Source organism: Globicephala melas, chromosome 1 (assembly GCF_963455315.2).
Source record: "Globicephala melas chromosome 1, mGloMel1.2, whole genome shotgun sequence".
Taxonomy (NCBI): Eukaryota; Metazoa; Chordata; class Mammalia; order Artiodactyla; family Delphinidae; genus Globicephala; species Globicephala melas.
This window is the reverse complement of record NC_083314.1, coordinates 23,114,344-23,233,258: the sequence shown is the minus strand read 5'-3', so window position 1 is coordinate 23,233,258 and position 118,915 is coordinate 23,114,344. Positions and strand designations below refer to the sequence as shown.

The window sequence follows — 118,915 nt, the reverse complement described above, 5'->3', positions numbered from 1 at the left end:
CAACTAAGAGTCTGCATGCCGCAACTAAGAAGTCAACATGCCGCAACTAAAAGACCTCCACATGCCATAACTAAAGATGCCACAAGGAAGATCCCGCGTGACGCAACTAAGACCCGGCGCAGCCAAAACAAACAAATATTTTAAAAATAAAATAAAATGAAAAAGCAAGTCACAGAAGAATATATATGATATGATTCCATTTATGAAGCACATCAAAAACAAGACCTAACAATGTATTGTGTAGGTTACATATTTGGTAAAACTGTAGGGAGGGAGAACAAGGGGATGATAAACACAAAATCCAGGAGAATGGCTGCCTCTGGGGTGGAAAGGACAGAGGCGTGGTCACGGAGGTGGGCCCAGAGGCCTCCAATAGTGTTGGGAATGATTCTGTTTCTTCAGCAAGGTGGTGGGTCACAGGGGTGTAACTCTGACATGAGAATGTCTTACAATTGCTGTCAGCAGATGGCAATGATGACATAGTTGTCATGGTCTGGAACATATCTTTTTTCTTTTTCAAATTTTAATTTTTCAGCTGTGCCGTGAAGAATGGGGATCTCAGTTCTCCAACCAGGGATCGAACCCATGCCCCTTGCAGTGGAAGCACAGAGTCTTAACCACTAGACCGCCAGGGGAGTCCCAATGCCTGGAACATACCTTAATACATTTTTTTCATTTATATTTTCCTTTTTATATATGCACAGTTACACAGGCCATAAATCTAAATCTGAAAGACCTCTTTCAGCGAGTATAAAATTTAAAAGTCTAAGTGATAAGAAGAGTACAAAACAGAGAAGAGAAGAGGGGAGAAAAAGCCAGCTGGGCTGGGTGAGAGTAGAGGGCCGGGAGCGGGTGTTGAAGGTGGAGCCCAGGAGAACCTGGGATGGAATTAGGGAACCAAGAAAGGAGTCACTAGAGGTACAGCTGGGAATTACAAATTGGCCCCTCCTCAATGCCCTTCAGGAGATTTGAGTACAGGGTGCAATCCTCTTACATTATTTACAGCCTGTTGTTATGATTCTTCCCACGTTCCGCAGCTTCAGGTCAGAATCGCAGGGGTCAAGGAGTCTACAGGGTTGCCATGGGCAGATGGCCTTAATTTAGCATTGATTCATTTCTATCTGCCTCTCTGCAACAGAAGCAGCAGAAAAAAGGGCCAGCGGTGAAGCAAGCAAGTTCATTTAATCTCCCTGAATCTCATTTTCTTCATCTAACAAACTGGGCTCCTGATGCCAAGGGTCCAGGTGACCAGATGCAACGAGAACACAGGTGAGGCACCAGCACAATTGCCTGGGACCAAGTAAGCTCCAGAGCCGCCTACTCCCTCCCCCATAAATACCTGTGGAATCACGTGACTGTTTCAGATGAAATAATAGGGGTGCCCTGAAAGCAAAAAACCTCTCTCAGTGCACGTTGTTACTGCTGTCTTTAATTTCACATGCTTTACAGGCCTGAACTTGATGAAGGAAAGGTAATAACAGCTTGTCCAAGAAACTTCAGGTATTTTACGCCTTTCCCAAAGCTCTAATGCCGGAAAGGGAGTTGGGCAGGGAGACAATTTTAGTCCATCTCCCTTAAAGGTGCTGCAGAGAGAGGGAGGGATGACTCACTGTTCTCTAGCTCTACCTGAACCGCCAAGGCCCAGAGAGGAGGGACCAGCCTCGGGAGTGGTGGGGTTGAGGCTTCAGCCCACGTGGTTGGACTCCTAAGTGAGCGCTCCTGGCGCCATTCAGCTGTGCCTGATGAGCTGATGACGGGGGCACCAGAGCTGTAGATACAGGGGTGTAACTGTTAGTAAACCAGGCCTATGGTCATCTGCCTCTCCACCTGCGGGGGCTGTTCTGTCAAATGGATGGGGCCCTGGCTGACCCAGCAGAGAAATTCTGTGGGAAAACTTCTCAGCCCAGCTGACTGCTCAGTTTACACTGACAGGTTGCATGAGCTGCTACTGGCCCCTGGACAGACACAGGGTTACCCACACACACACTCCTTAAAAGTTACTCCCCCTCCCAGCCATGCTCTGCTCCAAAGAAGCTCCTGATTACCTCTAGGACTTTCCACAGGGTCCAGGACAGGTGGGAAACAAGGTCTCAAGTTCATTTGCACTGGTTGCATACAACGGGGGTATCTCTGCACAGGCTTTGAGAATCACTTGTATTTCTTCCCCACCCACCGTGGAATCTTGCCCTTCCCCTCCCAGGAAAAGCCTGCCTTTGTCCCCACTCCCTGACAGCCTCTTTTTGTGATTCCTAAGCATGAATTCCAACTGTCACTGGGGGGAGTGCCACCTTATTTGAACATGTCACTGTTTCCTGCTCACTCGCCTGCCTAACCACCTACACTCACCTGCTTTTTAAAAATGCACTTAAAGAATTTCTCCACCAATTTCCTCTACTCCTTCTAATTGAACTTGTTTATTTGACTTATCTTTAAGAGCCTGGTGGCCCCAGAGTCAGGGCCTGGCCCAGGCCTGGCTCAACAGTATTCCAATTTGGGAGCTCCATGGCGGCCTAGTGGTTAGGATTCCGGGCTTTCACTGCCCTGGCCTTGGGTTCAATCTCTGGTTGGGGAACTGAGATCCTACAAGCCACGTGGCATAGCCCCCAAAAAAGAGTATTCCACCCATCTCCAGTGTTGCCCAGTCTGCAGTGCAGAGTGACAGTAGGCAGGTGGGTGGGCAGCCCTGACCCCTTGCCTTCTCTTCCCCACCAGCCTGGAGTCCTTGCCGACACTGTCCCAGTAGGCGCTGCACAGCCAGCCTTCCATGCTGATAGCACCCAGCCCCCAGAGCAGATACATCATCTAACAAAATGTGGAGCAGAAAACGCACAACCCTTACTCTGAAGGATTGCAGGGCCTAAGAAGAAAGATACATCTTGGCCTGTTAAGCTGCCATCAGTCAGCCAGAAGGCCCTGCACTGGGGGCTGGGGTTGAGAGTTCCAGGGAAGATTCTACCCTCGTCAAATTACACACCCGCTCCCCACCTCACCCCCAGGTTCCTGGGCCTCAAAGGGCCTCAGAAGTGCTGGCTCCAGATGCCCTGGAGACCCTTCAGAGAGGAGTACCAGGACTGTTCAAACAAGATGATGGATGTGAGCCAGGCCCCTCGCACAGGCAAACTGCTGGTATTAGGATTATTATGACTATTATTCAGGTAAATGCTCTGCAGGCCTAAAAGCTAGCAAGGGAGAAGCAAAAATAGCTGATGCAATAAGCCCTAAAGTGTGCTGCCCTCTTCTGGAAGTCCTAACAGTACTGAAAACAGAAAAAGGGATTCTCGGAGCTGAAACGTCTCTGGCCCTCTGCAATTCACCAGCTGCTATTCGCACTCTTTAGGACGAGCTAATGGGGTCCAGCGCGAGAAGTGATCCTAGTCATCTCAAGGAGACCCCCTGCCCGGGCCCCTATGTTGAGCGGTGCGCGCAGCCAAAGCCAAGGCCCGGAGGCTACTGTCTACTTTTCAAAAACTTCTCTCAGCTAAAATCCTTCTGCAAAAGGCTGTCTGCTGCAGGTGGGACTTCTTCCGCCCTGGTGGTTGGGCGGTAACGAGCCTGGGATGGCTCAGGAATCCAGTGCAGCCACAGCCCGGACTTGCCTGTGGGACGGTGGCTCTGTCCCCGCCCTCAGTGTCTCAGATCTGAAGTGACAGCCCTTCCACCCTCCTTTAAGGACTGCCTTGAAGCCAAACGGGGCAGGTGTTCTAAATGCCTCCCACTCTTCTGAGCAACAACTGCAGAGTAATAAAAAACTGTTGGAATTACAGACTGTCCTCAGCCAGTTGTATGGAAGCAGGTGTGGGAGGAGTTTTGCCCTCAGCCTCCAGGAAAACCAGAGAGACAATCCTGGCCTTTGTGCAGCTGGGCCTCCTGGGAGGGGAGCGTGGGCACCAGCAGTGCTGGGGATGAACTCCAGCCCTGCTGAGGGGACGTTTCTCCTCCTCTGCACTCCCTCAAGGGGCCAAGTGGTTGTAATGTGGGCCCCAACCTGAGGCAAAACGGGGTGAGCCTGGCGTAGGCCAACCTACAGGAACCCCGTTACAGTCATCAGCTTTGATGTAATTAGTGGAAACCAACCAGAGGCAGCTTTTCAAATTACTTATATTTGTTACAGGATTATTCAACTCAACAAAGATTACCTAGTATAAAATTATCTAAACTATTTTTATGTAAAACACACACCTTTCTTTGGAGTTGGGGTAAAAGGCCACACGTACCTTAACTTCTAGGTGGGTGTCTGGGACGGCGGGTCATCCCCTACCCCAAGCTGGTTGTAGGTTTTATGTACCTGCAAATTAGGCAACCAAATATATTAATGTAAATAGGATAAGATGGCCTGCATATAGGATGCTGGCAGACCTCATGAGCCGGTACTGAGTCATAATTCATACACTCTACACAAATGGGTTTTAGTCTCCCTTAGCACAGAACCAAAATTCTAAGGTCAGTCCCATTAGTTCTTCTCAAGCTGCCCCTTCCCAGCAAGTTCCTCGATGAGTGGGAAATGAAACCGGATGCTAATCAGTTCTCCCCTCCCCCCAGCCAAGGACAGAGCTTGTAAACATCTGGAATGCAGTCTCCTACACTGTCAGGCTTCCTACATCCCTAGCATGATATCCCCTGCAAACAACTGCACAGGGCTGCAAAAGGAACTTGAATGGTAATGGCAAAACACGTCCCCTACCAGAAGCCCGTATGGACTGGTAGAGCTGACCCAGAATGGGCCAATCATTGTACCTTATCCTCCTGCCATAGCAGTTGGTTTGGAAAGGGACATCTGACCTAATTAGAGCCAAACATAGGCTTCCCTGAGATGAATTTAGGAGCACTGGGAGAGACTCTCCTTCATCTGGAGTCACCAAGCCAGGAGGACATGAGTCCAGGGGAACCACCAGTCATGGTGCCTGCGATGAAGTAGCACAAGCAGGGGTAAGCCAGGCCAGATGGAAACAGAGAGTGTCCCCGAGAACTCTGAGCAACTGGATCTACCTGTGCCTAAAGTGACAGCAACCCTGTTATATCAGCAAATAGAATTTCTATTTTCAAGAAAGTTTGTTTTTTCTGTCAAACCCAGTATTTCTGATAATGTAACGGTTGTATATTCATGCTATTATTTTCATACCTCCTCGTGGTGTCCACATAACATTTATAAGTGTTCACTAACTTACTAATTAAGGGTGTATACAATAGCTAAAGTTTTTCTACAACCATGGTTGCCCTCCAAGGCAGCTAAGCTAACCCCTATGGGGCCAGGACACAGGACAGAGTTCCATGGACTGTAGGTTACCGAAGCTCCCATCCTGATCTTTTGAAACGTGTACAGAAAATGTCCAAATGTCTCCTGGACAGTCTTATTACCTATAAACTTATCGTTTGCCACCTTGGCCAACCAGGTCTGTGTAGTCAGATTAAAAACAGGAAATTATTATTAGGATGGGTCCGCTCATCTCGTTGTCCCTCTTTTATGATCACCCAGAACCTAATACCAGCAGACACAATCACGATCATGATAATATTCCACACCTACACTTTTCTTTTCTTTTTTTTTTTTTGCGGTACATGGGCCCCCCACTGTCATGGCCTCTCCCGTTGCGGAGCACAGGCTCCGGACGCGCGGGCTCAGCGGCCATGACTCACGGGCCCAGCGGCTCCACGGCATGTGGGATCCTCCCGGACTGGGGCACGAACCCGTGTCCCCTGCATCGGCAGGCAGACTCCCAACCACTATGCCATCAGGGAAGCCCAACACACCTACACTTTTCTAGGTATTTTAACATATGGTCTGGTTATTCAGTTCAGGAGGCTCAAATGTCCTCAATTCACCAGGGGTGATCAGGCCTTAGCAAATTGATTTAACTGAAGTTCCAAAGAAATGACTTGAGGAACCAGAATGACTATTTACTAATTTAGAATGAGGAACATGACATTTAACATTTAATTGACAAGATCGGAGAAACTACGCTGTCCGCTGTGAACACTGTCTTCTTGGTAAGAAAATCTACTTGAGAAACTGAATTAAGGAGGCCATTGGGTAAATATGAAATGAGACTAATGGTCTTGGATAGTCACGTTGTTTATGTTTCTCAGAGTGGAATAACCAGATGACTCATTCTTGTCCAGTTGTCAGAGGGTCATTTCCACAGATCAGCCCACCCCCTCCAACGGACAGAGCCACTGACTTCCTAAGAAATCCTTCCATGTTCACATAACAGTTCCCTTCTCCCCCTTCCTCTCTGTGTATTCAAGTTGTTCTCATCATTCAAGGTCAATTTCAACAAAAGACTCAGAAGAAGGTAACCAAGAATGGGAAGGATCTAGAACCATCTCTGGTTGCCCACCCCTCCCTCCTAAAAGAACTCCAAGTTCGGAGTTCTGAATTCCAGTATCATGCTCATCCCACGCAGCCCACGAGCTTCAGGGGAAGTTAAACTATCACTAGCTTTAGGAGCTGGTCTGATGAGTCTCCGGGTACTCACATCTCCCTTGAAGTGAGTGGGTCCAGCAAGGGCATGTGACCTAATTTAAGCCAATGAGGTGACGGCTTCTGGGAAGTTAGCCTCACGTTCCTCCTGTGAAAATTCTCCTATTTGACCACGAGGCTGAATTTGGGCTGCCATCTTGCACCAGCCTGAAGAAGAATCCAGCACCCAGAGGAGGGCTGAGTGAGAAGCTCACAGAGAAACAGAGCCAGAGGCTCTGGAAGGTGTCCACCCTGACATTGGCCCCTGCACTAGGGCTTGAGTATGCAAGACAATAGCTGTCCTTATTGTTGAAGTGAGTTGAGCTTTGTCTTTTATTACCTGTGGCCATAGGCAACCTAGCTGAAACATTCTCTCATTTGAGGATTATCTGGAAAGACAGGCATGTTTGTTTGGTATCCTGGGGCAGAGCACAGTAAACTCATTTCCTTTAACAGTTATTTGATTAGACTCTGAACCAGTGTAGGTGGATCAATGACCCCGCCCCCCCCACCAGATCCCTAATTAGTTAACTCACATGCTTTATTTAGTCCTACTCTTAAAGCTTGTCCAAACCCAAGAGAAAGAGAAAGGAGGAAAAGGTGAGGTAATATGACTGGGGCAGAGGAGGGTCTGAGAGTTTTACATAGAACGGTTTATCAAATGAAAGGTTCAGGGAGCCTGTGGTGTGGGTAGGTCCTCCAGGCCTGGGCTGGGATTCTGCTGCCCACTGGGAGATGGGATGAGCACAGGGGAGGGAGGAAGTAAGAGTAACATCATTCTAAAAAGCTGTCCAAAAACAGCCCCAAGGCCCCCAGAGCCTCACCTCTCCATCTCCCAATTCCTGCCTCACCCTTCCCAGATAAGACTGCTTCAACCTTTCTTTAAAGCACAAAGTTGTTAGGGAACCTTTGACCAAAACCACCACCTTGGCCAGGAATGATGATAACCGCTTGCCTGACTTGCCTCACAACGGGAGGTCCCTCTAAGTAACATGGTGAAGGAATCGGGAGAATTCGGGAGGGTCCAAAAGGAGGCAGAAGACACCAGCGCATAATATGTCCTACCAACCTCTCAGAATCAGAATCCTTCTTTTTTTTTTTAATGTATTTATTTATTTATCTTTGGCTGCGTTGGATCTTCGTTGCACACAGGCTTTCTCTAGTTGCGGTGAGCAGGGGCTGGTTGCCAAGCACGGGCTCTAGGTGCGCAGGCTTCAGTAGTTGCGGCACGTGGGCTCAGTAGTTGTGGCTCGCGGGCTCTAGAGTACAGGCTCAGTAGTTGTGGCGCACGGGCTTAGTTGCTCCGCAGCACGTGGGATCTTCCCAGACCAGGGCTCGAACCCGTGTCCCCTGCATTGGCAGGCTGATTCTTAACCACTGTGCCACCAGAGAAGTCCCTCAGAATCCTTCTTGCTGGAATCCATTTTGGCTGAGAGATGCGTGTGCCACCAGGAAGGACCCTGAGTCAGACCAAGTATGGACCAAGCAAGATGATTGGCCAGAGACAACCCGGAAACTAACCTCGTCACCATAAAACCCGAGACTGAGAGCCACGTGGCAGAGCAGTTCCCCTGCGGTCCCTTACGCTGCTGATCTCCGCCCCGGCGCCCCTTCCCAGTAAAGTCTTTTGCTTTGCCAGCCATGTGTCTCCTCGGACAATTCATTTCTGAATGTTACACAAGAGCCCACTCTCGGGCCCTGGAAGAGGTCTTCCTTCCTGCAACAAAATCATTGGATATGAATAATCACCAAACTACCTTTAAATAAAATTTAATATATAAATATTTTTATAAATAAACATAAATCAAAATATTGTAATGAAGGACAGACAAGGTAGGACTTCCCTGGAGGTCCAGTGGTTAAGATTCTGTGCTTCCACTGCAGTGGGCATGGATTCGATGGCTGGTCGGGGAACTAAGATCCCACAAGCCTCGTGGCACGGCCGAAAAAAAAAAAAAAAAAAAAGAACGTACAAGGTAAAACAAAGCTGACTCGACAATGTATGTAAGCCAATTATGGGAAGAAACTTCCATTTCATAAAACCATTAAGTGAGAGACTTTACATGACATGCAGTCAGAGAGCTTCCCCTGATTCTACCATGACGTTTGGCCTGGAGAAGAGAAGACACTGAGAGAAGACACGGCAACAGTGGTCTTGTAGAGTGAGCGCTGACTTGCTGTGTGGTCTCGGAGGGCAGGACTAACCCCAGGACAGGCTACCTCCCAAGCTTTCTTCTCCCTGCTTCCTGCCATCTTCCCGCAGATCACCAACCCTAACACGCTGGCTGGCAAAAACAGCTTCTTTGTGATTGGTACAGAGCAGGCAAAGTTATTGGTTCACACTCTGATGCACAGATAGTAAAAATGGATTCCAGGGCAAAATCTTCTGTGAGCCCCTGCCTGAGCCTTCCCACCATCAAGGGAGAGGAGTCTGGCTGAGCAAGGAGGAGGTTCTCAACAAGTGAGAGAGAAAGCAAGTGTGTTTATTCAACCGGGAGGAGAGGCTGTTTAGATTAAGAGTTTAGCTGAAGTGGATTCTCCCCCCTGGGAATAGCCTCAGGCAAGTATAGACTCCAAAGTAGCTGAGTGGGAGGAAGCTGCAACCCTCTGGCCACCCTTCCCTTCCAGGCTGAGCACTCACCAGGGCCCCATAGCCCTGGGGCCAAGCCCACTGTGAGGGGAGCGAGGGGGGACCTCATCAGCCTTTTTAGTCACCAGAGCTTAGCCTGCCTGAGACTCCAGCTTTGGTTTTTGGTTTTAAAAATATATTCTTTTTTTTCCCTCCTTTCCTTTTCTTTTTACAGATTAATGATTTCTTCTTTTAATTAAAAATGTGCATGTTCAACTTTTTTTTTTCAAATTCAGGCAAAAACATGTAGGAAAAAATCCTACTACCTGCTAACAGCTAGAAATGAATGGAGTTGGGCAAGACCTTAAAACAAATACAAGGACACAAAGGAAGGCTGAAACTGAAACTGCACAACTCAGATTGGGACTTGAACCCACTGTCTTTTAATTGAGATCACACACCTGGTCTCAGGACTTAATGAAGCTCATCACAGAAAGAATTCAGTGAGAAACAAAGTGATAGGTAAGAAGTAGATTTATTTAGAGAGATACACATTCCGCAGACAGAATGCGGTCCATCTCAAAAGGTGAGAATGGCCCTGGGAGAAACACACTCCACAGAGTTTGGGCCATCTCAGAAGGCAACAGGCTCTGAAACTTGGAATGGTTATGTTTTTACGGGCTGGGCAATTTCATAGACTAACGAGTGGGAGGATTATTCCAACTATTCTGGGGAAAGGGTGGAGATTTCCAGGAATTGGGCCACCACCCACGTTTTTGCATTTAATGGTCAGCCCGGGAACTGTCATGGTGCCTATGGGTGTGTCACTTAGCATGCTGATACACTGATATTACAATGAGCATATAATAAGGCTCAAGGTCTAGTGGAAGTCTATTCTTCCGCCATCTTGGACCTAGTTGGTTCTAATCAGTTTATGTTGTATCTTCAACAGCTATGTCATTCTTTTCAAGGTTGTGCCCTGCCCCTTTCCCTCCTGTTTCATTACCAATGGAATATTATGCCACTTTTTGGATAAGAAGACTCATAATAAAAATATCAATTCTCTAAAATTTAATTTACAAATTTGAGGCCATCCATTAAAAATACCAAAAAATACTATTTTGTTTAACCAGGCAAGCTAATTATAATGTTTATATGAAAAAAGGAACAGGAATATCTAGGAAAATGCTGAGGAAAAAAAGCAGTGATGGGTGATGAGGCCTCCCAGATATTAAAACATATTGTAAAACTTCAATAATTAAAACAACTCAGAGAGACCAATGGAACAGAAGTGAACATTTTTAATGGGCTCCCAAATACAGGAATTTTGTATATAACAAAAAGGGCTTCCATCGATGGGAGAGAAGATGAACTATTCAATAAATGGAGTAGGGAAAACTAGGTAGTCATGTGGAAAAAATAATTAAATAGAAGTCATGCCACACAACAGCATAAGACCAGGACAAATTCCAACCAGATTAAATGTTTAAATAAAAGAAGAGAAGGAACCATAAAATTACACTAAGCCCAGTTCATTCACCTCCCAGGTTTGGGCTACTGGCTCTGTGGAGAACACTGGCCACTGATGCCCTAGCCTTGTTCCCTGGCACCATCACTATCGCAGTCTCCAGGATGTTACCCAAAAGATTGAGTTCACCTCTTGGTGGCTGTTAAGCCAAAAGACACAACCAAGCCAAAGATGGAAAGATGGAAGGACTTACTACTCGCAGCAAGTAAGGGGAGCACCAGGGACCCTTCCCAAATCAGTGTCTCCCCAACGGCAAAACTGGGGAAGCTTTAAGCTGAGGGAACATGCACATTCACAAAGGGCTTGAGCAGAGGAGAATGCAGCATAGAATTGGGGCACAGGTTGCCAGAGTCTAAGCTTTAGTTGATTGAGGTCACGAGGATCAGAAAAGGTCATTCCATTCTCCACCTGGGTGGGGGGGGGGTCTTAGTTCCTGCAGAACTCAAAGATAGGTATCAGATTGTTATGTAAATCCCTTGAGGAGGAAGTAGAACTCTGTTTTTTTTCCCCTGAACTATTGTTTCTTGACTGCTTTTCCTTTGTTTATGTATTCCCTCACTTCCCTTAAGACCATTAATTACTGAGACCTGTTCAAGGGCAAGCATGTGGCCAGGCTTAGATCACAAAATGACTTAGGCCAAAAAATGGCTTCTCTTATGTCAAGAAAGCCATGCCTGGTTCTCTTTCTCTGGGGACCCACTAGTTTTCAGTAGGGGTCTGGCTCTGGGATAGCCTCCACAGTGACAACACAGCACTGAGAACACGGCCAACTCAGTCAAACCCACAGAGCCTCTGACTCCTCCCGCCACTTCCAGATTTAGATGGAGCTTGGGGCTGTAAGGTGTGAGACTTGATTGCCCAGAAAGGCCACAGCCCGGAAGTCCAGAGCAATCAATACCACCACTTTTTTTTTTTTAACATCTTTATTGGAGTATAATTGCTTTACATTGTTGTGTTAGTTTCTGCTGTATAACAAAGTGAATCAGCTATATGTATACATATATCCCCATATCCCCTCCCTCTTGAGCCTCCCTCCCTCCCTCCCTATCCCACCCCTCTAGGTGGTCACAAAGCAAGGAGCTGATCTCCCTGTGCTATGTGGCTGCTTCCCACTAGCTATCTGTTTTATGTTTGGTAGTGTATACAAGTCCATGCCACTCTCTCACTTCATCCCAGCTTACCTTTCCCCCTCCGTGTGTCCTCAAGTCCATTCTCTACGTCTGCGTCTTTATTCCTGTCCTGCCCCTAGGTTCTTCAGAACCATTCCTTTTTTTTTTAGGTTCCATATATATGTGTTAGCATATGGTACTTGTTTTTCTCTTTCTGACTTACTTCACTCTGTATGACAGATTTCTAGGTCCATCCACCTCACTACAAATAATGCAATTTCGTTTCTTTTTATGGTGGAGTAATATTCCACTGTGTATATGTGCCACATGTTCTTTATCCATTCATCTGTCGAGGGACACACCAATGAGAGACAAGAGTCAGGAAGGAGCCAGCGGATCATTTCTCTCCCTTCCACCTCCAAGGGGCTTTTCTGAAGCATGTCAGCAGAAGATCTGCTTGGAAGCAAACTACTATATTTCTTGTGAAGGCATGGCCAGCTTGATGACATACTACCTTGTTAATGCCTTCCTGCCTACCCTCCTCAAACCCCTTTTGCCCTCTCTCTTGCTGCTCTGGGATTGCATCTCCTAATAAAGCATTTGTATATCTTTGCCTCATACTCTGTTCTCTAGATCACCTGGGCTAAGACATGAGAGAAGAAAGCATGGTAGACTTCCATTGTAAACTTGGAATGAGAAAGGCCCTTCTAACTATGACTCAAAATCCAAGAGCCATAGAAAAACAGATTGGCAAATTTAAATACATAAAAATCTTCTGCATGGCAGAGAACACCATAAGCTAAACCAAAGGCAAACCACAAACTAGGGGAAGTAATTGCAATTCCTATCTCAGACAAAGGGTTAATCCACCTAGTGCATACAGGCCTCCTAGAAGTCAGTAAAACAAAGACTCACACCTCAATAGAAAATTGGACAAAGGATATTAATACACAGTTCACAGAAAAAGAAATACTAATGGGTCCTCAGCATGCGAAAGGATGCTCAATTTCATACAAAATAAAAGAATGCAAATGAAATCCTCACTGAGAAATATATAAAGAACTCATAACTCAAGAAGACAACTCAATAAAAAATGAGAAAGAGATTTGAAAAGATACTTCACGAAAGATACAAATGGCCAATAAGCACATGAAAAGAGGTTCATCGTTAATCATCAGGGAAATGAAAATTAAATCTATGATTAGACACCACCATATACCCACTAGAATGGCTAAAAGTTAAAAGACTACAAAGTGTTGATGAAAATGTGAAGCTATTAGAACTCTTATACTTTACTGATGGGAATATAAAGTGGTACAACTACTTTGGAAAGCAGTTGGCTAGTTTCGTAACAAGTTACACATACACATAGGGTTAGGGTACAGTTTAGGGTATGGCTACGGGTTAGGGTTAGGGTATGGGTTAGGGTACGGGTTAGTGTTAGGGTACGTACGTGTTAGGATTAGGTTACCGGTTAGGTTTAGGTTTAGCATTAGGGTTAAGGTTAGGGTTAGTGTACGGTATAGGGTACAGGTTAGGGTACGGCTGTTTTATATTACTCAGAAATTCCACTTCCTTTTCTTTACTGAAAAGAAATGAAAACATATAAACACAAAGAGATTTATTTGTACATGAATGTTCATAGCTGCTTTACCCATAATTGTCCCAAACTGTAAACAATTCAAATGTTCACCAACATCTCAATGAAAAACAACACAACTGGGACATCCCTGGTGGCGCAGTGGTTAAGAATCCGCCTGCCAATGCAGGCAACACTGGTTCGATCCCTGGTCTGGGAAAATCCCACATGCTGCGGAGCAACTAAGCCCGTGTGCCACAACTACTGAGCCCAGGCACCTAGAGCCCATGCTCCGCGATAAAGAGCTCGCCGCAACTAGAGAAAGCCCGTGCACAGCAACGAAGACCCAATGCAGCCAAAAATAAATACATTTATTAAAAAAAAACCACAACCAAAAAAATGTGGCATATTTATTCAATGGACTAATACTCTGCAAGAAAATAGACTGAAGTGCTGATACATGAAACATTGTGGATGAATCTCAGAACTGTGCTGAGCAAAAGAAGCCAGTTATAAGACAATACACATTGTATGATTCCATTTCTATGAAATTCTAGAACAGGAAAAACTAATTGATTAATTAATAAAAACTAATTAATGCATTTATTTATTATCACTAATTTACAGTGATAGCTTTCAGAGCAGTGGTTTCCTGGGAAGGCATGGAGAAGGTGTTGATTAAAAAGAGGCATGAATGCACCCCAGTGTTCATTGCAGCACTATTTATAGTAGCCAAGACATGAAAACAACTTCAGTGTCCATCAACAGATGAATAAAGAAGATGTGATACATATGTACAATGGAATACTACTCAGCCATAAAAAAAGAATGAAATAATGCCATCTGCAGCAACATAGATGGGCCTAGAGATTATCATATTAAGTGAAGTAAGTCAGAGAGACAAAGACCACATGATATCACTTATGTGTGGAATCTAAAATATGACACAAGTGAACTTAGGTATGAAACAGACTCACAGACACAGAGAACAGACTCATGGCTGTCTGGGGTGGGGGAGGGATGGATTGGGAGTTTGGGACTAGCAGATGCAAACTTTTATATATAGAATGGATAAACAACAAGGTCCTACTGTATAGCACAAGGAACTATATTCAGTATCCTATGATAAACCATAATGGAAAAGAATATGAAAAAGAATGTATATATATATATATATATGTATAACTGAATCACTTTGCTGTACAGTAGAAATTAACACAACATTGTAAATCAACTATACTTCAATAAAATAAATTTTTTTAAAAAGAGGCATGAATGAATCTTTTGGTGCAATGAAAATGTTCTATATCTTAATTGTGGGTGTTGGTTCCTCAGGTGTATACATTGTTCAAAACTCTTTGAAGTATACAATTAAAATGAGTCCATTTTATTGTATGAAAATTTAGTTCAATAAAGAAGATTTAAAAACCATACTGAGATACACATCACCTATCAGATTGACAAAATTCCAAAAATCTGATAGCAAATTCTGTTGGCAAAACTGTGGGGAAAAGTCACTCCTGACAGTATACATTAGTACAATGCTTACAGAGGATGATTGGCCAAATTAATAAAAATTACAACTTCATATACCCTTTGACCTAGCAATTACACTTCTAGGGCTGTATCCTACAGGAATACTTGTGCATATACAACATAATGTATGTACGAGGCTTTTTACTGAAACATCATTTGGAATAGCAAAAGTCTGGAAACAACGTAAAGGCGTATCAATAGGACACTGTTTTTAAAAATCATGACACTATCATGTTCTATCACAAAGGGCAACTATACAAACACTGAGGATGCTCTTTGTACGGATAAAGACCTCTGAGATATATTGTTAGGTGAAAAGGTAAGCTACAGTGCAGCATGTACGTATAAAAAAGGGAGAAAATAAAAACATTTTTTTCATTTACTTGTATATGCATAAAGAAACTCTAGAAGTGTACATAAATTGTTATAACATAGGATACACCAAAAGATATTATCATGGAAAAGAGGGGGCTCTGAAGGGGAACAGGGAAGATGGATCTATAATGAAGACTAATTACTGATTACCTTGTAAGTGTATTTTTTAGTTTGGGACCATGAGATATAATACGTATTCAGAAAATTCTATGAAACAGTTTTGAACTTTAGCAGTACAGAAAAATGAAAAGAAAAAAAAAAAGAAAGAAAGACAAAGAAAATGGGAAGGCGGGGAAAGGAGAGGGGAAAGGTGAGGAGAGAAACATCTCCCAGTCTAAGGGCACCACAGACCGCAGTAACATTAGGTGACCACTGGCACACACAAAGAGACGGGTTTGGTCAAGGTCTCTCCCGGCTGTGTGTCCCGGCTGTGATAACCCCTCCCCAGGCATAGCTGGGAGAGAGCCTGCATGGTGGGAGCCCTCTCAGGCGTTGTACACATAACCAGTGTCTGGAGGCCATAGGGTCACTTCAGCAAGAAAAGCCGAGCTCTGCTAGCTCGCTCTGTCCCATCTGTCATGCTCAGATGCCAGCCATCTTCAGAAACCCGTTATTTCTGCTGTTCTCCAGGGGCACCTCAGGTGTACTACGGAACAAGTCCTGGCTGTCATGTGCCAACTGCCACTCTCCCTTCCTCTCCTGCTCTCCTGGTGCAGGTCCCTCCAGCAACGGCTACTGTTGGCGCCTCGGCTGACCACCAAGCATCGTGAAGGTGTGCTGCTGCTACTTCTGGGACTATGTGCCCCCATTAACTCTGCTGCTACTTCCCATGCTGCCACTGCTGGTGTGGCTGATATGCTGGACTCCTCGGGCTGCCCAGGCTGGGCAGTGGTCTGTGGCAGTGCAGGAACAAGTCTCTCTCTGGAATGTTTTCCAGAGAGGTCCTGAAGCAGCACTGCCTGTGCCCTGATGACGTGGGAACATCATAGTTGATGCCCCGACACCCATTCTACCCAAACGAATGGTCTAATCCAGTCCCAGGGATTGCATCCACATGTCCCATCTGGAGCTGCCAACATTGAGGCTGGCCTGCTAAGAGACAGAAAGAGTCCTGGAATCAACAAGCCTGAGAGTCTGATTAGCTGTAAACTTTTCTGTTACATGAAATAATAATATTGTCTAGGTCATTTTGAGTCGAGGTTTCTGTTTTAAGCAATTGGAAGAATCCTAATTGATTCCATTGAATCAGAGAATTTTAGTGAGTATAGCTTTTCACCCTCGCTCCCTCCTTGGTCCATGGGGAGCAGAACTGGTGAAAATCCAATGACAGATCTCACACTGGGCTCACTCCCCCTTGGACAACCAGAAGACCATGCCAGGAGCAACTCCGGCTCATAGGCAAATGGCACTGGGTGGGTATGGGACCATGACTTCACACCTGTGAGATGGTGAAAGAGCAAAGCCTTTGGAATTTTGACCTGCACTCAAATCTCATTTCTGTCACGTGCTTGTTCTCCACCTCCAGCAAATTGTTTGCCCTCCTTAAACCTCAGGGTCTTACCTGTAAAATGGAGAGAATATAATAACTACCTCAAAGAGTTTATCCATCCATTCATTCAGTCCCTGGATCTTTTTTGAGTACTGCCCACGTGCCAGCATCCTAGGCACCAGGATACAACCAGGAAAATTAAATGACACTTGGGGTGAAAGCTGTTCAATAACCTTCTTTTTCATTGAAGTCAGGGAGCTGTAATCTCTTGGAGGTCAGGAAACCAGGGCTGGGAAAGTTGAGGGAGGTGTCTCCTGTTCCCACGGGCCCAACCCACAGCAGAGGGGCGACCCCCAGAATGTGTAGACCCTCACTCCCCCTGCCCGGCACCAGGACCCGGGGGTGGGGTGGGAGAGAAGATGGATCTCGCTATCCTGCGGCCTCCAGACACCAGGGGACGCTGCGAGCCGGCAGGGTGGAGGCGGAGGACCATGCTGCACCCCGACACCTTGGGGCCAGGGAGCCAGACCCTGACGGTCCCCATCTCCACCCAGACCCATGCTGGGAAAGCTGGTGGCAGTAGTCGTGGAGTAGGGTGGGGCCTACGACGGTGAGAACCCATCCTTCAGAGGCAGCGGCTGTGAACCTGGGCTCCAAGGCCCTGTCATGATCCCATTAGACTTCACTTACAAAAGCACAAAGTCACAAAATTACCAAGCATTTCAAGGGCAGCCACTGCAGAGCATTAAGCCGAAAGCGTGGGAGCCCTTCTGCCCGTGGGCCCCTGTACCACCCATGTGCTGTCACCCACGAGGCCAGCCCTGATTTGAGGCTCTAGTTATAGGCTTTCAGAAAACGCTTGTTAATTAATTTGAGCCTCTCTGAGGGTTTAAAGCAACTGGAAACCTTGGATGAAGTTTATTCATTTTGCTGGACTGAGGTAGTGCTTTTCTCCACGTGTGGTCCCATCGGCCCCCTAGGTTAAAATGCAGATTCCTGGGTCCCACCCCAGACCTCCTTAATCAGAATTCTGGGAGTGGGGCCTGGAAGTCTTCATTTCTAGACCTCCTCATCAAGGTTCTTCTAGGATGTAAAGATTGAGAACCATTGAAATCAGGCAACGAGAGAAATCGTGGGGTCTGATGATGGACCCCTCCCTCTGTGTCCCTATTCTGCCATGGGCTTCACCTGCCTGGGACCTTTCTACTTTGTCTTGCATCTAGAGGTGGATATGGCGTCTCACCAGCTCACCAAACAGGGCTCCTGGGGAGGCCGCTCTCTCCAGCTCTTCTCAGAACCTTACATGCTGGAGCCAAGGCACCTGCTTCACAGGATTCACATCTTGTGAACGTAACCCAAGTCCTGGGCTCGTCAGCCTCGAGACTTCACTGAAGAAGTGTTCATTCAGTTCTGCCATCCATTCTCCTCCTTCCTCCACATCTCCTTTTCTCCTCCTCTAGTGCTGGACACTCAGCGATGGGAGGGTTTATGGTGGTCATGAAGGTAGTGACCTGGGTGTCAAGTGTGAGTCAGGGCAAGCCGCATGCCCACCACCTCTGCTCGGTTCCCTGTCAAGGCATCTAGTTGGTTCCACCTTCCCGAGGACCCAGGCAAAAAGAGCCTGGGCTATCTGAGCCTTGGGCTACAAGGGCTCCCAGACTGGGCTCCATCAACACCTCAGACCCCTCTGAGCAGCCAAGGGGGAGGAAGGAGGAAAGAACAAGCATGGAGGCCCCCCAGAGAAACACTTCATCGCCCACTGAATTAATTTTCTCAGCAGATGTCTCCTTGAGTTTTATGAAAACCTGTTTGCATCTGATAGACTGGAGCAAATCAACAAGGGAAGCTGATACTCCCCGGGGGCTCTGCCTCTGCAGAAGGGAGTGGGTTGCTTCCCACAGACTCCCCAGCAACTGCTCTAAAGCTTGTTACCACCAGTCAGCGTTCCCTCCTTTCCTGTTACTGCAAATAGGCTGGGTTCTGCCTAAGAGCCGGGGCCTGACGCTGGTCAGACTCACCATCATGGATCCTGAGCCGTCTCCATCACTCTGAGGGGACAGCCACTCCTTGGGTCCCCCTGCCTTGTCTATACATGGACAGTCAATGCAGCCCCCCACCCAGGGAGGGCCCTGGGACCCCAGTGTTCCTCCCTGCTACAAGCCCAAGATGACAGAAAACCCCACAGCTCTGTCCTAGGCTCCTGCTTGCCCCTCTGGAAGGAAGACGCAGAGCCCTGAGGCTCGGCTCCAGGGGTAAAAATCTCCCACCACCGGTACCCCAGCCCAGAGGAAGATGTTGGGCAGAGTTCACCCTCAAAGCCCGAGGAAATTCCCAGCCCTGCCAGAGGTAAGCTGACAGCCCCAAACCAAAGCTTGGATGTCCCTCTACTGGGATAACCTAATTAGACTTCCATCCTTGTTCAGCGCTGTCTCCAGCAGGGCCGGTGCTTTCATTAACATGGTGGAGTCTGGAGCCTGCAGCCGCCTGCCAAGCCTCCAGCTAATTGCAAATTGATGACAGCCTCTGAGCGAGGGATAACTAGGCTCTGCCGGCAGCCCTCCCGCGGTCGACACCATGTTCATCATTCCAGCCTCCCTTCTGATGGACACAGTGGTAATCCTTCCTCAGGTGTCAGGTGCCTGAACAGGGAAAAACCCAACCATACCCTCCAGGCCCCCACTGCCCTCTGTGCAATTCCAGGATGTGCAGGGCAGAGTCCAATTCTTAACCAGAGGATGTGGACAGCGCACCTCCTCATTTATAGGTGGATATATATTTTTCACTTTCACTTATGTGTATAAAACCTCTTAACTATGTCCAGTGAGAGTAGGGACTCAATTTAACAATTAGTCAATCCAGACCACAGCATGAGTACTGTGAAATTTTAAGAGTGCCAAGCAAGGGCTATCTAACCAAGCAGTGGTTCTGTTACAGGTGCTATGGAAATCCCTCCACCAAGATACAACGCCGGTTTGTGTTGGGATTACCACTGCCTTCTCTGGGCTATCCAGAATCAGAGCTGGGGACCCCAAAAGGGGCTACCCTTGGGGCATTAAGATGATGCTCCTGGCTTGAGGCCCTGTGTTTAGGCATCTGACTGTCTGGTAAGTGGGAAAGATCTCCCGCCCAGGGCTCAGATGAGGAACTGCTGCGCGGGGAACCAACTGTGATCGAGGAGCAGACCAAGCACGGACCTGGCTCCCCACCACCATCACTGATCAGCTCTCTCATCACACGCCTGTGAGATACCACAGACAGGATGGCCACGTGGGAGGAATCTGTGGTCCGTAGCTGATGTCCCCACTGAGAGTTCCTGGACAAAGGCCCAGACACTTGCTGAAGGAGAAGGAGAGCCATCTTTAAAGATGTGTCCCAGTAAGCGCAGAAACGCCAGCGCCACCCTCCTTGCTCCCCCTTTGCCTCACAGGGACTCTCACACCTCTGTCATGAGCTTGTGACTCCAAAAATGTCAAGACAGCAACGTTGAGCCCCTAGTCGGGGCCACAGCTTGGGCCCCAGGCTGAGGAGCCCTTCTCATCACGTCCCTGTCCTCTGCCCAAAGCCATAGCTGCAGTTGGGGTATCACTCAGCGGGGTGTAAATAAAGAGTGACTGAGGGTTTCCAGCCTGTGGAAGTCCCAATTGTCTGTGTCCTGGGGGCTGGGAGGCTGGATCCTTGTTTCTTAGGAAACAAGGCTCAGTCCCTGAAGGGCTGCTACGGGAGGTGGCATTTGAAACACCCCACTTTTATCTGGCTAACCTCACACTGCCCGCCCTGAGAGGTCTCCACGCCCAGCTCACCCGACCCTCGAGCGGTAGCCCCTGCCTGCCTGTGGCCTCCACACCCCAGACAGGGGTCTTGGGTGCCAGTCTTCCAAAGAGGAAAGTCAGGAAGCGGGAATCACAGCTCTTCATATGGTGCAGTAACCGCCATGGGGGTGCTAGGAGCCCAGAAGCAGGGCTCTTAAATCAACCTAGGGGTCCTCCCAATGGGGCTTGAGGTTTTGCGGGGGGGATGTGACACTTGAGCGAAGTTTTAAGGGGCAACAGTCTTCCCTGGAGGCTTTCTCAGGTTCTCACAGCCTCGATTAACATCCCCCTTTTCCCTGTGACCAATGCATGGGCACCTTCTCTCCACCAGGTGTCCCGTAACAGATGTTTTGTGGTTGCATCTGTGAACAGAAGTGAGGTGCTTGGGTGGGAGGAGGGTGTCTTACTCACCTTGGTAACCCCAAGGCCTAGCTGGGTGCCTGATGTGCAGTAGGTACCCGATGAATGGTTGTTGAACTAAAAACAGCCCTGGCTCACTTTCTTTTTTAAATTATTTTACTTATTTATTTTTGGCTGCGTTGGGTCTTTGTTGCTGTGCGCGGGCTTTCTCTAGTTGCGACGAGGGGGGGCTACTCTTCATTGCAGTGCGCGGGCTTCTCATTGCGGTGGCTTCTCTTGTTGAGGAGCACGGGCTCTAGGCACGCAGGCTTCAGTAGTTGTGGCACGTGGGCTCAGTAGTCGTGGCGCACAGGCTTAGTTGCTCCGCGGCATGTGGGATCTTCCCGGAGCAGGGCTCGAACCCATGTCCCCTGCATTGGCAGGCGGATTCCTAACCACTGCGCACCCAGGGAAGCCCCCCGCTCCCTTTTGTTGGAAAGGGAAAGGGAGCAGCACAGCAAGGCTTCTCCCGCAGCCACATCCTCAGACCTCTGTGACGCCAGGCCCTCCGCCTCTCTGTGCTCCGAGCACAGCACAGGCAGGCGGGGAGGGTGTTTTCAATGGAGGTTACTGGTGCTGGGGCCGCTGCGGACCCTGAGGACAGCCGGCAGGAATAAGGGGTGGGGAGGGCTGTGGGCCTGAGGTGGAGCCCAGACGCTGCCCCTGCAAGGAGGGCAGGATGGAGGCTGCAAGGACGGCCCCTCTGGAGGGCACCGAGTGGACAGGGCTTCTCACCTGGGGGGACCAGGGCCAACACCACAGATGTGCTCCAGGGCTGTGCACGGTTCACAGGAGGGATAAGGGACAGAGAGAGAGACTGAGCAGGGCCTGGAGGTGTTCTGTGAAGAAGAACAGGAGAAAGGAGGAAAGAAAGCACATGAGGTGTGTGGCAGATTAACGTGAGGAAAAGGTCAAAGTGGAAGAGAGACGCAAGGCCTGAGGCCCCTGGGAGACCTTGACTGGTAGCCCTGCAGCCCTGCCAGTGGGAGCCCCAGATCCCCTCACAGGACAAGCCTGCCTGGACCTCAGCTCCTTCCCCCACCAGAGCCAGAAGTGTGTAAGGATCACATGGGGAGATTTTTCAAAATACACTAGCTCAGGCCCATCAGTCCCAGAGGTTTTGATCCAGGCAGGGGCCCAAGATGTGTATTTGAGGGGGAATAAAGGAAATTAATACATGTAAAGTGCTTAGAAGGGCTCCCATAAGCACTCAATAAATCTTAGCTGTTTTATTCATTAGTTTCCAAAAAGCCTCCATATTTTGAGTATCTGCACTGCACTGGAAATGCCAACACTGATAAGCCAACCCCTCTGCCATCTTACAGAAGGAGAGATGGAAACTAGGGAATTCAGGCAGTGCTAGATGCAACCTTCCATCGAGGCCTGTCTTTCCTGCCTCCAGACCCATCCACTGCTCTCCATCCGCATCACGCAGAGCCATGGTCCAGGCCAGCATCCCCTCTCACCAGCACGGCCCCGACAGCCCCTGTTTTTCTCTGCCTCACGTCCTGCAACCGTTCAACCAGAGAGATTGTCTAAGGGCACGTCTTCCTCCTCTCGTGCCAGTCCCCAAATCTCTTCCAGAGCATGCCGCCAGGAAACAAAACAAGACGACCAAACTTGGATGGATTAGATCTTTCTTTCATCAACATCAGGCTTAGTTGTGCAGTTCCAGTGATGCATGTGTAGGGGGTGCGTATTGGACACCATCTAGTGGACAGTAGGACAACTTCTTTCCAGGCTATGGGATGAACTCCCCAAGCCCTAGTCAGACTTCTAATATCAAAGATTTAGTACATAGCCAGATTTTCAGAGCAAAGATTGCTTTGACTCCACAATACGGTCAATGTAGCAAAGGTGACTTACAGCCTTCTCGGAAGGCCCTGGCAGTAGGTCCAGGGAAGGGAAGGTTAGGGTTGTTCCACACAGAGGGTGACCTAGCCTCAGGGCTGGCTCTGACGCTAAATGCCTGACCATGAGCAGTTTTCCTAGTGCCCAGGGCCTCCGTTGCCTCATCTGTAAGCAAGCAGCTTATACCAGATGAATTCAAAATCCCGTCCAGCTCTAACAGCCTACGGTCCGATTAGATCACACTCTTCCTGCCAAGCACAGGTCTCCTGGAAATGGGGTGACCGTACCATTTATCATCCAAGCCAGGACAGTGTCTTCCAAGAGAAATGCTAAACCAGATGGACACCAGCACTGCAGGTATAAGTTGGACTGTCCTATGCAAACCAGGACGAATGGCTGTCCACCTATAAAGAGGCAACTCTTTGGAACCGTCAGTCATAGGATGAGGGCATACACTCATAACCTCAATGCTTCCCATGCTTGCCCCAAGGATAGAGTGAAGAGGGAGAGAGTCCCTCTTTCCAGAGTGCCTTGGTTTGGGCTCCCTCAGAAGCAAACCTGACACAAGGATTTGGGTGGTGGTTTATTTCGGAGTGGGAGGGAGGTGCGTAAGAAGTGAAACAGAAGAGGGAACATCACCAAAATAGGCTGCTTTAGGTTCCCTCTGAGGGCAATGGAAGCTTAATCCAGATGGGAAACCCTGGGAGCTTTAGAATCATCCCACCCCCAGGGCAAGGGAGCTGCGGTATTTCTAGTCGTCAACCAGAGCAGATCCCAGCTGCTGGAATGAAGGTGGGAGCGTGCTGAATAGAGGAGATGAGGGAACATGCTGGGAGCACCCACAGAGTCTACTACCCTGGGCTTTGGGGACGTTTTCATGGTATCATATAGGCAATGTTTTCAAGAGAAAAGAAGGAAGGAATAAGAGATAGCTTTGCCTCATACTTATTTAATAAAAAGCTGCGGCTTGGGCTTCCCTGGTGGTGCAGTGGCTGAGAGTCCGCCTGCCGATGCAGGGGACACGGGTTCGTGCCCCGGTCCGGGAAGATCCCACGTGCCATGGAGCGGCTGGGCCTGTGAGCCATGGCCACTGAGCCTGCGCGTCCGGAGCCTGTGCTCCTCAACGGGAGAGGCCACAACAGTGAGAGGCCCGCGTACCGCAAAAAAAAAAAAAAAAAAAAGCTGCGGCTCATACATGTACAATGAACCCACGAGCATCCCCAAACCCACCACCATCACTGTTAAGAGGGAAGGATTCTTCCTCACTCCTGATGGGAAAGATTTTCTAAGCACATTCTTGGCCTTTCTTTCCTCCTTAAGGATGCTGGAAGTGGTCCTATGGGGTGATATCCAGTTCCCCCGGGGCCAAGGACACTTGCCCCTCCATGTCCCTGTTTACGCTACAGACAGACCCCAGAGGGACAGCACTCAGCAGACAGGTACTGAAATGGACAGGGTTTCAAACCCCAGCAGACAAACCCACTACAGGTAGGGTCAGACTGCTCAAGGGCCATGGGCTCCCCAACAGGTTCCTTCCCACCTCTGTGGACAGACCAGGTCAAAAGTGTTATGGAGAGCTTCCATCTAGGTTTGTTTGGTGGTGGTGTGTTGTTTGAAATTTTTTATTATGAACTATGTGAATGTGTATACTACGTGTAACCCTTTTAAAGAATAATCATAGTCATGTACTCATCATCCAGCTTGATAAATAGAATTACACCAATAACTTTGACGCTCTCTGAGTTGTATTTCCCTCTATCTTCCCAGAAATAAACACTATTGAATATGTGTTAATCATTTCCTTGCTTTTCTTTAATGTATCATAACATATGTGTGCAATATATTGTTCAGTTTTCCACTGTTTTGAATTTTATATAAATGGATGCAGTCTAAATGAATTATTCTCTGATGTTTTTCACTCAGCATTGTGTTTTTGAGATTCATATTTATTGATATGTAGGCTGTAATTCATTCAGTTACATTGCTGTATAGTATTCCATTGAAAGATGGGTGGTTTCCATTTGGGGCTGTTATGAACAATCCTACTACCAACATTTTTGTAATGTTCTAGTCTTTCTGATGCTCATGGGCAAGTATTTTTCTAGCAATGGAATTATGGGTCAGAAGGATGAACAAGTTCAACTTTATTAGGCGATAGCTGGTTGTGATTTTATTCTGCACTGGGATTGGCTCTAAATGGGGCAGTCACCGTTGGTCATTTATTTTGCAAATATTTGTTGAGTTCTCTTTGTGGCGGTCACTGTGCTCAGTAGAATTTCAAAAATGACCCAGATATTGCCTTTGTCCTCAAGGATTCACAGGTTAGAGGGAAAGCCAGCTATGTGAGCACATTATTATAAAACAGGATTCAGCACATGGTTAAGGAGAGTCCATGAGTTTAGTCTAGACTCTGGGCAGCTTTGAGAGAAGCCCTCTTTGTTTGTGTCTCCAGGGCACTGTCCCTGGGTCTGGAGAGGGGCCTTGCCCTCCATGCCGCATCTGTGGTATAATCCAGGTGACCAAGCCGGTCTTGGGGTTGACCTGGCTTCCTGAGTCTCCATCATCACTGGTTGACTCACTGCTGCTTCTTTATACCCTTGCCCACACCTTTGTCTCACAATAAGAGAATGCTTCTTTCCAGAACACTAGCCCTCGACTCACATAAAGTAATCTTGTTCCTTACTGGGGCGGAGCGGGGAAAGTCTGGCTGGAACAGCGGTGCTCTCTCCACTCTGCCCTCACTAGCTGGGTGACCTTTGGGAAATCACATTACCTCTGGCCTCAGCTGTAAATCCAGGAGACCAGACACAACTCCAAGATCCCTCCCTGTTTAAAAAGTCTGCGGGTGGAGAGTGGGGCTATTGGGCTGCTATTATCGTATTCCAGGGAATTAAATTCAACTCATCTATTTCTCAGTAAGTCAAATAACAAATCACACTACAATAGTGTTCTACTGTAATTCAAATAATCAAATCTTAAAACATTAAATTATTTGTGTGTATTTAGTTCTAACTAAATTTTCTGCCCTCTGAAATTGTACAGAAAGGAGAATCACTGATTTTGATTTTTTTTTAAAAAAGGAATAGTTATTGAACAATAAATCATAACAGTTGAAAGGCGCCTCTGTGTGAATGCGGTTAGGAAATCTTCACTCTGATGGGAATTATGCAATGATTTCCAAACCAGCTCTGTTTCATAAACACAAAGATTCCCAACTGCATCGTAATGTAACTGTGGCTCGGGGAAGCTATGACCCTCTTGAATTGGGAAGCTACCCGTAGCTTTAATTTCTTCCCTTTCCTCCTTTATATGTTTTGTAAAAGAACAAAGGAGTAAAGTAAGATCGGCTTAGTCACTAAGAGAACAGGGACAGAGATCTTCAACCTAGAAACAAGGGAATGAAAATGTACATTATTCGTGGCTTTGCTCTCACTCGAGAAATGAGCTTACTGCCAGCACTTCAGTTCCTGCAGCGGCCCCAGACCTACAGACCAAGCTTTGATCTTCATCTTTCTAGAATATTTCAGTCCATCCCAGCAAAGCCCTGTTCTTGACAGAAAATCATCCTGCAGGACAATTGTGTGGGCTTAGCAGGGAACATAATTTTCGGAGGCAATTGTGAGTTTCTTTATGTCAGCCTCGTGGTTCAAAATAACAAGGCTTATTTGCTTTGTGAGAAATGCGCTCAGGAGGCAAGGCACAGGCCAGGGCTCAAACCCGCCGGCTGAACTGCGTCCTCCTCTGAGGGGCTCTGCTTTTCACCAGGCCCTGTTGGACTTGCTCTCACGTCTTTAAAGGCAAGTCAAAAAACCGTTTTTTTACATATTTGTATATGTATTCAATCGCTGATTCATTCATTCAGCAAATGTTCACTAGGTGCCTACCATGTGCGGATGCAAGGCTAAGGGTAAAGAATACAAAAGAATTCATATGTTAAAACTTACCTCTGTGGCCAAGTAGGAGAGCTGTGTTATTCACTCACTCATTCATTCATTCATTCATTCATTCACAGGGCACCGCAGGTATAGTATGAGTAAGATTCTCAAGGAGGATTTACAGTTTAGTAGGAGATGCGATTGGCACGCTGAGGGTCACTGAAGGGGGCTGCCTTCCATTCATTCATTCGTTCACTTCTAGAGAAGTTGTTTTTTCTAAATTGCCTGACCCAGGTGTCGCTTTGGAATGATCTATGTTAAGTATTGCCAAGCACTCAAAAAGTCCAGAGCCCCCCATTACCCCTTTTTGAGGTGAGGCCTCCAAGGGTTTCCTGCCTAGGACTCCTTGGTGTGCAGATCTGGTACTGGGGGGTGGGAGAGAACAAAACTGCAGAGGCCCAAGGAGACTCTTGGGAGAAAAAGGCAGCCCCCAACCTCTCCGCCCACTCGCCAAAACTTCTCTGACTGATTGAAATGGTTCCATCCGAGGTCCACAGCAACAATGGCCTTGAGGGCCCCGAAGATGCCAGGGCTCAGACTCATGGGGAGGGGTACTGGTTACAGCACGACTGTGGACTGTATATTAAACTAAACAACTAGACTGTCGTGGAGATTCCCTGTCCCCCACCAGGGGCCCCAGGAGGGCTCCGGGCTCAAGGTGCTCCTTCAGCTCAAACTACATGCCTTCCTCTTGCACGAGGCTTAGGAGGAAGTCTTCAAAATGAGGGGGAGCTCTGACGTCATCCACGTCGCCACATTTATGCCAGGCACTGCTCCAGGCACCAGGGACCCAGCAGTGAACAAGAACTAGATGCACAGAGGGCCTGCCCGAGGGCGCCTCCCTCTGGGGTAGCCATCAGAACGTTAACAGAGCAGGAGTCTTGCTAGATTTCTCATCCTCGAAGTCATGTGGCTTTGCTTTGCTTCTACAGGCTGCAAGTATTACTTACATAATCAGGAAAAACAACAAGGCTGTTTATATTGTGGCTTTTTAAAAAGGAAGACAAGAAAAGGATGGTGATGCCACGTGTGGTGGAGGCAGCCATGGAAACAGCCCTTCTCCGCCTCTCACTCCGCACAGACCCCTGGCTTCAACCGCACACCCCAGTCTCCCACCATCATTTCTGTCTTCCCTCATCGTGCAAGAGCATTATTTTTGTCTAGTCTCGCTCTGTTAATAAACCAGGCAACATAATGTATGGTAAAGAGCATTTGGAAGTTAAGAACAAACAGGGAAATAAAGTAAGATATGTTTATATCATTTAAAAAGAACTATGCGGGCTTCCCTGGTGGCGCAGTGGTTGAGAGTCCGCCTGCCGATACAGGGGACACGGGTTCGTGCCCCGGTCCGGGAAGATCCCACATGCCGCGGAGCGGCAGGGCCCGTGAGCCATGGCCGCTAAGTCTGTGCGTCCGGAGTCTGTGCTCCGCCAACGGGAGAGGCCACAACAGTGAGAGGCCCGCGTACCGCAAAAAAAAATAAAAATAAGAACAGAAGTACATGGAGGTGTGGTCACCCGGTGGAATAGTACATGGCAATCTGATGAACAAAGTGCAAACACACACAACCATGGGGTGAATCTTAACAGACGTAATGGTGAGCAAAAGAAGGCAAGCACAAGAGAACACAGAGTGTATGTGCCCATTTGCATGAAGCTTAAAAGCAAGCAAAACTATAAAGATAGGAGCTGAGCAGTGGTTGGTGGGAGGTGATAGCGGGGAAAGGGCATGATGCCTGTAAAGAGCTGCGAATGTTCTGTATCCTGAATTGGGTGGTGATCATGCAGGTAGATTCACTCAGTAAAATTCATCAAACTGTTCGCTCAAGATGTGTGCACGTCACTGTATGTTGCTCTTCAGTAACATCGTTACAAGCAAAATCAGGAAGTCATTAGAGTCTCAGAATTTAAGGGATTGTGCGTTTCCTCACACTTTCCCAATTTCCAGTGGATATTGTTAGTCTCGAGCACTGCTAGAGGAAGTATAAAGCAGTACAGCCTCCTCGAACAGCAATTTGCCAGAGTCTCTAAGAACGTTTATCTCATCATCCCACTTCTAGGATTTCATCTCAGAAATCATAGCAGGGGGTGTACAAAGACACACGTGTAAAGGTGAAAATGGCAGCATTATTTTTAAAACAAAAAAAAAACAGTAGGCAACAACCTAGGTTTTTATAAAAGCCAACTGAATTAAGGGGAGACAGACTGAGTGCATGTCATCTAATATCCGTCCCACCCCAAATCCATGAAGTTGGAGAAGAAATATATATATATATATATATATATTTTTTTTTTTTTTTTTTTTTTTTGCGGTACGGGGGCCTCTCACTGTTGCGGCCTCTCCCGTTGCGGAGCACAGGCTCCGGACGCGCAGGCTCAGCAGCCATGGCTCACCGGCCCAGCAGCTCCGCGGCATGTGGGATCTTCCCGGACCGGGGCACGGATCCGTGCTCCCTGCATCGGAAGGCGGACTCTCAACCACTGCGTCACCAGGGAAGCCCGTGGCGAAGAAATATTTTAAAGTAATGAATAAGCCCATAATAGCACAGGAAAACAAGAAAGCTTGCCATCAGTGTGTTCTGATCACCTCCCCATCACCCGATTGGTGAAGGAGGCATCCCCTGCCCTAAACAGTAGAGATGGCTAAACACGTGACAGCTGACACTGGGCAGGTGAGGACGACAGCAGTTTATTAATCACCTACATCACAGCCCGGGGTGGAGGATACCCCACACCAGGAAGGGCCACGCCAGGGCTGCACTTGGGAGCAGAGTGAACAAGCAGTGACTGTCAGAGGCAGGCTTTGTAGTGACGAGAAGGTGGGGTGACCTTTGGTTCCCACGGGAGAATGTGATTGGCTTATTTGAGCAAATTTTCAGACTGGCAGGAAGGTGAAACCCCTTAGGGTGAGGCTGTGGACAAAGAATATCGCCTGCCTTTTCGGTAAACAAGGATGTTGTAGCCCTCAAGCCCTCAGCCACTGCAGCCACCCATGATGGTGCACCCTGAGGGGATTCAAGATGGAGAAAAACAGGATACTTGCCCTAGAGAGTTAAGGCGCATATCAAAGACATAAGCCCAGACTCTTACATCTTCCCAAACATAGAAAAGTACTAAATTCATTAATCTGAGATGTCTGATTTTTCTTTAATTAACAATAATCTTTTTTTTATTTGTTTGTTTTTGGCTGCGTTGGGTCTTCATTGCTGTGCACAGGCTTTCTCTAATTGCGGTGAGTGGGGGCTACTCTTCCCTGCGGCGCACGGGCTTCTCATTGCGGTGGCTTCTCTTGTTGCGGAGCATGGGCTCTAGGCATGAGGGCTTCAGTAGTTGTGGCTCGCAGGCTCAGTAGTTGTGGCACACAGGCTTAGTTGCTCGGCGGCATGTGGGATCTTCCCAGACCAGGGTTCGAACCCGTGTCCCCTGCATTGGCAGGTAGATTCTAATCACTGCGCCACCAGGGAAGTCCCAGCAGTAATCTTTTGATGTTCAACTACCTGTGTTTTGGGGTTTTGTTTTGTTTTGTTTTTTCAAAAACCCCTGTATATCCTGGCTCCTCCCTTGTCTCTTTCGGACAGGCCCTCAGAGCTACCTGAGGGAGGCTGGCTGCCTCCTGGGCTTAAGTCCTCAGTAATGCAGCAAATAAAACATAATTCTCAACTTGTAGATTGTGCATTTTTTCCAGTCAATGAGGTTCAGGTGGGTGGGGTACTGCTGGTCCAACTGTTACGGGAACTAGCTAGTGGGGAGCCTTTCCTGTCTAGGGGGGGACACACTGGTGAGAGCCGGGGAACTCAGGGTCGGGCCCTGTGAGGCCCAAAGATGGCAAAGCAGCATGTGGCATCCCAAGCCTTACAATACACAGTGGACCAATACCTCAGGAAATCCCGAATGGTAGAGAGCAGGTAGGGTAGGACGTGTGGGGAGACCTGCAGATGACACCACAGGAGAAGTTGCCACAGGGGCAGGATTGGGTGTTGGAGGATGGAGAGAATGACAAGTGCCCACCAATCTGAGAAGGCATCTTGAGACTAAAAACATGAGGCAGGCAGCTCTGTATTATAGGGTCACTTACTCACAGGGTGGGATCAGGACCAGGTAGACAGCAATCAGGAAGCATTTGTAGCTGGACTCTGCACCTGGGACAATTTTATAGTGAACCTAGAGAACGGAGGTAGGTGCTTGGAAACAGGACATGCATACCTAAGTCAAGATTTATGAATGGGTAACTAGTCTCGTGGGCGCCAGGAATGTATCAGCGAAGGTTTTCATCACTGTCTGGGGAATAACAGAGCATACAGGCTACCTGGTCCTAATGATTATAAAACAATATCTGTTAACTGCGAAGCCCTTGACAACAGAGAAGTGATTCACTGCACAGTACAGTCCTGAGCAGGATCAGCAGAAGGACAGGAGAAACTGTAAGTGCCCAAGATAGCGTCAGTTATGCTAACAGCCATACAGTGGGTAAGGAAAACTGCACACCCAGACAACAGCTGAGTGGAGGAAGAGGGGTTCAGGGGCATCAGTCAAGGCTACGAGGGCACATCTAGGGTAGATGTGGGGACTGAAGAGGCTCTCATGGCTCCAGGCTTCTGCTGACCCCAGGAGGGGTGTGGGAACTCCTGCAGGCAGAAGACAACCCACGAGCAGCCCCATCGCAGGAGCATGCACCCACCCTCATCTCCCCCCACCCTGCTTCCCACACACAAAATCACCAATCATGGGCCATGGAAGACAAAACCGGAGATGAACATATATATCAACATATATATCACACAAATCAGCAGATGACCAAGAACCACTAAACGTTTGAAGACTGCCAACACGACGAAAGCCGCACACAGGAAAACCCAGGGACAGCTCTGGCTCAGAGTTCGGGTGATTGGTCACGGCGCCCTTCTTCCCCATGCCTTGATTCTCTAATAGGGGCAAGATAAATCTTATCTTTGGAGGAGATGGAGGTCGGGGGCATGGAGGAAAGAACAGCCAGGTAAGGAAACGGCAAGTGACCCTCTTCAGAAGTGGAAGGCAGAGGTTGGATCCTTCTGCCCCAAGTATTCTTCAAATCCAGATTTCTGGATCAGACTGACAAAAGAGGAGATTCCTGGAAATGCTGTCCAGAAGTCCCAGGCAGTTGCAGGACCCGAAACTGCCTTATCAATATGTAAGACAGAGAGGACCACTGCCGCCAGCTGGCTATAGTTGAAAGGCTCAGAGCAGTCCTTTTATTAACCTCACGATTATACAACCTCAACATTTTACCATTTGTGTTTTTTTGGGGGGAACCCTTCCTGTACTACTGTAGGGTCTATAAGTACCAAACTCATCAGAAGAACTAACACCTAAAGAAACACTATTTAAAAAGCAATAAATGCAAGAGTATATCCATAAAAACACCAAGTAGAGATACTAGAAAGTAAAACATGTAATGGCTAAAATAAAAAAGCCAATAAAAGGTGGAGTGGAGAGCACAGAGGACACAGCTGAAGCACTCATTAGCGAGCTGGGAAACTGAGCTGAGAAAACCTCTCACCAGCCTGCAACAGGTTAAGGAAATAAACAGAAAGTTTTGAAATTGAGAGGATATTTCCAAAATGGAAAAAGGTAAATAGTCAAAGCGATGGTAGGGAAAATATTTTCCCAGAACTGAAGACCCAGCTTTTTAGATGCAATGGCCACTTCGTACTAAGAAGAATGATTCAGAACGAAACTGTAGCAGACACTGCCGGTTGTCCACAGAAGGCAGACACTGTTCCAGCCTTCTTTTGGGACCCAGGCTAGACTGCATCACCACCTCCCTTGTACCCAACATGGCATGTGACTAGTGGAATGGGAACCAAGTGCATATGTGCAACCTCTGCCTCGCTTGCTTGATAGGAAATCCCTGGGTGGGCTTTGGGCCCCCTTTGTGGTCAAACTTCCACACCACTATATACAAAATATCTAAACAACAAGGACCTACTATAGCACAGGGAACTATATTCAGTATCTTATAATAACCTACAATGGAAAAGAATCTGAAAAAGAATAGATGTATATATGTATGTATATAATTGAATCACTTTTCTGTACACCTGAAACATTACAAATCAACCATACTTCAACAGAAAAATAAAAAATTTAAATTAAAAAAATTTTTAATTGCATTTTTTTGTGTCTTCCTTCATCTCTTGATCAATTCTGACAGTGTTTGATTTTTTAAAAAACAACTTTTGAAAAAGAAAACTAAAGTTGAAGGTCTCACACTTCGTGATTTCAATACATATTACAAAGCTACAGTAATCAAAACTGTGTGGTACCAGCTTGAAAGCAGACATACAGAGCAAAGAATAGAATATAGAGCCCATAAATAAATCCTCACATGTATGGCCCAAATGATTTTCAACAAGGATGCCAAGACCATTCAGTGGGAAAAGAACAGTCTCTTCAACACATGATGCTGGGTATCCACATGCAAAAGAATGAAGTTGAACCCTTACCTTATATCACATACAAAAATTAACTCAAAATGGATCACAGGCCTAACCATGAGAGCAAAAACTATAAAACTCTTCAGAGAAAACATAGGGGAAAAGCTTCATGAAACTGGATTTAAGAATGATTGTTTTGGTTATGACCAAAAGCACAGGCAACAAAAGTAAAAAGGGATAAATTAGACTACATCAAAATTTAAAACTTCTGTGCATTGAGGACACATCCAACAGAGTTGGAAACCTATAGAAAGGGAGAAAATATTTGCAAATCATATATCTAATAAGGGAGATAATATTCAAAATATAGAAGTCTTACAACTCAACAGTAAGAAAACTACTCAATTACAAAATGGGCAAAGGACTTGAATAGACATTTCTCCAGACATACAAATGCTGACAAGCATATTAAAGGATGCAACATTACTGATCATTTAGGGAAATACAAATCAAAACCACATTGAGCTACCATCTCACACCCTTTAGGATGACTACTATAAAAAAAAAAAACCCACAGAAAATAACAAGTGTTGATGAGGATGTGGAGAAATTGAAATCCTTAAGCATTGTTGATGAGAATGTAAAATGGTACAGCTGCTGTGAAAAACAGTATGGTGGTTCCTCAAATTTTTAAAAATAGAATTACCATACATACCCAAAATATCAATATATATTCTGGGTATATACCCAAAATAATTGAACATAAGACCTCGAACAGATATTTGTACACCCATGTTCATAGCAGCATTATTCATAATAGCCAAAAGGAAGAAGCAACCCAAGTGTCCATGGACAGATAAACAAAATGTGGTATATACATACAACGGTATATTATTCAGTCTTAAAAATGAAGGAAATTCTGACACATACTACATTACAACAAGGTTGAACCTTGAGGACACTGTGCTGAGTGAAATAAGCCAGACACAGAAGGACAAATACTATATGATTCCACACTTATATGAGGTACCTAGAACATACCTCCAATTCACAGAGATAGAAAGTAGCATGGTAGTCGCCAGGGGCTAGAGGGAGGAACGAACGCGAAGTTGTTGTTTGATGGGTATAGACTTTCAGTTTTACAAGATGGCAAGAGATCTGGAGATTGATTGCACAACAACGTGAATTTAACACTACAGCTGAATACTTTCTCTTTTTTTTATTAATTTTTATCGGAGTATGGTTGCTTTACAATGTTGTGTTAGCCTCCACTGCACAGCAAAATGAATCAGCCATACCCATACAGATATCCCCTCCCTTTTGGACTTCCTTCCCATTTAGCTTACCACAGTGCATTAGGTAGAGTTCCCTGTGCCGTACAGTATGTTCCCATCAGTTGTCTACTTTATACATAGTATCAATAATATATATGTGTCAATACCAGTCTCCCAATTCCTCTCCCACCACCTCTTTCCCTTTAGTATCCATACATTTGTTCTCTACGTCTGTGTCTCTATTTGTGCTTTGCAAATAAGATCATCTATACCATTTTTCTAGATTCTGCATATAAGATTATATGATATTTGCTTTTCTCTTTCTTACTTCACACTGTATGATACTCTCTAGGTCCATCCACATCTAAAACATTCTCTTCAAAATGGTTCATACCCTTAAAAATGATTAAGATGGTAAATGTTATGTGTATTTCATCAAGTTAAAATAAATTTAAAAAACACAGCTTTTGGCTAGCTGATATTTTCTATTTTACCTTCATTTTTTATTTTACTGATCTCTGACTTCTGCTCTTATTTATTTTACTCTGTCTTTATACTTACCTTGAGTTTATTTTATTGTTTTTTGTCACTTCCCTGTTTTTAACCTATTTTTTTAAATTGAAGTACAGTTGATTAACAATATTATGTCAGTTTCAGGTGTACAACAAAGCAATTCAGATATACATATTATTTTTTTCCATTCTTTTACATTATAGGATAGTATAAGATATTGAATCGAGCACCCTGAACTATACAGTAAATCCTGTTTATTATCACTTTTTAAAAATTTTTATTGGAGTATAGTTGATTTACAATGCTGTGTTAGTTTCTGCTGTGCAGCAAGGTGACTCAGTTATACACATACATATATCCACTCTTTTAGATTCTTTTCCCATATAGGTCATTAGAGTATTGAGTAGAGTTCCCTGTGCTATACAGTAGCTCCTTATTAGTTCTCTATTTTATATATAGTAGAGTGTATATCTCCATCCCAATCTCCCAATTTATCCCTCCCTCCCTTTCCTCCCTGGTAACATAAGTTTGTTTTCTACTTCTGTGACTCTATTTCTGTTTTGTAAATAAGTTCATTTGTATCATTTTTAGATTCCACATATAAGCGATATCATATATTTGTCTTTCTCTGTCTGACTTACTTTACTTGGTGTGGTAATCTCTAGGTCCATCCATGTTGCTGCAAATGGCATTTTTCATTCTTTTTTATGGCTGAGTAATATTCCACTGTTATATATACCCCATCTTCTTTATCCATTCATCTGTTGATGGATATTTATTATCACTTCTTAAATATGGACATTAGCTCACTCGTTTTGAGGCTTTCTTCTTTTCTAATATAAGTATTTAAGACTATAAATTGCCCTTAGAAGGTCAATCTTGCTGGATTCCACAACTTTGAAACAAAATGTTTTCACTATCATTCAGTTCTGAGCATTTTAATTTTTTATTTAGTCTTTTTTTTTTTAAAGAATAACCATTTTTAAAAAAATCAAGGTAGGGACTTCCCTGGTGGTGCAGTGGTTAAGACTCTGGGCTCCCAATGCGGGGGGCCCAGGTTCAATCCCTGGTCCGGGAACTAGATCCCACATGCATGCCACAGCTAAGAGTTCCCATGCCACAACTAAGAAGCCATCTGCCACAACTAAGTCCCAATAAGACCAAATTAATTAATTAATTAATTTTGAAAATCAAGATATAATTTACACACAATAAATTACACAGATCTTAAGTGTTCAGTTTGGTGAGTTTCAGCAGCTGTAAACCCCCAAGTTATTAAAACCCCAAACAAGATGCAAAACATTTCCATCACCCCAGAAAGATGTCACATGCCCCTTCCAGTCAATACCTGCCCACCCACTCCTGCTGCAATTACTATTCTGATTTCTATCACCAGAATCATATAGTATTAATACTTTGTAGCTGGCTTCTTTTACTCAATATGATGTTTTTAATATTTGTCTTTATTGTTATCAGTAGTTTATTCCTTTTTACTGCTGAGGCATAGTCCTTTGTAAGAATATAGTATAATTTGTTACCTGTTAACCTATTAAAGGGTGTTGGGTGGTTTCTAGTGTTTGGCTACTGTAAATAAAGTTGATATGATTCTTTCAGTCTTTTTAAGGAGCATGTTTTCATTATTCTTGAGAATATAGGAATGGAATTCCTGGATCATGGCATAGATGTACGTATATAATTTATAAGAAACCATCAAAGAGTTCTCCAAAGTAGTTGTTCCCTTTATAATCCCACCAGCAACGTAGAGGAGCTCCACTTCCTCTACATCCTCACCAACACTTGGAATTGTCAGCCTTTTTAATAGTAGCTGTTCCGTTGGTATGAAATAGTATCTCATTATGATTTTAATTTGCACTTCCTGCTGACTCATGCTCCTGAGCTCCTCATATGTGCTTATAATACATCCACACATTTTCTCTTTTTTTAAATTAATTAATTAAGTTTATTTATTTATTTAGGCTGCATTGGGTCTTCGTTGCTGCATGCAGCCTTCCTCTAGTTGCAGCGAGCGGGGGCTACTCTTTGTTGCGGTGCGTGAGCTTCTCATTTCAGTGGCTTCTCTTGTTGCGCAGCACGGGCTCTAGGTGCGTGGCCTTCTATAGTTGTGGCTCACCGGCTCTAGAGCGCAGGCTCAGTAGTTGTGGCGCACGGGCTTATTTGCTCCACAGCATGTGGAGTTTTCCCGGACAAGGGCTCGAACCTGTGTCCCCTGCATTGGCAGTCAGATTCTTAACCACTGCACCACCAGGGAAGTCCCATCCATACATTTGCTTTCCTGAGATGTCTATTCAAGTCTCTTGCTCATCTGTATTAGGTTGCTTGCTTGTTTAATATTAACATATAGAAGCTTTTTATTGATATATAGTCTGGATTCAAATTCTTTGTCAGATACACCTGTTGCAAATATATTCTATAACTTGTTTCTTTGGCATCTTAATAGTATCATTTGAAAAGCACAAGTTTTAAATTTTGATGAAGTACAACTTATCAGTGTTTTCTTTTACGGAAGCTCTCTTGATCATATAGACTGATACTTTTAAAACATAACTCAAGTTCTTTCTCTATGTCCTCATATCTTTGTGTTCAGACCCTCCCCAAGCTCTACCTCAGATGTTTCTCCAAGTTGAAGCACTCTAAATCATGGGTGGCTCCTTCAAATTTGTGTTTTTTTCACTAGCATGTGGGTTTTTGAGTATAATAGTATTATCACAAGAGGGTTCCTCTGCCAGGCCCATCAGGATGTGCAGTTTCCACTTCCACTGACACCTCAACTCTCTCTGTGTTCTTGCCTTCTTTTTTGGTGTGATCAAAATGTGGAAAGTCCTCTGAGGCCTTGCCTGTTTTCTCCCTATTTTGTCTCTTTTTCCTCATAAGGTCTGACTAACGTCTACAGTTTATGGTGAATGTGTTAATTTGCTAGTTAATCTTGATGTCCGTATCTTCTCCTATGAAAGATATCCTTCCCTCTGAAGTCTCTCTCTGATCAATACTACACCATTTTGCTGTTGGAAAATCTGATGGCAAATTGATTCTTGTTTCTTTGTGTGATCTTCTCTTTCTTTACAAAGGTTTTTACAATTTTCTCTTTATTTTTGGTATTCTTACACTTCTGTATGAGTCTATGGGTGGGTTTTTCCTTTTCTTTTCTCTCTGGAATTCTGTGCATCTTAATGTCTTTCATGTTTGTTTCTTTTTTTTTTTTAATTTTGAGGAATTACCTTCATTATGTCTCTTTTCCTTTTTATAATTTTATTTTTTTATTGAAGTAGAGTTGATTTACAATGCTGTGCCAATCTCTGTTGTACAGCAAAGTGACTCAATTATACACATATAGACATTCTTTTTTTTTAAATATTCTTTTTCATTATGGTTTATCACAGGATATTGAATATAGTTCCCTGTGCTATACAGTAGGATCTTGTTGCATTATTTCTTGAAATATTTCCTTCTCTCCATTTCCATTCTTCTCTTTCTGGGATTCCTATTATTCAGATATTAGCATTTCTATTTCTGTCTTTAATTTGTAGGTGGCAATGCCAATACCCAAAACAATGCATTCTGGAGAAGGATCAGGGTTGTGGAAAAACAGGAAGAGTTCACTGTCTTTATTTTAAAAGTCATGTATTACTTGTTTAAATTAAAGCAACTCTATTTGCTATTAAAGTATTTATGGAAAATAAGAGAATAAACGTTTTCAAAAACAAACAAAAGCACAATATACATACAAAATCTGAAAAATAAAGCAAAAACATAACTCAGGATAAAGTATATAGCCTTAAATACACATTGGAAAAAAGATAAAAATAAGTGACAACTCAGGGAGGGAAGGAGGTTTGATGATGAAGCAGAACTTTCATCTTTTGTTCTGTACACGTTTGTATTCTCTAAATCAACCCTGCCCAAAAGAAATATAATGCAAGACACGTATGTAATTTTTAATTTTCTACTAGCCACATTTTATTGTTTTATTGAAATATAGTTGATTTAAAATGTTGTGTTAATTTCTGCTGTACAGCAAAGTGATTCAGCTATACGTATACTGTGTACATTTTTTTTTTATTATGGTTTATTTATCCTCCACTGTTTTAATTTAATGCTAGAAAATACACACACGTATTTATTGGTACCCGCTTTTTTCACAGGCTCCGGACACGCAGGCTCAGTGGCCATGGCTCACGGGCCCAGCCGCTCCGCGGCATGTGGGATCTTCCCGGACCGGGGCACGAATCCGTGTCCCCTGCATCGGCAGGCGGACTCTCAACCACTGCACCACCAGGGAAGCCCCCTGTGTACATTTTTTTAAATTTCTTTTCCATTATGGTTTATCACAGAACACTGACTATAGTTCCCTGTGACTACTAGCCACACTTTAGAAAAAGAAACATAAAATTAATTTTAATAATATATTTTATTTAACCCAATATTCCAAAATAGTATCATTTCAACACGTAATCAATATAAACAATTACTAATGAGATATTTTACTTTATTTTTTTCATACTAAGTCTCTAAAATCCAATGTGCATTTACACGTACAACACATCTCAATTCCAACGCACTGCATTTCAGGTGCTCGGTAGTCACGTGCGGCTAGTGGCTGCTGTACTGAACACAGGTCTAAATATTTTACAAAAAGGATGTGTTTGTATACCATGTGTGAAATATGAAAACTCCGTATAGATAAAATAAATGTAAATAACATTGTCATCTCTCCAAACAGACCAACAAAAGTATGGTTCATCTATATTATAAATTTGCCTGCAGCCATTGAAAGAAATGATATCTCTGGGATATTAAAAAAATGTAGATTATAATATGTACATAATACGATCTCATGTGTGTGCGTGTGCGTGTGCGTGTGTATGTATACAGAAAGAATATGGCAGGATATAGGAGGAACTGTAAACAGTGATGACCTCCAAAGTGTGGGAACAGGAACAGGGAGGGATTGATTAAAAGCTTTTACTCTTTATTCTATTTATGCCTGTATTAGTTAATTTGCTGTTTGTTTTTGTTTAGTTTTATCAAAGGAAAGCCACAGTAAATCCCTTAAGCTCAGTCTCTCACACACACACCCTTCCCCCACAAGACAACAATATGTGGCCTCAGGGGCTCCTCAGGCATCTCTGGAGGTCCTGAGAGGTGGTGAGCAGGTGGGGACACATCTCCTTGCTCCGACTCAGTTGCCCATCCCCCCACATACCAGGAACTGGGGTTCCTTTGGAGCTGGCTAGACAACTAAGAGAAAATTGAGGGTGCTTGAAAAACAGGGATCTGTTTAAATAAACATCTTCTGAGGGCTACTAAATGTCAGGCAGCAAGCTGGCATAGAGAAAAGAAGTTGGGCAAAACAGTCTCTGCTAAGGAAGAGCTGAAACCTAGCGAGGGGCCAGCTCTGGCCACAGCTGGCTGCAGTAGGAGGAAGGGCCTAAGACAACAGAGCTTTCAGCACAGAGACGAGGATGGAGGAGACAGCAGCTTACCCTGTAAGCTGAGAGGGAAAAGGCAGAGGTTCAGTTATCTTCCTGGCTTGAATACGAGGTGACCTTAAGCACATCCATTGATCTCTCTGTGTCCTCGTTTTCTTACCTGAAAATGAAAGCATGTAACTTAAAAAGCGAACCCAGAGCACTGAGCACAGGATTGAGTCTGCCCTGAGAGGGGAGGGCAGCTGCCATGCTGCGAGGGAGCCCAGGCCACGTGGAGGTGTTTGAGCTGAGAGCCCCAGCTGACAGCTCAGCCAGGAGCCAGCTGCAGCCACCGAAGGAAGCCTCTGAGCAGACTTCCGCCTCATCCCCCTCTGACTGCGACCACCTGAGACCCTGGGTGAGCCCCCACCTGGCTGAACCCCAGAAACATGACAGGTAATGATCATAAATGACTTTTATTGTTTTTCACCTCTTAGTTTTGAGTGGTTGATTATGCAGCAATAGATAACTACAACAGGGAAGCAGCAAGAGGTCACAGGACAGCAACAATTGAATACCCCATTTAAATTTATTTATTTATTTTTTGCCCTACACAGGCCTCTCACTGCTGGGGCCCCTCCCATTCCGGAGCACAGGCTCCGGACGCGCAGGCTCAGCGGCCATGGCTCACGGGCCCAGCCGCTCCGCGGCATGTGGGATCTTCCCGGACCGGGGCACGAACCTGTGTCCCCTGCATCGGCAGGCGGACTCTCAACCACTGCGCCACCAGGGAAGCCCTGAATACCGCCATTTACATGAGCAACCTCCATTCAGCTCCAGCCAATTGTAGCCACGTGAGAATGTAAGGGCCCAGTGATCTCACATTTCAACATTTTCAAGGAATATGTTGAAATCCAGGCTTTTATGAGAAATATCCAGGTTTTGAAATGTTGACAGATAGTTCAAAACAATGTTAAGCCTATTCAAGACGATGTCGTAGGCCAAATGTGGCCTTCGGGCCACCAGCTGTCTGGGTCTGGTTCGGCAAAGTGGAGTGACTATTGTCTGCCTAGCCCCTTCTTTCTCTGGGGACATCCCTCACCCCATCCACATGGCTGTAGGGAAGCCCCCATGTTCTTACATGACTGTACCTCTGGGTCCCTGTTGATTGGTCCAGGGGTGGGCATCTGACCCACAATGGTTTCATCAGAATTCTCAACCGGAATATCTTATGCAAAACAGAGGAAAAAAGACCCTCCTCCTGGTGGTAGGAGCCATAAAAAAGAGAGGTCAAGAGACATCAGTGGCCTTGATCTCTGCCTATGTGGCAGAAGCCGGTCTCCTATAAGAAAGATGCTCTGGAGAAGCAGAGACAAGAAGCAGACAGAGTCCCAGAGGCATCTCAGTCCCTAGATCCCACCATCTCTGCCGTCCATCTGCATTTAGTCCTTCCCATGGTCTGGTTAATTCTTCCTTCTGTTCTGTAGATACCCCAGTACCCCCTCCCCCAATTCCCCTTTTGGCCTATCTTTTTTCAAGCCGGGTTTCTGTCACGTATAATCAGAAAGTTTTAATACAGGGATTCAACAGAGAGGTTTGAGCAGGATAGACGTCATGACCAAACTTGTTTTTAAAAAAGCAATGGACATGTTGAAAGAGGGTGAGAAGAATAATGCTGCGGGGCGAGGTGGTGAAGACGATAGCAGAGGGAGGGAGAGAAAAGAACAGGAGAGGCAGTAGACAAGGCTTAAACGACCAAGGGATGAGCAAGCCTCCAGACCTGTCGGGTTCACGTTCTTACATGAAAACTGGTATTAAAAATACCTAGAGACACTGCCGAGGCAAGTGAGAGCAAGGGGCACTGAGCAACTCTGTGCCTCCCTGAGGAAAAATAACTAAACACGGGCAGAGGAGGTCCTACAAAGCCTGAGGCCAAATGGCATCATAGGCACTCTGGGTAAACTTGCTGGAAGGAGCTCAGGAAAAACCATCCAGATGCTTCGGTCAACTTCTCAAGATGTTCTTTAAAATGCTCGGAAAGGTGGAAAGCCTTGTCTGCCAAAGAGAAAGGAAATTGGAGAAATGTCAAGAGTGGACAAGGCCCCTTATAAAACAGAAATGAAAACTTTTATCCCTCCCAAAATGGAAACAAAAAAAAGTTCAGGGATTTCAACCACCCAAAAAGCCTCCTATGGCCTCTTTCTCGTCTTCTGAGTACCACCCCCAAACCACAGGAGATCCTGGTCTGTCTATTGGCAATGAAGCAAAGAAACTGAGAGAGATGTGAGTGACAGTGCTGTGGATGGCAGGCAGCCTGAAAAGAAGTCTGTTCAGAGGAAGGAAAAGTACTGAAAGGATCTTGCTGCATCCTGAGGCAAAGGAAAGCTGATGTGGCCAAAAAAAAAAAAAGGCGGCTGTCAAGGCTGATCCAGACAAGAAGAAAAAGGTAGAGGAGGGGCTTCCCTGGTGGCACAGTGGTTGAGAGTCTGCCTGCCGATGCAGGGGACGCGGGTTCGTGCCCCGGTCCGGGAAGATCCCACATGCCGTGGAGCGGCTGGGCCCGTGGGCCATGGCCGCTGAGCCTGCGCGTCCGGAGCCTGTGCTCTGCAGCGGGAGAGGCCACAACAGTGAGAGGCCCACGTACCGCAAAAAAAAAAGAGAAAAAAAAGGTAGAGGAGAACGAGAAAGAAGGAGAGAAAGATGAGGAAGAGGAAGATAAAGACAACTAAGTTGAAGATGATGATGATGAATGAAGTGGTTCTAGGGCAGCATTTTTTTTCTTGTCTATTAAGCATTTAACCTCCCTGGACACAATTCATTTTTCTTTCATTCCTTTTAAATTAAAAAAAAAAAATTGAAATGTAAAGCTGGGTAAGATTTTCTTTTAAACTGCCCCTTTTTGGAATGCGGGGTTATTGTTAACAAGAATTCCCAAATAATTTTTATACAACCCTGTCCTGGTGATATTTTCCAAGGCCACTAACCTTACCTGGTGTTGTATACGGGTTGTGACCCAGCATGGGAATTCAAAGCAGGTTCTTGTAGGTGCAAAAGACAAATTAATTATATAGGGGCACTGTCGTTTTTTCAGTTGTCTCTCATGCAGCTTATACGAAATAATTGTTCTGTTACTGAACTCTACTCTGTAATTAGGGGTCGGGGGAGTTGTAACAGTTTTGTGACAGCTTGAATGCTTCTAAGTAAATATAATAGTTTATTAGTTTTTTGAAAAAAGAAAATTATTTTATGGCATTATAATGAGAAGCAAACAAAATAATGTTTGGGAAGGCCCATTGTAAAACACAAAAATCTATATAAATGTGAAGGAACCTTATTATTAAACAGGTGGGCTGTGCAGAGGAAGTGCCAAATGTGGATTCATTCAACAAAATATTCTGAGTGCTTGGCACTGTTCCAGGCACTGAGAATATTACTACAGGCAAAATTGATAAAAACCCCTGCCCTGGTGGAGCTTACATTTTGGTGAAAGAGACAGACAATAAACATATACATGTGTATGAAATATGCTTAGGAGTAATAAGTGCAAAGAAGAACACAGCAGGGCAAGAAGTTGAAGATGGCGTGCAGATGAAGCATCTTAGCTGGGGTCATCACAGTGATGTGTGAGCAGAAGCTGAACGAAGAGAGGGAGTGAGCCCTGCACCCACCGGTAAAGACTGTTCCGGGAAACGTAAATGCAAATCTCCAAATCTCCAAGGTGGGAGTGAATTTGTGGCGTTTGAGGAACAGGCAGGAAGCCGGTGTGGCTGGGGCAGCTGGAGCCCCCAGGAGACGGAGGCCATGAAGTCAGGGTAGCAGACAGGGCTCAGATTCAGCCACAGGAAGAATTCTGGCTTTTATTCCAAGTGTGATGAGAAGGCTTTGGAAGGTTTTGAATGTCGAAGTAACACAGGTTGAGATCTAAAGTGACCTCACATGCTTTCATGGGGAGAAAAGACTGCGGGAAGGCCAGCAGGGAAGGGGACTGTCTCGGAACCACAAAAGATGATGGCGGTCCAGACAGTGGTGCTGTGTTGATGGGAAGGTGGTGAGAAACTATTGAGGTCATGGAAGTCAGGATTCAGTGACGGATTGGATGTGGAACAAAAGAGAAAAGGAGTCAAGTTGACTCCAAGGCGTTTGGCTTAAGCAACGTGGAGAACCATGGACCATTTCCTGAGGTGGAAAGTACTAGGGGAGGTTTTGGACATCACTGGGTATATATATGACATCCAAACAGAAATATCGAGTAGGCAGTAGAATATACCTGGCTCTCCTCAGTGTTCTACGGCAGGAATTCTTTTCTTTCTTAATTGAAGTATAGTTGATTTACAATGTTGCGTTATTTCTGCTGTACAGTAAAGTGATTCAGTTATACATATTATATATATATATATTCTTCTTCATATTCTTTTCCATTACGGTCTATTACAGGAAATTGAATATAGTTCCCTGTGGCATATAATAGGACCTTGTTGTTTATCCATTCTATATATAATAGTTTGCATCTGCTCGTCCCAAACTCCCAATCCAACCCTCCTCTTTGGCAACCACAAGTCTGTTCTCTATGTCTGTGAGTCTGTTTCTGTTTCGTAGACAAGGTCATCTGTGTCATAATTTAGATTCCACATACAAGTGATATCATATGGTATTTCTCTTTCTGACTTACTTCACTTAGTATGATAATCTCTGGGTCCATCTACGTGGCTGCAAATGGCATTGTTTCATTCATTTTTATAGCTGAGTAATATTCCATTGTGTGTGTGTGTGTATATATATATATATATAAAATACATTTTCTTTATCCATTCATCTGTTGATGGACATTTAGGTTGTTTCCATATCTTGACTATTGTAAATAGTGCTGCTACGAACATAGGGATGTATGTATCTTTTTGAATTATAGTTTTGTCTGGATATACGTAGGGCAGGAATTCTTAACCTTTGTGTGTGCACCCAGGACCCATTTGTCGATCCAATGAAGTCTGTGGACCTCAAATGCAATGGTAGCTTCTAGATACACTATCAGGCAAGTTATCTAAGTCACAAAACAGAAAGCCCCACAGACCAAATTAAGATGCTTGAATTGTGAGGCTTATTAAATCCATCTGAAACACCTGATTGAAACTTCCTGCAGCAGGGAACAACATGGGATGCATGCCATACCCAGGACAGGCTAGAGGTGAGGTGGACCACACCATCTAAACCTGGGGTCATGCAATGTTCATTTTCTGTCTCTCTTTCTCTCTGCTTCATCATCCAACCCCACTGATAGTGGGGTTATGAAGACCAGAGCTGAGGATGCTCGAGGCTACTCAACAGAGAGTATCTGGAGCCAACTCACAGTCACGTATCAGAAAGACACAGGGGCAACTATGCCTGGCCACAACCGTAGCTTGCCAATCAGCCGCTGAACAGACGTGGGTTTTATCTGCAATTCTTGGGCAGAGCGTAGGGGAGCCAGAATGGGACCATAGCGTTATCACCAGTGAGTGGCCATTAGGGAGGACATAGTTGTCAACCCAGACGTCGAATGATGATGCCTTTTGGTTTCTCTCCAAGCAAAATTCTTTTATTTGTTCCATCATATATTCCACTTAACTCTATTTATCTTCAACATATCTAACAGGTCACTACTTAAGCTTCTTGCCTATGTCCCACAACCTTCTTGCTTACTCAGCATCCATGTCTCAAAAGCTACTAGCTTTCTTCTCCTCTCTAACAAGTTTTGTTTCATTCATCCCATTTATTTTTCTTGTCCTCTATAGAACTGAAGAGTCTCAAAGACAGCACACTCTGTTACAGGGTTTTAAACGAATAAAATTAAATGCATAGAATTTTAAAAGAAACCAGTTATATAAAAACACAGTTCTACATTAAAAAACAAGATCTAGTAGCAGGTCTCTTAACTACCGCAATTTAAGTAGTGATGAGCTTAATACTGAGTTCTCTCCAACAATCGCAAAGTGATAGGAAAGCACCTGTGCTAACTATTGCTGACAAAGTCACAGGTATTGCTAAGACTCCCAGAATCTGTATCCATGCATTACAATTCATAATGAAGGCGATGCTAGATTTCAGTTAGTATTGGGTCCCAACGGTCTGCGGACTGCAGTTAGAACGTCCGCCGAGGGCCAGCCCAGGTTGACCTCTCTTTGGCAGATCAACCACATTCCCGAGCCAGCCCAGCGCCTTCCAGACCTGTCCGCCCTCAGGGGAGAGAGTATACACGTATTAAAAAGAGAAGAGGCTGGAATTAGTTGTGAGAGCACGTAAGCCTTCCTGGGGACAAATGGTTAAAGGTGTGGCGGCGCTTCGTCCTTCAAAGAGCTACAGGCGCCAGGTAAGCCCGGCCTAGGCCCGCAGCCAGGGTCGAGCTCCCGCAGCCTCAGGCGCCGGGGAAACACCACCCCACTGCCGGCAGGGGGCGCGCGTGCCGGCGGCCCCGCCACGTGAGCGCGGACGCCGGAGCGTGCCCGCCGCCAGGCATCAGTAATCTATCCAGAGCGGCGGGTGGCCTACGCGGCTTGCTCGGAGGCGGCGGCGGCTGCGTCTCTAGACGCTCGTGCGCCAGCGGGGAGCGGACCGGCGGGCGAGGCGTTGGTAGCAGCAGCGGGTCTCCAGGTAGCGGCGTCGGGCTCCCGGAGCTGCAGCAGCTCGAAGAGGAGGATGGCGGAGTCATCGGACAAGCTCTACCGGGTCGAGTACGCCAAGAGCGGGCGCGCCTCTTGCAAGAAATGCAGTGAGAGCATCCCCAAGGACTCGCTCCGGATGGCCATCATGGTGCAGGTACGGGCGGAGAGGCCGCTTTGTGCGAGGCTGGGGCTTCCGCGCGTCCGGGGAGGGTGGGGGGAGGGCTGGTCGGGAGCTGCAGGCCGGGCCGGCCCTTTCGAGCCCGCGCGGGGCCTGCGGGCGCAGCTGCTTCCTCTCGTCCCCTGTATGGCCCGCCGGGTGGACCCTTCTGGAAGGTTTTGCTGATCTTGCAGCAAAAGCCCGGGAAATACGGTCAGGAGCTGGTGGTGCCTTTTACTTTGTAAAAATAAGCAGCCGCTTCTGGCCTTATTTCTGGGTTTGTTTTATAGCCATTCGCCTTGGGAAGAAAACGTACGCGTGGCCTTTTGAAGCTAGTCTGGTTTTGACCTAACCTTATTCTGGAAGATTTTTGTCCTACATTGATGGTGGCGACTGGCAAGTGAGGGTTGTTTTTTTTTTAATCTATTTTTGGCTATCATTTCAACACCCACTCTCATTTTTTTTAATTATGCAAAACTATGCAAGTTGGTGTCATTTCAGTGCGGTGCATTCACTTTTGGCTTAATTTATGGTTTAACATTTTCCTCAAACTTTCCAAGTTCACAGACACGTCCTCCTGATGCTTTTGCAGCTCTCTGGTTTGAGTAAGAGTGGCTCCTGGGGTTTCTCACCTGGGCTTCTTGACAGATTTGGGATTTCCCTCCGGTGGTCCCTGAGGCTTGCCCGATGGCGGGAGGGGTGTTGGAGTGAGGTAGTGTGTCTGGAGGTTCCTGCCTCCTTCAGCTCCTGTCTGCCTGCCTAATCAGGGTTCCCACCTGCCCTGTCTTCCCCACTCCCAACAGAAAGCCTTTATCCAAGCTTAGTGCTCATGGTCAAGGTACCTTGATTTTCCTTCCAGGCGGTGAGGCAGTATGTGTTTTATGAATGACGGGATGGTACTGCTGGATTTGCAGTAGTTACTGGCTGGAGGGGAGTGGGTACCATAGTGTACTTAGGCTGTCTCATTTCATACTATGGCAGGGACTGAGGTTGTCATCTTGGAATCAGCCTCAGGGCCACCTAGCTCAGTACCTGGCACACAGTACTTACTCGTTCAGTCAACACTCGCTGAGCAGCTGCTAGGTTCCGGGCACTGTGTTAGGTACTAGGGGCACAAGGAGAGACTCCACGCCTGGGAGCTTCCAGTTTGGTTAAAGGGGTGATGACTGGTAAACATTGCTCTACAGGGGTGGGTGCCACCTGATGGAGCTGTTCCCTAGGCATGATGTGTCCAAGATGGGAGCTCACCACAGAAGTGGCAGGAAGTTGAGGATGCAGAAGTGGGCAAGGCCTACCATTTGAGGCGCTATATCTCCTGCAGAGCATCTTTTCACCCTAATGTTTGGGCCGCCGATCCTATGAAGTTGCTGTTAGTGCAGGGGCTCTTAACCTGGAGTCTGTGGGATGGCAGATAGAACTCAAGAGGTCCATGAGTTTCCGTGAGAAAAAACATGCATCTCTATTTTCACTAGACTTAAGTTACAATTCATTACTTCCTACAATTATGAATGTAACCTGCAAAGCAAAGGCGCATTAGCAGTACCTGTGATTTTTGTCATCAGTAGTAGTTACTGTTATTTTCACATCGCTTTACAGTTGTTGGAGATTTCTTAAAATGACCATTTACACTCATCGCTACAAGATCACAGTAGTTATTAAAGTGGGTACTATGTTTCGTTATTTAATACTTTAAAGCTTGTAGATTACTGTATCCCAGTAAACATTTTAAATGTTTTGATAATTATTTCAATATAATTGATTTCGTTTGTGAGCGTATGTATTTTATCGTGCATTTTAAAATGTTAGTCTGAGAAAGGGACATCCGTAGCCTTCACCGGACAGCCAAAGATGACCCTGTTCTATTGGGAAAGACAGAAAACCTCAGTCCAGCCAGTGTGTGGAGACAAGGACACTGGTGAGGAATGAAGAGTTGGGTTGGCTCTCTCTATCGGAGTCCAGGCGGTAAGAAAGTCTAACATTCTGGATCCTTCTTGATAGTGAAGGAAATTATTATTAAAATTAAGTGTGGTTTTCTCTAACTGTAACTGGGGGTGGGGTTTTAACTCAGAATGTAACATTGGTCTTGTAGGCTGAGCTGGTGAAGGCCAGAAAGAAAGAAGCCATTCTTGCCCGCCCGCCCCCGCCCCACTTCCCTGGGATTTAAATACCTTCTTTTACATTTTGTATGGGAGGATTGTTCTCTGAGTATCAAATACCTGATACTTTAGCTGGCATGCTCTGGGGTAGCCTCGAGGGGATGAACTGGGCCTTCCAGCCTTTTGACTTGTTGGTGTTCTTGGAAGGACCTGCAGCAAACTGCGTGGTGACTTTCTTCGTGCTAGTGGTCATTCCGCTCTCTGCAGGGTAGTGGGCCGTGGTATGGCCTCCTTTCATGGCCCGTTTCTCTGGAAACAGACTTGAGTGGCTGGGTAAGGACCCTGGTACGTGGTAGGCGCTCATGTTTGCTGAGTATAGAGCGAAGGATCCGGCTGCTTCCGGAGCCAGTAGTCTTGTGCCCTTGGTCCAATTCCCTTCCAGCTGTATCATTCTCAGTCCTAAGTTCTAAAGTAAAGCCTTGCCTTGGTTAAGGGGTCTTTCGTCTTTTGGGGGAGGATGGGAGCCCTAACAGTCCCCCAAGCCTGTGCCGTGAGTACACCCTTGTGCAGGCCTCCTCTCTGGTGTCTGGCAGTGCGCCAGTGGTTGGGGGCATGGCACCCAGACCGAAGTTTAAGGGGTAAGTGTCAGGCCCCAGCAGAGCCAGGAAGAAATGCCACGGCCATGAGTTCCAGTTGGGGGCAAAGCCGCTGAGCCACATGCCCCCCTTTGCTCTTAGAGCAGGCTTAGACGGGGTTCCCAGGGCAGGAAGACCCAGGTCGAGGCCACCACAGACGTTGTAACAAGACGTCCAGATGCTTAACGAGGTGTCGGCTGCCTTGGTGAAAGTTTGAGAGCCAGGGCACAAGTCTACTCTCTGAAATGCCGTTTGTCGTCTGGTTGGGGGTGGGGAGGGCTGTCTCAGGTTTGGAGGGAGCGTCTTTTCCACGGCAGGAGTTCCCTCATCCCACCTTTCTTCCCCCTTCCTTCCAGACTTGGGGCATTCCGCAGACACTGTGTGCCCGCCGTGAGCTGGCGTTGCCAGTTGCTAGCAAGGCAGGCATCGTGCCTCTCTGGGAGCTTCTAACCCGACGCAGGACACAGATGTTGATCAAATAATAACCCAAATGGCTCTTGACTCTGGGGGGGCATGGGAAGGGGTGTCGTGGGACCTGAGGAAGTGCTGTTCGCCCCAGGTAGGGCTGGGGCACGTTCTGGGCCCAGGGAACAGCCGATGCTGCTGTAAGCCCAAGCTGCTTGGTGCTGAAGAGTCCTTGTGCCCCAGCCTTATTAACCCTACACTTTATTTAATACCGTATATTAAATCCAGAGAGAGGCCGCTCACCTGGTAGGAGAGGGCCAGTTGGAGATCTTGTCACTGCTTTTTCAGAGTCCTTCCTCTGTCCGCACAACTCCATCCTGAAAGTTCTGCATGGTATTTATTTTTAATGCTGTTTTATGCCATCTGCTTGACATTTAGACTTATGTTCTATCAAAGCAGATGTTTGGGGCCCCTCTTGCTCCAGTCAGACCGTTTGTATATTTTTAAGTACCTCTTCCTGCCGAGCAGCGTAGTGGAAAGAACCGTGGTCACTGTTTCAAGTTGAGGCCGAGTCACTTGCTGCCTGTCTGACCCCCACCCCCATGCAACTGTGAAATAACGGTGCTGGTTCCCCAGAGACAACTGCAGGGTGTCCCCTGGTGGCTGGTGAGGGGCAGGAGGGACCTCCCAGCTGCTGGGGGTGAGGTGACACCGCCCCCCCGTCCCTTTCCCTCTCCCTCGTAGAAGTCCTTCATCCCACGCACATCTGCGTGGCTCGCTGCCGGCGTGACGCTTCTCTGACACGTTTGCTTGGCCTGGCGCCTGAGCTTGGACTTGTTCCGCATTGTTCTAAGTGCACAGAGCCCTTTGGGCCTGGCGGTGGCGTCTCTCCACGTGTGGGCGTGCGGGACGCAGGACTTGCGTCTCCTGTGCCCTCACCGAGCTCTGGGCTGAGCCTGTGACTGAAGCACGGCGGCGACTTTGGTAACAGTACGCTGAACTCTTAGCCAGAAAGGCGGTCAGTCCCGAGGGATGTCCTGGTCCCTGTCCCCAGGGCGGCTCGGCAGGCAGCTTTCATAGCTGAGGGGTGGGTGCTGATTGCCCATGTTGGCAGCTTTTCCTCTGCGGCGTCGGGGAGTGGAGAGGAGGCTGCCCTTGGTTTACAGGTAAGCGAACGGGGGGGCTAGGATGCCAGGTGCTGAGGGCCGGGCCTGAGGCTCACTGCGCTTTCTCCTCCTCTGGTTGCGCCCTTCTAGTCGCCCATGTTCGACGGAAAAGTCCCGCACTGGTACCACTTCTCCTGCTTCTGGAAGGTCGGCCACTCCATACGGCACCCTGACGTCGAGGTGGATGGGTTCTCCGAGCTCCGCTGGGATGACCAGCAGAAGGTCAAGAAGACGGCTGAGGCTGGAGGAGTGACGGGTGCGTGCACACCGGGGAGGTGCGGGGGTCGCCCCAACCCCTAAAGTTTCCTGGGTTGTGGGGGGAGGGGGAGCTTTTCTGTGGCAGCAAAGAAAAGGTCCTTCACTTACCCCTCTGTTATTTCAGCAGCGCCTCAGGGACCCAGTGTTCTGTTTGGTGCAGGATATTTCTCCAGATGCTTGAAATGTAGCCTTTACATTTGTTGCGGTTGTTACCTTCAATAGACCTTGTTTTTAGAGTAGTTTTAGGTTCACAGCAAAATTAAGCAGAAAGTACAGAGAGTTCCCATGTACCCACAGAGGCATGACCTCCGCCACTATCAACATCCCCCAGCAGATGGTCCATTTGTTACAGTCACTGAACCTACACTGATACATCATCACCCAAAGTCCATAGTTTATATTAGTCATCACTCGTGGTGGTGTACATCTTACATGGGTTTGGGCAAATGTATAATGACATATATCAATCATTATAACGTCGTACAGAGTATTTCCACTCCCTTATAAAATTCCTCTGTGTTCCACCTGTTAATCCCTCCCTCTGCCAACCACTGACATTTTTCCTATCTCCATAGTTTCATCTTTTCTAGAATGTCACATAGTTAGAATCAAACAGTGTGCAACCTTTTCAGATTGGCTTATTTCATTTAGTAATAATGCATTTAAGGTTCCTGCATATCTTTTCACGGCTCAATAACTTACTTCTTTTGGGCACTGAATAATATTCCATTGTTGGGAGGTACCACAGTTTATCCATTCACCTATTTAAGGACACCGTGGGTGCTTCCAAGTTTTAGCACTTATGAATAAAACTACTATAAACATCCATGTGCAGGGTTTTGGGTGGACCTAAGTTTTCAACTCACGTGGGTAAATACCAAGGCACACAATTGCTGGATTGTATGGTAAGAGTATGTTTAGACTGCAAGCTGTCTTCTAAAGTGGCCAAACCATTTACATTACCACCAGCAATGAATGAGAGTTCCTGTTCCTCCACGTTCTTACCAGCATTTTTTACCAATGTTTTGGATTTTGGCAATCTAAAATGTTCGTAGTGGTATCTCATTTTAATTTGCGGTTCCTTAGTACCATATGATGTTGAGCATCTTCTCACATGTCTGTCTGCCATCTGTATATGTTCTTTGGTAAAGGGTCTGTTCAGATATTCTCCCGATTTTAATCAGGTTCGTTTTATTGAGTTCCTCATATAGTTTGTAGAACAGTCCTTGATCAGATGTGTCTTTTGCAAGTATTTTCTCCCAGTCTGTGGCTTGTCTTTTTTATTCTCTTGGCACTGTCTTTCACAAAGTAGACATTTTTGATTTTAATAAAGGCCAGCTTCTCAAATTATTTCTTTCATGTACTAGGTCTGGTATTGTATCTAAAAAGTCATCACCATACCCAAGGTCATCTAGATTTTCTCCTGTGTTATCTTCTAGGAGTTTTATAGTTTTGTGTTCTATCAATACATTTAAGTCTGTGATCCATTTTTTTTTTCTCCCAAAGACTGGGTGTGGGAGTACTATTTAGACAAATCAGTGATACACAGTATTATTCTGAAAACAATGTTTGTTTGTTTTTAAACGAAAGCTTCTTTATTTGTGTTGGGTCTTCCTTTCTGTGCGAGGGCTTTCTCTAGTTGCAGCGAGCAGGGGCCACTCTTGATCGCAGTGCGCGGGCCTCTCACTATCATGGCCTCTCGTTGCGGAGCACAAGCTCCAGACGCGCAGGCTCAGTAGTTGTGGCTCACGGGCCTAAGTTGCTCCGCGGCATTTGGGATCTTCCCAGACCAGGGCTCGAACCCGCGTCCCCTGCATTGGCAGGCAGATTCTCAACCACTGCGCCACCAGGGAAGCCCCTGTGATCCATTTTGAGTTAATATTTGCGACAGGTTTAATCTGTCGTCTAGATTAAATTTTTTTGCATGCGGATGCCCAGTTGTCCCTGCACCACTTGATGAAAAGGCTGTTCTCCACTGTGTGGCCTTTGCTCCTCAAACATCAGTTGATTGTATCTGTGTGGGTGTACTCCTGGGCTGTATTCTGGCATGTTTATCAATTTGTGTATTTCACCAGTACCACACTGTCTTGATTATATAGCTTTATAGCAAGTCTGGAAGTCAGGCAGTGTCAGTCCCCTGACTTCGTTCCTCTTCAATATTGTATTGGCTGTTCTGGGTCCTCTGCCTCTCCATATAAGCCTTGGTCAGTTTGTCAGCATCCGCAGACTTGCTGAGATGCCTTTAAATTTTAAACAGTTTTTTTTTTGTCCCCTTTTGAAGATCTCCTGAGACTGAATTCTCATTTCTCTGCCTTGCTGTGAACTGACCCAGTTTAACCTGTTGTTGTGTGACTCCAGGCTGTTGATGAGAACAAAAAGTTAAATCGTCCCAGATCCTGTAATTCAGAAAGAACTATCATTAATGTTGCGGGTGTCTTATTAGAAAATTATTTTCTATTCAAATTTTTTTCTTTTCTTTTTTTTTTTTTTTTTTTTTTTTTGCGGTACGCGGGCCTCTCACTGCTGTGGCCTCTCCCGCTGCGGAGCACAGGCTCCAGATGCGCAGGCTCAGCGGCCATGGCTCACGGGCCCAGCGCTCCGCGGCATGTGGGATCCTCCCGGACCGGGGCACGAACCCGTGTCCCCTGCATCGGCAGGCGGACTCTCAACCACTGCGCCACCAGGGAAGCCCTCTATTCAAATATTGATGCGTGTGTGTTTTCATTCCTGCAGAAGTGGGATTCTACCTTAGGTATTAACTTTTTTTAATGTTCAGTCACCTTTTCTTCTGATAAAGTATACATAACACAATATTTACCATCTTAACCATTTTTAAGTGTACGTTTCAGTGGTGTTAAGTGCATTCACATTGTTATGCAGTCATCACCACCATTCATCTCCAAAACTTTGCCATCTTCCCAAACTAATACTCCATACCCATTAAGCACTAATTCCTCATTTACCTCCCCCCAGTCTCTGACAACCACTCTTATTTCTGTCTCTATGAATTTGACTACTTCTAAGTACCTCATATGGGTGGAATCATACAGTATTTGTCCTTTTGTGTTTGGCTTATACTATATTTGTCCATTTGTGCCTGACTTATTTCACTCCGCCTAATGTCTTCAGGATTCATTCATGTGGCGTGTGTCAGAATTTCCTTCCTTTTTAAGGCTGAATAATATTGTTACATGGCTATACTAGATTTTGTTTATCCATTCATTCATTGATGGACACGTGCGTTGTTTCTGCCGATTGGTGATTGGTGAACATTGGTATACAGATATCTGTTCCAGACCCTGCTTTCCGTCCTCTTATGTATGTACCCAGAAGTGGAATTGCTGGATCCTATAGTTATTCTATATGCAATTTTTTGTGTAAACTGCAGTACTGTTTGCCACAGCAGCTGCGGGATTATACATCCCCACCAGCAATACATGGGGTTCTGATTTCTCCACATCCGTATCAACACTTTTATTTTCTGGATTTTGGCGGGAGGGGAGGGGAGGTTGGTTTTTCAGGATTTTTTCTTTTTAGTAATACTCTTCCTAATGATTTGAAGTGGTATTTCATGGTGATCTTGATTTGTACTTCCCCATACCTACCTATTGCATTATACAGCGTAATATTTACTCTTCACGTTAAGTTACAGATTTCCGTCGTTATTGTTAAAGGTACGTAGTACTCACTTCTTGAGGTCTTGCTCAGTTTTGCGCATCATTCACGTATTTGACGTATATTAATTTCATTGAATCCTTGCCCCAGCCCTTTACCAGTTTTTCCAGTTGAGGAGCTGAGACACCTAGAGGTTAGGTAAGTGGCCCAAGGTCATGCTGGTGGTAAATGTTCGAGCTGAGATTCAAGTCTAGACTCTCTTGCTTTTGAAACTAGACTTTAAACCATTTGGCTCTATTACACATAGAGCTGCCGCAGATTTCTGGTATATCCTGGGCACCTGTCCAGTTTTTTCTTTAATTCCAAGGGGGGGGGAAATACTGCTGAAAGAGAAAGTATTTGAAGGCCTTCTGTGTGTGTGCCAGCTTGCCTTTCAGAAAGGTTGTATCAGTTCCACTTGTACCAACAGTATGAGATGTACCCATTTCTCCACTTCCACACCATCCCTAAGTATTTTCATTCCTTTTCATTTTGCTCCTAGTGACATGGAACATTTTGTCATGTGTTGATCAGTCATTTGTGTTACTTTAATAGTTGTGTGTGTCTTTTCCTCATTTTTCTCTTGGGGTATTTTTCTTTTCCTTAGTGAAGTACAAAAGATACTAATTCTTGGTCTCATGTTTTGCAAATATTTTTCCTGGTTTGACATTTTTCTTTTAGATAGGTTATTTTCTGTTTCATCATATTGAAGCTTCATCTTTGACTAAATGTTCTTGTCATATCTGTTTTCTCACTTGAAGTACCTGGGTTTTTTTTGTTTTTTTGTTTTTTTTGCGGTATGCGGGCCTCTCACTGTTGTGGCCTCTCCCGTTGCGGAGCACAGGCTCCGGACACGCAGGCTCAGCGGCCATGGCTCATGGGCCCAGCCGCTCCGCGGCATGTGGGATCTTCCTGGACCGGGGCACGAACCCGCGTCCCCTGCATTGGCAGGCGGACTCTCAACCACTGCGCCACCAGGGAAGCCCAGAAGTACCTGTTTTGGGTATTTTGAATAAAGTATCTGTTTTTGGTATTTTGAAATCTTTCATCCGGAATTTTAAAAATAACGTACATACAGTTACATGCACAAACTTACGTGTACAGTTCAGTGAGTTTTGACAAATGCATACACACATCTAATATTCACCCCATCAAATTTCTGTACCCGCCACCCCCAGAAAGGTCCCTTATGCCCTTTCCGAGTCATCTTCCGCCTCAGCAAGGTAACCACTGTTCTGATTTCTATCCCTTTGGATTAATTTTGTGTGATTTAGAGTTTCAGGGAGAAAGGAATAGTATCTTTTTCTCTCGTAAGCTGCTTTCGCTCAGCATAATGTCTGTGAGACTTATCCAGGTTGTCTCATGTGTCGTCAGTTCTTTTCTTTATTACTGAGGAGTAGTCTCTTGAGTATATCACACTTGGTTTATCCATTCTCCAGTTGGTAACTTTTAAGTTGTTGACAGATTGGGACCATTACAAATACAGCTGCTACGAACACTTGTGTACAAGCTCTGTACGTACATGTGCTCTCGTTTCTCTTGGGTATATAGCTGGGAATGGAGTGGTAGATCATACATTAGATGTACGTTCAGCTTTCTAAAGAAGGTGCCAAACTGGTTTCCAAAGCGGTTGGACCATTTTACATTGCCACCAGCACTGTTTGAGAGTTCCTCCACATCCTTGTCAGCACTTGGTATGGTCACTCTTTTTGATATTAGCCATTACAATAAGTGTGTAGTGATATCACGGTTTTAATTTGCATGTCTTTATTATTGAGTTGTAAGAGTTCTTAGAATATTCTAGGTGCGTGTCCTCTATTAGATATAAATAATGCAAATACCTTCTCCCATTCAGAGGTTTGTCTTTTCGTTTATTTACTGACTTTTTTAAAAATTTATTTATTTTATTTATTTATTTTTGGCTGCATTGGGTCTTTGTTGCTGCACGGGCTTTCTGTAGTTGCGGCCAGCGGGGGCTACTCTTCATTGCGGTGCGCAGGCTTCTCATTGCAGTGGCTTCTCTTGTTGCGTAGCCCGGGCTCTGGGCGCGCGGGCTTCAGTAGTTGAGGCTCTTGGGCTCTAGAGCGCAGGCTCAGTAGTTGTGGCGCATGGACTTCGTTGCTCTGCGGCATGTGGGATCTTCGCAGACCGGGGCTCGAACCCGTGTCCCCTGCATTGGCAGGCGGATTCTTAACCACTATGCCACCAGGAAAGCCCTACTGACATTTTTTGAAGAGACTAGTTTTTCGTTTTGATGAAGTCCAATTTGTTGTTTTTTTGTGGTTTTTTTTTCTCCTTTTTGGGGTAGTAATTTCTGTCTCCTAAGAAATCTTTGCTTACTGTTTAAGGTCATTGAAGGATATGCTCCAGAACTTCTGGGAGTTTTGTAGCTTTAGCTTATCTTAAATTATTTAATTTTATTTATCTTAAATTAACTTTTGTGTTAGGCGTGAGGCACACGTTTTTTGTTTTTTTTTTTCCCCATGTGGCTATTATTTTGTTCCAGCACCATTTGTTGAAAAGACTTTGGCTTCCTTATCAAAATCAGCTGATGATAGGTCTGTATATGGTCTCGATATTTGGTTCCACTGATTTATGCTACTCCACTGTCTTAATGATTGTAACCTTAGAGTAAGTCATGAAGTCTTGTAGTGTAATTCCTCTAAATTTGTTCTTTTTCAATAGTATTTTGACCTTTCTAGGTCCTTTGTCATCTCCTTACAAATTTTGTGGTAAACTTGTCAATTTCTCCCTCGAAAAGCTTGCTAGGATTCTGACTGGCATTGCATCAGATCTGTAGATCAAACTGGGGATTATTGACATCATAGTAAATTGAGTCTTTCGGTCCCTAAACATGATATTCATTTCTTCTTTAATTTCAGCAAAATCTTGTAGATTCAGTGTAGAGAGAGATCTTGTATGTCTTATTAAATTTATCTCTAAGTATTCTGTGTATTTTAATGCTGTTTAAATAGTAGTGTGCTTTAATTTCTTTTTCCAGTATGTTTATTGCTAATATATAGAAATGTTTTATATTGACCTTGTGCTCTGCAACTTTGCTAAATTCACTTAATAGTACTAGTAGCTTTTTTGTAGATTCTTAAGACTAATCCCAGTTACAATCATGTCATCTACAAATAGAGATGGCTTTACTTGTTCTTTTCTACACTTACACATTTTGTTTCTTTTTCTTGCCTACTGCACATATTAGAGCCTCCAGTACAGTGTTGTCTGTGGTAAGAGAAGACAGCCTTGCTTTATTCCTGATCTTAGGAGAGAAACATCCAGTCTTGGAGTTTATTTTTATATAAGAAAAGAATCTAGTTTTTGTCCCAAATGGTTGGCCATTTTTCCCCAAGATTCTTTATTGAATGATTCAATCTTTCCCCGCTAACTAGGAATGCCACCGTACCACATATTTAATTTTCTTTTTCTCTTGATTATGGAGGTTTTTTTGTTTTTTGTTGTTGTTGTTTGTCAGCTCTCTTGTTTTTGTTTTTTTATTGAAGTATAGTTGATGTACAATAGTATATAAATTACAGGGGTACAATAGAGTGACTCGTGTAATATATTACATTTATATTTATAAAATATTGGTTATATTCCCCGTGTTGTACAATATATCCTTGTAGCTCCACATGTTTAATTATTACATATACTTTTATCTGTTCCTATATCAAGATACTCCTTTTAACTCAACACCCAACTCTGATAAGTGAAGGTGTAATGGAAATTAGAAGGCAGTGTTGGAATTTAGTATGTTACAGGGTTTTCATAGTAAGCACTTACGTTCTTTCCAAAGTGAAGAAGGGGGCTACAGAGGAAATGGAGAGAGGGGGACAGCGAGACCACCACCAGCTAACACTGCTGTTTCCAGGAGGCTGTCTGAGAAATTTTTTTATTTTATTGCCAGAAAAGAAGCTCTGTTAACCAACCACAATGGTAAGAAACAAGTGTAGATGAGATGGACCAGCTGTGGTCACCCAGCACACAAGGTGTCCTGGTAGAGGAATCCCAAGAGGTAGAGGAGGAAGACAGGGGCTCCTTGGAGCTGCGCGGAGGCTGCTAAAATGAGCGTGGCTGTGTTTCATGCTTCAGGCAAAGGCCAAGATGGAGTTGGCAGCAAGACGGAGAAGACACTGGGCGACTTTGCGGCAGAGTACGCCAAGTCCAACAGAAGCACATGCAAGGGCTGCATGGAGAAGATAGAAAAGGTGAGTGAGAGCTTTGGACTTCACCTGTCTGACTTTCTGGATTTCTTGCATTGGATGTCATCGGATATCTCAAAAGAAAAGAAAAAATAGGGGCTTTAGGTGCTGGGTCAACACCAGTGGTTAAAAATAAAGTGAAGATCTTAGTAGAGACAGGAGATGACAGTGACTTTTCTTCCAGGCAGGTCTGGCCCTGATTATTCATGGTCCAGCCCATGTACGTCGCTGCACCTGCTTTTAGGAGACCTGGCAGAGTTTGAAAAACATTTACACAAGGGCTCTCTCCTGGGCTGTGCAGTGGCTGGGGGAAAGCTGTATTTTATGGTAGGATTAAGTTTAAGGAGTGTGTTTCTTCCCTGGTATGAGCCTCCAGGTTTCTTCCTCTTAATCAGGAACTTCATTAACCACCCTTCCCCACCAGCTCTGGTCCCTGAAGAATGACAGCTTGTCTGGCAGAATGACGGCTACCTGAGTAGCAGGGACACAGGTGGAGGGGTCGGCCTGTGCCCTTTCGCCTTATCACCCAAGATGCTCTGATCTTAGGTAAACATGCTGGTTGATTAATTCAAGGCATCGATTAAAGGTTTCTACCTCCTTGGTATTATACAGGAAATTGAGGTGAGTCAGTGGGTGTTTAGAAAGGAAAACCATGAAATTGCTAGATCTTTTCCAGCTACCTTCAACCACAAGAATTTGAGGCAAAAGTTAAGGGAATGCCCGAGGCTGTGTGCTGCTGAGTGTTGCTTGGCCTGAAGTGGAGTAGTGTCCGGTGTTCCTTGTTACAAGGTTTCCAATCTGGGCTCAGGAATGTCAGGCCTGGGAATTGTAAACCTGGGGAGGATGGCAGGGCTAGATTCTAGCATAAGATAGTTTATTACTGCATCTTAGGGGGTCTTCATATGTGTAAAGAGACTGAAGAGTCTGGGTGGGGAGATTGCAGAAAGTCCCTGCTAGAATTGGGGCCTGCACTGGCTCCTTCTGAGCCTGCGATATAGCAGCCCAGGTGTTGTTCTTACGTCTGCACCAGGTCAGCAGAACATCCTCAGGGTAATGCTGTTACTTCCTCACTTGCCCAGGCAGCTAGGTAGGTGGGTAGCTGGTTGGTAGCTGGTTGGACTTAACCCCTTCTTAAATGGGGTGCTGAGGCTTGAGGGAAACACAATCCTTGGTGGCATAAAAGAGCCAAAACCTCCCAGCAGCCCGCCCATTGCCTTCGGTGTGGACCTGGTCGCCCCTGGCCCCCTGATGTTTGACCATCCTTCCTTGTCTGTCTTTGGTAACACATGTGGATTCTCCTACAGGGCCAGGTGCGCCTGTCCAAGAAGATGCTGGACCCCGAGAAGCCCCAGCTAGGCATGATCGACCGCTGGTACCACCCGAACTGCTTTGTTGAGAACAGAGAGGAGCTGGGCTTCCGGCCTGAGTACAGCGCGAGCCAGCTCAAGGGCTTCAGCCTCCTCGCCGCAGAGGACAAGGAAGCCCTGAAGAGGCAGCTCCCGGCCATCAAGAGTGAAGGGTGGGTGCCGGGGCCGGCAGGGTGGAGGCTTCACACAGGCCCAGAGTCCATATCACTCCTGTGTTCCCCTTGCTGCCCGTCAGAAAGCTGGGGGTGCAGGCGCCGTGAGGCAGCAGAGCTCCGCCCCTTCCCCAGCTGAGGCAGTGGGGGACAGAGCAGGGAAGACCTGGGGAAGCTGCAGTGCGTGTTCCTGCCGCTGCTGGTGGTCTGTTCCCTGTCCCGCATCTGACCTCCGTGGACAGGCAGAGAGCAAATCCCACTTCCCCCTGCTCCGTCTGAGCGTTCCCCTGGCTGGAGTCCACCACCGCCACCTTTCCTCTGACCCCTGCGTGACCAACTTTCACGTCCCCCTGATGTCCTCGTGTGTGGATGTGTCCCTGTGTGTCTGGGTCTCTCTTGAGAACGGCGCTGGGAGAATCTTGACTCTTTTTAAGTAGCGGGGGTGGGCGGTCGATAAGTTATCTGGTTGAGTTCAGAATGGCTTTCATATGGTGCTAACATTTAGGTCTGTGTTGATCCTGTGGTACTTCTTTCCTGTGTTCCCTCTGCCAGTCCCTTGGCCCCAGTCTAGTTCTTGGTGACGAGCCCACCGAGGGGGGCGTGGCAGGGCGGTGGTGTACACTGTGCTCCTTGGACAGTGTAGGGTCGGGGTGACCCCACCTCCCCATCTTCAAGCGGCCTTCACGCAGTATTTCAGTTCAAAACGCACAAGTTTATTGCACCGCACACGTGGCTCTGGAATGGGAAAGAAAACTGGAAAGTCGGACCCACAGATTTAAAAAGCCTCAGGGTGCTTTGATGTGGGGTGTAGGTGTAGGAGTGAACAAGCTCACATTGATGCTGTAACAACCAGCATTGGTTGAGCACTTGTGGCGTGCCATGCTAAGCCTTTTACAGAGGATATTTCATTTAACCGTCACCACGATCCTACAGAGTAGACGGTATTCTTTCCCTTGTTTTTACGGATGAGGGAAAATGCAAGGGTTTGATCTCAGGCCTGTGTGATGGCTGAAAGTGAGTATTAACCTCCGTGGCTGACCTGCCCTGATTCTAGGGCCTACCGATGACCCTCCGTGCCCCCTCTTAGGTCAGGAGTGATTCCGCTGGACTTGGTCGGCAGCGTTTGCTGAGGCAGACTGGTGGGCAGCGCCTAGACCACCGCTTCTTGTTGGGCTGGAAGTGGCAGCACAGCCTCCCCCGGTCTGAGAACAGCCTCTTGGCCTCAGGAGCAGCCCTGTGTCTTAGATTGAAAGGCTCAGCGCCTGGCACTGATGCAGTCCCCGCCCTCGGCTACGGTCTTACCTCTGGCGTAGTCCCTGCCAGAACCTTCCAGGCCATCTCTCTCATCTGTGCTGCGCCGGGTTGTTCCGAGGCCCTGGAGGGACCGCGGGCCCCTCCTGGCAGCTGTGCTTCCTGCAGTGGATGACGTCAGCCCCAGACACTGCCTGAGCAGAGGGCGAGCTTCTCAGCGGGCAGGGCCCGGCTGAGCCGCATGAGAATGGCCTTAGGATGGTGTGTCGCCAGAGCTGTTGGCTTTCAGGGCTTTAATGGCTCTGGTTCTTTCCCTTACATCCTTTGTCTCTTTCAGAAAGCGAAAAGGCGATGAGGTGGATGGAATGGAGGAAGTGGCCAAGAAGAAATCTAGAAAAGAAAAAGACAAGGAGAGTAAGCTTGAAAAGGCCCTCAAGGTGAGTCCCGAGCTGGGCGTCTCCTCTCGCCATTCAGTCTCAACTCTGTTCCTCATTCTGGGAAGCAAGTTCAAGGAGGTGCGTGTGTCCTGCTTAATGAGAGCTGTAAAAATTCCCAACTTGATAGCTGTTGTTAAATAGCCTGGCTTTTCCCCCAGGTTTGCTTCCCTCCTCCCAAAGCAGTAGTTCTTTTAGAAGTTCTTTTAGTTCTAATAGAGCACCCACAGTGGGCTCTAGGCGCCAGAGCAGCAGGAGCTGGGCTCAGCAGGAGCTGAGCTGTTGCTTCCCGCTCGGCAGCCTCACGCTGGGACGGGCACGTCGTGCTTCAGCCACACTGTGCATCACTGTGCCTCCCGGACCTGTAGCACGTTGGAAACTGCGTATTAAATTCAAGGATGCCACAGGTTCTTGGCACAGGCAATGGCTGGAAGAGATGAAGTTCCATGTTTTTTAATGAAAATCTCTTGTTAAAAAAAATAATAATAAAAGGCATGTATTAAGAGGAGCAAACTGCCCGTTAGGTCAGCGGTCACTGACCAGAGAAATTCATCACCGTGTTGGTTACGTGTGGGTCGAAACGAAGTAAAAATTGTTAACCAGAAAAAGGTGAGTGTTGGGGAAACTAGGGGAGAGCAGTCAGTCGCTTCTTGGGGACGTGATTTCCATGAGCCCTCTGCTGCACTCTTCCGTGACTATTCCGGTTTTTGCTGGTGGTGTAAAAAATTAGAAGCAAGTTCTGGTGTGGTTCCAGCTGCTTGATAAGAATCACAGATTCGGTGTTGTTGTCCTTCAATGAAAACTGTGTCAGTTTGGTGCCAACCCCAGCTGCAGTGGAGCTGGGGTGCTCTTCTGCATTTGCCCTTCATGCCCATCTTCCCCGTCTCCAGTGTTGTCAGAGGTAAAACGAAAATCAGAAGCTGGGAACACTGCGCATGGTCCCCACCCTGGCACACCCATTTATGCTGGCCTCCCATCCTTGGTCTCGCAGATGACAAAGTTCTGCTTCTCTGATCTAACCTTATACCCTTAGACTTTTGCCTCGTGCTCCCTCATCTCCGGCACCAGTGGCCCAGCACGTGGCGCTGCAGGCAAGGATGTTATCTAGAGAGGCCCTTACAGAGGCTGGGAAAGGGCGCGCGCGCGCGCGTGTGTGCGTGTGCGTGACAAGCGAGTTAAACAACTCCTCGCTGGGTGCAGAGAGGGCCGGCATTTTCCTGTTTTGCAGAGGTGGTGGGGTCTGAGGCTGAGACGTGAGTAACTCGCCCACCACCCTCAAACGGGAGGACGCTCTTCCCTGCCCTGCCTCTGACGTCGGGAGACTACTGCCTTGCTGGCCAAGGTGGTCGTGAGAGTGCGTGCGATGGCGTGAAAAGTGTCCCACGCAGAGTAGGCGCTGTATGAGTATTACCACCGAGGTTTAAAGTTCTATCTTCAGAAGAGCTTAAGTCTGTTCCTCCGTGCCACTGAGTATTGAGGAGGTGGGAGGTGTTTGGGGATCGCCCCTGCTGCTTGCTTTCACGTTGTTGAGGAGCCGCCCCTTCCTCCCTTAGGGGCCGGGTGTTGGGGCAGATGAACCTGGTGCTTCGGGTGTGTTCCTGTGTGTCCTGGGACTTGTCCCTGAGGGGCTGGTTCTGGGGACCCCGGCGCCTGGGCCGCAGCCTCCCCACCTGCCTTGGCCCTCCCTAAGCGCCCGCGCCCCAGGCGGACACTGCGGCCGCGAGCTGGGAGCACAGTCCTGGGGCTGCGGCAGCCCCGGGGCAGCTCAACTGAGCGCGGGGCTGTGACTAGAGGCAGAAGCAAGCCAGGGTGGAGTCTTCCTCCAGTGGGGTTTCTTTCTTTGAGAGGAGCTGGTCGCTCAGCTGCTGGCTCTCGTGCACAGGCCCAGAACAACCTGATCTGGAACATCAAGGACGAGCTAAAGAAAGCATGTTCGACGAATGACCTGAAAGAGCTGCTCATATTCAACAAGCAACAAGTGCCCTCCGGGGAGTCTGCGGTGAGCTGCCTTTGTGTTACGGGCGCCCGCGAGCCGAGCGGCCAGGCCATGCGCGGTGCACGGTGACTGCCCCGGTGGAGTGTGGGAGGCCCTCCGGGTGAACACCTGCTGGTATTAATGGGGAGTGAAATTCCATAGTCTGTGTTGCATGGTCATCGCCATCGAGGTCGCCGCTTGCGGGGGCAGGAAGGGGCAGGCGCTCAAGGACCGAGGTGGGCTGCACATCTGCCTCGTGTGTTCACACCACAAACTTTGGCCCGAGGAGCCCTCTCTGCTGCCTTCTTCTCACAGACTCCCCGAGGGCTGCGAGGGCTGTCTCCCCTGCAGGCCCTGCCCTGCCGTCCCTCTGGTGCAGAAACAGTGGATGTTCTGGGTTCTGCCTTTATTTCTAAGTCACTGAGGGAAAGGGGAGCTGCAGGAACCCCTCATGCGTGGAAGTAAGGTCTCATAAAGCACAAAAATGCAAGCTCCAACTGTAAACCACCTTCTCCGGGGAATGTTAGGAACCTCAGGGCAGTCCCTCCCTTCTTTTTTAGCGAGTGGAGTCCGTGCAGATTCTTGGTAAATGTCCTCTCCTGTAGCTGCTTCTTTCCTCCTTGACTTGCTTCTCTTCTTCACTGGCTGCAGATCTTGGACCGAGTGGCCGATGGCATGGTGTTCGGTGCCCTCCTTCCCTGCGAGGAATGCTCAGGCCAGCTGGTCTTCAAGAGCGATGCCTATTACTGTACCGGGGATGTCACTGCCTGGACCAAGTGTATGGTCAAGACACAGACGCCCAACCGGAAGGAGTGGGTGACCCCAAAGGTAAGTGGGGGTGTGGATCCTGGGATATATTTGCAGAAAAACCTGGTCCCATCTTCTGGGCTTGTCCACACTCCAGGTCACCACAACTGCAGAGCAGTTTCTCAGACCTCTTTACATCGGGGCCATCCTCATAATCGGTTTAGAGAACTATGCCCTTGGTTCTGTACATCGGCACACTACACAGATGTAGTACCAAAGCACTTCCAGCTGGAGCACAGGTTTGTCCAACTGGTGTAAAATCTTCCTGCTTGCAAAGACTGTGAGTGTTATTTCTGTTTATCAAGTGCCTACCCTCTGCCAGGCACTGTCCTGGGCACAAGGGACATGGTGGTGAACAAATGGTAATTCCTGCCTCTGTGATGGGAGAGTGTTTCTCAGAGCAAGACATTTCCTTGCCTTGGTGCTAGACGGGGAGTTGTGTCCAGAGTTCAAGTCTCCTGTTGATCTCTCTCTCTCTCCCTTGAATTCTCAGAATGTAAAACTCCTCAGTTGGGGGACCTTGTTTGGAGCCGCGCTGTTGGGGGAGCCAGCAGTGTCTTGGGGGGCTGGCTGCTGGGTGGACTCCCCCGTGCCCTCAGACTCGTGCGAGCTGGCGCCCCACCACCTGGGGCTGTCGTGGGCTCCCCGGGCTTGGGATTTGATGTCCGTCAAGTTCCCTCACCGCCCGTGCCTCCTCCCCAGTGGCACATAGTAAGTGCTCCAGAAGTGTTGCCTGTGGGCCCTGGGGGCTCTAGCACCTCGGCATCCAGAGCTGAGCCCCGCTTCCCCGCTTGCCTCTTCCACTCGTTCTTTTCCTGCCTTCTCTGTCCACTGCCATCATTACTGTGTACGTATCTCTGTACTTGCGCTTGCTCGGTTGCTCTACAACAAGTCTGACCTTGTCCTTTCCCCACCCTTAAAACCTCACAGTGATTCCCCATTTCTTCTAGAAATATTTTCCCAGTGTTTCTGAGAATGCCGTTGTTACAGGCCCGTTTGTGGTGTTTGTATCCCTTTTAATATCGTAGGTTAGGAAAAAAGATTGTGATGTGAACTATTTAGGATTTTATGTGTCAGTTGCACTGCATCTGTGTATGTTTTTAAAGGGTTATTTTAAAACAGTACCTACAGGTGCAAGACATTTTGTCTGGTGGACAGTGCTTGCTGCTCATGCAAATTCATGGATTTACAGACTGTGGGTAGGGAGTGTGCTGCCCCCAGGGGCTTGGATCACAGAATCACAGACATCTCCTTAGCTTGAACTCCCCTCCCCCAAAGCCCTCCATGATCTGGCTCCAGCTACCTTCTGCAGCCCCTCTTTCTGCCACCTTTTTTCTCCTCACATTACACTCACACCACCCCTACACGCACAAACACTCTCTCTCCCTCTCCCCCTCCCTCCCTCCCTCCCTCCCTCCCTCCCTCCCTCTCTCCTTCTCTCCCTCTCTCCCTCTCTCCCTCTCTCCCTCTCTCCCTCTCTCTGCCCCTGACTTGGCAGGTCACTGCCTCCAAGGAGCCCTCCCAGCATTCCCAGTATTTCAGCACGCCTCTGGTTTAGAAGCTAGCTCCTGTGTAGAAGTTGCCTTTGTATATCTGACTGTCGGTCAAGGCTGAGCTTCTTTCTCAAAGGCAGAAACTCATTCTAAACTCACTGTGATGTGTGGCACTGTGTTAGATGCCCAGCATACGTTTTATCCACCAGGCAGTCGTTGACCATGGATCTAGCAGGGAAGGGCTGTTTCTTGATGGGAAGAAGGCTTAGGAGGGTAGGAACCTGATCCCTGAGCCTGGTGTATGTGATGTTTATTGAGTGACCACTTAGGGCACAGCCCATTGTGAATCGCCCGGAATGCCGGTGGACCGTGCTGGTGGCAGAGTTAATACTGAACACTGACTGTTGATGGGCTCCCTGCATTCACGGTCCCTTCTTCTAGGAAGGGAAGGGAATTGCCCTGATTTCCTTTCGGGTAGTAATCTCTCTCCCGTGCTCTGGGGAGTCTGGGGTGGCTTTTGGTCATGGAATGGACACACGACCCCAGGAAGAGGCCTCTTTATTCTTGAGGGGAACAACTCCAGAATGAGGCCTGGGGGTTGTAATCAGGTTCCAGCAGTGGTTCCCTGACCAGATTATCAACTGGGTTTTTTTGTTGGTTTTGTTTTTGTTTTTTTAAGGAAAATAGTTTTTCTCTTCAAGCGTCACGGTACCAGCTGTATTATAAATGTAGAAGTACTGCAGATAAGCACCATAGCAGCAGTAATACTGTATTTCATACTAAAAGCCTCAAATTTTCCTATTTTGTGTTATTCTTTATCATAAGAAGAAAAAGATTCTTAAGTTCTTTATCAGGTGGTTATTTCAAGGGAGAACTGGTTTCTTAACTAAAACTTACACTCTTTAGGAATTCCGAGAAATCTCTTACCTCAAGAAATTGAAGATCCGAAAGCAGGACCGTATATTCCCCCCAGAGACCAGCACCCCACTGGCGGCAGCACCCCTGCCCTCTGCAGCCTCAGCGCCCGCCACTGTGAACTCCGCTCCCTCAGGTGCAGCTCCGGGCCAGCCTCGGGGGAGGGTGGGGGGACTGGGGCCCTGAGCTTAGGGTGGAGAGGGCGTCCGTCTGGGTTCTTCGCTGGCTGATCCTGGGGAGAAGCTCTGCCCTTGTTCTCCCCATCCCACCCCCAGCAGGAGGAGGTAGGTTGGGGAGGGGGGCTTCTGAGAAAGGCCAGGGAGACAGTTACCTGCAAGGGGCATTCAGACTCCCCTGCCTGACTGCGCTACGCTACAGAGCAGCATTCCAGGGCTCAGCCTTGTGCTTCCGGGCAGCCCTGCCCCACCATTCATCCTGAGCCTGATGTGCTGCTAGGTCTCTGTCGCCTGCAGAGACCTGCCGTACTTGTTGTGATCAGTGTCAGCGAGAAGTGCTCCACACCAACAAAGGCAGTGAGATGAGTTTGTGTTTTTGTGGCAGAAGGTACTGCTGTCTTTGTTTACTCAGGGACACGTGTGGCGTAGTCTAATGGTTATGGCCACCGTGTGCTGGGTGGAGGATGAGGATTCTTCTGTGAACGTGAGCCCAGCAGTGACCTCCCTCCATCCTCTGGGGAGGGGGCGTGTGGGTGGTCATCCCGAGTTCAACTTGCTGCTTGCAGCCTGGGTCCAAGAGCAGGTGTGGTGGGCCAGGCGGGGTCGACGTCCGGGCCCTGCCCTGAGGGTCCCTTCTGCTTTCCCCTTACTTGCAGTTCACAGCTAAGTGATTCCGTTCCCTGCGGAGACCTCGGCCAACTTTCAGTTAAACCCTACGGGTATCCCTAGTTGTTCTCCCTCACAGGGACAGCTTAAAGGACTCTTCCCCACAGCGTCTCTTGTGGAAATGTGTAACCAGCTCTGTATGTTCCCGTTCGCAACAAACAGAAGGCACACCCCTGACCCAGGTCTTTCTGGCTGGGATCAGCGCTAAATACCTAAAATGCCAGCGTTCTTGGTGCCTGAGTCAGTTCTCTCCGCTCAGTGTGGCCATGCTGACCAAAGCTCTCAGTGACTGCTGTGGACAAGGCTACTTTTTAAATTTTTTTTTGGCCACGCCGCACGGCATGCAGGGTCTTAGCTCTCCAACCAGGGATCGAACCCATGCTCCCTGCAGTGGAAGCGTGGCGCCCTAACCACTGGACTGCCAGGGAATTCCCCAAGGCTCGTTTTTTTAATGGGGTTGATTAATAAGCATCCTGTGAGAACTGTAGTTTGCTTTTAGGCATGGGGTGGGAACAGAATAACAGAAGGAAATCGGGAGTTCACGTGACCCCGGCGTCCCACCCTCTGGCCGGCCTCCTGGTCTTCCTCGTCTGTCTGTGGAGCAGACCCAGGGCGCCCCCGGCCACCTCTGCTCGAGGCCTGCTGTGGAGCAGTGTCAGTGCACGGCTTCTCCCTGGCTGGTCCTTTCTGTGCTGAGGACTGCGTACAGGTTGCTATCCTGTCCTCTGCTTTCCTGCTACTCTTACTCTTTTTTTCTGTTTATGTAGACTTCTCCTCAAGGAGATCCGTTTCTCCCTGATCAGAGAGGGTGCTGAGGCCGTTCGGGGGCCTTGCAGCCGGTCTGGCTTTCCCCTGGGAGCTGCTGCCTGGTCTCCTGCTCCCCCCCTCCACCCCGGGCAGCAGCCCTGCCTAGTGATCCTTTTCTCCCATCCCAGACAAGCCGTTATCCAACATGAAGATCCTGACTCTTGGGAAACTCTCCCGGAACAAGGATGAAGTGAAGGCCACAATCGAGAAACTCGGGGGGAAGTTGACAGGGACCGTCAACAAGGCCTCCCTGTGCATCAGTAGCAAAAGTGAGTTCAGTCTGCCTGTGAACCAGAGGGATCCCTGTCTCTCATGGTGGTGTTGAGAATTAAACGAGGTGAAGTGCCGAGCGCAGGGTCCGACACACAGAGGGACCCCAAAAATGTGTCTCTTATCATCGCTGGCATTGTTCAGGTCGTCTGGAAAGGGGTGTGGGCACTTGTACTTGGCACTGCTGCTCCATGCTGTGGTCTATATTCACGCACCGAAAACTCCCAAGTAAAGACTGTAACAGCCCACTCTTCTCACCTTGTTCACAAGATGTTGGTAGGTTTGCCTCCAGGCAAAAAGTTCACAGCTTAAGCAAGTTTGGAAAATGCAGAGTTAAACGAAGGTGAACAGGCTTCTTTGCAGGCTTAATATGCCGACGACCATTGTGAGTTTCCAAGACCAGAAAACAGTGCACCGCTCTTCCCATAGGAATCTGACCTCCTTTCTCTATGTAATACCTATTAACATCTCGTTCTGTAGAAGGGTTTGGAGAAAGCAGCTCTCACTCATCGCACCTTAGGAAAAGGGGGATGTTGCTGGTGAGAGACGATTGTTGAAATGAACCAAGGCCCCAAGCACTAGATTTTTTTTTTTTTTTTTTTTTTTTTTTTTGAGGTACGCGGGCCTCTCACTGCTGTGGCCTCTCGCGTTGTGGAGCACAGGCTCCGGACGCGCAGGCTCAGTGGCCGTGGCTCACGGGCCCAGCCGCTCCGCGGCATGTGGGATCTTCCCGGACCGGGGCATGAACCCGTGTGCCCTGCATCGGCAGGCAGACTCTCAACCACTGTGCCACCAGGGAAGCCCCAAGCACTAGATTTTGAAGGAGAGGAGAGCTGTGGGTGACGAGGGTTGGGAAGTACCCAGCAAGTAATAACTGTGTAGTGACTTGAGATTTCAAAGTTCTTTCCCTCCGATTTGAACAGAGGAGGTCGACAAGATGAATAAAAAGATGGAGGAAGTAAAAGAAGCTAACGTCCGCGTCGTGTCTGAGGATTTCCTCCAGGACATCTCCGCCTCGACCAAGAGCCTTCAGGAGTTGCTCTCAACCCACCTCTTGTCCCCCTGGGGGGCCGAGGTGAAGGCAGAGCCTGTTGAAGCCGTGGCCCCAAAGGGGAAGTCGGGGGCTGTGCTCTCCAAGAAGAGCAAGGGCCCCGTCAAGGAGGAAGGTGAGGCCCCGAGCTGCCCCGCCCTGCCGTGGCCCCATCCTGCTGGGGGCCGTGGCCTCTGCCAGGCTGGCCAGGTCCACCTGTGCACAGCCTCTCCCTTTGCGCCCGAATGGTCTTTTGAACGCTGCCCACACCAGTTTTCTCATTCATTTTCCCTGGGCGCAGGATGGTGCGAGGCAGCACACAGATGCCATGTTGACATCTGACACAGGTGAAGGTGACCCACTCGCCCTGCCTGCTACCTTCCCCTTACTTTTTATTTATTTTTAATTTAATGTTTGCACTTCTCTATCCCCTTCCAAGGTACCAACAAATCTGAAAAGAGAATGAAATTAACTCTTAAAGGAGGAGCAGCTGTCGACCCTGATTCTGGTAAGGGAACGGGAGTGAGCAGAGTGAGCTGTGGGCACCCCGTTGATGAGGGAAACCATGTGGGACAGGGCTGCGCCTCGCCCTCTGGCCTCAAGGCTCCCCGGTCCTGAGAACGCACACGTCTTGTGGGGAGCCCGCAGACCCCCTTCTCCCTGTGAGACTCATCACAGGAGCTCTGTCCGTGACAGGTCTGGAACACAGCGCACACGTCCTGGAGAAAGGCGGGAAGGTCTTCAGCGCCACCCTCGGCCTGGTGGACATCGTTAAGGGAACCAACTCCTATTACAAGCTGCAGCTCCTGGAGGATGACAAAGAGAGCAGGTGCGCCGAGGGCGGGAGTGTCCAGCAGAGCTGTGCTCCTGAGAGGCTCTCAGTGCTCCTGGGAAGCCAGCCGCCTCATGAAGAGCATGGGTGTGTCGTGAGACCTGCAGTGAGGGAGGGAAGAGGCCCTCGCCCCCAGACAGCCTTTCTGTCCTCACTCATCAGTGTTACCTCGGGCTCCCCCGTTACTAAAGGCGTTTGGGTTTGCATCTGTTTTATTTTGAACATAGTGGAGGCAGGTAAGAGCCAGTTCTGGGGTGCTGAGGGACTGGGCTGGCTTGGCCACGCACACTTTACTAGTACGGGCAGTTGTCTGCCAAGTCGATGGGCCCTCATTGCAGCCAGCACAGAACAGGAGCTGCATGTAAGTGGGGAAGGTGGGGGGAGCACTTTCGTATATTAAACTGACCTTTCCTTTTTAGCAAATGAAAACAGTTTACACATTGGAACTCCAGGAGATCCAAAAAGCTTTCCTTGTTGAAAGGCAAAACCCATGTGAGAGTGGCAGCCCCCGGGAGATACAGTCAGCGCCCGGTGCATCTTGGCCAGCCGCAGGTTGTAGGCACTGGCAGGCTCAGGCTCTTCACATCTCACCAAACCTTTCATTGAAAATGTGGATGTCAGAAGTGACCCTTAAAAGAGCACACAATATCTGTGTGGCTACTTAAAATTTCTGAAGAAATAAAAGCCTGCGTCATTTACTTTACTACCTACTCTTGCTGGAGATTAGAAGGTCAAAGTAGGGTATCTTGCTTGTAAAACATACCTTCCAAAAGCTAGATGTGTACTGGAGTGCAGGAGAAGGGATAGGGTTTTTGTGGAAATGTGCTGAGTGCCAGAGTGTGTTAAACAACAGGCAAATGAGAACAGAATTGTCCACCTCCAGCAAGCAAATTCTAATGGTGATTTTGGACATGGGCGTTATTCTGGTGGCCTAGATTTATTGGTTTTTAGAGGGAAAGGACAGTGTGGGCTGTTAAGAGTCAGAAGGTTTTTTTCAGGATAGGTCAGCGTGGTGTCTTCCAAACATTTCCAGAGGGAAATAACCCAGCAGAGAATGAATTTGTATTTCTCTGGGCAGTAGCCCAGAAAGCCAGCAGGAAGCCCCAAATCTTCTTTGAAATCTCTGGTTTTATTTTTAAAATGCATCCACATCTTTCTGGATTTCCAATATATCTGTGTTTATTGTGATGTAAAATTTAACTTAACGCTTGATTTCCACTAAAAAAAATGAACTCGCCCAAAGCTAGGCGGCACAGCCCACAGGGTACCCAAGACTTGGCCCTAGATTGAGATAGAAACTGAAGACGCTAGCCTGGGTCTGTAGGTGGCTGACCCTGCAGGCCAGTGGCCCGCCCCCTCCCATTTCATCACATCTCAGCCTCTGATCTGAGCCAAAGGTTCTTCATTATTTTTAACACACGTCGTTGATGGTTGCATCACCTTGGACGCATGACTTCCAAGTGTTGCTTGCTGTGTTTCTTTGGGGAGAAGAATTGGATACTCTTATGTAAAGTTCTGTAGGCCTCAGGATTTACTCCTCAAGTTTGGTTGCCAGATACAAGGTTAACCTGTTCTTTGGTACTTTTTATAGCCCATTTGCCAATATGATTTGGAAGGGCATTTTTAAATTAAACTTACAACACTCAGTTTAATCAAAGTAAAATTAAGGTCCTTCATTGTAATACCAGTTGCTTTTGTTCCTCTTTGTCAGTCACCCTCATTTTGGGGTGTTTGCAGTTGTTTCTCCCTCAAGGGGAATGGCAGGGAAGGGAAACTCATCCTGAAATACAACAGGCTGACCCTTGAATTTGTATCTGATGTTCCTCCTCTCCTCCCACAGGTATTGGATATTCAGGTCCTGGGGCCGCGTGGGCACGGTAATTGGTAGTAACAAACTGGAGCAGATGCCATCCAAGGAGGAGGCCATTGAGCATTTTACGAAATTATATGAAGAGAAAACCGGGAATGCCTGGCACTCCAAAAACTTCACAAAACACCCCAAAAAGTTCTACCCTCTGGAGATTGACTATGGCCAGGTAATCACTTAATGCTCTTACACCTTCTAGTTCTGATAAAAGGAAGGGACACTGTTCTTTTGAAAACATGCCATGGAACAGATGGCATCATTGGTGAATCCTATCAAATGTTTAAATAATTAATACTGGTCCTTCATAAACTTTTCCAAGAGAGAGAAGAGGAGGAAACACTCTTCAACTCATTATGTGAGACCAGTATTATCCTGATACCAAAGATGAACAAAGACATCCCGAGAAAACTCCAGTCCAATATCCTTATAAATATAGATGCAAAATCCTCAACAAAATACTAACAAACTGAGTCTAGCAGCACTTGAGGATTTATGCACCATGACTGAGTGGGATTTATCCCAGGAATGCAAGGTTGGTTCAACATGGAAGTCAAGTCCATGTAATGTAACGTGAATAGAATAAAGGACAGAAGCCACATAGTCATCCTGATAAACAGAGAAAAAGCATTTCATAAATCCAGCACCCTTTCATGAATAGAATCTACCCCGTGAAATATGAGATGGCGCTTAGATGAGAACAAGCAGTGTGAGCATTTTTAAGACTGTCAAGGAGGAACAGTCTTTGAAGTTGCTCCCTAAACACAACAGGGAGTAATTCACAGATTCCAGGTGAGGTTTCTTATCTGAAGCTATGTTGAATCATAGATCACGCGACTTGCTTTACCATCAAGATAGAATTATAGTGACTTGACGTGCTCCAGTAGGTCCCAGTTTTTAGTCCCAAATTATTTCCTAATAATTTCACATTATTTGTATTTGTTGCTACTTTGGTGGCCATTGGTTTTCACAAAATGCTTACCTTGTTTTTATTTTATTTTATTTTTATTTTTGGCTGTGTTGGGTCTACGTTGCTGCATGTGGGCTTTCTCTAGCTGCAGCGAGCAGGGGCTACTCTTCGTTGCGGTGGGCGGGCTTCAGTAGTTGCAGCACGTGGGCTTCAGTAGTTGTGGCTCTCGGGCTCTAGAGCGCAGGCTCCGTGGTTGTGGCCCACGGGCTTAGTTGGTCCGCAGCCCGTGGCATCTTCCCGGACCAGGGATCAAACCCGTGTCCCCTGCATTGGCAGACAGATTCTTAACCACTGTGCCACCAGGGAAGTCCCACCTTGTTTTTATATGAAAACTTACTGCTTTTATAATGGGGAGTGGTGCACGCTTATATTGTAGAAAGAAAGAGATTTGTAGATGGTACAGATTTAATTCCAAATTTTTGAGGCCTAACATGTCTTAAAGGGAGAATTCTCTAGTTTATAGAGAGTGTCATGAGCTCTACCATTAAAAATAGAAATTAGCTCTTGTATAATGTTGAGGTGGAGAACTTGGGAGTTTAGAGTTGCCCAGACTTGGTCTAACTCAGCAGTGCCCCCTAGTGAGTTTATTTTTCCCATTTCAAAAATATATACAGTTGAGCAACACAGGTTTGAACTGCATGGGTCCACTTACATGTGGAATTTTTTTCATTAGTAAATAGTACAGTTCCACACAATCCGTGGTTGGTTGAATCCACGGATGCAGCACTGAGGATAGGGAGAAACCAGGAATATGGAGGACCAACTCTGTTATTCTCGGATTTTCGACTGCACGGAAAGTTAATGCCCTTAGTCCCTGAGTTGCTCAAGGGTCAACTGTATTTGTTTTAGAAAATTTTGAGAACGACAGAGGCACAAAGAATTAAAATCATGGTGTACGTCTTTATATACTTCTTTCACTTCACAGCTACTTTTCCCCAATGTAACGCTGGAGTCTTTCCCTACATACTGTATTTTCACCACCAGCTTTTGGCCTTACTGTTCTAGGAGCATTTCCCCATGTCTTCTAGAGCAATGCTGTCCAACAGAGAGAGATAGGCAGCCACTTAGGCAATTTTAAATATTCTAGTAGCTACATTTTAAAAAGCAAAATGAAACAGTGAAATTAATACTAGTTATGTGTTTAACCCAGAATATCCAAAATATTATCATTTTGATATATTAATATCATTGAGATATTTTTACCTTTTTTTTTTAACTGAATATTTGAGAGCTGGTGTATTTTTAGCTCTTACAACACAGCTCAATTCAGAGTGGCCACATGTCAAAACCAGTGACTACTGTATTAAACTGCACTGAACTAGAGCATCATTTCTTAAGTCTGTATAGAATTCCATCCTGTGGGTGGCCATTATTTGTGATTTACCAAACAACGCCCTCCCATGCCCCAATTAGATACTTAGATTATTCCCAGGTATTTGCTATAATGATGCTGATATACTTACCTCTGTGCTTGTTATCATTAGAGATCGAGTTACCGGGTCACAGAGTATACGTGTTTAGATAAGGCTTTTTAACATACTAATAGTTTGCCTTCAGTGAAGTTACAGCTACAGCAGGGGTCCCCAATCCCTGGGCCATGGACCAGTACCTACTAGGAACCAGGCCGCACAGCAGGATGTGAGGGGCAGGGGAGCGAGCCAAGCTTCATCTGTATTTACAGGCGCTCCCCATCGCTCCCGTTACCGCCTGAGCTCCGCCCCTGTCAGATCAGCAGCGGCGTTAGATTCTCATAGGAGTGCGAACCCTACTGTGAACTGCGTGCGCAAGGGATCCAGGTTGCGTGCTCCTTATGAGAATCTAATGCCCGATGATCCGAGGTGGAGCTGAGGCGGTGATGCCAGCTCTGGGGAGTGGCTGCAAATACAGATCATCATTAGCAGACAGGTTTGACTGCACAGAGACCATAATAAATCAGTTGCTTGCAGACTCATATCAAAACCCTATCAGTGAGTGGCAAGTGAAATCAAGCTCGGGGCTCCCACTGATTCTGCATTATGGTGAGTTGTATAATGATTTCATTATATATTACAGTGTACTAATAATAGAAATAAAGTGCACAATAAACGTAATGCACCTGAATCATCCCGAAACCATTCCCCCACCCCCAGTCCGTGGAAAAATTGTCTTCCACAAAACCGGTCCCTGGTGCCAAAAAGATTGGGGACCGCTGAGCTAGAGGATAAGAATGCATCTAAGACTTGTGTTTCCGCATCAAGAGTAGATGTATTGTGCCCCTGACAGCAGCAGCCCTGAGCACTAGCACACAGGTTCCTCTGCAGCTTTGTTAAGCCAGGCAGAGTCCAGGCTCAAGGCCCAATGCCAGTTACCTTCATTCAAAACAAATACCAAACACCGTTAGTTGTTAGGGGACACCGTGATGGTCATAGTCCCTACCCTTGTGGGTTCAAACGTGAGAAGGGTTAAGGCGTTTTCAGCATAGCCGGATCTTGGCTCAGCCTGGATTCCCCGGATGGCAGGGGTGAAGTCCTGTGCTAGTAGAATATTGGGAAGAGCAGTCCCAGGGAACCGGGGTGAGGGGTGCAGACTTGGGAGGGTTGATGCTGGGATGCACTTTAGCTGCCTGGCGGGAAGTCGGACTGTTAGCCTGGTCCTCTGGCACTATAGAGAATGCTGTGTGGATTCCGTCTTTGGGGAGGCAGGGCAAGAGAAGAAAGGAGACAAGATTTGTCCATCAGTCCAGTGTCCCCTGGGTCCAAGGATCACCCTCATAGCTGCCCAGCACTTCCAGGTTGGGCAGGAGTGGGCCCCGGGCAGGTTCCCAGGCACAGGGCACCAGCACCCCCGGCATGGGAGGCAGTGAGGGAGGAGGTGAGGGCATGAGGGGAGTGTGGGTGCCTGCGGGTCTGCCTGTACAGAGCTGGATGCTTCAGTGGCGTCTGGAGTGAGGATCTGGAGCAGCCAGGAGGACCTGGAGGGGTGCCCAGCAAGTATCTGGTCCTGTACACACGCATACACGCTTCTCCTGGCAACTAACGCCAAGCCCTTTTGATTAACACTCAGCTTTTTTTTTTTGGCTGGTGGCGCTCCATCCTGTGTCCTTTCTCTGCCAACCACCACCACCACTTTGCTTAGGTTGTTTAATTGTGTCCCTTCCTGATTTTCTTTTTCCCTAAAGGATGAAGAGGCAGTAAAGAAGCTGACGGTAAACCCTGGCACCAAGTCCAAGCTCCCCAAGCCAGTGCAGGACCTCATTAAGATGATCTTTGATGTGGAAAGTATGAAGAAGGCCATGGTGGAGTACGAGGTTACTGCACTTCTTGTTTTATTTGTGAGCGTTCGCTGGGGTTGGTGATTTGAGTGCCAAGTTGGCAACGGGTTTGGTGGCTGGTCTTCAGCCTGAGACGTGCAGGAGCTCTGAGGCCTGGGGTGCGTGCTCTTTTGCAGAGGATCGTTGACCTGCTGTGAAATAGATGGTGTGTTGTCCCCTGGGTCCCTAGACCCACCTGCACTTTTCCCCTCATTGCCATGATGGAGTGTGGGCATGGTCTTTCATGGCCCAACCAGACGGGCCACCTGGGGCTGTCATGGGAAGTCCAAGACATAGCCCACTTACAGTAAAAGAACTTCTGTAACCAGCATTGACAGAAATGCAGAGAGCTTCTGACACTTGCTTCATCAGATAAAATTCATACCAGCTGTTTTTAAGGAGAGATTGGGCTGGGTGGGATGGGGGTGATGGTATTTGTTTTTGTCCAGGGAAAGTGGCGGGGACCCTGGCCAAGGCCAGGCGTTTTCAGTTTGTTTCCCTGGGAAATGAGTGCAGAAGGGCCCCTTCTTCTTGCTGCCTCTGGCATCAGAGGTCTTGAGTGCTCACCCAAGGGGCATTCCCACAGAGGCCGTCCAGGCGCTGCTGACATCTGGCTGGCAAACAGACTCTCCCCTCTTCTCCAGCCACCGAGCCCAGAAGCTTCAGGCTGCTCTGAAAAACAAGCAGGGACCAGCCGAGAGAGCAAGAATTGCAGATCGGCCTTGGCCGTTGCGCCCCTTCGCCGGCTGGCTCCCTCCCTGCCTCTTCCCAGGGCCTTCCTAGAGGCTCCCGGCAGCCTTGGAGGGGGGCGGGACGAATCTGAGTGGTATAAACCGCTGGCAGCCTCTCTTCCTCAGCCCCGCATCTCCGTGTCTGGAGCTCAGCCTGGCAGGACTGCTCAGGCTCCACTCTTGTTAGAAAACTGAGTGTTGGGTCACCTCCTAGGAAACCCCTAATGGGTTTGAAGATAGCCAGGGCTTGTGCGGATGTCTTGTTCAAACAGATAAACAACCCGACTTCTGTCTGGGAGGTCTGACTAGTTTGAACAGCTTGTGGGTGGGCTCCCCAGGAATGCTGGCAGCGAGATGTGCGGAGGCGGGGAGGAGGGCAGGAGGCAACTTCGTTTCATTAACGTTTCAAAAGAAATGTCCCACGTATCATTTCCGGCTTCCTGTGCTCTGGCTTATCTGTGATTCATAGAATTTCTCAACTGTGATCAGACCCAGTCTCTTTCTGTGAAAATGACTTTTTTTTTTAGCTTGTTTTACACTCGAGACAGGGAACTAGTTGATAAGAGGAGGCAGAGGGCCAGGGGCCTGCTGCTGGAAGGCAGCCTGTGTTGAGAATGTGGCGAGGGGGGCGCCCGCTCCCAGCCTGATGGGCTCCACGTGGGATTGGGTGGCCAGGTGGATGAGTAAACATGGTGCCCAGGGGAACTGAGCGCTCCCTGTAAGGCGGGTGAGTCCTGAGCCCAGAGCAGAGTCCCAGCTGAGGTCGGGAGGGTGTGTGCTGTATCCAGACTCCTGGCTACAGCTCTCGAAGCCTCCCTCTGGCTGCAGCTGTGGCTCTCAGTGCCCTGAGCCCAAGGCATCTCTCCCACTTTTCACTTTCTCCCTAAACGCAGCTGCTGTGGAGCCCCTGCCCCCAGCCCACAGTCGGGAGGGGAGGCAGCTTGTGTTGGTTGAGCCCTGTTCCTGTTCTTGTGGCCTTTGTGTGTGTGTGTGTGTGTTGAGGGTGTCGGTTAGAGACACCAGGTCTTTTTTTAAATAAACACCGAAATGAGACAGCTCAGGGAAGCCGCTCCCCTCAGAGCATGTGCTCTCACTCTGGTCACACTGCCCTTGGTCAGAGCATCTTCCGGAGTTCCTTCTTTAGAATTGCTTTAGAGCCAACTCAGTCCATGCTAAGGTCACTCTGTTCTTTTATTTTACTGTGGTCTTGGCTCAGAATACGTTACCCACCTCCTTCCCCGGACTGAGCGCCAACTATTTAACTCTTCCCAGAAACCGGCTCTCCCCTGGGGATGGACAGTACTGAGGGTACAGAGACGCTGAGGTGCCATAGCTTGTCATCATTAGACGCTGTCACCACTGGCCCCTGATCGGTTCCTCATGGGCTGTGAGCACTTTCACATCCTGTTTCGTTTAATCGGCGTAGTGGTCTCATCTCTCAAGTGCTTATCCAGCCCAGTCTTTGTTCCAGGCCCTGCAGGTGCTGGAGATGTCGAGACGGGCAAGGTGCAGTGCTGGGGCCGGGAGCTCAGAGGGTCCACTGGGAACAGCCCTGGAGACAGTGGCTCCGGTTTCAGGGTGAGGGGCCCCGTGCGGCACTGAGGCGGGAGAGGGGCCGAGGCAGCTTTCGGGCAGGTCGCTCCCACAGGGAGCGGGTGCCTCGCCCGCTAGCTGGCGACCAGGCCTCGGCCCCCAGAGTTCACGCTTCTGCCGCTGCAGCCAGCTTGCCACCTCCCTGGATGCTGGTTCCCAAGGTATTGTGAGCAGCACTGTCGTAGGGACGGATGTTTAACCTCTGGGGTGACTGATTTGAAGGGCACACTGTTGATTTGGTGTAAGCATGTATGTTCAGGGGTGTGTCCTCTGAAAAATAATGTTCACCGCTTTATGGTTCTTATTTTCCGGGTGGGAATGGCCTTGGCTCTGAGACCCCAGGGAGGGTGCACCTTCGTCCTCACTTTAGAATTAGATGGGAGTCCTGCTGTGTCACCTTCTTCCAGAAGCGTGGGGCTGTTTCAGACTGAGTGCAGGGGTGGGCGGGCCCTGCTTGGCTTTTCCCTGCCGCAAATGGCAGTGAGCCAGAATCTTCCCTCCCAGACTCCTGTCCCCTGCCGTGGGGGCGAGGCTGCAAAGCCCGTGGGGCTGGGTCACCAGGTGTCCCCGGGAGGACCAGAAAGACTTGTGACTGCTTCTGTAAGGGCCCAGGAGGCCTGGGGTGCCGCTTGGTCCAGCTCTCCCATCATCTCCCTGCACAGTGCTTTCAAAGGGAAAAATACCCCTGTCTCCTCAGATTGACCTTCAGAAGATGCCCTTGGGGAAGCTGAGCAAAAGGCAGATCCAGGCTGCGTACTCCATCCTTAGTGAGGTCCAGCAGGTAAGCGAGGGACCGGTCTCTCCTCCAGCTGCCCAGGGGCTCTCCTGGCTGCCCTGTCACGGCAGGGGGGCAGTGGAGAGCACGCAGCAGTACATTTACTCAAGGTTACATGAAACAGGCATACTGATTCATGATGATTTAGATGTTTTCAGTTCAACAAGTATGACAAGTGCCTGCCACTTGCGAAAAGATGGTCACAGTACTGATGATTTAGCGGTGTTTTCAGTTATCAGCTATGCAGTAAACTCCCTATATGCCTAATGAGGAATTTCGTTCTCCTGCCTCATAGAAATGTTCTGATTTTTATTTTGTGTGTCCTTAAGAGAAGCTGAGTTTATTTTGCAGTTACTAGGAAATCATCAAATAGGAAGTTAAATATTGTCTTTCTTTCATTTATGTTCATTCAACATCAATTTGCTGAGCATCTCCAACGTCCCCCAGTCCCCGGAGCCTGATTTAAGCCTCTGCCCTGAAGGGGCTGGAGGGTTCCACTTGTATTTGGGAGTGGCGTGTGAAAGAAGAAAAGCAAACAGGAAACTCAAGTGGGACCAGGGAGGTGGGCTCTGGCTGGTGCTGGAGAGGAGGCCCTGAAATGTAGCAATTAAATCTGGTTACAGCCAGTCCTGAGCAGTGACCCCTTTCCTTGTTACCCACTGCCTGAGACCTGGAAGGCTTTCCTCAGCCCAGGCTCTTTCCTGTTCCAGAATGTTCAGGCAGAGGGGCTGGGGTGGTGTCCTTTGCCCATAGCACAGAGCAAATTGCAGCACAGGCAGAGGTTTAGGGTGTGGACAAGACCGTGTCACGGTGAGAAGCAGACTTGGAGCTTCGTGTCTGCAGGGTGCCGAGTCATTGCCCCCCTGCCATCCTGTAGGCCCCTAGGGTGTCTGCCAAGTACGCAGTGACTAGTCCAGCTCCTCCATTTCTTTGTGCGTTTACTGAGCACCTTCTGCATAGAGCGCTAATTGGCATTGTAGCATAGGGAGGGGCTCGCCTTTCTGTGCCTGGCCCTGGCCCTCTGGGGGCACCAAGGACAAATTCCCCACCTTAAAGATGAAGGTCAGTGGCCAAAGGGGCCTGACTGAATTTGGTAGCAGTGGGGGTTTTTCTCCCTTTCAACATTTTATTATGAAATGTTTACAAACATACAAAAAGTTGAAAGCTACGAGCCCACCACCTAGATGCCGCAGGTGACGTTTTGCGGAGTGGTGGAGGTTTATGTGTCTGTGACTACACAGCTCTCTGTACAAGTGAAGTTGTGTACGAGAAGCCCCGTGTGTGCCAAGCCACACAGTTTGAGGATGAGATCCTGCCACCGCCCAGCTGAGTGGCACCCCAGGAAGGAGGTTTCCTGGCCCGCGTGCACCGCAGGCTGCCTCAGGACTCGGCTGCGGCACCCAGCGTCCAGAGGAGAAAGCCCGGCCAGGTGCTGGGGACTCAGTGCTGCTTCAGTCTGTTCCCTCTGTCCCCTCTCCTAAAGGTACTGTCCCAGGGCAGCAGCGACTCCCAGATCCTGGATCTCTCAAATCGCTTCTACACTCTGATCCCCCACGACTTCGGGATGAAGAAGCCTCCGCTCCTGAGCAACTCAGACAGCGTGCAGGTAGCACCGAGGTCCAGCAGGGAGCCCCGGGTCCCGGGCTTTGCAGGGCTGGGTGTCGCTCCCGTGCCACTGCCCCTCCATGTCACGATCCCTGGGGGCAGCGGCCAGTGCTGGAGGCCCACCACTGGGCCCTCGTTTTGAAGTGGGGTTTCTACCCCTATTAGGAGCCTGCCCAAGGGTAGAACGGTTGGTTTTTCCTGCCCTTCCTGGACCACGTCAGTCTGGGGGAAAGGAGCCTTAGGAGAGAGGGAGCGTCTTCCTCCCTGCTTTCCCTCCCTGCTTCATAAGGGAGCCAGTGATCAGTCCCCACCTGTCAACCAGTGCGTGCAAGAGGAAAGACCGTTCTTACCATCACCGTGTGGCTTCTGCCTCTTCTCCCAGCCTCCTTAGCATTCCAGAAATCCTTAGGAGTGTTCATCTGCGAACGGATGGCGGGCTGTCCCTGAGCAGCTAGGAGGCACCTCGTCACTCTCTGTGTTGGACGTTACCTGGGTGAGTCTTTCTCCCTCACCTTGGTCCTTAGCTCAGGGTTTTTCTTGTGTTCCTCCAGGCCAAGGTGGAAATGCTCGACAACCTGCTGGACATCGAGGTGGCCTACAGTCTGCTCAGGGGTGGTTCTGATGACAGCAGCAAGGACCCCATCGATGTCAACTACGAGAAGCTCAGAACTGACATTATGGTAACAGGGCCTGCCCTTCCTGAAGCATCCAAACCCTTCATCCCAAGAGCAGTGGTCCCCAAACCTGAATGTGCGTCAGCATCTCCTGGAGAGCTTGTTAGGACAGATTGCTGGGGTCCGAGGATTGACCGTCCAACAGGTTCCCAGGTGTTGCTGCTTGTGATACTCTGAGAACCTCAGAGCGTTTCACCGGTAAAGAAGCACCTTGTTTGTGAGGCAGGCTTCCAGTTCGCGGCCTCAACTGAGTGTAAAGACCTGTTTTTGTGGGGCCTTAAAGTTTTGTTCTTCCCCTTCATCTAGAGAGGGTCTCTGTTTTTGGAGGTTGTTGGGGTGTGAACTCTGCAGGATCTGTTACTGGTATCCTACTTGAGACGTAGAGGTGCCTGACGGCAGCTGTAATAAAACTGTGGTGCCTGGGTTCATGTCCTCTGGAGTCGAAGTGGCTCTTCGACTGGTGCACATAGTCGTTGAACTTGGGTGTGCTGGAGGCTTGGGCAGCAATCACCCTGCCTAAGCCACCCGGAGGAGAAATTTTTGCCTCAGCTCCGAGCTTGCCCTGGCCTTGACCCCAGTCTCGCATCTCTCTTCCTCAGCCCCCGTGTCCTTCCCCGCAGTGTTAGGAGGTTCAAGTGCACCAGGATCTGTTGAGCCTGGTGTCGTGTGTTTACGTCACTGAAAGAGTCTTTGCTCCGTGCTTAGGACAAAGTACAGGTCTGTGGGTGTATGCAGGGTAGGACACCAAACGGCCTGGTTCTTCGTGAAGGGGTTGTTATTCTCTCCATCTATGATTCTGAAGCCCTTTAATTAAGAGGCAACGAGGAAGACCAGAATTCCTGAATTCTCTTAACTTTGGATAAGAGTATGAAAATGTAAGAGAACACACGTCGTATTTCCCATAACACACCCATTTATTTAGGCAGAGATTCCGTTACTTGATGGTTATTTGGTGGGTGTTTGCTCTGAGCCGTGATGTGCACGGCCCTGAGGATCCAGAGATGGAGCATTCATCCCCATTGTCAAAACCCCTGTAGTCCGTGGGCTCCCTGCTGCTTTTCATTGCAAGTCTTGGCTGCAGGGTGTCTCCTGGCCCCGGTGTTTTAACTCTTGGTGAGCTGGAGTGTTACCTGAGAGCCAGCTCCTTGTTCTAGAGGCTCCCTCTTCCCAGACAGTGAGCCCCGTGTTTCTAGCTTTCCTGATATCCCAAAGCACAGGGTTTTAGGGCAGAAGGAACACTGGGCTCATCCAGATAGGTGATGAAGAAGCCGATGCCTGGGGAGATGGGGGCACTGGCCTGGCACCTGCCCCGGAGCGAGCGTGATAGGGCTCGGAACACAGGCTGGCTCTGTCCCGCCCGGGCTCCACGTGGGCCGTTTATTACCTGTGCATCAGCTGAGCCTGTGATTGTTCTTCCTGCCTCTGTGCGGCTCTCTTGGGGTCTCCCTTGCTCTAATTTCCAGGCACCTTCCTTCTAGGTGGTGGACAAAGATTCTGAAGAGGCTGAGATCATTAGGAAGTATGTTAAGAACACTCACGCGACCACACACAACGCATATGACTTGGAAGTCGTGGATGTAAGGCTCTCTCCTCCCTCTGCCCCCTTTGTGTCCTGCCAGCTCTTCCCTGCTCATTCCTCCGACCTGGGCCTGGGTAGAAAGGAGCAGTTAACTTTGCTTTAAATCACCAGAGGAAGTGACTCAGTTGTTTGTGGAACACACAAGTTCATAGTCCTATGGTTTGGGGTTGGCTTTTTATTCTGTTTTTTTAAAAGACATTTCCTACCCCGAAACCTAGTTTTGCAATCAGAACTGTTATCAGAGATCCAAAATAAAGTGCCTCAAGTGTGCACCTACACATAGCATTAATTTTAATAGCTAGTCTCTGCTAAATGGGACCTTGAGTAGCAGCGTTGCTCCGTCCCAGCCTGATTGAAACACCTTGCATACTGCAGAAGGCCTTAAAGTGTTCCAGCTCTGGGGACAGACAGCTGGTCGGTTCTCCTGTGTCTAGTCAGATCTCCAGTTAACCAGAGTGACAAGTGGTTCCTCCTGCCTCTCTCCTTTATTCAATGCTCCGACCAGATCTTTAAGATAGAGCGTGAAGGAGAGAGCCAGCGTTACAAGCCGTTCAAGCAGCTGCATAACCGAAGGTTGCTGTGGCACGGGTCCAGGACCACCAACTTCGCCGGGATCCTGTCCCAGGGCCTCCGGATAGCCCCACCTGAAGCACCTGTGGTACGTGCCTGGCCCGGGAGCTGTGGGGAGAGTGGGGGGTGGGGCAGTGCCTGTTTCTGCTGCACCAGAAAGCTCTGTCTCCACCAGAGCTTTGTGGGTGCTTGCGTGAGAAGTGCACATGCCCCGGTGAATAAGGGGCCTTGTTTAAAGATGTAGGTGTAGCCATGGTTGATAAGGTGAATGTTGCCAGATGTCCCTCTCCTGACCCTCACTATTGAGAGCGTAGCTGCACACGTATCAAGCAGAGTTTCTGGAACAAAGGAAGTAAGTGTCCAGGCCCTGCTTTGAATGCTAATTGGGTGTGTTGACTGACAGAGAGCAGACTTTGGCCGCAGGCCAGGCTGAGTTCAGACCTGCCTCTCCCACCTCCTGGCGGGGGACCTCCTTGAGCTTCAGCACATGCCTCGGTGGAATGTGCCGATAAATGAGTAGAGCCTGACCCAGACCTGAGCGATTGCTGTGTCACCTGCTGGGTTATAGACGTGACCCACCAGGCAGGGACTTAGGAATAGTCTTCCAAGCCCCTCGTCTTCCAAGCCCCTCGTTTTGTACGTGTAAAAAGAGGGGAGCAAAGAGGCTTAATGACCGGACTCATGAGTGCTGCGTGGTAGCAAACGCCTAACCTCTCTGAACCTCTTTTTCACTTACCAAAAGGAATAAATATAATAGCCATGTTTACTGGGTGTTCACACGTGCCAGGCCCTGGTCTAAGAAGCTGTTATTAACTCATTTAATTTTCACAGCAGCCCCCTGGGGTGCTTTCCCCCAGTTCGGAGAAGGAAGTGGGGTCCAGAGAGATTAGGTAACTTCTCCCAGCCCCTGGGTACCCGGCAGAGCTGGGATCTGAACAGCCTGCTCCGGAGCATGGGCCTCTACCGCCTGCCGGGGGCGCTGTGGGAAGTGGGGACACGCAGTCAGTAGAAGGTGGTGCTGCTAACTTGCCGTGAGAAGGTCTTCAGCTGTCCCTCTTCCATCCCTCCAGACGGGCTACATGTTTGGTAAGGGGATCTATTTCGCCGACATGGTCTCTAAGAGTGCCAACTACTGCCACACATCCCAGGGAGACCCAATAGGCTTAATCCTGTTGGGAGAAGTTGCCCTTGGAAACATGTGAGTAACCCTGGCTTTGGGGCTGGTGGCAGTTGATGGGGGTGGGTGGGGTGAGCTGTAGGAAGGAGAGCTTCCCTTGGCTGGGAGTTGATCCTGAGAATTCCCCACCGTGATTAAGAGGACCCACCAGTTAGGCAGTGGGTATCAGACGCCAGTGCATGTTAAGCAAACAAGATACAGGAACGCCTCACGAGACCAAGGACAGGAATACAGCCAGGCCTCGGGAACTGGCAGTGTCCATTCTTTCTGTGGGCTGCGAAACAGAGAGGTTGACTTGCACAAAGGATGGTCATCTCATGGCCCCTGTCCCCCTGCTGATGTGTACATTTTCTGTCTGAGACCAGCTCAGATTGAACTGGAATCTCAATCCCAGTTCCAGATTCCCTGCAGAGGAAGTCTGATTGGCCCAGCTTGGATTGATTGTCCACCTTGGTCCTATCAACCGTAACCCAAAGAGAGCAGGGTTATGTAACAGACCAGGAGGGGTCCCAGGTTCGTGAGCTGGACAGAAACCTCCAGAACGCCCAGCCACCCCACAGCTCTAAACGGGCCCTTTCCTGAAAGCGGCCCCGTGGCAGTGATCATGGGCATAAACTGTTCAAAAGGGGCTGCGCCGTCAGTTTCTAGAACCAGAGAAGGAGGGAGTTCCTAGCATGGAAGGTGGACTGGGTTCTCTGAGTGTTTATCTCAGCAGCTCCCGTGGCCTTGCTCTGCTAGTCATACTGTTGGTTTGAGAGCCCAGTGACCTTGGAGGCCCTTCTGAACCTGTCTTCTCTTAAATAGGTATGAACTGAAGCATGCTTCGCATATCAGCAAGTTACCCAAGGGCAAGCACAGTGTCAAAGGTAATGTGTTTCAGAAACTTGCTGCTGCAGCCCCAGGCACCCTGGACGGCGCAGGGAGGGGGCTTTCTTTCCCCCAAAGCCATAGTTCCTGTGGCTAGCTATTACAGATTCATTTAAAAAAAAAAAAAAAAAGACTCTCTATGCTTGCCACTAGTATCGCAAATGCCATAGGAGAGTCCTGGTTGGAGCTCCAGTAACCAGGTGCACTGGCTCTGGGTTTTAACCTGACTCTTAGCTTCAGCATTGAGGGACCTCTGGTGGCACCTGGAGCTTCTTGAATTGATGCAGTTCATAGCCCGTGATGATTAGGACTTCCTACTGACTAGTTGAAGCGAGGGCTTTGGAATTCTGCTCAACAGAAAGAGGGCCAGGGCCACTACTATGCTTACGAAAATCATTTAAGGCTGATACCCTGGAACTTGATAATATACCTACAGCTTTATGTCTGGAAGAAGGATGCAGTATGGGATGGGATTTGTGTGTCTTTTAAATGAACACATAGAATCTCATCTCTCTGGAGCATTTTCAACATCTGTTGCCACAAATCATATCACTTCTGCCTTCTGTTTTGCAGGTTTGGGCAAAACTACCCCTGACCCTTCAGCTAGTATTACTATGGATGGTGTAGAGGTTCCTCTTGGGACCGGGATTTCATCTGGTGTTAACGACACCTGTCTACTGTATAACGAGTATCCTTTTACGAGTGTGCTGTGTGAGCCCAAAGGAATGTTCTGGGGCTGTGGAGTCACTGATACGCAGCCAGTTAACCTGGGGTAGGCTGGCTAGAGACTATCCTGTTGTGTGTCGTTCCCCGCAGTGGTCTCCCTGGTCGGGGTGAGAGACCTGAACACCCCCCGCCCCCCGCCCTTCCCCCACCCCCACCCCCCCGCAGTGAGGGTTTGCAGGGTGTGGCCAGCAGGCTGGCTTAGCCGCAGCAAGTGCACTCCGCGTGGAACCGTTTGTACCTTGACATGCTTCCCCTCCAGGTACATTGTCTATGATATCGCTCAGGTCAGTCTGAAGTACCTGCTGAAGCTGAAGTTCAACTTTAAGACCTCCCTGTGGTGAGCTGTGAGGCGTGGCAGCCCAGTGACTGCGGTGTGAATTCGCCCGCCTGACGTGCTTTGTACCGACTGACCAGGCAGAAACTTCAGCTGAGTTGCCGAGGGATAGCACCTTCACTAAACCTCCTTAGAAGGATTTTATATGAACACTAGGTCACATGTTAAATGATTCTCCCAACTTTTCAAATCCCTTGTTTGTGTTGCTGGGGCGGGGCGGGGGTGGGGCCGGGGGTTGCTTTGGGTTTTTCTCTTTCCAGCCATAACCCTGGTAGGTACACCTAACAATAGAGGAAAAGTTGGGGAGGGTTTTTCTGTGTGTCTAGACTAGTCCAATGAAAGAACCTTGCAAGCCACGTTAGAACGTCTGCCTCACTGGTTTCCCCAGGGAAGGAAAAAATAATCTTCCGCCCTTATTTCTAAGTGTTCATCTTTAGTTTTGGAAAAATGTTAAGCATTTATTTTGAGGTTAAAATAAAAACTAATTTCATACTATTTAAATTTCCTTTTTTATTTTGCATTTGTTGTCATCCTTTTAGCTTTTTGTTGGTGGTGTTTGGTGAGGAGTGTGGGGAGACCAAAGGGAGGAACATGAACAATTTCTCATACTTAGAAACGAAAAGAGCTTTCCTTTTCTAGAGACACTGGAACGTGGCAGCTCGCAGAATATGTAGTGTAGTAATTTTAAGTTGCATTTGAAATTCTCAACTTTCCTCTCAACAATTTTGTCTTCTAACTTAGAACTATATCACCAGAATACCAAAGGGCTAATAGTGATTCTGAATTAAAATTGAAATGGCTTCTGTACTTGTGTGTTGTGTGTCTGGTCTCATTCTGAGTGCAGATCTTTTCATCTTCACAGTGCAAGGTCCACAAAGACTGTAGGGGGATTGTTTGTACCCGTATCTATGAAACCACAGAATGTGCCAGGCAACAAACGGCAGTGCCCAGTAGGAGTGCCGTGTCTGAGTGACAGAAAACCAAACACAGGAGGGCATTCTTCTTTTTCTTCCGTTTATCAGATACTTAGTGGTGGTGAGACACGTGTCAGCATGTCATTCTAGTCTATGGAGTACCATTTTACATATACTATATCGCCTCATACTACCACTGTATATTTGAGTGCGGTGCTTATCAAATATTTACATTTAAGCTCCCTGAGAGCCAGGATGATATCTGATGACACTTTTGACCTTTTACAGAGGAGAACAGGAAGTGTGGGCTAGAAGGTAGCGTCACAGGCAAGAGAAGGCAGCAGAGTGAGCTGTTGTCTCAAACCCAAAGTTGCACCGGAATCTTTGGTCAGAGAAACAAAGGACAGACATCATTCCAGACAGAAAAGAAGAAAAACATTTTCTCTGAGCTGAGCTACTTTTTAGTGATTACAATGGTAGGTGCAGTTTATGGGCTGTGGCTGTGTCCCGTCATAGGCATGTTCGTGACTTTCTGCAGTCAGCAAAGTTTGAGGGCCACACAAACCCAAGTTAGGGTGTCGGATTTCAGATACGGGCAAATCAACTTGATAACAGAGTCTTTGTGTTTTTTCAGTGTCCTTAAATTTTGATGAAAATCCTTAGCACCATTGACCTGAGGGCCCCTGATCAGCCAGCCATTCAGTAATTCTCTCGGGCTCCATAGATCCTGAATATTCTGTATTCTTTGCCTTTTTTATCAGCACAGAGAAAGGCAATCGCCCCCACCTGATCAGACAGTATTTTTAGATTGGAGTGATTGCTTAATAGGTTCTCTGTAATCAAAACTGATCTCTTTCTTAAAGAGAGATTCACATCTCTGATTCCGCATTTTTCTCGTAAAAGAGGGAACCTGCCATGTTAGGATTCAGTATTGATATTTTGGTTTTCTTTCTTCACTTTATAAAAATTCCGGGTAGCAGCGAAAATGTGCACAGTTAGTTTAAAATTTAAATCCTACAGAAGCACAGGGTGCTCGGGGAGACGTGGTACTGCCCTCGGCCTCTCCTGGGAGCTGCCAGCCCGCCTGCCTTTGCCTGGAAATGCCCTTGCACGACAGCCGCGTCTGCCCGGGGCAGCACTTGGCTCACCTTTCAGTCCACACCGTTCCACGCAGTGTAGTCCACGCCCGAGGTTGAAACTTTCTGAGCAGAAGCACCCCCCCATTGATCTGACGTGTTAACCAATGGGTTTGGCGTTGGCTCTTCTCTTGCCGCTGTCTCTTGGAGGCTGAGAACAGCTCCTCCGACAGCCCAGAGGACTCCTGTGAAGCTGCTGTACTGACATGACTGGAACTTCGCGCTGGGGTGGACCCCGAAGCACTGTGCTTTTAGGGAGTCCCCTGAGTGAAGCCCGTGGCGTGTGCAGAGTGTGTGCTCCGTGTGTTTAGTGTTCACGCTGAAAGCTCTTCCACCTCGTGTAATTGCTGCAGACACCGTGTCTTCTCTCCACGGAGATCTGAATATCGGGAGCGGTTATCTCCAACCTGTGCGGCTCCTTGTCACCCGGCTACTTTAAGGAGTTCACATTTCCAAAGGGACCTCACTTCCTTCCCCTTCAATTTTGTGTTTCAACTCCCCAAAGATCGGGAGATTTTTTGTTTTTTGTTTTTTGCGGCACGCGGGCCTCTCACTGCTGTGGCCTCTCCCGTTGCGGAGCACAGGCTCCGGATGCGCAGGCTCAGCGGCCGTGGCTCACGGGCCCAGCCGCTCTGCGGCATGTGGGATCTTCCCGGACCGGGGCACGAACCTGCGTCCCCTGCATCGGCAGGCGGACTCTCAACCACTGCGCCACCAGGGGAGCCCGGGAGTTGTTTTTTTAAGGAATAGTGTTTCTACCACTTCAAACAAGGCCTTTTATATTGTGACTTACTGGGGGTTAATAGCCAGTTTTGAACCTCTGCCTGGAAGATGGGACAGCAGCCTCAGTTTGCCCATTTCTCTGGCTTAAGAGAGCAGAGCCAAGCCAGGATCTAGGTTATAAGCAGGTAGATTTGGGGAGACTTGTTTTGAAAAGTAAAAAGAAAATAGGGCCTGCAAACTTTTTCCTCAGGTAAGAGGTTGCCGACTGGTGGACGGTGCTGATGATGGGGACACCCGGACGTTAGCCCCGCTCCACCCCCGTGCTGTCTGCGCAGCCTTGCTTCTGGGCGAGGGGCTCATCTCAGCACAGGTGGCGTGTGCAGCGGTGGGCTCGTGCCCGTGAGTCCACGGGTTTTGCCACAGTCGCCATCCCTCGGAAGTGGCCTGACTGAAGGCGGAATGGCTTCTGACGGTTCAGCTGTGAGGCAGCACCCTGAGGGGATGGGGCTCGAGCTTCTAGGCCCCAGAATAGGCTTTTTTTCTTCTTTATAACTTTTATTGGGGTAGAGTTGATCTACAAAGCTCTATTAGTTTCACGTGTACAGCTCAGTGACTCTGTTATACATATATCCACTCTTTTTAGATTCTTTTCCCATATAGGCCATTACAGAATATTGAGTAGAGTTCCCTGCGCTATACAGTAGGTCCTTAGTTACCTATTTTCTATATAGTAGTGTGTATGTGTCAATCCCAATCCCAGTATATGCTTAAGATCAGAGACCAGTCTATGGTCTGGGAAGCAAGGGGTGGAGTGGGAGTAGCTCCTGGTTCTTGGCACATAAGACTTCCCCTGGAGCTCTGCTGGTTTGGAAGTCCAAGGTGCTGAGGGAGACATGCTTCCCTAGGGGCCACAACAGTGGTTCCAATGAATTGGAAGATAAGGCTGCTACCTGGCTGTTTGGGGCTCCTGAAAGGCCACCGTCCCCACAAGCAGAGAAAGGGGTTCCTCTACTGGCGGGAGTGACTGATTACCAAGTGGGAAATTGGGATGCTGGACCGCAGAGTCAGGAGGATGGTGTCTGCAGCCCAGTCGCTTCTCAGCATCACCGTGTCCACAGGGGGCGGTCAGTGGAAGTCAGCAGCTCATGACAGTGGCGGGACTTTTGAGGACTCAGACCCGCAGGAACGAAGGTTTGAGCACTTCACCAGGTCAAAAACTGATCAGCTACAGTTCTGGCTGAGGGCAGAAGAAATAGGCAATGGACAGTTGAAGAAGGAAGCTACAGGTAACAACTGTGGCTTTATGGCCAAGTATAGAAATGGTTGAAGCAACCAGATAGGGGGCTGGAGACAACTGGCCTAACTGACCTGAGTCTAGGATTTGAGATGTTGGGTTAGAATGGCTATAAATATAAAACTGAACTCTTGTTTATGAAGTAGCTATAAATGTCAGTATAGGTTACATTTGTACCCCCAAGCTCCCCACCCCGTACGTAGTTCAGTGGATCCTGAACTCTGAGGGTTACTGTTGCCCCCTCTAGAGAACCGATGGTGGGCTCAGCTTGGGGGAAGAGCCCAAAGGAGAGAGCCCCTGTATTCCCAGGGTCTTCTCAGCCCTTTCAGCCAGGGCTCTTTCTCTTCCCCGCAGAAAGATGAATCAAGCCATTCTGAATCCCTGAAATCTTTTGGTACCTACCTCTGAGTTGCTCTGAGAATGTGTGCTAATTCCTGTAAAGTACTTAGCGTGGTTCCTGCCCTTGATATGCCCTCAGTAAATCTTGGCCATTATTGCTGAAATTCTAGAGAATGTCGTTGCTGGGGTAGGAGTCAAAACAGGAAGCTCCCTGGTGGCGCAGTGGTTGAGAGTCCGCCTGCCGATGCAGGGGACGCGGGTTCGTGCCCCGGTCCGGGAAGATCCCACATGCCGCAGAGAGGCTGGGCCCGTGAGCCATGGCCGCTGAGCCTGCGTGTCTGGAGCCTGTGCTCCGCAACGGGAGAGGCCACAACAGTGAGAGGCCCGCGTACCGCAAAAAAAAAAAAAAAAAACAGGAAGCTCCAGGTAAAAAATGAGAAACTAGGGACTAAGACAAAGAAAACAAATCCTGTGCTCATTGGGAGCCGTTGGACAGTCAGGAGGAAGAGCCCAAGACTATAAATGTGACCTTATGCCCACATTTTCAATCTCCTGTGAAACCTCGCAGTGACACTGGCCTCCCCTCAGTGTGACTTCATCTTCCCGTCCCTCCCCGTCACCCACCTTAACTGTAAAGGGACAGACTCTCCAACAGTGTTCCCCCCAGGCCCAGCCCCACTTCCAGCCAGGCCTGCTGGGGCTCAGAATAGCCCAGCTGCTGTCTCAGCAGATGGCCAGGCTAATTTTAGGCATGTGGTGCTCACCCAGAGACCAGGCTAGGCTTTTTAGATTTGAATAAGCTAGTGTGCAACTCTGGTTTGGAGCCAATAACAGAGCTTTGAGTTGTTGTGATCTGTGTGTCTGCCTAGCGCTTTACAGGCATTCCAGAAATGTAATTTCTAAAGGATTTTGTTTCTCTGAACCAACAAGACCCCAAACTGTAGAGCCAGCAGGCAGTCAGGCCTGCGAGGTGCTGGGGACAAGCGAGGAGGACGGTGAGAAGCAGGTGATGACACCAGCTCCTGCCCTGGGCACACTTAACCCCTGGTTGCTCTCTTGGTCAAAATGAAAGGAGAAAGCCTTAGCTTCCTGGTTCATCTCTGGAACCACTTCTGGTTGATGGGCTGCATTTTGATGCCGTGGAAGGACTGTGATCAGGAAGAAATTAACCACAGATGCAAACAAGAACCGACTTTGGCCATTTCACATACAGTCCCTTAAGACAAGGTAGCATGAAGTAGCAGACGTGGAAACAGTGTCAGAGAGGTGAGACTGTCCCAAGTTCCCAACAAAGGTTGGAATCGAGCAGGTTGAGAACCTGTATTTTCCGGCAGGATGTTTCTTATGCAGCATCCCCCATGTACGAAGACTGCCTTGCATACAAATTCCCTCAGAAAATTAAGAGACAGCCCAGTGTGGCTTGGAGATCTGTGATCCGGCCTGCCTTCGCCTCTCTGTGGGCTGATGCTTCGTCACTGAAGGAAGTTGAGGACCTGAGAAGACATCGCTAGAATGATGAGACCAGACTCTAGTTCATGGCTTCCTAAGCTGGGTCTGTGAATTCTTAGAAGTTGCTGGATGGTCATCAGGGACTCCACTGTGTCAACGGCTGCTTTCAGCGACAAGACAAGGAAAGCCCAAGTAACAGCTGCTCCAACTATAAGGACATATGTAATCTCTGTCAAGAAGTGGTCGGTGACAGGACTGGGTAATTCAGCTCTGTATTGCTCTTGGCTTTCCCTTCATGGTTGCAGGATGGCAGCTGGACTCCTAACATCAACATCCAAAGGAGAGGGTTGCCCCCTCATCCTTCTCTTTTTGCCAGAAAGACAGACTTTTCTCCATTGCTCCTAGTAGACCAGTCTCATTGGCAAGGGTTGGGACACAGCTATAAGGGAGGTTAGATACGGAATATCTGGTATTTTCAGCCTGTTTAGAGGGAAGTGGGCTCTACCAGCAAGGACCAAGGGGGTCAAGAATGGTGGCCGAGTGCATGTCAGTCCCTGGGAAGTATATGGGAAGGGAGCTGAGGCCCAGGCACACTTTTTTCTGGGCGGTGGGTCCATAGAACCCACCAGATCCTCAGCAGTCTGTGAATGCAAGGCTTTTCCAAAACTGCAGCTGTGGAGAGTCACTAAGGCTCACTCAGCTGCTCTAACATTCTGTGATTTTCGTGAAGAAAGATGCAGACCATCATGATAGAAACAGTTGCCCAGAATAGTTTAAATGGCAGTACTTAGTGTCCATCTCACAAAGTCAGGCTTCGGTGACACTGTGGAGGTCACGGTTAGAAACCCCTGGGGACCACCAAGTTTTTCTTTTCCTCCTTAGCTTTATTTTTTTTTTGCTGTGAACCCCAGTGCCCTTGCCCAGAGGATGGTCCTGCCCTGCTTGTCTGGAGCTGAAATCCTTCATCTGAGCGGGTACTGGATTTCAATTGTACTAGTGGTGATTCCATTCCTTCTTGGGGTGGGGCAGCCACTGGAAACAGCTCCAACTGGCTGTGACAATCTGAGGAGATCTCCCAGGGCAGGGTTAGTGACTCCCTAGGGACAAGGGCCTGTGGGTCACAGGCACCAAGAGCTGCATTGAACCTGGTGAACTGCAGCCTGGTCTCCTTGGTTAACCCCCAAATTATCCCCAGTGCAGGGACCTTCTCCTGGCAGGCCCTGGCTTGTGGCAACTACTGCAAAAACACACCTAACGCCCCTGTCAAACAAAACACACCTTATCTACGTTACACTGAACAAGCACAGCTTGTGATCAGAACCATTTCTTTTTCTCCCACTGCCCTTTTAAAATTGTTCAGTGAAGGAAGCCTTCTGCTGCCACCAGAAGAAAATTCTGCAGGCAGGCCCTCTGACGCTTCCCTCTATGAAGACAGATGGTCTTTGACACCCCACGGTGACTCCAAGATTCAAACCGTTTCAACTCAGCAATTGGAATGCCGAGTCCAAGATAACTATCAAATCTCCGGACTCGGTTTAGCGTTACCATTTCTCCCTTCCTTGGCTCCGTTGGGCCTACTTCAGGCTGGAGGCCTGTGGCGGGAAAGGGACACAGTTGTTCTCTTATTTGTCGGCCTCTCCTCTTCCTGTCTGAGTTTCTGGCCAGTTTCAGCACCCTGGGGAGGTGACGGGGGGCAAAGGCTGAGGGCTGGGAAAGGTCTCCCCTACGCTGGTACCTGCTTAACCTGGCTCTGGCAGGTATGTGACCCTGGCTCTTTCTTAGGGTGCGTTCTTTGTCTTTGCAGGGGGTCCCCGGGTGCGTGTCTATTGTGGTCGCCTGGGCGGGCTTAGCAATCAGACGCTCACCTCCAGCTTCCTGTTGCCAGGCTCCTCCCCGCACACAGGCAGCCCCACTGGAGAGGCCCCCGGAGAGGACCCCCCGCTGCACTCCCCCTGGTCCCCCACCATCCCCTGCCCTGACCGTCTCTAGGAGCTTGGCCAATCCCACTGCAGTGGCACTCCCCAACCTCTCCTGCAAAGCCCTCAATCTGTCTTATCTTTACCTAGTGGGAGACGGACCCCAGTCCACCAAGCCCGCAGCAGAGGGATTCCAGATAAACCTTCCGAGGAGACAAGCCCCCCACTTCCCCTTCCTGGGGAGGTGGATGGGCTCTCAGCACAGCTTTCTTCTAAGATGGACTTCCCCTTCCACACGCTGATTTCCTTTATATCTCCGACCTGCCTGAAGGTTCTAAGAGTCATAAAAGTCTTCTCAGACTGTTTCCTTTGCATATTGTATTTTGGAATCTCCACCTGAACTTTAATCCTAACATCCTCTTGCACACTTTAATTTTATCCTCATACCAACCCTGTGAGGTAGATATTATCCATGGTCTACAGATGGGAAACAGGCAGAGTGAGGTTAAGTGACTTGTCCAAGGTCATACAGCTAGTAGATGACTATCCTACACATGCCTTTCATTGCCTGACCCCTACACAAATCCTGCTGAATGGGTGGACCAAGTGACAACCCCCTTCACCTAACCCAAGGCCAGCAACTGATGACCAATGTGTTGAGTAATTTGTACAAAGGAAAAAATGATTGCTCCTCCACGGAATCCTTTTCAGGTGATGGAAATGTTATGTATCTTGACTGCGGTGTCAAAGTCACTGAGTTGCACACTTTAAACAGATGTATCTTATTGTTATTAAGTTACACTTCAGTGAAGTTGACTTTGAAATAGTAGTCGATTAAATAATAATAATAACCTCTTGCCCCTCGGTGGTGAAAACTAGAGCTGAGATGTCATTATGCAGACATGGATCTGGGAACGATCTTGGACTCTGCATGAAGAGCTAGTAAGTCATGAAAGGGAAGGGAGGTGCCCAGCAGAGTTCCAGAGGAGTCACAGGGCCCACACCTAAAAGGGAAGAGAAGACCTCAGCTTCTGACTTTCTACTTCCCACTTCCTGTTTCCCACAGATCCAGATCCCCTCTGTTTCCTTCCTTTGGAGTCCCAAGGCCTCTGTAACTTTATCGTAAGCCTTCCTCTTTTCTTGAGCCAGACAGGTGGATGACTGTTCCCCACCCCAGCACGTGCAGCAAGAGGACCCAGGTGCAGGCTCTTGGGCCCGAATTCCCCGCCTGTGTTCCCAACCGTCACGTTTCTGCTGGGCTGGCCCTCTCCTTCTGGGGCTTGCATACTCATCCAGGTACCCTGTTATCTGACAAGCTCACCCTCACAACCCTACAGAGTGCCACCAGGGCCTCTCTGGGAAGAGGGCCAATGAACAGTGAAATGTATGATGACTGTTTGAGGCCAGACACAGTCTGCTCCCTGCTGGTGTGGCTTCTGCTTGGAGAAATGAGACAGAGAGAAGCCATACAGACTAACGAAGCAGGTTAGTCAAAGGGGGCATCTGAGCCTGCTCTCTGCATGAGGGGACAAGAGGGATGGAGCCACTGATGCCTGAGATGAAGCAAGCCCTGGATTTGCCCAAACGTAGGAGGTTACTGTGACTGTTCTGAACCCTCGTAGCTTGAAGGGCAGGGGGACTGGCGTGGTAAGCCCACAGCCCAAGCCCAGGGGAGGAGAGCACGCTCTCCAGCCACACTGCCTGGGCTTGAAGTGACCTCGGACAGGTTACTAAACCTCTCTGGGCCTCATATTCCTCCTCTGTAGGTTGGGATCACAGTACCTACTCATGGACTTGTTCTCAGGGCTTGGGGTAATTTTTATCTCTTTAGTTTCCATGAGTTAGAGGTGTGGCGTACTTACATCAGTGCCTGATATAGTTGTGACTTGTGTAGCCACAGCAGCAGGGACCACAAGTCTTCGGAAAGTTCCCTGAGAGTCAACACTGAGCACTTCCCATCCCCCAGCCCCCAACACTCCCTCCTCTCAGCCACCTCTGTCAATTTTAAACATTTCAACTTGCTTAAAGACATTTCACTTTAAAACAAACTTGCCTTTAAACATTTCACTTGCTTATCACACTATCTACATATATTCATCTCATTAAAATTGAAATTAGATTTAAAATTTAATTCACAAATTAAATTTTTAAAAGCTATATTCTACAACATGATGCAATTCTATAAGAAAAAATGAAAATATACATGCCTAGAAAAAAAAGGATTGAGAAGAAAACCCCAAAATGCAAAAGTAGCAGTCTCTTCGTGGTAGACTTACAGGTAGTTTTTATCTTTGGGGTTTTTCACATTTTCCCACAATAAGCCTTTATAATCAGGTAATAAAAACAATAAATCTTTTTAATATAGTTGGGAAGTCAACCTTCCTGTCACACTCTCATTATCCCTGCTCTTTACCACAGATAAGCACTGGTCCTGGGTCCCCTAAGTCTTTTCTACGTTTTCCCCTTGACAGACCCTGGGTGCCCTCATCCCGAGACAGCAGGCACTGTGGCTGCACTGTGGCTAAGGTGTGTGGGCACCTGTGGGTGGCCTTCTGGTGCCTCCCCTCCAAGGCCAGCTCCTCAGGCACCTTAGCCAGGGCTGTTCACCTCCAAGATGCTCGGGCCTTCACTCCCAGAGCACAGGCCTACAGGACTGTGGCAGGCCTTGTTTGGTAAGAAAACGTTTTCCAGGCCTTACTCCCCAGGTGGGTTATAACTGCCTACTGGGGAGAGACAAAGGGGCACTCCTTTTTCTGCACTTTTCTGACTGGGAAGTTGCGTTTTACAGAGGAAAAGGTCCACGTGGTCAGAGGTGGACTCCAAGGGGAGGGGATTGGTGAGGTCTGCTGGCTGATTAAGGATAAGGGAGAGGACTTCCCTGGTGGCGCAGTGGTTAAGAATCTGCCTGACAATGCAGGGGACACGGGTTCGAGCCCTGGTCCGGGAAGATCCCACGTGCCGCGGAGCAACTAAGCCCGTGTGCCACAACTATTGAGCCTGTGCTCTAGAGTCCGTGAGCCACAGCTACTGAGCCCGTGTGCCACAACTACTGAGCCCGTGTGCCACAACTACTGAAGCCTGCACATCTAGAGCCCATGCTCCGCAACAAGAGAAGCCACCGCAATGAGAAGCCCGCGCACCGCAATGAAGACCCAACACAGCCAAAAATAAATAAATAAATAAAATAAATTTAAAAAAAAAAAAAGGATAAGGGAGAGAGGAACTGTGGAGCGGAGGTAAGCCCTTGGTAAGGTTCTGGAACCTCGGGAACTTCCCCACATCGGCCCTGACTGTTAGCAGTTGCCTGCTCCCATAATGATGAGCAGGAAAACTCTTGAAATGGAAACGGGTCTGCATGCTTGCCTTTGACAGCAGCAAGAAAGAGGGAAGCAGGGAGGTCTGGATGGCCCTCCTCAGCCCTCTAAGGGGTAGAAGGGGGCAGCCGGGTCAAGGCCTCCTGCAGAGGGGGGAAGACTTCCAAGTGGGGGGCAGATGGTCCTGACCCAGAGGACTCTGGGCCTGCGTAGCGGCAAGTCCAGAGTGGAGTCCCCAGAAAAACTCCCCTTCACATTATAAATCCCACGTCCTAAGTGAAGCTCAGGAAGGCTGGTTTAAAACCCAGACAGTAACTTGTTGAATTTTTAGAGGTCAAATATACTTCTTCCTAGTACGTCATCTTTTAAGTTTGTCTATGTTGCCTTCATTGTTTACTCATTTATTTAACTAACACGATATAGTATGTTTTATTTGCCTGGTTCTATTCTAAGTGCTTCAAAGAAAAAATCAACACGTTGAAACAACAATATTTCATTTAAAAATAGAGGAAAAGAATTAATTTTTTTAAATCTCACTCCATATTTTTTTTGTAATTTTTAAGAGAAAAAACTAAATATTTCTTTCTGATTGGCTTTTATACAAAATTCAAGACCACAGGTACTTTCAACTAGGTTGACAGTGGCTCTTTGTAGTTGTCATTTCTTTACGGCATGCATGGAACACTGCCAACTTATCTATCAGTCATCCTACAGATTTCAGGAAGTATACGAAACAATGGGGACCGCCCCCTTTACCATGCTGTGTGTCCGGTTAACCTGCTGGGCCCTGCAGGGCTCGGTGATTAATTGTGCCCGCAATTCAGTTGGGGAGCAGCGGGTGCCCCCGTGGTGAGGACACACAGAGGCTTAACTTCCCGTGTACAAGAGATCAACAGGTGGTATCTGGTGCCCGAGGAGTGGGCTCCTTGTCCATTTTCCATGGTGCCTTCATGCCACAAACGTGGTCCACTTCCATCCCAAGAGGGCCTGTGAAGTGTTAGGGGAAACACTGACTGAAACCGCCCGCCCGGGCCAGGCAAAGACAGCAACAATTTGCATGAGTTATTTTACAACACGAGGTCCTGGTTAGGAACAAGGAACTAACAAGCCACCGCCAACCAGAAAACTACGGGAAAGGTCAAAAGGAGAGAGGAGACACCTGTCCACATGTCTTACCAGCCTCCCAGAATCCTCCTCGCTGGAATCCATCTTGGCTGAGCCGTTGTGTGCACCACCAGAAAGGACCCTGAGTCAGAGAGATTGGCCAGAGACAACCCGAAACTAATCCCATCACCATGAAACCCAAGACTCTGAGCCACGCGGCAGAGCACTTCTCCTGCGGTCCCTCACCCTGCTGCTCTCTTCCCCGGGCGCCCCTTCCCAATAAAGGCTCTCGCTTTGTCAGCACGAGTGTCTCCTTAGACAATTCATTTCCAAGCGTTAGACAAGAGCCCACTGTCGGGCCCTGGAAGGGGTCCCCCTCCTGCAACAAGGGGAGGCCCCCTCCCACAGACCTGGTTTTGCCAGCACCTCCCATTAAAACTCAGATCTCTGAGGAAACCGCAGTGCCTGAGCCTGACTGTTCTGGTCACAGCCCCTGCTTGTTCCGAAGGCGATCAAAGGGGCAGCAAGAAGCAAAACCGGCAGCATTTCCAGGCCAGGAAAAACGCCTGGACCCTGTTGTTAAAACCCCTTTGCTCCACTGATATTTTGCCCCAAGGGGCTCAGCTGAGGTATTTCAAGGGCAGGCAACCAAGTACATTAGAGTTTTCCCCCCTTTGATCTATCAAAGCACTGGGTTGAAAATGCCATTTTATATCCAGAAGCCTGTAAGCCTCTCTGTTCTGAAAACAGAAAATTGTTACCCAGAAATGATTTTGCAGAAAATCTTTTAAACATCTAGTAAATATATATATATATATTCTGTTCTTTCTTATTCGAAGGAATCTTTCTTATTCTCTTGGAACCACTCTCTTGGAAGTTGCTCGTATTTAATGGAAAGCAAATAAATTAATGGACTGGAATTAAGGTGTCAGGAAATCCGTGAATGGACCTGAGTGTATCACTTAACCCGCAGTCCTTCATTTTCTCTGATAGACAATGAGAGCTACCTTTACTTGCAACATTAATAGTCCTACTTGTTTTATGTCTCATGGGAGGAAGGTCTTGAAATCCCAGCCAAGCTTTCTCTTGAAATGGAGTCTCAACTCTCCTATCTGTAAATGTCAGTGGCCCAGCACCTCTGCTCTGCTTTAGAATGAAATCGAGTGGCAGTATATTTAGAATGAAATGCAATGTAACACAGTAAATTGTAAGGACTTTGGACTGAAAACCCAGAAGGAGGTAAGAAAAGGCATAATGTGAAAACAGGAGCTTGAACTGTAGCTGGGTGTAGAATACTGAGGGTTGTTTTGTTTTGTTTTGTTTTGTTTTGTTGTTTTGCCAGTTTCACCTGTCCTTGCAGATTTCCTGATCATGGGTTGTTAGATTATATCTGTTGGAGTTGGAAGGAATCTGAGGGGTTTTTAACTTGGGGATTCTGTGGAGGGGCTGCGGAATCTGTGAAACGTCAACTTTGACATGTAAAATTTTGTTGTATGTGGGTGTGTTTGTTTTAAGATATGCCCACAAATTCTTTGATAGTTCTCCCCTCAAACAGTGAAAGTTAACTACTCTCGCCTTCCCTGTGGGCTGTATTCAGAGGCTTCCAGAAAAACAGTTGTAAAGGTGCTTCATACCGGCCCTCCTTGACATCTCTCTGTTCGCCTGGGGGAAGCCGGCTGCCATGTTGTGAGGACACCGCAGCCCTCACCAGCCACAAGAGCGAGCAACCTCAGAAGGGGCTCTTCTAAACCCAGTCAGGCCTGTGGACCAGGGCTTCCCAGCTTCAACACGATTGACATTTGGGGATCATTTTTGTGTGGCGAGCTCTCTTGTGTGCTATGGGAGGTTTAACAACATCTCTGACCTCCACTCACTAGAGGCCAACAGCACACACAACATACTCTTGGTGATAATCAAAGATGTCTCCAGGGCTTCCCTGGTGGCGCAGTGGTTGAGAGTCCGCCTGCCGATGCGGGGGACGCGGGTTCGTGCCCCGGTCCGGGGAGGATCCCACATGCTGCGGAGCGGCTGGGCCCGTGAGCCATGGTCACTGAGCCTGCGCATCCGGAGCCTGTGCTCCGCAGCGGGAGAGGCCGCAACAGTGAGAGGCCCGCACACCGCAAAAAAAAAAAAAAAAAAAAAAAAAAAAAGATGTCTCCAGGCATTGCCAAATGTCCCCGGTGGGCAAAGTCACCCCCAGTTGAGAGCTACTGTGTTAGATGATTGCAGCTCTGGTCGACCTCTCGACTTTAACCTCATGAGCCAGAATCACCCAGCTAAGCTGCTTCTGAATCCCTGACCCACAGAAACTGTGAGATAATAAGCCACTAAGTTCTTGGGAGTGATTTATAATGCAGCTGTACATAATCAGTTCAACGGACATGTGAATTTTCAGAGGAAAACAAAGGTCTTTATCTTTCTTCAGGTTCTCGGGGGCACCTGACCATAGAAGGTTTAAGAACCCCGGATCTAGCCCAGCCTCCTAACTTATGTAGAAATCCTTTCCACAACATCCTTGAGTGTTGGTCAAACCAACACTACTTGAATACTTCCAGTATTCCTACCTTATACGCTCACTCAGTTCATTTTTTTAAACATTGACTTGTACTGAGCCAAAATCTGCTACCTGAGCTTCCGCCTATGTGGCTGGTGGCCTGCGTTTTTTCAGATTTCCTTCCCAGCTCCTCAGTCCCTATCAAAACTTGGCTTGTCTATGCCCTGCCTCTTTTCCTTTTTTTTTTTTTAAGACCCCTGTTAACTAGTGAACTATTCCTTGCTGCGCTGAAAGTATCAGCTCCAGTGTATGTTACGTGTAGCACTTCTGGAAATAAGAATGCCAGGCAAATCAGTTCTATGAGTGGTCCCTGCTGGTGGAAGTCCCCGCTTGTGTTTAGGGCATTAGCAACTGTGAATTGCTGGTCCTTTCTCTCCAGATTCCCTGACATCATGGACTTTCTCCAACCATAGTTTCCTCCTGTCGGCCAATCGCCTTGGTCTGCAGCGATGTTTATGGTTTCCTTCATCAAGTCAGAGGACTCCCACCAATCCTTACCTGTTGATCCTCCTTTCCTGGACTGCTGCCTTGAAGGCCCCTTTAGTCCTTATTGAAACCCAATATGACACTTTTCCTTTGCTACTTTGAAACGGGTCCAGCCCTATTACTTCTAAAGCCAGCCATTGTGGGTCAGGATTACTTGCCAGAAACAAAATTGATGCAAAAAGAAAGGCCACAGAGGAATGACATCACCCTTTGCAGAACTCACCCAACCAAAGAGAATGCAGAGATACTCACTGCTGAGAGCTTGTGCTATAGGAGGCTCGTGCTCATAGGCTCAGGGTGCACAGCACAGCCTGCTCTCATTGGCTACAAATGCATGCACGGTACTCTCAGAACAGAGGAAAGTTACGTGAAGAATTGTGCTGGCTTTTTTCCTTTTTAAGAAAAATATTTCTAAAGACAAATAACCTCATAATGAATTACTGCCATGCAAGATGACCTTATATTAGGGTGTGCACCTATAGTCACTCTCCTACTTAGAAAATAGACTAAATTAAAAGCATGTGTCTCCTGAAAAGCCATAAAAATGTAATCTAATGATAGAACTTTTAGAAGCCTTCTACCTTCTTTGGCCACCCCTTATAAACTTGATAAACTATCAAAAGCAGTTGGTATATTTACTTGTGTGTTTCGCTCTTCTAGTCTGAGGTCCTGGCATGTAGGACCTAAGTCTGGTTTATCTTTGTCTTCTTCAGTCCTCCTTGTGCAGTTAATGAGTTTGTGCACTGCACAAGGATGCCAGCCAAGCGGGTAATGGAGGGCTGAAATCCAGCCTGCTCTTCCTGAATCAAGCTCCATGCCTTGTGGGGTTGTATCTACCCAGAGGAGGTATACTTTTCCTATTTTATTTGATATTATAACTTTTTCTCATTCCTCAACAGTGCCCTTTGATTTCTCATCTTCTGATCATTGTGGGAGCCCAATAAATGTTTGTTGAAAGAAGAAATAAATCAATGAAAGAATGAATGGACGTACTTTGTTTTCAAAGGAGGTGAATGGGCAAGGCAGACACTATTTCTTTGCCAGCCCAACAATCATTCCCCTCCTTCCTGGCCCATATTTTTTTTCTGATATCTACTTCTCCCCAACTCTCCCCACTTAGCTCAGGGTAAATCCTGAGGAGTCTAAGACAGTGGTCCTCAATCTTGGCTACATATTAGTACCACCTCGGAAGATGTTTAAAAATCCCTATGCCAAGGATAGAGCCCAGACCAATTAAAGTGGACGGTGAGGGGCTGGGCATCAGGGATCAGTGATTTTTAAAGCTCCCCACGGTATTCCACATACACATGGCACCTGGCTGATAACTGACACTGCTGGTCTAAGTCAACTATGGGGGTCCCATTCCCCTTGCTGACACATCAAGGAAGGAGCATGTGAGCCAATTCGGGCCAATGACGCATAAGAAGAAGTCTGCCAAGAGCTTTTGGAAAAGAGGTTAAGAAGTAGAAGAGGGGGGTCCTCCCCCTGGGCACTCTGATGTCTGGATGCCTAGACGTGATGTAATCATCAGTGCCCACGAGAAGAGCCCTCTCGAGTACAAGGTGATATGCTGAGGAAGACAGAGCAAGGAGAGAGAAGGGTCCCAGGCCCTGCTAACCTCCCCAAACTGGACACCCACCAGCCTGAGGCTGCCCCTCCTCCAGGAGTCTCACAGCCTGAGACAATACCATTTCTTTATTGTTTAAAGCCATTCGAGCGAGGCTGTTACAATGATCATAACTGATACAGTTAAGAATTCTCAATATACAAAGGACTCAATACATAAAGGACTTTAAAAAGATTTTCCTCATTGGAGGGAAAGCTCAGTGTGTGTGTGTGTGTGTGTGTGTGTGTGTGTGTGTGTCCCCTAAAGGAACAGCAACATCTAAGGAAACAACGTAACAGAACAGGAAGGCAGAGGAAGAAGGGAATAAAAGCCAAGAGCTAAATGTAGACAAAACCCATATACATCATTCGGGAGGAGATTATGCTTCGGAAGAGGAATTAGAATGATACAGGAAGAAATTAAGAGGAGGTGCTGAATAACTTTGAGAACTTAAAAATGCTGATGATTAACGGAGAGGTAATATGGTTTGCTGAACACAGAGGCCCAGGGGAAGGACTAAAATTAAAGAGCTAAGGTAGAAGGAGAAAGAACCTGTTCTAGGACAGGGGCTGGAGGCAGTGAATGCAAAGAGTTATTAAATACCCATTCCATGTTTGCTCATGGAGGTGACACAATAAATCCAAGAACACTTGCCACCAAAGTACAAGATTTGCTCTCAAACAAAACAATTGAGAGCACTCTATTGTGTGCTCATAAGATGCACACAATGACTACTGGCTGAATAAATTAGGGACTATATATGATCAAGAAACAAATTGTTGGGTAAGGGCTATTGTGTCTTTGAAGCACAGAGAAAGGAAAATTAGCAGAGTGGCTGGAATGATTCTGGAAGGGACCGTCGAAATATAGGAGCTGGTTCTTGAAATTTACAGAGAATTTATTTGGGTATAGAAAATGCAGAGGGACTTAATGACATTGTGGTGGGTCATTAAGTTCTCAGTCATAGATGCCTGGAAGTTGCTGCAGGCTGCATAATTCCTTTTATTATGATCCAGAGGCAAGCACGTTATCGACGCAGTAGCATTTGATGTGTGACTAATTGTTTTTCATTTGAAAAATAAGAAGTATTTCATTCAAACAGAAAAAAAATGTATGAAAAAGCTTGAGAGTGACTAATATAATCTTTGTGCCACTCTTTTCAAAGTTAGCAGTTTTTATATTTTTTAATTAGTAACAGGCACCATGCAGAAGCTTAACTGAAAGAGAGCCTTTTTATTTTTTTTTAAAGAAGATGTTAGGGGTAGGAGTTTATTAATTTATATATTTATTTTTGCTGTGTTGGGTCTTTGTTTCTGTGCGAGGGCTTTCTCTAGTTGTGGCATGTGGGGGCCACTCTTCATCACGGTGCGCGGGTCTCTCACTATCGCGGCCTCTCTTGTTGCGGAGCACAGGATCCAGACGCGCAGGCTCAGTAGTTGTGGCTCATGGGCCCAGTTGCTCCGCGGCATGTGGGATCCTCCCAGAGCAGGGCTTGAACCCGTGTCGCCTGCACTGGCAGGTGGATTCTCAACCACTGCGCCACCAGGGAAGCCCCGAAAGAGGGCCTTTTTGAAGCTAGGTGCTCATGTCGCTGAGAAATTGAAGCTGTCATAGTCACTCAGTGTTGGCGACCATAGGCTGCCTAACTGCCACTTGCTAGCAATGTGGTCCTGGAAAGTTTTTTAAACTCTTGGTACATCAGTAAAGTGATGATAATAATGGTGCTTCTCTCAATAGGTTGTGAGAATTAACTGAGAAAAACGCAGGTAGTGTTAACCAGTAACTGGTATGTAGTGGGTATTCTTAAATGGTAACTACTAGTTATTATATAAATGCAAAATAACAATTATCATAAGCATGCCAAATAGTTTAAGGCCTAAAATCAGGTAGGCCAGAAAAAAGAAAAAAGTAATAACCAATAATTATCAGATAATAACCAAATAACCGAAGTTACCTACTATTGACATTTTCGTATATTTCTTTCCTGTCTTTTTTCTATATAAAAAATTTTAATAATATTATTTAATACATTTGAGACATCATCCATACAAAGTTAGCTTTACTTTATTTACTTATTTATTTACTTATTTATTTTATTTATTTATTTTTGGCCATGCCAAGCAGCATGTGGGATCTTATTTCCCCAACCAGGGATCGAACCCGTGCCCGCTGCAGAGGAAGCACAGAGTCTTAATCACTGGGACCACCAGGGAAGTCCCCATATACAATGTTTGAGTTGTAACCCTACTGTATATACAATTTGGCATCCTACTTTTCTGGGAGGAACTTCTTAAAATCCACCACCTTCAAATCAACCACCTTCAAATCAACCTACAATATATTTTGAAGTCTGTTCACATACAGTCTTCTGAGCTCTTTTTTTTTTTTAGTAACACTTTTGGATTGGTAGAAATGCCCACACTGCTGGGGACTCTGAAGTGTCAATCTGCCTCAGGCAATGATGCTCTTCACCCTGTTCTATGATTCTTGAGAGTAGTGGGCACCGTCTGATTCAACTTTGCACTCTCAGCTCTAGGCAAATAAGTGCCCGACATCAAGGCAGGACTGAGGGCGCTCTGGCTGAATGAATGAATGAATGAGTAAATGAATTAACAAGGATATAGGTTGCTTGAAGCTTATTTAAGACTAAGGAGACCATTTTAAGTTCAGCCAGCTTTATTCTGAATTGGATATTCTCTCTCCCTCTTTCTCTCGTGCTCCCTCCCTCTCTCTCTCTCTCTCTCTCTCTCTCTCTCTCTCTCTCTCTCTCTCTCACTCTCCAGATGCTTATGCACATGTGGCAAAACAGAATCATTTCTAGATTATGACACTCATTTTTACACGACCTTGGCTCTTTTCCCAAAAATTGACATTTGGTGCGGCACACAGATACACGCTAGAGATCAGAAGGCCTGACCTGACATCCTAGGCCAGCACTTATGAGCCAGGCCGTTTCATACCTCTTTCCTTAGCCTGGAGTGAACTTCCCACCTGCATTGACTAGATAAATTATCCTTTAAAACTCAGCCCAAGCATCATCCTCTCTGGGAGCCTTTCCTGACCCCAAATACACCCCCAACCCTGCACTACACCCATTGTCTCCTACGTTTATCACGTTCTGCCTAACTCCCTCACTAGATTGAAAACCTCTAGCAGGCAGGGACTGAGCTATTCTCAGTGCCTTGTAATTAGCAGATGCTCAGTAAATGCTCCGTGAATGAAAATGGATGTGATTTTGGGCAAGTTACTAAACCTTTCACTTTTTTTTTTTTTTTTTTGTGGTACGCGGCCTCTCACTGCTGTGGTCTCTCCCGTTGCGGAGTACAGGCTCCGGACGCGCAGGCCCAGGGGCCATGGCTTACGGGCCCAGCCGCTCTGCGTCATGTGGGATCTTCCCGGACTGGGGCACGAACCCGTGTCCCCTGCATCGGCAGGCGGACTCTCAACCACTGCGCCACCAGGGAAGTCCAACCTTTCACTTTTCTCTATAAAGTGGTGATAATAATAAGATGATGGATGTAAGTGTATTTAATGTAAAATGTAAATTGGTTTAATGTAAAATAGAAAAATCAAGAGCTTCTGTGACATTGTACCAGCATCATCTGGATCCAAAATTACTATCTCGCCCTCAGTAGTATTTATTCAGGGGGCAAGAGTGTCAGGTGATTATCTAAAACATATGAGACCATAGTGGAGTCCTATACACTGAATAACACAATCAGCCACCATTTATAGCAGGTTTAAGCCCAGTGCTGTGTGAGATGCCTTAAGTTTCTTACTTTTCCACTTTCATTAAAATCCAGTAAGGTGGGACTTCCCTGGTGGCGCAGTGGTTGAGAGTCCGCCTGCTGATGCAGGGGACACGGGTTCGTGCCCCGGTCCGGGAAGATCCCACATGCCGCGGAGCGGCTGGGCCTGTGAGCCATGGCCGCTGGGCCTGTGCATCTGGAGCCTGTGCTCCGTGGCGGGAGAGGCCACAACAGTGAGAGGCCCGCGTACCACAAAAAAAAAAAAAAAAATCCAGTAAGGTGGGTTAAAATGTAACCATCATTTACCATGAGGAAATGAGGTGCATGGAGGTAAAGTCACTTATCCGAGGTGGTAGTAGTAGGCTGTTATATTGATGGCTCCCAGTGGAACATGCCTCCCAGTATGTACGCCCTTTATCTTGCATCTGGCTTGACCCATGGCTTGCTTTAACAAATAGAATACTGCAAAAGTGATGCTGGACCAGTTCTGGACCTGAGCCTGAAGAGATCGGGAGCTTCTGCTTCTGTGTTCTTGGAAGCCCTGAGGCACCATGTAAGAAACCTGGCTAGTCTGCTGGAGAGGCTGGCTGAGAAGGCTACCTGAAGGAGGAGAGGCCCTAAGCCTGCATGGAGAATGAGAGAAGGGTTCTCATAATCAAATGTATTACAAAATAATACATAATTTACTTAATTCTACTACCAATGTCCACTTAAAAGCTTCAGTTCTGAATTACAAAGGAGCCCAGATGGAAGATCATTATTTTACCCTATTAAAAAACTGAGACTGTCCAGCTTACCTGCTGATTTGAAAGCAGGTGTATCTACCTTGGGCACAGTGAATAATGGATATGGTCAGTATTTAGTCAAGGATGACTATGATTACCCAAAAGCAAAATAGAGATCTAACACGTTTTGTAAAAGGTGTTCTCAAAGAAAACAAAGTATGTTTCCTTGAGTTGTGCACTTTGTATGATTCACTAATTGAGTGTTTAGAAAACATAAGTACTAAAGAGCCAAAGGAAGAAAGGTTAACATCTGCAAGGCATGTTAAGTAGATGAAATGTTTAAAATTGTAATTATTGAGGAAGATTTCTGTTTCCAGCCATGACAGAGTAACAGATACCATACATGCTCTCCTGCTGTAAGGAAGCTAGGAAAAACAAACTAAACAAATGTTCTTAGACATTGCGCAACACAAAACTGTGATCCTTGAGAAGGGAAAGGAATGAAATGAGCACGAGGATCATGTAGGCTTTCCGCCTGGGGATATTTCCCAGACTGCTGTCATGGAAGAAGAGAGTTTCATTGAGCTGAAGGACGGATTGGTTTCAGGAGGCTATCATGGCTGGAATTTGCAAGGCAGAGTAACAGAGAGAAAGGAACCCAGAGAAAGAGCCTGTGCAATAAATGTGCACAGGATCCCTTTGAGTCTCGTGCGGGAGACTAAGCTGTGTATATCTAACATGAGATTCTACAAAGTCAGGCAAAAAATAACCATGAGGAAATGTAAGTTGGACAATTACCAGAGCTCACGCTGAGCTGAGAGACGCTTGAGTTCTGTCTTAGTCTGTTCATGCTGCTATAACAAAATGTCATAGATTTGGTGGCTTATAAACAACAGAAATTTGTTTTTCACAGTGCTAGAAGATGGGAAGTCCAAGGTCAATATGCCAGCAGATTCAGTATCTGGTGAGAGCCTGCTTCCTGGTTCACACATGGCTGAATTCTCTCTGTATCCTCACATGGTAGAAGGGGCAGGAGAGCTCTCTAGGGTCTCTTTGACAAGGGCACCAATCCCATTCATGAGAGCTCCACCCTCATGAGCATATCACCCCCCAAAGGCCCCACCTCCAGATACTATCACACTGGGGATTCAGTTTCAACATTTGCATTTGGGGGAGAAGAAACATTCAGTTTATGGCAACTTCCAACCAATCAGAGTGAAAAGTATTGATTAAACACCTAAGATACTTAATAGAGATCCCCCAAAGGTCACACCTTAAGAGTAGAGCTAGGACTTCCCTGGTGGTGCAGTGGTTAAGAATCTGCCTGCCAAAGCAGGGGACATGGGTTCGATCCCTGGTCTAGGAGGATCCCACATGCTGCGGAGCAACTAAGCCCATGTACCACAATTACTGAGCCTGAGCTCTAGAGCCTGCAGGCCACAACTACTGAGCCCAAACGCCATAACTACTGAAGCCCACACACGCTAGAGCCTGCACGTTGCAACTACTGAGCCCATGCACCACAGCTACTGAAGCCGGCACACACTAGGGCCCGTGTGCTGCAACTACTGAAGCCCACACGCCTAGAGCCCATGCTCCACAACAAGAGAAGCCACCGAAATGAGAAGCCCATGTACTGCAACAAAGAGTAGTCCCCGCTTACCACTACTAGAGAAAGCCCACACGCAGCAGTGAAGACCCAATGCAGCCAAAAATAAATAAATAAAATTAAAAAAAATTAAAAAGAGTAGAGCTAAAATAGTCCTAGAGCAGTGGTTCTCACCCAGGAGTAATTTTGCTCCCCAGTGGACGTTTCATAATATCTGGAGAAAATTTTTGTTGTCATAACTAGGAAGTTTCTACTGGTATCTGGAAGGTAGAGGCCAGGGATGCTGCTAAACATCCTACAATACACAGGGCAGTCCCATAATAAAGAATTATTTAATCCAAAATGTCAAAATTACCAAAGTTGAAAAACCCTGCCCTAAAGTAAAGATTTCTCTAGAGCCACCCTAATGGAGCTTAAAAATAAGATTTGAAAGGATCAGACGAACCCACAGGTTATATAACTGTTTATTGAAACAAAATTCAGCATTTTTTAAAGGAAAACAAAACCCCATACATTCAACAATATAATATTTACAATGACCAGCATCCAATAAAAATTACTGGACATGCAAAGAGACAAGAATATGTGACTCATAATCCCTGGAGAAAAATCAGTCAGTAGAAACAGAGCCACAAATGACAGAGACAAATGAATTAAACAAGGACATTTAAAAAGCTATTACAAATATGTGTAAAGATTTAAAGAGGGGCTTCCCTGGTGGCGCAGTGATTGAGAGTCTGCCTGCTGATGCAGGGGATGTGGGTTCATGCTCCAGTCCGGGAAGATCCCACATGCTGCGGAGCGGCTGGGCCCGTGAGCCATGTCCACTGGGCCTGCGCATCCGGAGCCTGTGCTCCACAACAGGAGAGGCCACATTAGTGAGAGGCCTGCGTTCCGCCAAAAAAAAAAAAAAAAAAAAAAAAAGATTTAAAGAAAAACAGAGACATAATGCAGAGAAAAATGGGAAACATAAAAAGCAACCAAACTGAATTTCTAGAGCTCAAAAATGAAATGTCTGGGCTTCCCTGGTGGCGCAGTGGTTGAGAGTCCACCTGCCGTTGCAGGGGACGCGGGTTCGTGCCCCAGTCCGGGAAGATCCCACGTGCCGCGGAGCGGCTGGGCCCGTGAGCCATGGCCGCTGAGCCTGCGCGTCCAGAGCCTGTGCTGCGCAACGGGAGAGGCCCACAGCAGTGAGAGGCCCGCGTACCGCAAAAAAAAAAAAAAAAAAAGAAATGTCTGCTGAAGAAAATACCAGTTAACTTGAAGACACTATCCAATAAAACTATCCAAATTAAAACACAGAGAGAGAAATAACTGAAAACATGAACAGAAACTTAGTGGCCTCTGTCCCAATATCACACAGTCTAATATATGTATAATTGGAGTCTGAGGTGGAGGGCAGGAAACAAAGTATTTTTTAAAATAGTAGCCAAAACTTTTCCAAATTTGCTAAACCATAAACCCAGAGATCCAAAAGGCTCAATGAACCTGAAGCAGGAAAAACACAAATAAACAACATGCCAAAGGACATTATAATCAAATTGCTGAAAACTAGTGATAAAGATCTTTAAAGCAGACAAGAAGAAAAAAGACATGTTACATATAGGGGAACAGTTTTTATCAGAAACAAAGCAAGCAAGAAAAAAAAGAATGCCATCTTGAAAGTGCTGAAAGAAAAAAACTTCCCAGTCTAATGAAATAAAGATATTTTCAGATAAGCAAAAGCTGAGAGGGTCATTTCCAGCAGAATTTCGTTATTAAGAAATGTTTTTAAAAGAGTGCCTCAGGGTGAAGGAAAATGATACCAAATAGAAAAATCAGAGCTGCACAAAGAAATTAAGAGCGGCTGGGCTTCCGTGGTGGTGCAGTGGTTAAGAATCCGTCTGCCAATGCAGGGGACACAGGTTCAATCCCTGGTCCGGGAAGCTCCCACATGCCGTGAAGCAACTAAGCCCATGCGCCACAACTACTGAACCTGCGCTCTAGAGCCTGTGAGCTACAACTACTGAGCCTGTGTGCTACAACTACTGAAGCCCATGTGCCTAGAGCCCATGCTCCGCAACAAGAGAAGCCACCACAATGAGAAGTCCATGCATCACAAGGAAGAGGAGCTCCCCACTCACTGCAACCAGAGAAAAGCCTGCGTGTCAACGAAGACCCAACGCAGCCAAAAATAAAATAAATAAATTTTTTTTAAAAAAGAGTGGCTGGGGCTTCCCTGGTGGCGCAGCGGTTGAGAGTCTGCCTGCCGATGCAGGGGGCACGGGTTCGTGCCCCAGTCCGGGAAGATCCCACATGCCGCGGAGCGGCTGGGCCCGTGAGCCATGGCCGCTGAGCCTGCGCGTCCGGAGCCTGTGCTCCGCAATGGGAGAGGCCACAACAGTGAGAGGCCCGCGTACCGCAAAAATAAATAAATAAATAAATAAAATAAAATAAAATAAAAAATAAAATAAAAAAATAAAAAAGAGTGGCTGAAATGGTAAATACATGGATAAATACAAAATACTTTTTAAAATCTTTAAAAGACAATTGATTATTTAAAGAAAAATAAACATATATTTTGGGCTTTAAAAGATATACAGAAATAAAATGTATTACAACAGTAGGCTAAAGGTTGTAGGGGAAAGTGGAGGTATACTATTAAAAGTTACTATACGTAAAGTGGGCTAACAGTATTTAAAGATATGAGGTAAATTAAAGTTTCATATTATAAATCCTAGTGTGAAGTTTTTTAAAAAAGAAGAAAAAGAAATAAAAAAGAGGTATAGCTAATAAGTCAATAGAGAAGAAAAAAATGGAACCCTAAAAATAATCAAAAGAGGGCTTCCCTGGTGGCGCAGTGGTTGAGAGTCCGCCTGCCGATGCAGGGGACACGGGTTCGTGCCCCGGTCCGGGAAGATCCCACATACCGCGGAGCGGCTAGGCCCGTGAGCCATGGCCGCTGAGCCTGCGTGTCCGGAGCCTGTGCTCCGCAACGGTAGAGGCCCGCGTACCGCAAAAAAAAAAAAAAAAGAGCAAGACCAAGGACTTCCCTGGTGGCACAGTGGCTAAGAATCCACCTGCCAATGCATGGGACACGGGTTCGATCCCTGGTCTGGGAATATCCCACATGCCACGGAGCAGCTAAGCCCATGCACCACAACTACTGAGCCCGCACTCGAGAGCCTGCAAGCCACAGCTACTGAAGCCCGCGTGCCTAGAGCCCATGCTCCACAACAAGAGAAGCCACCACAGTGAGAAACCCACCCACAGCAACAAGGAGTAGCCCCCGCTTGACGCAACTAGAGAAAGCCCGCATGCACCAGCGAAGACCCAAAGCAGCCAAAAATAAATTTTATAATTAATTAATTAATTAATTTTAAAAATAATAAAATGAAAGAGCAAGACCAAACTGTACACTGTCTAAAGAAATGTACTTTGACACAGATTAAGAATAAATGAATGAAAAAATACAAACACAAATCATAAGCAATCTAAATTAATATCAGATAAAGTAAACTCCAGAATAAGGAGTACTACCAGAGATTTTTAAAAAATTTTCATAATGGCAAAAAGGACGATTCATCAAGAAGATAAGAATCCTAAGTATGTGTATACTTAGTAAATAAGGTTCAAAATGCAGAAAACCAAATATTACACAACTGAAACGAGAAATAAACAAATCCACAGTTACAGTTGCATATTTCAACAATTCTCTCAGAAACTGATAGATTAAGTAGAGAGAAAATCAACAGGCGCAGATTTGAACAATTATCAGTCAACTTGACCTAACTGTTATTTATAGAACACTCTACCTAACAATTGCAAAATATACATTCTGCTCAAGTGCAAATGTAACATTCAACAAGGTAGTCCATATCCTGGGCATAAAACAAGTCTCACATGAAACAATATAGAGTATGTTCTTTGACCCCAAAAGAAGCAGAACGGCAACAACAACAAATCAAAAACATGACAATACCCTCACCTTCCAGGGTAAATCTCATCCAAGTAGATGCTCATGTGACCTTTTCTATCTCAACTCAGTTCAGGCAATCTCACTAGTGTGAAGCATTTCCGTAGTTTAGATCACCAGGTAGAACTAACCATTCTATCTCTTTTGCCTGCACTGTATTTGGTGTGAATGTTTATATATAAATATGAATATGTACCATGCAATAAATATAATGTTGATATTTTATGTACAGAAACACATACGGAATCCTCATTCCATAGTCAACCTCATCTAATCCTTTTATTTTTGATAAAGCACTGACTCTAAAATGAAATTAAGAAAATACCGTAGAGCTTCCCTGGTGGTGCAATGGTTAGGAATCCGCCTACCAATGCAGGGGACACGGGTTCGAGCCCTGATCCGAGAGTTGCTCTGGTCACAGAGCAACTAAGCCCATGCGCTGCAACTACTGAGGCTGCGCCCTAGAGCCCATGAGCCACAACTACTTAGCCCATGAGCCACAACTACTGAAGCCCATATGCCTAGAGCCCATGCTCCACAACAGGAGAAGCCACTGCAATGAGAAAGCCATGCACTGCAATGAAGAGTATCCCCTGCTCGCCACAACTAGAGAAAGCCCGCATGCAGCCAAAAATAGAATAAATAAAAATAAATAAATTTAAAAAATAAAATACGGTAAACTATAATGGAATATAATCTGCAAAAATACTGAGTCACTGTGCTGTACTGCTAAAACTAACACAATACTGTAAATCAACTATACCTTTGTTAAAAAAAAAACAAAATTAGCTAGAAAAAAATGACAATACCAAGTGCTGACAAGGATACAGAGCAATTGGAACCCTCATACATTGCTGGTAGGAACATCAAATGGCATAATCACTTTGGAAAATTATTTGGCAGGTTCTTATGAAGTTAAATGCACACCTATCAGACACTCTACTCCTAGGTATTTACCCAAGAGAAATGAAAACACGTGACCACAAAAAAGACTTGAAAACACATGTTTATGGCAGCTTTATTCATAATACTCCAAAACTGGAAACAATCCAAATGTGCATCTATGTGCAAATAGATAAGCTAACTGTGGAATACTACCCAGCAATAAAAAGGAGCAAATTACCAGGGCATGCAACAACATGGATGAATTTCAGAAACATTATTGCTGAGCTAAATAATCTGGGCTCCCAAAAGTATTCATATATTTATATTTATATATCTATTATATATATACATATCTTTTCTATAAAATTCTAGAACAGGTAAAACAACTATATAGTGACAGAAAGCAGATCAGTGGTTGCCTCGCATTGGAAGGGGGTGGGATTGACTGCAAAGGAGTATGAGGGAACTCCTGGGGGAGGCCTCTCACTGTTGTGGCCTCTCCCGCTGCAGGCGCAGCGGCCATGGCTCACGGGCCCAGCCGCTCCGCGGCATGTGGGATCCTCCCACACTGGAGCACGAACCCATGTCCCCTGCATCGGCAGGCGGACTCTCAACTACTGCGCCACCAGGAGAGCCCAGAGGGAACTTTTTAATGATGAAAATATTGTGTATCTTGGGAATTCCCTGGCGGTCCAGTGGTTAGGGCTCCGTGCTTCTACTGCAGGGGGCATGGGTTCAATCCCTGGTCAGGGAATTAAGATCCTGCATGTGAGCAGCACAGCTGAAAAAAAAAAAAAAAGAAAATGTTGTGTATCTTAACTTTAATGATGTATACGCAGGTGTCAAAATTCAAACTATACACTTAAAATGGGTACATGTTATTATATATAAACTTTACTTCAATAAAGTTGATTTAAAAAGAAAAAAATTGTCAAGATGTTATAAATTTAAGATGTGTATTTTAGTAAATGTATGTTATGCTTCAATTTTTTAAAAAAAATCTAAAAATTGGTTGTGATGCAAATTATTTACAGACATAAAAATAAAGGCCAACATTCACCCATCAAATAAATTAAGCTGTTCTCATTTTCCTTCTTTGCCTCTCATCCTTCGCTCATATGCAGTTTAGTTTAACTACAGTATAGAAATACAGGATAGTGAGGCATTGGGTTGAGAGAAACCCCAGGGCGGGAGTGCAGCCAGGCCTCAGAAGCAAAGAAATGGAAAGAGGCCTGGGAACACGGCTGGTGTTCAATCCCTCTCTTCTCTCTGAGCCTCCTGTGAGTCCACCACTTTCTCTTCTCTGTGGACGGGCTTTTTCTAGCCACAAGACAGAAAACATAGACAGAGAAAAGGACAAATTTGTGCTCTACTGTGTAACCATTTGGAAAGTGACTAGTCCACTCTTATGGATCCCATTCAGCAATCCGTACAGGAGAGAATCACTGATTCAGTTTCCCATCCTTGAACCAATCACCTGTGGCAAAGTGTAAGAAAGAAAATCTTGGGTAGGAGTTACCTTTGAGCCAATCAACCGTGACCTGCATGTCCTGGAGGAGCAAGGATATTCAGGACAGAACAGACATGTGCTAACAATGCCTGAAATAAATATTGACAATTTTGATGAGCAACAGTTTTCATTTCTGGCAGCGATGTATATTCTTATCCATGAAAATTACAACAAAATTGGACCTAGAACTAAAATGAATTCTCACTTGAAAGAAAACATTGAGAAAAGACTATTGCACTGAGCCTTAAGTGTCATCGTATTCAACACAGAAAATAAGCTACTGCTACAGCAGAGGTCAGATGCTAAAATTTCCTTTCCAGGTTGTTTTACCAACACTTGTAGTTATCCATTAAGTCATAAAGGAGAACTTGAAGAAAATGATGCAATTGGACTAAGGGCAGCACAGAGGTCTTTAAAAGCTGAATTAGCAATTCCCATGGCACAGGTTTCCCCAGAAGACGTTAATTTTTTAACGCAAATTCACTACAAGGCTCAATCTGATGATATTTGGGGTGAAATTGGGTACATTTTGTTTGGGAGGAAGAATGTAGCTTTGGATTCCTATCCCTGTGGGATTAAGAGCTATTGTTACGTGTCCAAGGAAGAACTAGAGGACTCTTGAGAAAAGGAGCCAATGGTGTAATCAGGATAACTTCGTGGTTTAAAACGATCGCACAGACTTTTCTCCTTACATGTTGAGGTAATTTTTTTGAATCAGTTCGTTGAACTGACATGGACATGAAAGTGTGGCTGAATGGTTTTACAAGTACTGAAAAACTGGTCTCTATTAAACTTAGATTAAAAAGAATAAAATCTGAGACTTGACATCCTTTAGATCTTTCAGATCTTTGATGGTGACACAATCTTCACCATCCTCTCCCCCAGGATTTGATTCTGGTTTTGATTTCATATCCTGTGGGGAGAAACAGAGGGTAGTTTCAGAGGCTCCACTTACCCTTTTAACCTTCCCCACTACGGTAGCTCTTCTTATCCCACAGGCCAAGGACCCAATGAGGGGGATCCTCTAACTGCCAACTTCTACTCTCAGGGACTGAGGAAATGATCACCAAGTGAGTCCACAGACCCACTGGACTTACTGGAAGCCAGGACTCCGTGTATGACTTCCTGTCTCTACCCCATATACCCAACTTTAAAGGAGGTTGATGATGACTTCAGGCCTATGACTATCAAACTCAGATATGTGTTCGATAGTCCTTGAAACATCTGGGTATCCCCCTTTCCT

At 47.2% G+C, this 118,915-nt stretch overlaps 1 protein-coding gene and 1 pseudogene across 1 annotated transcript; both read left to right on the top strand.

The window, feature by feature from the left end:
* Positions 1–46,742: 46,742 nt before the first annotated feature.
* PARP1 (poly(ADP-ribose) polymerase 1) lies at positions 46,743–89,211 on the top strand. Its single transcript, XM_030868470.3, has 23 exons — positions 46,743–47,050; positions 51,446–51,611; positions 59,366–59,481; positions 60,780–60,994; positions 62,583–62,682; positions 64,562–64,678; positions 65,306–65,482; positions 67,861–68,005; positions 69,647–69,787; positions 70,712–70,954; positions 71,258–71,326; positions 71,515–71,647; positions 73,491–73,686; positions 77,642–77,770; positions 80,795–80,878; positions 82,356–82,478; positions 83,029–83,157; positions 84,630–84,728; positions 85,236–85,388; positions 86,371–86,498; positions 87,282–87,343; positions 87,918–88,032; positions 88,330–89,211. Exons 1-23 carry the CDS (start codon positions 46,931–46,933, stop codon positions 88,409–88,411), a joined length of 3,042 nt encoding a protein of 1,013 aa, XP_030724330.1. The 5' UTR covers positions 46,743–46,930; the 3' UTR covers positions 88,412–89,211.
* A 28,537-nt stretch (positions 89,212–117,748) lies between these two features.
* On the top strand, positions 117,749–118,371 carry LOC115859537 (isopentenyl-diphosphate Delta-isomerase 1-like; annotated as a pseudogene).
* Positions 118,372–118,915: the final 544 nt, after the last annotated feature.

Excerpts from the sequence above, each read along its gene's own strand:
- PARP1 (XM_030868470.3), top strand. The coding sequence starts at position 46,931 with ATGGCGGAGTCATCGGACAAGCTCTACCGGGTCGAGTACGCCAAGAGC. Across the intron at positions 71,327-71,514 it reads AGCTGTCGACCCTGATTCTG|GTCTGGAACACAGCGCACAC; the intron begins GTAAGGGAACGG and ends TGTCCGTGACAG. Across the intron at positions 73,687-77,641 it reads TGGAGATTGACTATGGCCAG|GATGAAGAGGCAGTAAAGAA; the intron begins GTAATCACTTAA and ends TTTTCCCTAAAG.